The 144,179-nt window shown below is 40.1% G+C and overlaps 1 protein-coding gene across 1 annotated transcript; it reads left to right on the forward strand.

Moving 5' to 3' along the window:
• Positions 1-16,057: 16,057 nt before the first annotated feature.
• On the forward strand, positions 16,058-106,557 carry LOC126340575 (adipocyte plasma membrane-associated protein Hemomucin-like). Its single transcript, XM_050001700.1, has 8 exons — positions 16,058-16,091; positions 43,737-43,846; positions 48,647-48,852; positions 57,868-57,984; positions 78,085-78,253; positions 88,044-88,178; positions 102,235-102,508; positions 106,115-106,557. The coding sequence occupies exons 2-8, from the start codon at positions 43,740-43,742 to the stop codon at positions 106,376-106,378; spliced, it is 1,272 nt and encodes a 423-aa protein (XP_049857657.1). The 5' UTR covers positions 16,058-16,091; positions 43,737-43,739; the 3' UTR covers positions 106,379-106,557.
• Positions 106,558-144,179: the final 37,622 nt, after the last annotated feature.

Genomic DNA, 144,179 nt, shown 5'->3' on the forward strand with positions numbered 1-144,179 from the left:
GCAGGTTGAATGGCTCAAACAAATACAAACTTTTCAAAATACGATATCTCCTAAACAAACTCATTGCATCTTCATGTACCAGAGGAGCGGTATGTCCATGAAACTGAAAAAACTAATTTCAAACTGGTTTACTGTGTTCACACAGTCTGCTATCGGATTTAGAAGACTGGTACTAGAACCCTGCAATAAACACCACTGACATTCTAATTTACCCTACTTTTAATATGTTAATCTCAATAGACATTTTTCAATTTAAAGGGTGTATGTTTGCACAAAAAATACACTTTCTTAATATTATTACAATCTGTAGATTGGTTAACAATACGAGCCGCTGACTACCAATCCGTTCAATGAAAACACGCACATCAAAAGCACTTTCCATTTCTACAATATGTGCTGTGCAAGTTTTAGGTGATTCACCCTATGTACAGTTGTACCTCCTCCCCTGCCCCTGCTGAATCACCTTCACTGCTCATAGCATTTCCACACGCTGAAGTTGGAAAAACTACTTACATCTCCAGGGGGGGCAAGTCCAAAAAATGAACTGTGATTTGTTGCTCTCACGTGACGTCAACAGGCTGTGCTAGGCAGCTCGCTGTATGAGGTTTGAGGGAAGGTTTAGATAGAATGTGCCCTCTGTAAATGATTTAAGTGCTTAAAAAGGTATTAAAGAAACACAGATAAATATTAGGCCCAAAGAAGTACATAATAAAAATAATTTTGCACTAGATGCAGTAATTCAGTTCAGGAAACGAACATGCCTGCATCCTGTAATTATAAGTGTGTGAATTTCCTGTCGTGAGTAAAACGATAATCTTCAATTTTTACATGGTCAAGGTGCTGTCCACATCAAATTCTTCTATGCCACATTCTTCTTCCATGCACTTTCGTCAAATGCCTAATGCAAATTAATGTTCTCATTATTGCAGACAAAGTCATTACATATTCGTGTACCAGAGGAATGATATGTTCATAAAATATAATTTCAGCCTGTTTAACTGTGTTCACCCAGTCTATTGTCGGACTTAGAAGACCTCTTCGAGAAACATTACATATCCAGAAATCAGAACCTACTCCAGGAATTGAGCGCTTTTAAATTCGCAATCCCAAAGATTTGTCAGTGGCTCAACTCCTGGGAAATGCAAGATAGCCTACCATGTAGTGGGCTAAGTCAGGCGAAACGTGTTCTGCATCAGAATTTATTTTCTCTATTTCGTGGATTGTTCTCAGGAATTCTTCTTCCTCTTCCATAATCTGTGCAATATCACACATACTTGTACACTGCTTTTCACTTGGATTTCCTCTATCACGTCAATACAAAGTTCATTGGTAATGAATTTCGTCAATTCATCACTGTGCGTTTCGATGCCCATAGCAGCTTTAGTGATTATCTCATCAGCAACCGATGCACATCGTCTGCATTTCCTGTTAAAACAAGAAGCCGAATTCTGTGCTTGATTTCGACTGCTGAAGGGTTTTTATAGAAAGCGTTAAGATCTCGAATCCTCGAAAAATTTTCGAGACAGTCTTCATTTAGTCTGGATGTTAAGGTATGCCTTCCTTTATCTTTCCTTACTGCTTCAAACAGTCCCTAGAGCGCGATGTGATGGAGATATGATAAACCCCTTTTGAAATGGAAACAAAACCCTTTCTGTTTCCAAAGCATATATCATGACATACTCGGGACCTCTGCCATTTGCGGGCAAGTGCTCTACCATCAGAGCTACCCAAGCACGACTCACGCCCGTCCTCACAGCTTTACTTCTCCCAGTACCTCGTCTCCTACCTTCCAAACTTTACAGAAGCTCTTATGTGAATTAGAGTTTCTGTAAAGTTTGGAAGGTAGGAGACGAGGTACTGGCAGAAGTAAAGCTGTGAGGATGGGGCGTGAGTCGTGTTTGGGTAGCTCAGTTGGTAGAGCACTTGCCCGCGAAAGGCAAAGGTCTCGAGTCTCGGTTCGGCACACAGTTTTAATATGTCAGGAAATTTCATCACAACTATTATATTGCTGTGAGGTCCTAAAATCTGGTCTTCCATCACATCATAGCAGATGTCAGTGTTCATTTCGTCAAAACACAGCACAAATCGGGTCATGCTGCCGGAATTAGGTTAGGAAATGAGACACTTAAAGTAGTAAAGGAGTTTTGCTATTTGGGGAGCAAAATAACTGATGATGGTCGAAGTAGAGACAATATAAAATGTATACTAGCGATGGCAAGGAAAGTGTTTCTAAAGAAGAGAAATTTGTTAACATCGAGTAGAGGTTTAAGTGCCAGGAAGTCGTTTCTGAAAGTATTTATATGGAGTATAGCATTGTATGGAAGTGATACGTGGACGATAAATAGTTTGTACAAGTAGAGAATAGAGGCTTTCGAAATGTGGTGCTACAGAAGAATGCTGAAGATTAGATGGGAAAATCACATAACTAACGAGGAGGTATTGAATAGAATTGGAGAAAAGAGAAATTTGTGGCACAACTTGACTAGAAGAAGGGATCGATTGGTAGGGCATATTCTGAGGCATCAACGGATCACCAATTGACGAGGGCTATCCACAAAGTACATTACGTTTTGGAATTAAAAATAAATAAAGTATTGGAATTTTTATTATATGCAGATGAAAGCCACACTTAAGTACTACTTTTCCACATAGTTGTCATTTAAATTAAGGCACTTATCGTACCGATGGACGAGCTTGGAAATTCCTTCGTCGTAAAATTCGGCCGCCTGCGCCTTCAACCACGTGGTTAACTCTTCTTAAAGCTGTGCATCGTCATCAAAACGCTGTATAGCCAACCACTACTTCATTGCTGGGAATAAGTGAAGTCGCTCGGTCCCAGGTCGGGGCTGTACGGCGGATGAGGAAACAACTCCCGCTTAAAAGATTCGAGAACTTCACGAGTGGCATTTGCCGTGTGGGACCGGGCGTTGTCGTGAATCAGCAAGATCTTTGAGCCCAACTTTCCCCTGTGCTTGTTTTGTATTGCCCTTCTGAGGTTGTGCAGAGTTTGGCAATACATTTGAGTGTTTATTGTAGTGCCTCTTTCCAGGAAATCCACAAAAATCACACCTTTTATGTCCCAAAAGAGGTAACCACGTGGTTGAAGGCACAGGAGGCTGAATTTTACGACGCAGGAATTTTCAAGCTCGTCCATTGCTAGATAATTGCCTTAATTTAAATGGCAACTATTTAGAAAAGTTTTATTTAAGTGTGGCTTTTATCTGTATATAATTAAAAAATTTCCAATACTTTATTTATTTTTAATTCCAAAACGTAATGCACTTTATGGATAGCCCTCGTAGTATTGGAGGGCAGTGTGGAGGGTAAAAATCGTAGAGGGAGACCAAGGGATGAGTACATTAAACAGATTCAGAAGGATGTATGTTGCAGTACGTACTGGAAGATGAAGAATCTTACACAGGATACAGTAGCATGGAGAGGTGCATCAAACCAGTCTCAGGACTGAAGACCACAACAACAACAGTAAATGTATGAGTCTTTGCTCTCAAAATAGCCTTAGCTTTGTCTGAAACACATAGATTGCACTTAAAATCTGTAGTCTAATTCTGAAGCGTTGCACGACAGGACAACGGAGTGTTGTGCTTTCTGAAATACGTACAAGCTCTTCGAGAAAAGAACTTTATAGTTAGTCTGTTGCTAACATCTTGGGAACTTCATTTAAACCAGATGTTGCCATGTAACAAACAGAGAATTTGTCCCAGAGTGAAACATTTAGAAAATAATTTTCTACCCTCTTGATCACCACACTTTATTTCACATTTGTATTTAATTCTCTGTTTTTCAACAAGACAGAGCTTCCAGTGTTGACCTTTCTCCATGCTGCATCACGTTCTTTTAAAGTAATTTCTAACGCTGCATTTTTCTTCTTCAAAACTGTTGGAATTGTGTGAACAATATATTTCGTGTGAAACTGGGGCAAAGTGCGTTATGTGGAATGTAATAGACCTCTCTGGTGCTATTGTATGCTCTAAGTTTTACGTACGAAATTAAATGTTCCTTGGTTGTTGTGTTTAATCTATTTTACCTGGAAGTGCAAATATAGTTACTGGCACTAAATGTGTTTTATTCAATATTACTTATTCATCTGTGTCGACTCTATTATGTTATGGGCCCAGCGATGCATTTGGAATAAGTATATACATAACATTATAGTGAGAAAGTATTGGAATAGTTAGAAGTAGTGCACTTGCGTGAAGTATGAGCTATCCTTATAAGACGAACTCAACTCTTTTGTATTATTCCTCGGTACTATTCTTTTCGTCAAGAAAGAAAAGTTAAAATGAGCGCAGTACAAATTCTGCAGGTTGAAAGATTAATGGATCGCGAAAACTATAGAAAGTGGAAATTTGCAGTAGAAGCGTATTTACGTTTAGACGACCTATGGGATGTGGTGGTTGGGACTATGAAATCCACAGATTAGAATTATTCAAATAAGGATAGGAAAGCAAAATCAAAGTTGCTTTTACTAACTGAACCAGTGAAATATATTCACGTTAAAAAGCTGCAAAGGCGGAAGAAGTCTGGGACAAATTACGAAGTGCGTTTGAGGATGGGGGTCTTACAAGGAAAGTAGGATTATTAAGTGAGTTAATTACCACTGGACAAATGCAAGAGCGTAGACGAATACGTCAACAAAATAATAGCCACACCGAAGAGACTGAGAAACATTGGGTTTGAGATCGCTGACGAATGGATAGGGAAACTACTGTTGGCAGGAATGCCCGAAAGGTGTGCGCCTATGATTATGGGGCTAGAAAGCGCAGGTATACCGATCACAGGTGACAGTGTTAAAGTGAAAATCCTACAGTATGTAAAGAGAACTTCAAGCTGTCATGTATTGGATAAAGAAATCAGTGAGGTGCTATAGATGTTAGATGAAGGGACACATTGCATCTCAGAGCAGAGAAAAAGTAAACCCAAAGCCAGACACGCAGCTAAAGAAATATGTTGCTGATAACCTAGAGAGAGGGACCAACAATAAAGGTAAGACACTCTCATGTTTTTATTCTTTTGGAGAAGTGGGTAATCGTCAACTGGAATGGATTTTAGACTCAGGTGCATCTGCGCATATTGTTAAAGACAAATCTCTTCTTTATGATGTTAAAGATAAGACTCATACGGGAATATCTACTGTTGATGGCAGTAAGCTTCAGTGTCAGTGCATGTCTGTATCTACATCTCACAAAGACAGATGGATAACAGCACGTATTAACAAGTCCTCCCAAACAATTAAACAACTTCGTTCCATGAAGAAGATTCGCAATGGTCCAGAATTCTTAAATTTCTATCATGGATACAAAAAGATCTATAGGAAGATGCTGATCGCTGCAGAAAAAGTCATTTAATGACAAAATAATATACAATGCAGAGAATAAAAGCAAAGCAGTTGAAAGGTGGCTACACTGAGTCACAGCGCCAGAGATTGCACTAGAGAGTATTATTCAGCCGCCTCCACTGGCAGTTGCCGCTGAAAAGTTGCTGAGGGCAGTAGTCGTTCTGAGGTAGGTGTGATCTGTGCTTGTTGAGACGTCGATAGAGTACTAGTTGTTCTGTTGGGCAAGACACCATATGTTATTCAATTGGGGATGTTGTAATGATCAGAGTGTATTTTTCGTCAATATATATGAAGATATCGAATTTTTATTTATATTTATTTCAAACTTCCTAACTAACAATGCCTCTTGGTCACAGGTTCAGTCAACAAAGCATCTGGCTTGTGTTCATGTATTAGAGTGTAATTCTGGTTTCCATTTGCAATCATAGTATTTCTGTTTTTTTTTAATTACTTCATTGTAAATGTTTAAAGCATCTTGTCGTATTGAGGAAGAACCGTGCCAGATGTGTACGTTGTATCACACTTCCACACACAGAACAGTTACACTTGTGCTTTGTTGTTTCGTAGCTTTTATAGGTGCTGGGGACTTAATTAATTAATTGTGTTAACGGATATTTCCTTTCATTTCTTGTTGTTATCCTGTGCAGTCAGATTGCGGAATAATACTATTCAGGGCCAACTGGTTATGAGACTGCATAACTGGACAAACAGCGACTACAATTAAAATTATTTGCATTCTATTTAATTAAGCCCCCATGCACAGTCTGGAATGTTATAAAAAGGAAACAGGGAGAGACAAACATACACAGAATAACATATGGAAATACAGAAGCGTCCGATTCCACCCATCTGTTTTGACCCATCACTTCACAAATATGGCAGAAACGACCATATACTACGACTCAAATATGGTGCCTATGACGTCATTACGTAAACATGACCACAAACTCAAAAATATGTTGAAAAACCAACATACACAAGTTCCACAAAAATCTAATGAAACTAAAGGAACAAGCATGGGAAATTGTTGGCTTTTGGGTGGGGACAAAGTAAATATAAACAAATTTAGACACACACCACCATACCAAACCACACAAAACGACGAAAAAATCCGACAACATAAAACTCTCCAAGTTCCACGAAACACAATATCCTCTGGAATCGGACACTTCCCTTGACCTATATAGCTCAACAGCATCTTGCAGTCCCACAAATTGGAATTGAACACTTCCCTTGACCTATATAGCTCAAGAGCAACTCCCAATACCGGAACACTCACAACAACCACACATGGGAATTGAACACTTCCCTTGACCTATTTAGGTCAACAGAAACTACCGAAACCAAAGCACGTCTACAATCATAACTACCTCAAAAAACACAAGAAACCAACAAAATTGGAATCGAACACTTCCCTTGAGCTGTTATCCTTACGAAATCTCCACATATAGCCATGCCTGGTCCAAGATGCCGGAGCTTTAGGAAGCCTTATTTCTACACGACACACTTAACACTTCATGACTTCCTCCAAAAATCTGAATAGTTGAAGAAATTTATCCACACCTACCAAAGACATAAACAAAACAATTTACCAAAAGTCATGCATGATGAACAGAAAAAAACTACTATAACGTCGACATAACAAACCCAAAATCGGCAACTCACTGAGAAAATAATTCCACTGAAAGCACAGTCACCACCGATACCACACACGCGCAATGCCTCCATGCAAATGAACCCCTTAAGCCACATAACACGCTACCCATAAACACACCACCAGAGAGAACCACTGACCGCAAAAATAAGCCACCTATAAATACACCACACACGCCAACTACACCAAAAACATCACCTAACACTCAACACACACACCACCAGAGAGCACCACCGTTCACATCAAAACGACACCTACAAACATACCACGCTCACAAACTAAACTCCGCGCCGTCGTGACATCACACAAAACAACAGTCTTACGTCACAGGCCAATACCAACAGGTGGAATCGGATGCTTCCATTACTAAGGGAGGGGGATAAAGTAATAAATGTTCCACAGCAGTTAGCAAACTATGTAAACGAGCACTTTTCAAGTATTGCAGAGAAACAAATATAACACCCGTAAATAATGTTGCACTAAATACAATGATGTTACTTCCAACCACAGAGAATGAAGTCAGTAAAACAATTAAAAAACTAAAAAATAAATAGTCAGTAGGCTTAGATGAAGTACCAATGTGTGTACTGAAACAATGCATAGGGGTTATACAAGATCCCTTAACAAATATAATAAATGAATCCTTCACATCAGGGACATTTCCAGAGCAGTTAAAACAGGCAAGAGTTGTACCTTTGCTTAAGAAAGGTAATGCAGAAGACATAGAAAATTACAGGCCCATTTTCCAGCTGTCAGCATTCTCAAAAATAATAGAAGCAATTCTGAAAGACAGATTAATGATTTACCTGAATAAAAACAATCTTTTAAGCGAATCACAGTTTGGTTTCCAAAGTGTGAAAAATATGGAGTCAGCCTTACTAGAATTCACAAAAGTTGTACTTAATGACTGCTTTCGATCATACCTAACAGATAGGGTACAAAGAGTAGAGATAACACATACTTCAAATAGATCTAAACATTTAGTAAATTACTTATCAGAACCAAAATACATTAATATAGGAGTTCCGTAAGGTAGCATATTAGGACCAATACTGTTCCTGATATACATCAATGACTTTCGCAGTAGTGTTACTCATGGAGAAAAAATCCTCTTCACTGATGACAACAATATTATAGTCCCTGAGAAAACAAGATAACTTCTTTGCTGGGACAGCAAATGAAACTCTCAAAGAAGTTTATGATTGATCAATAAGCAATAAAGTGACATAGAACATAAAGAAAACTAATGCCATGAATTTAAGTTTGAACAGGAAAAATAACAAATGGCACCTCTATAGACCGTAACAAATGCAAAATGTCTAGGAATGAATATTGATTCTCAGTTGAAGTGGTGTGAACACACAAAGGTACTTGCAAGCAGAATGTCATCAGAATGTTGTGCCCTTAGAAACCTATCATCAGTGTGTAACATGCAGTGTCTTTTACTTACATATTATTCATATATACACTCAATTATTAGCTATGGTATTCTTTTTTGGGGGAACAAATGCACAAAATATGAACACAATTTTGTAAGCTCCGGAAAAGAGCCATAAGAATAATAACCAAAAATTCTAGTCGAGCTCATTCTAAAGATCTGTTCAAAACACTGGGGATTTTATCTGCTTCATGTGAATACATTTACCAGTCAGTTGTACACATCAAAAATAACATTCGTAATTACTGCACGAACAGCTCTGTCCAAGACCATACAGCAAGAGATAGACTCAAATTACATTTACCAAGAAAAAAATAAACATAAAACTCAAAACAGCTTTTTCTACTGAGGAACAAAACTGTACAATAAATTCCATAAGAGATTAAAGAAATTGCAAAAATACAATTATTTAAAAAGGCAGCAAAAATGTACCTGTTGCGAAATACATTTTATACATTTATACATTGAAGGATTACTTAGCTGAAACAGAGTAGGGAGTTGATAAAAAAAATGTTATACAAATAAATAATAAAAATGATTATAAAATATCCATCATTCCACATAACACCTTCACTTTATGTTTTCTTCCTTCTTTTTTTCTTTCCTAGAAATACTTACCCCCAAGCTATGCATGCACAATACTAACACCTCTTCCTCTTTCTGAGTTCAACATCTCACTCATTATGGAGGGATGCTGACTCAGTTTTTCAGAATAGTAAATGGGAAGTTGCAGTACAGAAAATGGCCCAGAGATCACCTGTGTGTGTGTGTGTGTGTGTGTGTGTGTGTGTGTGTGTGTGTGTGTGTAGTGAGTGAAGTGTTATGAAACAATGTGTGTAGAAAGTGTGCAGAGACTGATAGTGAGATATGAGTGAACAATGTGGTATTACATTATTTAATCATTTATTTGTAAAAAAAATATTGTATACCAGGAGCAAATCTAATGATTTTCTCTAACTAGAATTCTGTAAATATATGTGTAGACGAATTAGCTTATTTTAAATTGATCTAAATTTGTAAATACTTTGACATTTCCTATATCCTCGAAAAAGATATCTAAGGATGAATAAAAGTACTACTACTACACTTGGCTGGGAAACTAGACCTAGATGTATGTGTAAATGGTGAACCCGATATAGTTACAGAACATGATGTTCATTATGTAAAAAATGTTGCGACTAACCTACTGTCTTTAGGGGAAATTGTCAAGAAGGGAAATACAGTCATTTTTGACGCACACAGGGAAAGAATAATCAACGAAAATAGTGAAGTTACAGCTACATCAAGTAACAAAAGGGGTATTTTTAAGTTGGACGCCATTGACAGTAAACATAGAGGTGTTCATCATCAGTATACTCAGCAGAAGGTTTTTTATGGTACTGCAGACTTTGACACCTAAATAGAAAGAGTATGTTTTTAATGAGGTATAGTGTGAAGAGAATACAGAATTATAGTGTACCCAAGGACCCTTGTGAGATATGCATAAAAGGAAAACAAGCCATACTACCTTTTAAGACTACTAAAAGTAAATCTACAGATGTCTTAATGTTAATCCAACAGATGTATGTGGCCCGATGGAATGCGAATCCATAGGTGGGAGCCATTATTTTCTTATGTTTGTTGATGATTATTCACGATATACTCATGTTTATTTCCTTAGTTCCTAAGACTGTCAGTGACATTTTTGAGGAATATTGTAATATGGTCGAAAGGTGGACAGAACAGAAGATTAAGATCATCAGATCTGATAACAGGAGAGAATACATTAACCATAAATTGAAGACACTTCTAGCAAAAGTGGGAATCAGGCATCAAACTACCATAAGGTAGAGCTCATCTCAAAATGGGGTTGCTGGAGTACTAATAGGGCCATAGTCGAAAAAGCAAAGAGCATGATAGCTGCTGCTGGATTATCAAAAGATTTTTGGGCAGAGTCGGTATCAATGGCCATATACCTGAAAAATAGATCACCAACAAAAGAATTAAGGAATAAACCCCCTTATGAGTTATGGGTAGGAAGGAAACCTGACCTAAGCAATATAAAGGTTTTTGGGTGTGATGCAGTGGCGTACATTCCAAAACAGCTAAGAGGAAAATGGAACCCAAAAGCTGGAAAGTATATTTTTGTTGGCTGTTATGAGAATTCAAAGGGCTACGATTAATGGATCCATTGAATAAAAGGATTGTTACAAGCAGAGACGTAGCAGTGTTTGAAAATAGAAAGGAGTCTGAAGAGGGTAAGACTACTAAGTTAACTGCACCTAGTTCCAAGAGTGAAACCTTATGTGGAGAAAGAGAAAGTGAAGAATAGGAAGAGAACAGTCAAAGCAAATGGAGACCATTTATGACGACAGTGAGTTTGAGGACGAGCAAAATGGAGTGAAAAATCTAAAGCGTTCTTCTCGTGTACCAAAAACGAAAGAATATCTGGATTTTGAAATATATGCAGCTCAGTGTTTTAAAGACGAACCAGAAAGAGTAGAAGAAGGAATGAACAGTCCAAACTCTCAAGAAAGGAAAGAAGCGATGGAGAGAGAATTGGAATCTTTATCTCAGAACGAAACTTTTGAATAGGCAATTATACCAGCAGATAAAAAGCCATTACAGGCAAGATGGGTATTCACTTTGAAGACTCATCACCAAGATATGAAGCACGACTTGTAATAAAAGGATATTCACAAAAATAGGGGGTAGATTAAAAAGAAACTTTTTCACCTGTAGTCAAGTATGCCTCGTTGAGATATCTTTTAACAGCAAAACGAAATTTAACATGAATGTAAAAACAGCACATTTAAATGGGAAATTGGATTAGGAGATATATGTGATTCCAAATTCCACCAAGAGAAGCTATGAAAACCAGATCGGAAAAGGAAAGGATTTGGCGTTTGCTGAAAAGTATTTATGGACTTAAACAGAGTGGACACTGTTGGAATCCATGACTACATAAAACTCTAATAAATATGGATATGCAGAAATCTAAGGCAGATCAGTATATACTATAAAAGTGGAAGAGAAAGGATAATAATAATGACAATATGGGTGGACGACTTCTTTATCCTGGCGAACAACGAAAGTCAAATGAGAATTTTTAAGAAACATCTGCAAACCAAGTTTAAGGTGGATGATTTGGGAGAAGTTAAACGTTATTTAGGTATGCAGATTACTAAGGATGAAAATCAATCACCATATACAGAAAAAATCTTAAAGGCATTTGGCATGAGTGATTGTAAACCCATAACTACTCCAATGGAAGTAGGAGTGAAGGTAAATATAAATGAGACAGATTGGAATGTGATAAGAATGTTCCATATTTGGAAGCAGTAGGGAGTCTGTTATATTTGTCTCAAATGTCACGACCTGTCGTTGTTTTTGCCACTAATGCAGTGAGCAGATATTGCAGAGACCCAAAGGAAAAGCACTGGAAAGCTGTGTAAAGAATATTCCGATACATAAGACGAACTTCAAACAACGAATTAATATACCATAGAGAAGGTAATGCAAAACTACAAGGCTACAGCGATGTAGACTGGGAGATTGAATTGGGAGATAGGCACTCCACTACTGGTTGCTGCTTTAAATTAATGGGAGGCCTCATTTCATGGTCCTGTCAAAAGCAAAAAACTGTTGCACTGAGTTCCATAGAGGCCAAGTATATGGCGCTGTCTTACACCACACAGGAAGCATTGTGGCTAAGAATATTAATATGTGAAATAGAAACCAATTTAATAGTGGAATCTATAACGATTTTCTGTGACAATAAAGGAGCCATTAACCTAGCTAAGAATGATGTCACTAGTGCTATAACAAAACATATTGATATAAGGCACCATTTTATTCAGGACCACATAGAACGACAGAACCTCGCTGTGGAGTACCTGTGTACAGCAGACATGTTGGCTGACCTGACAAAACCCTTGGCCAAAGAGAAGTTTGAAAAGATTGTAGGACTATTTGCTTTATCTTGTGAAGGTAAGCCACAAAATACGAGTATATGTTCACAGGGGGGTGTTGGAATTGTGTAAACAATATATTTCGTGTGAAACGGTGGCAAAGTGCATCATGTGGGATATAATAGAACTCTCTGGTGCTATTGTTCGCTCTCAGTTTTACGTATGTAATTAAATGTTCCTTGGTTGTTGTGTTCAATGTATTTCACCTGGAAGTGAAATATAGTTACTGGCACTAAACGTGTTTTACTCACTATTATGTATTCGCCTGCGTCGACTCTAATAAAAACTTCTAGTTTTTTATTCAGTCTTTTGATTTCTTCAACCTTAAGTCTTAAATCCCTGGATTCACAGACGGGCACTGTATTTGTTACTTGGGCCAGTTTCCTCTTCTTTTGGGATACAGATTCCAAGACACCAACTGCCTCTTTCGCCCATCTCTGTTTTCATAGCGTAGAGCTCGCAGATTGCGCCTCGCGTTGCGTCTCGATTGTGCACACGCCATTCGCACGCACCCGGCTGTCTGCTGCATGATGTCACAGCGTGAGGGCACTGTGGGAATCTTGTCAGCCGGCGCGCCTCGAGTGTCCTACCCATATTCTTACCTCCATGGTATTACCTTATAGTGCCTACTTTCTTTGTATGTGTATTTCAAAACGACGAGGTGTGACGTTATTTGTACGGGAGTTTGAAACAACTGTAATTCCACCAACCTCTCCCTCTGAAATCAGTAAAATAATAAACTCACTGAAAAGTAAAAGCTCTTACGGAATTGATGGCATTTCCAGCAAAGTACTTAAAGCATGTTCCCCACAGATAAGTAGGATTCTCAGCCACGTATGTAATAGCTCTTTGGAGCAGGGTGTTTTCCCTGATAGACTGAAATATGCCATTGTAAAACCATTGCATAAAAAGGGGGATACGTCGGATGTCAACAACTACCGCCCAATCTCTCTTCTGACAGCTCTATCAAAAATTTTTGAGAAAGTAATGTATTCAAGAGTAGCCTCCCATATTTGTAAAAATAAAGTACTAACAAAATGTCAGTTTGGTTTTCAGAAAGGCTTTTCAACAGAAAATGCTATATATGCTTTCACTGATCAAATATTAAATGCTCTGAATAACCGGACATCACCCATTGGTATTTTTTGTGATCTCTCAAAAGCCTTTGATTGTGTAAATCATGGAATTCTTTTAGATAAGCTAAATCATTATGGTTTGAGTGGGGCAGTGCACAAATGGTTTAATTCATACTTAACTGGAAGAATGCAGAAAGTTGAAATAAGTGGTTCGTGTAATGTTAAAACAACAGCTGATTCCTCAAACTGGGGTGCTATCAAGCACGGGGTCCCACAGGGTTCGGTCTTAGGTCCTTTACTGTTCTTGATATACATTAATGACTTACCATTCCACATTGATGAAGATGCAAAGTTAGTTCTTTTTGCTGATGATACAAGTATAGTAATAACATCCAAAAACCAAGAACTAAGTGATGTAATTGTAAATGATGTTTTTCACAACATTATTAAGTGGTTCTCAGCAAACGGACTCTCTTTAAATTTTGATAAAACACAGTATATACAGTTCCGTACAGTAAATGGCACAACTCCAGTAATAAATATAGAATTTGAACAGAAGTCTGTAGCTAAGGTAGAATTTTCAAAATTTTTAGGTGTGTCCATTGATGAGAGGTTAAACTGGAAGCAACACATTGATGGTCTGCTGAAACGTCTGAGTTCAGCTACGTATGCTATTAGGGTTATTGCAAATTTTGGTGATAAGAATCTCAGTAAATTAGCTTACTATGCCTACTTTCATTCACTGCTTTCGTATGGCATCATATTCTGGGGTAATTCATCGTTGAGTAGAAAAGTATTCATTGCACAAAAACGTGTAATCAGAATAATTGCTGGAGCCCACCCACGGTCATCCTGCAGACATCTATTTAAGGATCTAGGGATCCTCACAGTAACCTCACAGTATATATATTCCCTTATGAAATTTGTTGATAATAATCCAACCCAATTCAAAAGTAATAGCAGTGTGCATACCTATAACACCAGGAGAAAGGATGAGCTTCACTATGCAGGGTTAAATCTGACTTTGGCACAGAAAGGGGTACATTATGCTGTCACAAAAGTCTTTGGGCACCTACCAAACAGCATCAAAAGCCTGACAGATAGCCAACTAACATTTAAAAATAAATTAAAAGAATTTCTAGATGACAACTCCTTCTACTCATTGGCTGAATTTTTAGATATAAAGTAAGTATATATATAAAAAAAAAACTTAATCATTAGTGTCATGCAATATTTTGTGTAATGTAATTTCTTGTACAGACATCTTTTATTAACCTGACACGTTCCACATCATTACGAAGTGTCGTATTCATGATCTATGGAACAAGTATTAATTTAATCTAATCTAATCTAGTTATGTAATATGTAGCTTTTAACTGAAGAGCTTATAGTGACGTTGTGAAGAATAAACGGATCACACAACACTGCATATAAACGTCAGAGCATAAATGAACATTATCGGAATGTATCTGCATTTAGTGCTAGCCGTTCAGAAACAGTGTTTCCTTTTATCTGTTCCGACACAGCCATGGAAGACGGTTTTGTGTTTGCAACACGTTAGAACCATCGACAACCCATTAGTGGCCGCAAACAACGTTGCAAACATTATTGCAAAACATATTTCAAATTCAGTGTACGCCCGGCTTTACGCAAGTGGTGATGGGGGGGCAAGGACATGTAAGTGTGTGGAAACCAGGCTTCAAAAACATTTCGCTCACCAGTTTTTCGGCAATTTCCTGACTGCATAGATGTATACTGCGATCATAAATTAGAGTAGATGTGCTCCAAAATGCGAAAATTTCCGTTGTAAACACCCCTATGATTTGCCTTCTCAGAATTTGTGCGCAGTTAAGTCCTAGTGTGTGAACTTCTCTTGAAATAAATGAAGAAATTTACCCCTGGTTGACCAGTTCGATTCGTCGATATTATCGATCTCTGTATATGGTCGCGTTGTTACTGGTTGTTCAGGATATTTTCAATTTTCGATAATACTAAGTCATCACCAGCTGTTATGTGCTGGACATTGCAGAAAACACAGAAGCACGTGCGAGCGTAACATGGAATTAAAAACAACTACGAAAGTTGAATGTGTTACTGAGTTGTTAATTTGCCGACTTGTTGGTTTTGTGGACGCTTCATAGGGAATTAACAAGCAGTTGAAACAGGTGTACCGTATCTGTCGAATTTAAAAAACAAAGTGTCGCCAAATTGCGACGAAACAGGCATCGTTCAATAGTAATTATTGAAATGGACACTTAATGAGCTGATGCAGTTGACGATCTGCCCTTTAACATCAGCGTGGACTTCGGAACATAAGTCACACTTTGACGACATTGTTTATCACAATCTCAATACGAAATTATCAATTAAATGTATATAATCACAGCGTGACTAATTCGTTTTCGTCTGCATTACATTAGTTATCCTGTCAACACGAGTTGTTAATGAGATACAGCAGAAGCAATTTAAGAACTTGTTTGTCATCGGGGCGTACGGAGAATTGGAAAGTCACGCTCCTGCTAAACAGTATTGAGTTGCGTGGAAGTGCGAAGGTAGTGCGTGCGGCGAATAGATTCCGAATGTTTATCTGCTTCCTTTCGCTGTACACCATCCAAAGGTTAGACGTTTCATATAGTAATGTATTATTTACATGTCAGCTCTTAACAAGAACGCCTATATCACTAGTCCATGGGACAACAATTTCGAAAGCAGTATACCTATGTAGGAGTTAGATCAGCCTTGTTATGCAACTTGATTACCTGAGCAGAGTTTTCATCCCAAATGTAACAACGAATTCTTAAGGGCGTGTTTGCAGAAATATGTTAACGGAATGACACATACGAGCCTGAAACTGCTGTTAAAAGCTTTTGGGTATGGAAGCAGCCTCTGAATTATCTTCCATTACGTCGCAACAATTTACATTGTTGTTTAGTGAAATAGCTGCAATCTTAAAAAAAAAAAATAATTAAAAGTTTTCACGTTCATTTATTTGTTGTGTTGTTAACCGATCGTATAGCGGTATCTTTAAACATCGGTAACATTTCGAACGCATTTTCGCGGAAGGCAAGCAGGAGATTGTTACAGGTTCACATGTTCCAGAATGAATCCGTTTTGCATAATTGTTTCCACTCCATTTTATAAATGATCTACGAATACCAAGAACTGTTGCAGATCTTTATCACCATTTCATCTCAAGATGTTCAAGCATTTGCCAAGACTAATTCTTTAACAAAACCGGTAATGATGAATTCCCACAATATGTATATAACTGAGCTTTCAGTGTTCTAACAAATCCTTAAACGCAAAGAAATAAAAGTGGCACTTAGGAACAGACAACGTCCCTTCAGCACTTCAGATCATTAATTCGACTTTACTCGTCACAATGTCTAAGTAACCCACCCCCATTAAGAGTTTCACATGCTGTTTACATTCTGTGGACACTCATCCTCTTTCTCTCTCTTTTAAAACTTTGCCATTTCCTTTGCTGAAGAGAGAACATATACCAGTGGGGGATAATTTATGATAGACATACACACCAATCAATTATTGCTCAAGTATTAAATTTTTTTGAATCTGTTGGCGTTAAAAACTACTGAGATGACATACCAAGTGTGCAAAAGGCTTTCTGTGAGTGCAGTATGTTCATTGTTGGATTGTGTAGCCACTCGTTGCTGAAGAGAAGAACCGATTTCCTGTTGACGCATATATCAAGAAGTAGTCATTTACAGTGCTGGGTTACAATTAAAAAAAAAAAAGTAAGTGTGGACTGTCTTAAGGAATTAAATAGGCTACTGTTAGAAAGCTCTTCATATTATTTTACATTAAAAGTATAGTGCTTTTCCCAAGAGATTAAACATGATAGTTTTGGTTATATCTGGCTGTAAGACTGCTTTAATAGACATGGTTTCTCCCATCTACAAGGAGTGTGCAATTTGTTGCATTATTCAAGTGTATGTGATGGACTGACAGAAAGCCAGAGGCATGCCTTTGCCAACACTGCAGAGGCTGTCTCATTACACTATAGTGGATGGTTGAGAATTGAGCCTTGAAGTATACATGGATAGCACAAATGGTAGTACATTATCCATGAAATACATACATTTGTGTTTTACCCCCACTCTTATACATATTTTCTAATTCGTCACATGTAATCAACTCAATAGGTACTCTGTAAAAAGAAGAAAAATTTTCATGCCATGACAGATTGTGCTTGCTGTCCATTTAAGGCAACTTCTGTATTTTTATCAACATTGTGGTTTCTAGCCACCATCCACAGTATTTTCTTAGCATTCTTCTTTAGTCCTGCTGCAATCCCCTTCTATTCTTGTTGTGTGTGTGTGTGTGTGTGTGTGTGTGTGTGTGTGTGTGTGTGTGTGGGCTCGTGTGCATGCGTGCACATGCACACATATGTAAGCGCATGCTTGTGTGTGCATGGATGTGCATGCACTTTCCTCTCCATTCATCTTCCTATGTAAAAGCTATTGTTATCTTTGTAGTATTCCTCACATGGTTTCCCTTTGCCTTGCATTTTCTGTGTTATACTTGAAGCGTGCAAACTGAACTGCTGCACTGTGAATGTAGTCATTCATATTGTTGTATAACTAGCAGAATTATGCAGAAGGTTGCCCAACTATTATATGAAGATGGAAGAAAGGAAGTTTCAGGTTTTAACTTTCTGCATGGAATGGACAAGAATGTGGAGAAAATTAGCTTTAATCATGCATGGTCTTGTTGGAGAACCATCTAGCATTTGCCTATGTTGTTTATGAAATCAATACAAAGTTAAGTTATGGCAGCTGCACACCCTGCTCATCCGAAATTCTCCTGGACAATGCTCAAATCCTAATTTTTAAGTTGCGTTTTGTTATTGATTTAGGAAAGCAATAGTTTGGAATGAAAATGCCATCATAGCTGCATGTACTTTCACATTACAATGATTAGTGATTTATACATTACATAACATACACTTATTAATCATATGATCAGGATACAGGAAAAATACCAAAAATTAGTCCTGAAGCCCTATGTAAGATAATAGCTATGGGGCAGTATTCTATTTTTAAAAATGTTTTATGAGTAAGTACAACTATAGTTACATAATAAGGCTAATAATGATCAGTGACATTAAGCCTAAATTATCAATTCATGTTTCATAAACTCCTGCACTGAGCATTATAATTTCTTTTTCACCAGACTTGATACATATTCAGAATATTCTTGCCTTTTATTCTACTGAAAGTTTTCATTCTCATGTATTGGAGAGTCTTGTTATATAATTTTAATCCTTGGGCAGGAAGCATAAATTCATCTTTATTTATTGTACTATATGAATAATCAAAACTATCTTTCATTAATAATTCTGGCTTGTTACATTAAAAATTGTTGTTTTGTAGTGGTTGTGGGGGAGGGGTGGCAAGGGACTGCTAAAACTACCAGGTGTGCGAGTAAATGAGCAACAGAATTCTCTTAGATATGCAGCACATGTATTTCTGATGGCATGTTGTCTGGAACTTAAATATATATGATATATTAGCAGCATGACCCAAAAACACAGTACCATACCAGCACTGATTCAAAATAAGTCTATTTTTCAATTTTCTTTGTGGCAAACTTAGTGGCACTGGGTAATTGCTTTGCAAATACAAAGCTAACATACACTCCTGGAAATTGAAATAAGAACACCGTGAATTCATTGTCCCAGGAAGGGGAAACTTTATTGACACATTCCTGGGGTCAGATACATCACATGATCACACTGACAGAACCACAGGCAACAGAGCATGCACAATGTCGGCACTAGTACAGTGTATATCCACCTTTCGCAGCAATGCAGGCTGCTATTCTCCCATGGAGACGATCGTAGAGATGCTGGATGTAGTCCTGTGGAACGGCTTGCCATGCCATTTCCACCTGGCGCCTCAGTTGGACCAGCGTTCGTGCTGGATGTGCAGACCGCATGAGACGACGCTTCATCCAGTCCCAAACATGCTCAATGGGGGACAGATCCGGAGATCTTGCTGGCCAGGGTAGTTGACTTACACCTTCTAGAGCACGTTGGGTGGTACGGGATACATGCGGACGTGCATTGTCCTGTTGGAACAGCAAGTTCCCTTGCCGGTCTAGTAATGGTAGAACGATGGGTTTGATGACGGTTTGGATGTACCGTGCACTATTCAGTGTCCCCTCGACGATCACCAGAGGTGTACGGCCAGTGTGGGAGATCGCTCCCCACACCATGATGCCGGGTGTTGGCCCTGTGTGCCTCGGTTGTATGCAGTCCTGATTGTGGCGCTCACCTGCACGGCGCCAAACACGCATACGACCATCATTGGCACCAAGGCAGAAGCGACTCTCATCACTGAAGACGACACGTCTCCATTCGTCCCTCCATTCACGCCTGTCGCGACACCACTGGAGGCGGGCTGCACGATGTTGGGGCGTGAGCGGAAGACGGCCTAACGGTGTGCGGGACCGTAGCCCAGCTTCATGGAGATGGTTGCGAATGGTCCTCGCCAATACCCCAGGAGCAACAGTGTCCCTAATTTGCTGGGAAGTGGCGATGCGGTCCCCTACGGCACTGTGTAGGATCCTACGGTCTTGACGTGCATCCGTGCGTCGCTGCGGTCCGGTCCCAGGTCGACGGGCACGTGCTCCTTCCGCCGACCACTGGTGACAACATCGATGTACTGTGGAGACCTCACGCCCCACGTGTTGAGCAATTCGGCGGTACGTCCACCCAGCCTCCCGCATGCCCACTATACGCCCTCGCTCAAAGTCCGTCAACTGCACATACGGTTCACGTGCACGCTGTCGCGGCATGCTACCAGTGTTAAAGACTGCGATGGAGCTCCGTATGCCACGGCAAACTGGCTGACACTGACGGCGGCGGTGCACAAATGCTGCGCAGCTAGCGCCATTCGACGGCCAACACCGCGGTTCCTGGTGTGTGCGCTGTGCCGTGCGTGTGATCATTGCTTGTACAGCCCTCTCGCAGTGTCTGGAGCAAGTATGGTGGGTCTGACACACCGGTGTCAATGTGTTCTTTTTTCCATTTCCAGGAGTGTATTTAGTTGATATGTACTCCCTTTAAGGAGATGGGACCTGGATAAACTGATAGAACCAGAGGTTGTACAGAGTTTCAGGGACAGCATAAGGGAACAATTGACAGCAATGGGGGAAGGAAGTACAGTAGAAGAATGGGTAGCTCTGAGGGATGAAGTAGTGAAGGCAGCAGAGGATCAAGTAGGTAAAAAGACGAGGGCTAGTAGAACTCCTTGGGTAACAAAAGAAATATTGAATTTAATTGGTGAAAGGAGAAAATATATAAAAATGCAGTAAATGAAGCAGGCAAAAAGGAATACAAACATCTCAAAAATGAGATCAACAGGAAGTGCAAAATGGCTAAGCAGGGATGGCTAGAGGACAAATGTAAGGATGTAGAGGCTTATCTCACTAGGGGTAAGATAGATACTGCCTGCAGGAAAATTAAAGAGACCTTTGGAGAAAAGAGAACCACTTGTATGAATATCAAGAGCTCAGATGGAAACCCAGTTCTAACCAAAGAAAGGTGGAAGAAGTATATAAAGGGTCTATACAAGGGCGAGATACTTGAGGACAATGTTATGGAAATGGAAGCGGATGTAGATGAAGATGAAATGGGAGATACGATACTGCGTGAAGAGTTTGACAGAGCACTGAAAGACCTGAGTCGAAACAAGGCCCCGGGAGTATACAACATTCCATTAGAACTACTGGCGGCCTAGAGAGAGCCAGTTCTGACAAAACTGTACCATCTGGTGAGCAAGGTGTATGAGACAGGTGAAATACCCTCAGACTTCAAGAAGAATATAATAATTCCAATCCCAAAGAAAGCAGGTGTTGACAGATTTGAAAATTACCGAGCTATCAGTTTAATAAGTCACAGCTACAAAATACTAACACGAGTTCTTTACAGACGAATGGAAATCTGGTAGAAGCCGACCTCGGGGAAGATCAGTTTGGATTCCATAGAAATATTGGAACATGTGAGGCAATACTGACCCTATGACTTATCTTAGAAGAACGATTAAGAAAAGGCAAACCTACGTTTCTAGCATTTGTAGACTTAGAGAAAGCTTTTGACATTGTTGACTCGAATACTCTCTTTCAAATTCTAAAGGTGGCAAGGGTAAAATACAGGGAGCGAAAGGCATTTACAATTTGTACAGAAACCAGATGGCAGTTATAAGAGTCAAGGGGCATGAAAGGAAAGCAGTGGTTGGGAAGGGATTGAGACAGGGTTGTAGCCTCTCCCCAATGTTATTCAAGCTGTATATTGAGCAAGCAGTAAAGGAAACAAAAGAAAATTTGGGAGTAGGTATTAAAATCCATGGAGAAGAAATAAAAATGTTGAGGTTCACCGATGACATTGTAATTGTGTCAGAGACAGCAAAGAGCAGTTGAACGGAATGGACAGTGCCTTGAAAGGAAGATATAAGATGAACATCAACAAAAGCAAAATGAGGATAATGGAATGTAGTTGAATTAAGTCGGGTGATGCTGAGGGCATTAGATTAGGAAATGAGACGCTTAAAGTAGTAAAGGAGTTTTGCTGTTTGGGGAGCAAAATAACTGATGATTGTTAAACTAGAGAAGATATAAAATGTAGACTAGTGATGGCAAGGAAAGCGTTTCTGAAGAAGAGAAATTTGTTAAAATCGAGTATAGATTTAAGTGTCAGGAAGACGTTTCTGAAAGTATTCGTATGGAGTGTAGCCTTGTATGGAAGTGAAACATGGACGATAAACTTGTGTATTAGCAAGTTATGATTTCCTGAGTTGGAAGCTTTTTTGAGGCCACAGAAGATGGTTCAAATGGCTCTGAGCACTATGGGACTCAGCTGCTGAGGTCATAAGTCCCCTAGAACTTAGAACTACTTAAACCTAACTAACCTAAGGACAACACACACATCCATGCCCGAGGCAGGATTTGAACCTGGAACCGTAGCGGTCGCGCGGTTCCGGACTGTAGCACCGAGAACCGCTTGGCCACTCCAGCCGGCGCCACAGAAGATACCTTCCACTTTACTAGTGAGTTGCTGATCCTGTGAAAGAAGTCATAAAAAGACATCTACAGTACTGTTTCTGCTCTGGAAATCAGTTTGGTTTGTTCAAACTAATCTTGTGTTTTCCAATAAAATATTGTATCTGACTTGCAATTACTTTCTCAAACACTTGTGATCAGACAGGAGGAAAAGTGATTGAATAATATATTACCCTGTCTTCCACAGACCCTTTCTTGAAGAATGACTCCTAGACATTCCACAAAATCAGGAAGAAAACAAACTTGTTCAAAAGACTGATTTATTAAAACAGGCAGTGAATTGTTTTTATTTATTTACATTTTATGGCCTTCATTGGACCACTCTAGCCAAATTTATACAAAGAATTTTTCAGTTTCATGTCGACCCAGTATTTCTTCATTCTTTCAGATACCATTCTTCTTTCTTCATCGGAAATCACCCTTCCTATTGTCTGTTTGTTGATTTTTGTTTTCAGTCTGGTTTGTTTGCCTGTGAGTTTCCTGATTTTGTCAGTTTTATTTTTTAGGTCTTCCAATGTAATTTGTAGCTCATCCATACCTTCCTTGATTTCTGTAATCCATTTAATGTTGCACTTACTATTCCACAATTTTTCTATAAGTCTCCTGATGATCCTGTTCTCTGGTGTTCTGCTTAGATGTCCGAAAAGTGAAATGCTTTTCTTCCTGATTGTACTCATTACCGGTTCTATTTCCTTGTATACTGTTTTATTTGTAGCTACTCTCCAGTGACCATCTTTCTGGTACAATTTGTTGATGCACATTCTGATGATTCTTCTCTCTATTTTGAGTATTTTGTCTATTTGTGCCGTGTTAGTTGTTTTGAAGATGGTTTCACTTGTGTATATTATTTCTGGTTGAGTGACTGTTTTGTAGTGTTTCAATTTGGTTGCTATTGACAGGCTCTTTTTGTTGTAGGTGTTCTTGGTGATATATTGTGCTCTAATCAATTTGTTTATTCTGTTATGCCATGTTGGCTTTTCATTGAGGTTATATGTTATGATTTCTCCCAGATATTTAAATTTGTCTACAATTTTCATTTCTTGGTTTTCTATGACAATTTTGTTTATGATTGGTGGGTCAGTTAACATGATGACTGGTTTTGCAAAGGATATTCCAAGACCAATTTTCTGTGCTATTTCCTGTAGTGAGATAAATTGTTTGGTTTCCTGAATACTATTGGACAAGAGAGCAAGGTCATCAGCAAATCCTAGACAATTTAAACTTATGTTGTCTTTGGTTCTTCCAATTTGGATGTTCTTTGGGCTAATCTTGTACCATTCCCTCATTATGTATTCTAAAGCACAGTTGAACAGCAGGGGTGCCAAGCAATCTCCTTGTCTTAAAACTGTTTTTATGATGAATGGCTCAGAGTTCCCCCCTGAACTTGACTTTTGATACAGTGTTGGTTAAGGTGAATTCTATCAATTTGACTAATTTTGTAGGGAGCCCGAAATTCCTTAAGATTTTTAACATTGAAGGTCTATGGATACAGTCATATGCTTTATTAAAGTCCACGAGTGAGTTGTTTATGGTGTAATACACTAATTTACTGAACTTTGTATATTGTAAAAATAAGAACGTAAAAATTGATGGTGTTGAATGAGAAGACATGAAGACTGCCATTTCTGTGTGTAATCTCAACTCCAGATCTCAGGCTGGCCTCTAATTTCATAGAATGATTAACAGTTTCGTACATGCTCACTTACTGAAGAAATCTCAAACTCAGAGTTACCAAAAGCACTAAAGTAGTTTATTTTTTTTATTTATTTAGTCGTGTGGCTAGGGCCCCCCGTTGGGCAGGCCGGTCACTGGGTGCCGGTCTTTCAATTTGATGCTACTTCAGTGACCTGCAATCAATGAGGATGATAGGATGGTGATGAGGACAGCACAACACCCAGTCCCTGGGCGGAGAAAATTCCCCCTCCCAGCTGGGAACCAACCCAGAGAATTGACAATCCATCACGCTGACCATTCAGTTACTGGGAGCAGACAACTAAAGTAATGAGGAAGTATTAAACACTCAGCGACCTTGTCAGCAGTGGCTAGTATGGGTTAGATCAGAAAAACTACAAATAAATATCGCTATAGCGGTCAAGGGAAAACCACAGATATAGCATAACAAATAGCAGAAGGAGCGATAAGGGACATGGAGAATGAGGAATGGGAACGAGGAATGAGCAATGGTGACTGGGAGAAAGATAGGGGGTGGTTAAAGAATTTCAACTGAGCATATAAAAAGACGTGGAAAGCACAAATGGTAAACTATCTCAACGAGGAAAGAGAAAAGTAATGAGATGAGAACTGGAGATTTCTTCTGTTGGGCGGAAAGAACGGAGAAAGTTAATGTTATGACATGAAAAACCGTATAAATTTTTCGGAAGTATTATTCATCTCTCAACTAAACTCAAGCAGCTAGAGAAATCAAGATCTGGCGTGCTGAGGTCACATATAATGTTATCGACGACGTCACTAATAAGTCTTTGGATTTGGCCCCCTCCATGCCTCTGCAAAGGCCAAGCTGCTCGGTCTGTGTTTCTGAATGAGCTGACTAGGCAGAAAAACTGGAAGAAATTGCCCAACGGTGATGTCCAGGCGCTCCAACCTGCTATGAATTCTAGAGTGGGATTTCCACCGTAGGAAACACTAGCCAGTTAGCTTTTACATCTTTGACGTCAGCAGCTGCAGGCATATGCCTCAGGTGAAGTTTGCATGTAGTCAATATTGTGCCAATATTGTGTCATCTGCTGGGTGGTTACCTCCTGTTGATGGCCACGTACCTGGTGAGCCTGGATTCAGTTAGCCTTGCCCAATCTGGCACACTGCTACTATGGGAGCGGTCAGCTGCATGAGCTGCTCTCTCTCATGTGTCGCCATCTTACGTCAGCTCTCTGCAACTGTGCTGTTTGTAACATATGATGACCCAAGCATGCATCTTGTTAACTATTAGTATTACTCAGTTCTTTCAATTTGAGCTCCGTCATTGATTTTCCTACTCGGATAACAAAGAACAGCAGTACATTGATAGATAACTTTTTTATAGACCAAGATAAGTTTAGGGACATAAATGCTTATCCTGTTGAGAATGGTCTTTCAGATCATAGTGCACAGCTTGTTACAGTACATGACATAGCTCCATGCAGTACAATAAATCAGACTTTCAAAGCAGTGCGTTCAATTAACAATATAAATATTGCAAACTTTAGGGAAAGCCTACAGCAGCTAGACTGGGATGAAGCGTATAAGGAACCCGATGCAAACTTGAAATATAACTTATTTCACAATACATTTTTAAGGGTATTTGAAAATTGTTTTCCCAAGAAAATAGTTAAACATAATTCCAAGAAAACATATAAAAAACCTTGGCTAACTAAAGGAATAAGAATATCTTGCAACCGCAAAAGAGAACTGTATCTAACAGCAAGATGGAGTACTGACCCCGAAATTGTTCAATATTATAAAAACTATTGTGCGGTACTAAGAAAAGTTATTAAAAAGTCCAGAAGCATGTGTATCATGTCTGAGATCAGTAACTCTGATAATAAAATTAAAGCAATTTGGAATATTATTGAAAGGGAAACAGGGCAACCAAGAGCACAGGAAGACTTTAGTGCAATAAAATTGAATGACAAGTGCACTAACAAACAATCAGAAATTGAAAATATTTTGAATAATCATTTTTTTAAATGTTGTGGAGAAAATAGGATCTAGATCTTCACTAGAAGAGGCAAGGCTATTAATAGAAGAGGCCATACCTGCACAGTTTGAAACAGCTGTAATTCCACCAACCTCTCCCTCTGAAATCAGTAAAATAATAAACTCACTGAAAAGTAAAAGCTCTTACGGAATTGATGGCATTTCCAGCAAAGTACTTAAAGCTTGTTCCCCACAGATAAGTAGAATTCTCAGCCACGTATGTAATAGCTCTTTGGAGCAGGGTGTTTTCCCTGATAGACTGAAATATGCCATTGTAAAACCATTGCATAAAAAGGGGGATATGTCGGATGTCAACAACTACCGCCCAATCTCTCTTCTGACAGCTCTATCAAAAATTTTTGAGAAAGTAATGTATTCAAGAGTAGCCTCCCATATTTGTAAAAATAAAGTACTAACAAAATGTCAGTTTGGTTTTCAGAAAGGCTTTTCAACAGAAAATGCTATATATGCTTTCACTGATCAAATATTAAATGCTCTGAATAACCGGACATCACCCATTGGTATTTTTTGTGATCTCTCAAAGGCCTTTGATTGTGTAAATCATGGAATTCTTTTAGATAAGCTAAATCATTATGGTTTGAGTGGGGCAGTGCACAAATGGTTTAATTCATACTTAACTGGAAGAATGCAGAAAGTTGAAATAAGTGGTTCGTGTAATGTTAAAACAGCTGATTCCTCAAACTGGGGTGCTATCAAGCACGGGGTCCCACAGGGTTCGGTCTTAGGTCCTTTACTGTTCTTGATATACATTAATGACTTACCATTCCACATTGATGAAGATGCAAAGTTAGTTCTTTTTGCTGATGATACAAGTATAGTAATAACATCCAAAAGCCAAGAACTAAGTGATGTAATTGTAAATGATGTGTTTCACAAAATTATTAAGTGGTTCTCAGCAAACGGACTCTCTTTAAATTTTGATAAAACACAGTATATACAGTTCCGTACAGTAAATGGCACAACTCCAGTAATAAATATAGAATTTGAACAGAAGTCTGTAGCTAAGGTAGAATTTTCAAAATTTTTAGGTGTGTCCATTGATGAGAGGTTAAACTGGAAGCAACACATTGATGGTCTGCTGAAACGTCTGAGTTCAGCTACGTATGCTATTAGGGTTATTGCAAATTTTGGTGATAAGAATCTCAGTAAATTAGCTTACTATGCCTACTTTCATTCACTGCTTTCGTATGGCATCATATTCTGGGGTAATTCATCGTTGAGTAGAAAAGTATTCATTGCACAAAAACGTGTAATCAGAATAATTGCTGGAGCCCACCCACGGTCATCCTGCAGACATCTATTTAAGGATCTAGGGATCCTCACAGTAACCTCACAGTATATATATTCCCTTATGAAATTTGTTGATAATAATCCAACCCAATTCAAAAGTAATAGCAGTGTGCATACCTATAACACCAGGAGAAAGGATGATCTTCACTATGCAGGGTTAAATCTGACTTTGGCACAGAAAGGGGTAAATTATGCTGCCACAAAAGTCTTTGGGCACCTACCAAACAGCATCAAAAGCCTGACAGATAGCCAACTAACATTTAAAAATAAATTAAAAGAATTTCTAGATGACAACTCCTTCTACTCATTGGCTGAATTTTTAGATATAAAGTAAGTATATAAAAAAAATAAAAAAAAAAAAACTTAATCATTAGTGTCATGCAATATTTTGTGTAATGTAATTTCTTGTACAGACATCTTTTATTAATCTGACACGTTCCACATCATTACGAAGTGTCGTATTCATGATCTATGGAACAAGTATTAATCTAATCTAATCTAATCTAACCTGGCAGGCTACTTCTAAGCTGGCACACTTCAGCGACTGTGGCCAACAAGTATCACCGATGCCAGCTATCTCCTCTCCAGCTACAATTCTGTATGTGTAACTGTCATGAATAAATGTCTGTCTTAACCATGTATGTTTTACTGACAGTTTACTGTTCAACTCCAGCTCACCACCACAACTGCACCCAGGTCCAGATAGGAGAAATAGCACTCCATCATAACACAGTAGCAACTAATCCACCTACCATAGTAGATGTCATATCCATCCTCTACGGAACTACCCATCCTCATACTCTGATCTGCCTTGAAGTTCATGCTGTGTGGTCCAACACACTGCACTGATCTCTGATGAGCCTTCCTAATAGTGTGCATTCTGCTGCAAGGCTAAATTTTATTTACTGATACAACCACAGAGGCTTTTGGCAAAGCAATTATAGCCATATCCTATTTCATAGGGCTCTAAGTTCAGTGTAGACTGCAGGAGAGCTTTTTTGGAGTTTGGGAAGTGGAAATACACACATCAAAAAAAGTTTTGCATCACCCCAGTTCCCAGAACTCCTGAACATAGACGTTGACTGTGGATATTATATCACAGACACAGTTCCCCTTGACTGTTCAGAGATGTCACTAAACCTGCTCAAAGATGTAAACAACCATGCATGTGCAGTGCCTATTAGATGGAGGGAGTCCGACAGCCAATCAGTTCCAGTAATTCCACCAGGAAGGAGTTACATGGTTCGTGTTGTCTGTAGTTCAACCGTGCCTAGATGGTCAATACCATGGTTCAATCATGTTCATATTGTTACTTTGTGCCAGGAAGGGCTCTCAACTAGGGAAGTGTCCAGGCATCTCGGAGTGAACCAAAGCGATGTTGTTCAGACATGGAGGTACAGGAGCTGTCAATGACATGCGTCGCTCAGGCTGCCCAAGGGCTACTACTGCAGTGGTGACTACTACCTATGGAGTATGGCTCAGAGGAACCCTGACAGCAACGTGACCATGTTGATCGATGCTTTCTGTGCAGCTACAGGATGTCATGTTATGACTCAAACTGTGCGCAATAGGCTGCATGATGCACAACTTCACTCCTGACATTCATGGCGAGATCCATCTTTGCAACCATGACACCATGCAGCGCAATGGAGATGGGCCCAACAACATGCCGAATGGACAGATCAGGATTGGCCTCACATTCTCTTCACCAATGAGCATTGCATAAGCGTTCAACCAATCGTTGGAGACATGTTTTGAGGCAACCACGTCAGGCTGAATGTCTTAGGCACACTGTCCAGCAAATGCAGCAAGGTGGAGGTTCCCTGCTGTTTTGGGGTGGCATTATGTGGGGCTGACGTACACTGCTGGTGGTCATGGGAGGTGCCATAATGGCTGTACGATATGTGAATGCCATCCTTCGACCAACAGTGAACCATATTGGCAGCATATTGGTGAGGCATTCTTCTTCATGGATGCCATTTTGCACCCCCATTGTGCACATCTTCTGAAGGACTTCCTTTAGGATAGTGACATCACTCGACTAGAGTGGCCAGCGTGTTCTCCAGAGATGAACCCTATGAAACACGCCTGGGATAGTTTAAAAAGGCCTTTTTATGGATGATGTGACCCACCAACCACTCTGAGGGGTCTATGCCGAATTGCTGTTGAGGAGTGGGACAATCTGACGAACAATGGCTTGATGAACTTGTGGATAGTATGCCATGACGAATACAGGCATTCATCAGTGCACGAGGACATACTACTGGGTGTTAGAGGTACCAGTGTGTACAGCAATCTGGACCACCACCTCTGAAGGTCTCACTGTATGGTGGTACAACATGTAATGTGTGATTTTCGTGAGCAATAAAAATTGAAGAAATAATGTTTATGTTGATTTCTATTCCAATTTTCTACACAGGTTCCGGAACTCTTGGAACTGAAGTGATGCAAAACTTTTTTTGATGTGTGTAGGGAAGCTTTAAGGCAGCTCGTGAGAGATGTCTGGACAGCTTAGTTGGTAAGAAGATTCCCTGCAGAAGGCGAGGGCTCACATGTGAGTCCCGTTCTGGCACACAGTTTTAGTCTGAGAGAAAGTTTCATAACAGTGACCAGTCTGCTGCAAAATGAAAGTTTTCATGTGGAGAAATGAGCTGGTTTGCAACCAATTATAAAGTTTCCACAGTGTTGCTATAGGTCAGGTAGAGATTAAAACAAAAAAGGGTCTAAAAACATCAGACAAAACTTATTCATCAGGTACTCTATGTGACAGCCATTGTACAGAAACAATGAAGTATGCTTAAAAGAATAATCTGGTTCCTCAAGTAACACAAGGTTATCAGAGGACCCAAACTCAACAGGAAAGTAAGTGGACAGGATAAAAAATATAACCTTTAAAATAGATCTCACATTGCAGTGGGAAATGAGCAGGTTCAACATACATCACAAAAAACTGAAACTCAAGGAAGACCTACAAGTATGTTTGCTTCTCTAGAATAAGTGCATTTTTAATCATGCAACACACTTGAGCTAAGAGACAGCTATCACTACTGAAAGGATGGCCTCACAGAGAATATGTCTAAATGTGGAATGGCTTCCTGTATAAAAAATAAATAAATAAAATGTTTAATGCCCCTTACATGTCGTAGGCATCCAAACAGTGGCTGCTAATGCTTGTATTTTTTTTTTTGATCAAAGTATGTCCCAGTTAGTTTACATCACAAGAGGCTACAGATTATGAATTAATCAATGAACTTGTAACACATCTGTGCCTACTATTGCTCTTTCTCGCATCCTTTAATGTATTTGATATGCTAGCTGACCCAACATCAGATTTTCTCAGGTGTCAAGTTGGTGAAATTCCCATGATATCCTATAAGCTATGTATGTGCAATAAGTGACACAACATGCAATTCGGTGTTGCTACAGAACCTTGCTGTGCCACAGTTTTGTTTTCCCACCATTGTAGGTTCCTCTTAGTGGGAAGTTTATTTCATTCCATTAACCACTCTCCAGTCAGAATTTGTCTATTTAGTCAGAGTAGTTCATGAGAGAAAGCTACTGAGATGGATAGCTATCAGAGCAAACTGCACACTGAACAGCAAATTGCATTTTTGTGAATAGGATCATTGTGTCTGATGTTCCTGATTTCTGTATCCTGTGACTTCTGAAAATGATTTCAGAAAAGTGCTGAGGTGCTTCCTTCAGTTGAGCTACGGTCAGTTTCTCCCTCTTATTTCTACAATTGGACTCTCTTTCATTTTTAATGACCTCAACATTCCTGGCATATTAAACCCTTTACATGTTTATGAGGCAGCATCATGAACTTAGTAGATCTCACCACAAGTATTATACACCAGGCTGATGAATTGTCACTGTCCCAACGCTGCAGATCACAACAGGAGGTGCCTTATTTCCTAGGACTGAATTTGTGTGACATTTTAAAAGGGTATTACCTAGGCATAGTTTTATCATAACTTAGTACTCCAGAATCGACAAAATACTTTACCAGACTTTGCTAGTATGGTGCCTATATGGCTAACTCTCAGTCAGTATGTAAAATAGTTGATAACAACAGACAGTGAAAGATTGGTTAAAACTTATTCGCCATGTTTTCCTTGCTCAACTTGATATGTCACATATGCTAGCTTTGCAACATACTATCTGTTGCTACCATGTAACAGGGTTACTCATTCATGGCTGGAGTAATGGTTACTCTCCTTGTTTTGCTGCCTCTACTGGCGCATACGAGGTCTGTCTAAAAAGTATCTGACCTTTGATTTTCCCAGATAAAATAGAGACAATAGTGCAGCGCCACTGTACACAGTAAAGGAAGAGACCTTTATGCGCATGCATGAATTTTGTCCACGCCTTCCAGCGCATCAGTCATTGCCTGTCGGTCACAGAGTGAGGTGCTACACAACATGTTCATCAGATTACCATTTCTCTCAAGATGACTGAATGTGTTGAGCAAAGATGCTTCATCAAATTTTGTCAAAAGCTTGGTGATTCTCAAAGCGAAACAATTTGTAAGATTCAGCAGCTGTTTGGAGAAGATGTGATGGGTGAAAATAAATTATGGAGTGGTTCAACCGATTCAAAAATGGCCGCACATTAGCGGAGAGTGAGCAGCATTCTGGCAGGCCCCAAACTGCTCAGAGTGCAGCTGTTGTTGAGGGTGTGTAAAATTTGGTGATGGCAGATCATCTTTTGACCGTGTGGGAGATTGCCCAAGAGGTTGGAGTAAGTAAAGATTCTGCACATGCAATTTTGCATGATGATTTGAACATACACCGAGTGACTGCGAAATTTGTGCTCAAGTTGTTGTCGCCAGAATAAAAAGACCTCCCTTTTGACGTTGCACAGGACTCTCTGGACACTGCCAACACTGATCCTGGGATTCTGAACACCGTGATTACTGGAGATGATAGCGAAAAACTGGCAACTGCATCACGACAACACTCCCACACATTCATCCCAGTTGATCCAAAATTTCTTGGCCAAACATGGAGGTACAGCCATTTGCCATCCTCCCTACTCTCCAGACAAGGCTCCTTGCGACTTCTGGTTGTTTCCAAAATTGAGGACGCCACTGAAAGGATCCCATTTTGAGAGTAGAGAAGAGATCATGCGGAACACGATGAAGGAGCTGAACACCATTCCAAAAGAAGACTTACGGAGGTGTTTCTGTCAGTGTGTGCAAGCACAAGGGGCCTACTTTGAAGGGGATTAGGGCCAAAGGTCAGATTTTTTTTAGACAGGCCTTGTATTATTAAACCAAATATTGCATTAGATGAGTGTAATTTGGTACTGTTCAGTCAAATGCAACATAAAACTGCATTGTTAAAAAAAATTGTAACAAGAAGGAAACTGATGTTTTCTGTTGGCACTGGGCATCTCATGAAACAAATTATGAGCAGTATTTGTTTAAGCTGACTCCATCTACCAATTACAGTTACCTGGCAAAACAAAGGACAAAATGAACCTAGTGACTCTTATGAGAAAATAGAGTGTCAGAGAGAGAGATGGGAAAATTTTAATGACTGGGTAGAAGTCATGAGTGGCATCTAACAAGGTTCAGTGTTGTGTCCCCTCCTATTCATTATTTAAGTGAACCAATATCCACTTAACATACATCAAGCAGATTCAGTACTCTCTGAAGATGACACAAACGTTTTTTATTTTGGAATTACAAAACAGAAGAAACTGTTACACACATTTCTCATGGAATCATGTTGTGGTTCTCAGAAAATGGTCTGTACTGCAATTTTTTTAAAACGTATATATACAATAAATGTAGTACATGATGAATGAGGATCACCAAATAGAACAGAATGTTCCAATTTTTGGAAGTATGTATTGGCAGGTATTTGAGCAAGGGGAAACAGATTAAACTGCTCAAACTGTCAAATCCATCTTTTGATCCACGTATCTGAAGCAAAAGAACCACCTTAATGTGTCTTGGATATTTAGACTCATTAACATCTTACATGTTTTTTTTGGTGTCAATGTGTCTATATGTGTGAATGTATCCACTTTTATAGAACTAGAGCCAGAGCTCAAAGCCTAGTGAACACTGTCCTATGATACATTTGTCTTGCACCACTCATCATTCTACTATAGATGAGTGATTGCTTTTGTCTTATTTTATGTATTGTTCCATAACACAATATACCTCTTCAAGAATTTAATTAGGCTATCCTAATTCCATCCAAACAACACACACACACATTCACCAATGAAATCCATATTTCCACACTAATATTGTAAATGTGAAAGTAATTCTGTTACACTTCATGACTAAACTGCTGAATTGGTTTTGATGAAATTTTCTTTGGCGATAGTTTGAACACTGAGAAAGAAATAGGTTGCTTTAGAAAATGTATAGTGTGAGATATTTATTGATTTGAAGATGTACAGCGAAACATGGAACAATAATTACTCATTGAGAAAGTTTTGACTTACGATTTTTGAATTTTATCATGACTGCTTTTCGTGTTTGATATGTTCTACATAATATGATTCAGCATAATGAATACAAAGCTTATACATTCTTGAATGTGTTTTATCTGCATTTCCATCCTAAAATCAGTCACATGCCCATCATATTTTAGCCACGAAGTTTCAGGTACCTCTTATACAGGGTACAGCAGTGTTCATAACATAATTTGACTTGCGTAGTACAATGACGTACTGCAGGAATGCATGCCAGCTCATGCCGCATTCGTGTACTAATGAGCTGCCATTTCGAATGTGATAGTGATATGGAGCGGTAGAGTGCACAGCATTGTGCCTTTGCTGTTGAAATTTATTTCAAGAATAACGACTCAGTTATTGCTACCCAGCATCTGTTTTGGCAACATTTCAACTTAGGGACATCATGGGAAAGTTCCAGATGGACAGACCATTGTGAGGTGTGTATGTGCACTGCTCATCGTCATGTGCAAACTGTGCATCTGATCGCTTATTCAGGAGAATATTGCACGAAGTTCTCTATTTTCACCTATATAAGCTGCAGATTGTCCAGGAAATTAGGCCTCATGATTGGGTTTATGCGAAACGTTCTGCTGAACCATGTGTGATCTCCATAGCCAAAATTCACAATGTTGCACACCATCCTGATCACAGATGAAGCTCATTTTGAGTTATGTGGTTCAGTGAATAAACAGAATATGTGTTATCGGAGTGATGTAAACCCACATGAACTGCACATCAAGCCCTTGCACAGTTCTCGTGTCACAGTGTGGTGGGATTATTGGCTCTTACTTCTTTGAGGATGACAGCAGCATGGCTGTAACTATCACTAGTGAATGCTACCTAAAGATGCTACAAGAGTTTGTTCTTCCCCAGTTAGGTATGGTCGGTGTGAATGTGGAACAATTATGGTTTCAACAAGACAGAGTGACCTCGCATACAGCCAGAATGTGACAGACATTTCCCGGTAGAGTAACTTACCATTTTGGTGACATTTCCTGGTTGCCTCGCTCATCTGACCTTTCGTGTGCAGACTTTTTCCTTTGGGGCTACCTGAAGCAAGAAGAGTTCCGAACACGTTGTGCCACTATTCCTGAGTTGAAGGATCACATCAGAACTACCGTTGGCAATGTCCCAGGGAATACTTTATGCTGAGTTATGGAAAGCTTCCAACGCCATGTAGATGAAAGTGCTGTGCAGAGGGAGCGTCATTTGATAGGAGTCATATTCAAAAAGTAATGCATGCAATGAACTGTGACTTACATGTTAGTAAATGGCATACCTTTAACTATTAACTGACATAAGAAGTAATTAATAAATTACAGTTACTGCCTGATGGTGTGTTTTTAATATCCTTCTATGAACGGTGCCACACCCTTTAATTTCTGAGATGATTGAGGACTCACAACAACGGCATCGTTTGAATGCTGTATGACAAACAGAGAGATGTTGTGCCCATAGGTGTAGAATGTGGGGGACTTCCAGTGAGGCTGCATTTGATTATGATATGTGAACGCAGCCATGGGTGACAGGCATACATGTGGGGGCAGCTTTCTTTATTGCATGAACAAATATTATAAAATTTGCACTGCACAAAACTACAAATTATTTATTTTTTGTTGTTGTCAATTTGAAGCTACTTCATAATTTTAGAAAGTCCAATTTTATGTTAGTCACACCACTCTTCATAACAACGCTACTGATGTAATTCTTGAGTTTCTTCCGGCGTATTTGATAATCAAAATATCCACGGGTGTACTGCCGGTCTACAGTGTCCAACGGGCACAATATTTCGGCGATCATATATGTCGCCATCATCAGGTGAACTGACAGACTGAGCTCCTGTGAACATGCCAGCACGGAGATCCGTATGCTATGGCTGATCAGAGCAGCCATAGTGTACGTATCTCTGTGCCGGCACGTTCACAGGAGCTCAGTCTGTCAGTTCACCTGATGATGGCGACATGTATGATCGCCGAAATATTGTGCCCGTTGGACGCTGTAGACCGGCAGTACACCCGTGGATATTTTGATTAACGCTACTGATGTTGATCAAGAGGTCTTGGTGTTGTGGTTACAGTTTCTGCCCCTCAATTATGGAGTCCCGGGTTTGATTCCTGGCTGGGTTGGATTTTCTCCTTTGGGGAATGGGTATGTGCATGGTGTCCTCATCATCATTTTATCATGATGGACATGCAAGGCAGCAAAGTGACATCAAATAAAAGACTTGCACCAAGCAGCTGAACATCTCAGATCTGCCTGCCAATAAAGCCATAGGCACATTTCATTTCATTTTACTGGTGTGGGAGCACAATTGCATGTAACTTCTAGAGTACAATTCTTACACAATCCTCAGTGTGTTTATCTATATTTCCATGCTAATATTGTTAAATGTGAAAGTAATTCTGTCAGTTACATTTTCACAACTAAACTGCTGAGCCAGTTTTGATGAAATTTGCTATGGAGGTAGCTTGAACTTCGTGAAAGAAATCAGGCTACTTTAGGATGTAAAAAGAAAGAAGTCGACCCCCTAAGAGGACGAAGTAAGAAATAAGAAATGGAACATCTTTTTTTTCTTGAGTGAACTTGAACCATGTCAAAAAATTATTAAACCTTTTGCATAATGTACACATGTTGTATAATGTATAGATGCCCAAGCCCCTCTGCTCGGTAATGATGCTGCATGCGCCATGTCGTCATGCATTGAGGGGGGCCGAGGGGATGCCCATCAAGAGCTATGCTTACCCGAACAGGCAGATATGTGAAGGCAGCTGACATTATTACACTTACAATAGCTTGCTTACTTACCATCACTCTTTATAACAAAACTACTGACACGGGAGTATAGCTATGGGTAATAGCTAGTGCAAATACTATTCTAAAAGAATAATGATGTACATGATTATAAGACATAGTTGATTAGTGTTAAAGTTATTAATGACATAAAAAAGGTGATTGATATGCTTCAAAAAATCTTTGCTCATTTGGCCAATATCGTAAAAGGCCTGACAAATAGTAAAGCAAATTTTAAATCCAAGCAGAAATTTTTCCTTGTGGGGTGCTCAAATTCCTTGAGCTAGTGGCATCACAAAAGGAATGTAATAATTATGTAAAACATTGCAACCCTATGCTTAGATGTGACCAAATCTACTGCCAAAATTAAACAGTATTTTTGTGAATTATACAAATGTAGAAGCTTCCAATAAAAAATAAAAGATTTGAACACTAATATAATAAACTTATCTGCAGTACAAATTTTGTATCAGGGGATGACCACCTTTTTTGCTATCTGGAAAACTAGAGAGTAAAAGATTTTTTATATGATTTAAACTGTGTGCAAGGTGACTGAGAAGGAATGTCACATAATTTGTGAAGTGATTCTACTTGTGAAAATAAACTGCAAAAATCCTATGAACATGTGTCCGATTTTCAATCATTATGAAACTGGAGGGCGTTGAAGACTGCGTTCGATTTTCAATCATTATGGAACTGGAGAGTGTTGAAGACTACACAATCCATGCATGAGTATGAAGACAAGTGTGACTGTGAACATTACTGATATGCTGTGGAGGCACTGTGGTGGACAGAATAGTGGTGGGACAGGCAACTGATACATCGTGCAAGAGGTGTTCAAGAAGTCCTCTACCCATCTCAATGCGCTTGTCAACTTGTTGGACTTACTCAGTTAAACAAAACTCAGGCACGACATGTGCGCAGCCTCACGACTGCTCACTGATCCAACCTGTGACTGCACACTGGGTATGATTGCTTCTGTTGCCTTGGTGTGACGTCACAGTTCTGCCATCTGTTGGAGAAACCCCACACTTCTCCTAGGAAGGATCAGTCAGCTGTTCCAACAGTATTCTGTCCACCACAATGCCTGCAGAGCATTTTGGTAAGTAATATTCACACTTTTCTTCATACTCATTCTTGGATGGGTGTAGTCTTCAAACTACTCCAGTTCTGTAATAATCAAAAATCAGGCGCATGTTCATAGGAATTTTTCGGTTTATTTTCACATGTAGAATCGCCTCACAAATTATGTGATGTTCCTCTGTTTATTCATTAGTCTGTGATAGATTTATGTTCAATTCAATGCACATGGTCCGCAGTGCTCGAACTTTGAAAAAGTTCTCAATTGGAAGACTTAATTGAATCTGCAAAGAAGATTCTCCAAAAGCCAACTCTTTTTAGGAATTTCTGTCATACTATTCCCATCTTACAATCTTTGCAAGATCAAACAAGTAGCAGAAGGTCAAAATTTGGACTGTAGGTAGTACGTATGAGGATTATACAATCACGTATGCCAGTTTATTCCCATATGGATTATGTCTGATCTTATTAATTGATCTTCTCATTTAAATTTGTTGTTCATGATAGTGAAGGAATGAACGTATGTACATTGTTCAAATAACTTATGCAAATACAGTCGAATGACATCATCGACAGCTGCCGAAATTTCGACAGGAGCAGATCCTACAATTTTCAAGGCATAACTGCAGCAAGTAGTTCCCTTGCACAGTGCTTACTAGCAGCAGTTATGCACTGGAAATGGCAGGATATGCTCCTGTCCAAATATCAGCGGCTGTTGATGACATCACCCAGCTACATTCCCGAAAGTTATTTGAACAAGGTAGGTACAATTCTTCCACTGCCATTATTTTTGTCCTGAAACTGGGTTTAGTATTCACAGTTAGTGGTTACCTTTTCTTCCCTGAAGAGCAATTAGAAATGACAGAAGAGGTTGATATGAGAAAGCTTCTCAGTGTTATACTAGAATACTAGCTGGGCACATTTCAGCGATAATGCTCACACTTCTTTTTGATAACAAACTATTTACTCCATTTATAGTGAAGGCACCAGTTCAAATAGCCAAGTTAAGAAATTGCTTATATTTTTTAAGGATAATACTGCAAAATTGTTGCACTGAACCCTTAACATTGGAAATCAGTATGTATGACTTACTTTTGAAATGAAACTCAAGAGAAAGGGATGAAACAGGTATTCAGAAGAAAAATATCTACTTAGCAGCTACAGTTAAAACCAATACAGGAAGACTTGAAGCAGTGGAAAGTGGATCTATTATGTCACTGAGGCTTTGTCCAAATAAAATAAGTATTAGTCTTACTGCACTAAAACATTGTGGACAATGATCTTTTAATCAGGTTACATGCTACAGATATGAAATCTTTAGGTTATGCCAAAAAATATATCCTAAATTTCCAAAATAATCTTCCTAGGCATCAACTGCAGTATACATCTTAGGTCCTGTGCTACCCATAATTATATACCTTACCGCTGTGGAAGCTACCTGTGTGAGCTGCCTTATAGTAAAACATGGTCAGTGTATTCTATTGTTACCACATGCAGACATACTCTAATCCCGTTTTTGACAGAGTGAAGGTATTAAAGGAAAGGCAAACTATTCAAGCAAATCAGAAATGTAAGTTCTATTCAAGGTTTTGTATTGCATGGGCACTGTCAAGTCATAATGAATTACTATGTACAAATTGCTGTAACTGGCAATATTCTATTACCCTGTTGCTGATAATTCTGCAGATCATAACAGCAAGGCTCTGGATATTTGATTATTTACTATCTGGGTATCTATTTCAGCAGCACTTGCTGTGAGCTCATGAAGTGGGAACTGATTTCCATTGTGTGCTTCAGCCCTGTCACTCATCTGGTGGCAATATACTATACATTACTTATGTCTGTTTCTTCATCTTCCTCCACTTTTATACTCAAAGCTTAACTGTAATTTACTTTTCTTTTTACACGTGTTTGTGGTGAAGAGGGTGCAAATCACTATCTGTACATCCAGAGGTATGTTTCTGCGGCCTTTCTAAATTGTTTCAGACAAGTACTGAGATGATTGTTTGAAAAGGTCATTGCCAATTTCTTCGCCAGCTAAGATAGGGCCCCAGTTCAAATGACTTTAATTGTGATGAGATGATATATGCTAATCTTTCTTCTTTTCATTTCATTTACATTTGGACCTTTAAAATCTGTAGTTCTTGAAGAATTAATTAGATTTTACTTAATGGTATGTCCTAATCTTCTCCTCTGACTTGTGTATCTCCTAATTTACAGCTTCAAATGACTTTGTCTTCTCTTTGGCTTCTGAAAATTTTGCCTCCACCCCCTCATCTTTCTCATCTTGCACAGTTCCCTGCTACTAGCAATGTTTGCTTAGAGCACAAGATTGTCCATCTTTTCCAATCTTCTGACTACTTCTCTGTCGATGTTCTGGTGCAGTCTTGTTTGCTCTTCAAATGCTACCTTCTATTCCTTTTATCTTCTTGTCCCTTCATCTTCCCCTTGGTCTCTTGCCCTCCATTTTCACCGTGTGCATCTTCCTTGGCATCCACTTCTCATCCATTTTCTTCATATCCCCATATCATTTTAATGTTTTTTCTTAGTCTTTCTTGTAAGGGTTTCCCATGTGTTGTCTCCGTAGTATTTACATTTCTCATCTTTTCAATTTTTGTTATGCCCGTGGAACTTCTCAAAGAACTTGATTTCAAGGGCACCTTACTTTCTTAACTTTCCTTCATGACCCGGGTTTCAGCAACATAAAATAGAAACGGTCTTTAGCACGATTGATACATCATCTTCTTACTTTTCTGGGGGACTTCTTTGGTTCATATAATTCCTATCACATGTCTCAGAAAGCTATCAGCTAGCCTTTCTTTTTCTCTTTTTCCCATTTTCATGTACTGTACACCTGAAGTGCTTGAAACTTTTCACTGCTTTTAACTGCTCCCTGAAAAGTGTCATGCTTACTACAGGACTGTCCTCTTTTCTAGTGACCACTAGCTTGCACTTCCTTGCTTTAAATTTTGGGCCACCAGTATTAAAAGGAATGGAGATAGTGTTTGAGACTGTTTCTGTACTTCAACCGCTGTGTTTGCTCTACACTCACTCTGACACAAGTTACACTTCCCTGATACAATTATTTTTCATTAGTACAGGATTATTCTCTATACCCTTTCCTTCTTAGTGCCTCTCACATTTTTTTGGGTACAGTGATGTACGCTTTTCCTAAATCCAGGAAGACCATCGGTAGATATCTACCATTCTCATAATGGTGTTCCTGCATATGTCTCACAGCAAATAAGGGAGCTGTTGTTTATCTTCCTTTCCTGAAGTCAAACTATAATCTCTCAGCTGCTTTTCCATTGTTCTCCATATTTACCTTTCCAGAATCACTTAGAAAAATTTTGCACAGTGCCTTTAAGGATAATTTCCCTACAGTTTTTGAAATCCTCTTCAGTTTTCATACACCTCTCATAATTCTTCACGATCACCTTGTCCCCCCCCCCCCCCCCCCTCCTCTGCTGCTCTGCTCATTTCCACACTTAGTTAATCCAGTACCTTAATCCGGTACCTTTCCTCATTTTGTTTTGTTCAGTGCCTCCTGCACTTAAATCCAGTTTTGAGTGTTTCATATTTGCAGTTCCCACATTATCTCTATATCTTTGTTTTCCTCCACTGTTCCACTTGGGTTCAGAAAACCATAAAAATACATTGTACACACTATTTGAGGTCCAACCCCTATTACACCCCATTCCTATTTTTATAAACTATTTTTAAATTTTCTACTATTCCTCCTTTCCTGTTTCTAATCATTTCTTACAGTATTTACTTATTTCCTTTACTCTCCTGCCCCATTGTCATGATCTGTTTTTCCATCCACTTACTCCTTTCCACTTTGATAACTTTTTGCACTTTCTCACTTTATATTTTTCACTTGCTTCTGACATTCTTTATTAAAATCGATAATCTAAACACCTTATTGTTCTTGAAAAGCACTTCTGTAACTTGAGAATTTCACCAAGTTAACTTCTTGTATCTTCTCTTCTTAATTGGTTCTGCCATGCACCTCCTATGGTGCTTCTACCAATGTGCTCTTTAAAACTCCTGCATTCTTCTTCCACAGTTTGCAACTCACCTAGGGCTTTTTTCTTCTTACTTTCTGCTGATATTGTTCCTTTAGGTCTTCTTTTGCTGATGTTGTTCTTTTAGCTTTTCTTTCTTTTTACCTTCCATAGTCACATTCACCTTTCAATGATTTACTGACACTAAGGGTTGCCATAGATTTCATGGGGCCCTAGACAAATTTTGTGAGGGTCCCTAGCCCATCTCAGCCCAAAGCAGTTAATTATCACAAATATTAATTCTTCAGTATTTTGTTTTACACATGAGTGGTAAATAAATGCTGCCTGCACAGTCCTCTGTCAACTATTTATTTATTGATTGAATGTACTGTGTTTAAATAGTTACAAATTTGAATATAACATAATAACAATAATAATAATAATAATAATAATAATAATAATAGTAATAGCTATCAAAAGAAAATCAGTCAATCCATATTTAAATAAATTTAATTTCCAGAAAAGGATTGATTATTTTTTGCTCACAAATGTGGCAAATACTGGCTGTGGGGATTCATCATTTAATTTCACAGTAGAGGATGTTCAGTCGTTGCCATAATCAATTATTAATATGTGTTGTAAAACTGAGTTTAATTGTCAGTTGACTATCACTTCTTCAACTTTTCTTGAGTCATGTGAGATGCTAGTGTGGGGGAAAAAAGAGGTAAGCACTTTGGTGGCTGCAGGGCAAGAAGTGTTGTGCAGGGATGGCTCTGGCAGTGGTGACAACATTTGCAGCTCACGTCCTATTGTGACCAATTGCCATAAAGAAAGTAACACACAGAAGTGCAAACATTTTATCAAAACCCATTAAAGTGACATTCATGTTCACATGTGGTAATTATTTGAAACAATGAAAGTGATATGGAATTATAGTAAGGCCACAATGAAGATCAAAGAACAGAATAGTATTGCTACTGTAGTGCCACTCAGTGTCAGCTTGCATAGATTGGCAGCAGTGTTAAGCATCACAAAAACTTATGAATCCCATTGACAAGTGTCAAGCAGTACTAGGAGGCATTGCCCCAAGAGAAGTGGGACAAGTTACAAAATATTTTTGTTGTGTTGATTTTCTGTTATTTTAAATTTATAAACTAGCAAAGACATCACTAGCAACATTGACCTTACATGCTTGTACAATTGCCCAGCACAGACAGCTTCATGAAAATTTCAATATTAAAGAGAATCACAATTGTATAGTGAGCAAAAATAGATATAGAGAGATAGTTTTTTTCAATGCCCCCCCCCCCCCCCCCTTCCCCATGTGAGTGGCCCTGCTATCACTTCCCAAGATTCCTGTGAGGTCTTTTCAGCAGTTGTAACAATAATGGGACATGTCACCACTGTATTGCACTCCAGCTGGTAGTGCACGACTTCTTTCCATCGCCCATGTCCCACTACTTGGACGAGGGGTTGGACTCTGGGAGACCTTTCCCTGCTCTTGATTATTCCTTTATTATAAATATCTGAAATCTGGGTGTTCAGTCATGTTCTTAATTTTTTGTTGTTGTTTTGCCTGAATCTAGTTGTATCTGATATAAAGATTAATAAATAAATATGATTATTGTTCATTTTTACCTTCAAATTGCATATAAACAATGTAGTTACTCTTGTGAAGCATGCACTTGTAAAACATTATAGCATGTTGTAGCAATTCCTTTGATGGTGATTTATAAACCTGTGAGAAATAAAATCTGTATGAATTTTGGGTGTAATATAATGTTTTCTTACATGAATGTGTAATTTTTGCATAATCTGCTTTTCAGGAAATGGGTTTTATAAAATTCATTGGTGCCAGACTATTTGAAGCCACTATTTGCTTCATACTTATTACACTGCTGCCTCTGCCACCTTACATGGAATTTACGGCCTACAGGTTTGTCTTAAGAACTGTAAATCTATACTGTATATCAGCTTCACTCAAACTTCATATAGTGGTGAGACTTAGAGAAAGTGTGTTTAGTAGTGAATTATCAAAATTGGTATTGAGAGGACCATATAGTAAAAAACAAGGTAGTAGATACTAGTGTAACTTCATGTAATTGGGGTTCACATTCAAGTAAAAAATAAAAATAAAAAAGTTAAATAAACTAAAAGGAATGTATGTGATATCAAGAATTGTTTTAGGAACAGTTGGGTGCTTATTTAAGAGGATTGTGTTTAGGATTGTTATTTAACTATTCTTATACGAAGACTGTTTTATAAGCTCATCTCTAACTAATGGGCTACTTAAGAAACCATGTGTTTGATAACATTTTTTAGCTGCAATGAATTTTCTAGTCTGTTATTAACCATTTCACATGTACTTGCAATGGCTACTAATATAATGTTATGTTAAATAGTTCTGGACTCCATTTTAGTCATCTGTTGGCTCAACCTCTCTGTATATTACCATAGTTCACAATATTATATTTTAGTTACCATTTTAATTTTGATTATGTTTGTCTGACATTTTGTTGTAATAGCTGACTAATAACTTCTTTTATCTTCATGAATGTGGGAGAGGCTTTCTTTTTCTGTTTTTTTTTTTCATTGTATAATGGCAGCCTGCACAAGGAGCACCACAAGACATAACAAATAAACAAACAACAGGTTTGATGGGCCAGAAGAAAATAAATCTTTGGCAGATATAGCATTCTTATGTAGTCTTCATCAATTTGAGCTATGTTTATTATATATGACCACAATTTTAAGGAATCTCGATCAAGCTATCACCAGTTATAACTATGAAACATTTGCAGGAAGTATTATCATCACTTTTGTATTCCTTCACACACACACACACACACACACACACACACACACACACTCTCTCTCTCTCTCTCTCTCTCTCTCTCTCTGTTCAAGCATATGACATATAGAAGTGCAGTAAAGCTGCCACTAAGTTCACAATTTCGTACTTTTACAAAAAGCTCAAGAAAACCAGGTATGACTCTCTTACTTCAAAGTAGTGTGGGAGTATCCAAGACATTGTGAGCTATTGTGAATAATCCAAAACAAGAGAAATCAAAATACAACAGGAAAGTCAGTAAAGCAAACAATAAATTCATCAAAACACACAGCTTAATAGAGTACAAAGGTCTGCTTGACTGTGGCTGGTACCCTGCTTAAATAGCAAGAGGTGCTGCCCATCTCACACCACGTTGCTGTGGCATACAGTGATCTTCAAGGGCATAAAGCAGACTATTTTCATCACAAATCAATTTCACTGTAAATACTCTGGAGGTCAGTGTGTTCATTTCCTTGTCTCTGGCACTGGTAAATGCGAAATTCGTGTCGGTGACAAGTGTGGTGTACATCTGTATTTTTGCATGTATTCTTTTTTTGCTGTCCTACAGAATAACCTGAGGAAATATTGCAATAAATGACAAAATTTTTATACTGTATAGAAGAGCTTTGAGACTACAATGAAGAACTGTAAGTTACAATCCTTGCAACTATTGCCTCTTCAGGACAGTCAGGACATTTATGCACATGTATCATTATGTATATTCACTGACGATATTTTGGTAGTCAGCATTTTTTAAACAAATTATTTCATGGCCAATTGTGATACATGAAACAAAGATAGTTTGCTCTTGCACTCAGTCCAAGGACAGATCAACAGCAGTCAGGTTGGCAGCAGTACCGATAATAGCAAACCTCCAGTCTTCACATTTTTTTGCCATCTTCATTTCTGTGTAGAGGAGCTACAGCCAAAACTTTTTTAATTTGATCTACAAACTACATACATAGCCTTCTTGTAGTTTATTAAGCATTCACATAATACCCCTCTATTTTTGTTTGGATTTCTTTCAGTACTCATGTAGAGGACCCCACACTTTTTATTGTTTAGAAACAATTTCTATTTTTAGCATCATACAGACATCTTATCTACATCATGTTTCAGTTGATTCTGATCTTCTGATGAGTTCATTTCTTAGTAAATAATGGTGCCAACTGCAAACAATGTAAGAAGGCCTCTTAGATTGTTTCCTAAATCATTTATACAGATGAGGAACAGCAGAGGACCTATAACATTTCCATTTTATTCCACAGCTTCCTGTCAGTTACTGCAAACTGTGGCTGTTCTGGTAGGAAATCACAAATCCAGTAGCTCAACTTAGACAGTACTCCATAAGTAAAGCAATTTGATTAAAAGTCGCTTGTGAGGAATTATGTCAAAAGTCTTATGGATATCTAGAATCATGGAATCAACTTGAGCTCCCCTGTCCACACACTCATTATTTCATGTGAATAAAGAGCAAACTGTGTTTCACAAGAACATTGTTTTCTGAATCCATGTTGGCTGTTTGTTAATAAATCGTTTTCTTTGAGGTAATTCACAGTGTTCGAACACAGTATGTGTTCCAAAATCCTACCGCAAATCAACGTCAGTGATATGGGTCTGTATTTCAGCAGCTTAGTCCTATTTCCTTTCTTGTGTGTTGATGTGAGCTGTGCAACTTTCCAGTCTATAGGTATGAATCTCCCACCAAGTGAGCAGTTGTGTATGATTGCTAAGTATGGAGCTATTATGTCAGCTTACTCTGAGAGAAACCCAATTTGTATACATTCTGGACTGGAAGATTTGTTTTTATTAAGCAGTTAAGTTGCTTTGCTGCTTTTAAGTGACTAATGTTGGCAGCTGTCCTGTTTTGAACTCTGCAATATTTACTTCATCTTTTTTGTGAAGGAATTTCAGAAAACCATGTTTATTGACTCTGATTTAGTGACACTGTCATTAGTAATCATGTTATGTAGATCCAGTTGTGAGGAAAAATTCTCAAGGGTGTGGGAAATATCCAAAATAAAATATAAAGATGGACTAATCCCACATTCTAGCAAAAAGCTAAGTATCAGGATGTTGTTTAATGTTATTTGTGAAGGACATTTGCCATAGTTGACTCACATAATGTATTTAATGATCAACAGTAAAGGTTCTACTTAAAAAAAAACTGCTTTTCTGGTTAAATTGTTTAGCTGCCATATATATTTTACTGCTTATTTTTGAAGGAACTCCATTTTGTTCCAATTTGTTGTTATTGTTGTACTTTCTGTGAATGTGAATATAGCAATGTGTCTGCCTACAACCAAGAAATTGCACACCCATTTTTCCACACACTCCTGTTACGCTGGGGAAAAACCATCACAGATGATCCAGATGCATTGATACTGATTTTTCCGTGAATCAGATTATAACAGCCACATTTTGTCATCAGTTATGATGGTGAATATCTATTTTGAAATTCAAGTGATCAAGAAGCAGTGTACAGAACTATGAATGATGAATCTCTTATTTCTGGTGTAAGTGGTGTCATATGCCCTTGACAGCAAATGTTTTCCACATCAAGACTCACATGTGAAGTATAGAGATAATCAGTGGCACAATCCCAAGAATACAGAAAAGTTACAGTGGAAGTTGTGTGATATGACCACTTTCGCAAATGTCCCCTCTTCTGATAGGGCAGGATATGCCTATGATGAGGTTGGAATGGGATATGCTGGGTGGAATACTGGGTGGGTGCATGGAGTAGATCTTGCAGTAGCATGTTCTTTAAGACTTTATTATGCAATTGCAAGTAATACATCACCATTTCCATTGGTTGGACAGTGACAGCTGGAAGCAGTCTTGACCAATGTTGTGACGTACTGCTTTACAGCTCACCATGTACCATTGTACACTTTCCAAGGCATAAAAAAAAGTAAATAAAAAATAATAAAAGAAATAAGTAAGGTGCCAAATACATAATGGTCATTACTCTTTACAGAAAAGTAAATTACTGGTTCCGTACAAACTTGGTGCTGGAACAGCCTATTTCACAAACAATGAACAGAATAAAAGGGAACTTAACGAATTTTTAAATACCCTTTATGACTGTATGCTTCAGTCTGTTTATGCTTTGAAAATTAGTCAGTAATAAAATACAAATTTGTTACATGGTTTTACTGCTTCATTTCCTATTTACTCAGTGGAAACTAAGGCAGCACCTAGTTTGAGAATGCAACCAGATATAACCCTGGTACCATGGGCTATAGTGTACTCATGATAGTAACTTCGTGCATGTTGTATCTCAGTGTGTGAATGTTCTGGACCCACATACTACTCTACTATCTGAACAGGCCTCAAAAGTCCTAATGGTACTGACTGGATGCCATTTCATCCTTGGCGAATAGATATCACTGGATGTGGATATGGAGGGGTATGTGGTCACACTGCTCTCCCAACCGCTGTCATTTTTTATGACTGAAGCCGCTACTTCTCAGTCAAGTAGCTCCTCAATTGGCTTTCCAACAGTGCTCGGCACATCCAGATGGTCACCCATCCAAGTGTTAACTAAGTGCAAAAGCACTTAACTTCAGTGATGTGATGGGAACCGGTGTTACCATGGTGGCAAAGCAGTTGACAGCTTCACATTATAACTAACAAAATAAAAACCCTGGGGTTCAGAAGCAGGAAATTAATTCATTACAACATCTAAACCAACAGTGAGCAGTTTTTTTACTGATTGTGCAACTGAAAATTTTGTTTTGTTTCATGTTAAAAAAAAAAGCCAAATTAGGTAAGTGAATAGAGATATGGAATGAACACAAGAAGTTATCAGAAGTGTTAAAATGAGTCTATTTAACAGTTATATTGCTAGTGGAGAAATTGCTCTAATTTGTCATTTACAAAGCTTTGTTACTTTTTTTGCAGTGTTCCTCCTTACATGCCATTTGAAGGACCATTACAGCTAAATGATAGATTAAACAATGCAGAACATTTATTTGTTGATCTTCTTAAGGGGCCTGAAGCATTTGCTGTACACAATGGAGAAATTTATACAGGAATACATGGAGGAGAAGTTGTTAAAATTGTAAACAACAGTTTAGTGCATGTAGCAAAGTTTGGAAAACCATGTGGTACGTACATTTCAAATTGTAATCAATATTGTAATTGGGAACAAAAGAATAAAAATCATCATTGAATCCTGCAATTTTTTGTTACTGTACTGATTTGTTACCAGTTGCAGTGCAGGAATTGAAACATTTAATATTAATACCATTTGAATACTGTCACTGTTCTTGCTGCAAGCATTTTTCATGGTAACTAATGTTATGATTTAAGATTTTACCTACTCTCTCCGTTTCCATTCTTATGTAAGAAATTTGTGCTGGAAGAATATGAATCAGAATATGTAGCACAGATAAGGACAAACAATTACAGTGAGGTGCTCAGAACCAAATAAAATTAACTACCATTTAATACAGTTCTTGTAAGAATAATCTGAGGATGATAAAATTGTTGTACTGGATGAAAATACACTCGTTGGTAAAATGGTGGGTTCTTTGACTTGCTCTGGGAGGTGACCGAGTGGATACTATAACACATAAAATATTAGTTTGCTTTATTACAACATGAATAAAAAGAACTACTTAACTTTGTAAACCCATTTCCCCAGGAATGTTATGAGTATTTACAAATGTCTCTGAACATTAACGTACCACTTGATACAGACAAAATACAAGTCTCTCACTCAGACTACATTTAACAATAATTTTAACGTAGTAGTCTACTTAATACATTGATCACACAGACAAGACAAAGCTGTCATCTTAGCCAGTGACCACGGACTAGAGTGAGTGGTACTGTTGCAGCAATGTACTTGTAGCAAAATATTTCTGGATGTGGCTGCACCATTGTCACTCATTTGTTGATGTAGCTTTCAGAGGTTATCTTTTCTTGTGGTTACTTTACCACCTTGCTCTTTAGATGACACCACGTAAATATCCCCAGTAGTTTTTGCTTTTGCTTTTAAACGGGTCTTGAAGGATTGGAATTACAGTATTTGTAAACTGTGTTGCAGTGCTTTTCGGATCAAATGTTTGTGTGCTTCATTGCTGTCACAAATTACATTTCTGTTTTGAGTAATCACTGGAGATAGATCATAATTGTATTGAAAATACTTTAAACCTGTAAATGAACTGTTTGCTTCATATTGATAGAATCAACTGTTATTGTCATCTGTATAATGTGTCTCTCTCTTTATACTATTTATATTATTCAGTCTTAACTGATACTAAAATATTGTTCTTCTTCGACAACATTGTGCTATATAACTCTTCTTGACAGAGACGTATTTCCCTACGAGATTTATTTGTAGTGTTCACAGTACCTGTAGCATTTGCCTTCAAAGTTGCAGAGACAGCAAAGGATGTGAAAAATGGGCACATGTGGCACCATTTTCTTTATTCAGGTGAGGTTGGACCAACACATAAACATAATTGTTGCAATTGAAAAGCATGTCTATGCAGCACATAGATACACAGTTATAAAATGAACATATCAACATGCACACCTTCTTCATCATTGATCATCATGTGGTGTAACATCATCATCTGATGAAGAATCTGAAATTAAAAGTTATGGCAATTCTTCCTCAGATGAAAACTCCAGCACCTCATCCTCAGATTCATGAGCCAAAATGTCATTTACAGCATTTACATTGTCCTCTTCTGTTCCTGGATGTTTGATCATAATGAATGTGCATGTTGCAAGCACTATTTCCGCCGTTTGACTGCACTGCTAACACTGTATTTCACAGAACTAAGCACCGGTTGTGCAAAACTTGTTTACACTTTCAGACATGTTTCAATCTGATTTCCCTCCCTTCTGCTGCTGGAGAACTGCAATGTTATCAGGCAGTGACATTAAAGTGACTTTTGAGAGTGTGAACCAAACTCAGTCTAAAATAAATGTGAACCAATACAAGGTATGCGATTACTATAATGGCTGCAGCAGTGGGTCAGAGCTGATCCATCTGCAGTTCTAAGTGATCCTGGATTTTTATCTTTTAAGGTTTCGCTGTAAAAAGTAAAATTAAATGTGATCATTAATTATCTTATTTGATACAAAGTCATAGAAATTCATTGGTCTAGGTAAGAATACAAAATAGTAACCATCAAAATAATTAAGGAATGGGTCATGAGTGACCCAGCCACAATTCTAGTGTTAAGGGAAGATTATCCCTTTATCTCCAGGCCTGAGAATAGGTCCAGTTCCACAGAAACTGGAAAACTAGCACTACTATTTGCAATACTGACCAGTACTAGCCCATGGGCATGGCTCAGGAAAGATACATTATATAGCCCCAGCTTTTTCAGCAACAGTTCTTAACTAAGACAGTGGAAATCTCAGAACTGAAAAATTGCACATAACTTGCAATAGCAATGGCTAGCTAGATGTTGTTTACAGAGGCCATATATACAATCAACAACTTCTTCAAGGCTGGAAGTGGACATACAGTTCTATACTGAACAAAAAAAATTTTTATCAGATGCCTGATCTTTCTAAGAAAGGTAAATAAAGATAAAATACTTGAAAAAGTAAAAGTTACAGTACTTCTTAAAACCAATCATCTATAAAACAAGAAAGGAACAAAGAAAACAACAAATCAATGCAATATAATTGAACTAAACTATACATTGCAATGAATAAGCAATCATTACTCATAAAGAATTGAAAACTGGGAAACAAGAAAAAACTCTCCCTGGAAAATCCAGGATGGAATAATGATGATATTATGAAAAGGATAGATTGCTGCTCACCGTATAGCACAGATGTTCAGTCACAAATAGGCGCAACAAGTAAGCTTTCGGGCGAAAGGCTTTCTTCTGAATTAGGCAACACACACACACACACACACACATTCATGCAAATGTGTGTATACATGCATGACCATTGTCTCTGGCTGCCAAGGTCAGACTGCAAGCAGCTGTGCATGACGGGAGAAGCAATGTAGGTGGTGGGACTAAGGAGGAGGCTTGAGCAGGGAGCGGAGGGATAGCAGGGTAGAGGGGGGTGGGGGTAAAGTGCTGCTTGTGGGAGCATACAAGGACGGGCTGGAGAGAGGGTAGGACACACTTCAAATTATCCCTGGAGCTATATAGATTTTATTGTCCCCTAATAAATGTCTCCAAGTCCACCTCTTTGTTATCAAACAACACCTCCAGCTAGCTAGCTGTTCCACACTCTGCTAGGCTACCTCTTCCTCCAGAGTCCATATGTGCTCACCAAACAGCAGCACCCTTCTTGAAAACAGATGACTTATTAAACCAGTTCCTGAGCCTGTGCACGGAAACCCACTTGCGAAAACTTTCAAAACTGTCAGCACAGGGAGAACAACTTTATTGATCACTGACTGTCTACTTCTGAAATACACATGGCAACACCTCTGCTTCAGAGGGGGGAAGAGTAGCCTTGTACACCCCACAAGAGGTGCTGGCCAACTATTTGATTGTGCATACTCCAGTCTGCTCCACTAAGTTATTTTAACTTTCAGACCTATCAGCCAATCAGCTTCCAGACTAGAGTGTAGCCACTTTCACTGGCCAGTTTGTGTTAACTGTGCTGATGGAAGATGCTGCTGCCTGTCAACACTTCCAGAAGTTCTTTACCAAAGGGTATTAGAAAACACTGCCTTCATATGACAAATACTTGTGTTTAAAAACAGCTGTGGTGGGCCAGACCACTTTCGTTTAGCTGGATCAAAGGAAGACTGGCACTTATCTCCAGCCTGGAGAATAACCTCTGTCTCATGAAAACCAGAAAACCAACTCGGAAATGATATGTCATGACCCAATGACATCATTGAGGTCTGTAGTGTTTTGTTGGGTTACAGGATTTGGATTTAACTTACTCGAATCAGTGAGGTTAAAAAATTATTTTATTTTTCTTATTCTTTGTATCTGATTGTTGTTTTAGGTGCAATAATCTAAGAGTTCTTCACCTGAAGGGACAGTTTACACTGGAAGGAAATGCGATGTAACAACTTCCACTTTCTTTCAATAGTTGTTCAGACATCTTTTGTATATATACTCTGTATATTGGCTGGATAGGTTTACAGTGTCAATCAGATAACAAAGACTTTATTTAAAATATTTAACATGGAAACACTATGTACAAGTTCCTTTTACATAGCATGAAGGATTCAGAATGAATGAACCATAAAACATTATTTTTTCCAGTCTCAGTTGAGTCATTGTCATGTTTGTCTTATTTATCCTAGGGATGACATGCTTCTTCAATGTAGGCTGGCAATTTGTGGAGCCTCTATATTGGGCCTTTGTAGGTACTTCCTCTTATGAAGTTACCGGATCGCTGGCACCTCTTGAAGACACAAATAATCCCTTGGGCTCGTTCTTGAAATGCAAAAAACAATACCCGTGCTTTATGCTCTTCTGTATAATAATTTGTCTTATCATTCTTTCATTCATGAGTATCAATTGTCAGTATGAAATACATAGGCATACACATCACTCTTTCAGAATGATATGTAACACCTCAAAGACCCCTCCTTAGACGAATGATCTCATGACACATTCAACTACTTTACTTAACTCAGATGTTAATTTCTGTGAAGGATCAGTGCGTTTTATATTTGCAATAAATCCTTTATATAAGAATCTCTGCCTACTGCTACGTTATAAAGTTAATAGCTGCACAGAGTGGCTGCGCAGTTTGGGGCGCCATGCCATGGACTGTGCTGCCCCTCCCGTCGGAGGTTCGAGTCCTCCCTCGGGCATGGGAGAGTGTGTTTTGTTAGCATAAGCTAGTTTAAGTCTAGGGTCCAATGACCTCAGCAGTTAGGTCCCTGAGGAATTCACACACATTTGAACATTTTATAAAGTTAATAACTTCCATTTTATCAGTATCCTATTAAGAAACTGTTTAACCTTACTGGATGTCTTGCTGTGATTTACAATACTCCAGTGATTATGGCTTTGTTGTAATTAAAGTAATGTGCCTTTATTAATGCACATAATATTTTTTGAATGTGACTAGTATATAACCTAAAACATACTTGTTGCAAGCAATGTGCTTGTGTTTTTTTGTTTAGTTCTACTTTATCTTCATTGTATTTTCCTTTTAGTGCTGCTGCAGTAAAGTTGTAATAATGATACTTTTGCGTCATAATTGTAAGACAGAATTTAAGAGATACAAGTTGGTTTTTTTTAACACAACATGTTCTGGCTACCATAAGTTTCTATAATAGACATGTATACCTAGAAATCTTTTGCTTTCTTAACATTTGTGTAGTGTAATTCAACATTCATTGTTTCCACCGTACAAACTTACACTTTTTACTCCGTCAAAAATATCTTATTCAATTATCTCATTGTACTGTTACAACTAACAAGGGGAGGCCATGACATTGGAATCACAGATTTACTTCAAACCTTGTACACCTTCAGTATGTCATTAAAACAACATAATGTGGGAATAGGAAGACGCACTACTCCGGCAATTCAAAAAAAATCTACTATGTGAGTTATGTACCTGTGCTTAGGTACCAGACGTTACAATTCATGGTGGTCAAGTGATAAGCATTCGAGCTTTGTAAAATGAATGTCTGCCAGGTGACGGTTCAATTCCCACTCAAACTTAATTATTAATCTTGTTTTTCATTACTAGTTATATTATTTAGCTGATATGACACTTGAGAGGTAATACAGTGGGGGAAAAAAACCACACACACACACACACACACACACACACACACACACACACACACATGTATTTGCATGAAATTTCAGTTTATGTTTTCCATGTCTGTATGGCAAATACCATCCTGCAATGTGTGATGTCAAGAGCACATCCGACAAGTAATTGTACATTACTCATGTGGTGTGGCACATAGTGATATACTGTATTACTGATTGTGAACAATGTCACTCACATCATTATTTATCAAGATTTGATGTGGGCTTCCCAGGCCTGTCCCTCATCCTTGAAAATTTAATTACAAAGAGTAAATAGTCAAATAACATATGAAATTCACTACAGCTTCATGAAAAAGCACTTTTTAAAAAAAGTTATGTTACCTCTCAAATGTCATATAAATTGAATAAAGGGGCCAGTGAGGAAAAAAAAAGATTACAAAGTAAGTGTTAGCTGGATTCAAACCATTGCCTTGACTATGGCTCTCTCGCAAGGCATGAACACTAACCGTTTGACCACAATTAATTCTTATGACCGAATGACCGACACCTTCGCACAGATACATCAGTTACATAATAGTCACATAAACCTCTCCCGCAATTTTCTCAAAATTGCCGGACTAGCACACCTTACTACTTGCACATTATGTTGTTTTAATGGCCTTCTAAGGCTGTACAAAGTTTGAAGTAAATCCATGATCCCAATATCGTGGCCACCCCTTGATAGATAAATTTATTTCCACACAACATTGAAGTAAGTCTCAAAATATTAAATGTTCGACTTCTGCACAAACTATCATTTACACCTCCTTTCTCATACACATTTTTCGTGTTTAATCAAATGTTTCCACAGACTCACATTCTTCCTCCCTTTCCTCAACAAAGGTGTAGCTCCTCCTTCATTGATACACATACAAATATCTGTATCCTTACTCCTACTTTATCAGCTAACACACTTAAATGGTTGGTTTTATGCATATTTTTATCCTATATCCATTTTCTAAGTACCCATTTGCACCACCATAGCCAGCAGCCCTTGCATGTAAATTACAGGTATATTATTTTAGCTAGCACTCATTATAAATTTATGTTACTTTACCATGATGTTACTTTTGCTGCTATGAAAGCATGTAATTATTGTCTAATATAACATTGACGCTAGCAAGCCATAAATTATGCTTTTTGTAATGTATTCACCTCTTCTTCATCATAAAATTGACATTGCTAACATCCTTGAACAGAAGAAATCAATCATAATTATTATCTTCATACAGAAAAATATTGTGATACAGTATTACTATAATCCTGTGAATAATGACATAATGAGTGGCTAAGGAAACATTTTTCTCAGTGCTCTTGTAATCCTGACTAATTCCCAAAAAATTGGAAATAAAATTGTAACACAAAGTGAATAGTCTCACAATGAGGGCTATTGAATATGAAATGAGGAGATGATAGAACTGGTACCCAAAAGAGGGAAGGGACAAGAAAGAAAAAAATCAGCAATGATGACACTGAAGAAGGAAAGAAGATAGCCCCAAAGACAGGTACTCATCTCAACTCCCCCCCCCCCCCCTCCCCCCCTCTCCCCCAGGTGATAGTGGTGGGGGGTTACTTCACTGCCACTGAAATGTTGGAGGACAAAGATGGATGGCAATCCTACAGAATGGACACCACCAAGCCCCAAAAAGTGGTTTCAACACCTTGCTATTGCAGGCCAGCATGGATTATTCATTGTCTAAAAGAAATGCACCTAAAGTTGTCAGATTCCTGTACCACAACTTGAATACTTTCATTACACGTGCTTTAATGTTTAGTCAATGTAACTATTTTCACACACCCTCTGATATTTGTGTTCTGATATTTATGTTCATCATATTTGATGAAATGTGGACTTTTAAATCTTCATTAAATTCTCCTTGCATTTAATAAATGAAAACGTATATCATTTGCAGTTTCATGCAAGAATAATGAACATTTTCTTTTCAATTGTGGAAGACCATTTCCTTTGTGTCATCTTGAAACAAGACTTATAGGTGTCAAGAGCAGAAAATAATCACAGAAGCTTCTCATTATACTAACAGGTTATTGGCCCTGATTTGCTTGTAACACTGTGTTGGGTGGTTCACCCCTTAATAGGGTATAAGTACAAAACATCATTGTTACTCATTTATTTAAGACTATGGCGTGCACTGACAGACTTACTGGCAGTGATAACTGTCTCAAATTTTCTTTGTGGTTTGATTGTCTTACTGTTGTTCTTGGTTTAGACAATGGAAAATCCAGGATGGGATGTAACAATATTATGAAAACGAAAGTTGCTACTCACCATATAGCAGAGATGCTGAGTCACAGATAGGCACAACAAAAAGACTCACAAATAAGCTTTCATCCAAAAAGGCCTTGTTGGCTGAAAGGTTATTTATGAGAGTCTTTTTGTGTGCCTATCTGTGACTCAGCATCTCTGCTGTATGGTGAGTAACAACTTTCCTTTTCCGAATATTGTTGTTCTTCTCTTGAATTACAAAACCTTTAGTATTAAAGAGACTTAAACTTCATCTGTGGCAGAGTCATTTGTAGAGGGAGTAGGCTTCTATAATGTACAGGTAAGTGGAAATAGATCCTGTATAAAGAAGTAGGATGGAGGTTTCCTATAAGAGTGCATTGTGTTAGCAAAACTTTCCTTTAGCATATAGAGTAGTGAAAGCATTTTGTAAAGTGTGTAACAGTTGACATGAATGCTTTCTTAAAGTGTTGAATGGGTAACAAGAAAGCTTCTTTAAAGAGTCTAATGGGTAACGGGAAAGCTTCCTTAAAGTGTGAAAAGATTAGCAGGAAAACTTTCTTAAACAGTGTAAGGTGTAGCAGGAATGCTTCCTTAAAGCATATAAGGACTAAGTGGAAAGTTTCATGACAGTGATGTGATAAACTGGAGCTGTTTCCTGTTCGAAGCCATATCATTAATTTAAGTCAGTCGTAAAACAATAAAAGAATTTATAAAACTGTTTTACACAACAGTGCATTTCCCCACACTTTGGAAGAATTTACAACTGTAGACATGTAAGCATCTTTGATATGAACTAGAACTGGTTACATGATAAATCAATTCACCCAGAACCCTGACAGCAATTAACCAAAATGCTTAAGAAAAAACAGAAATGAAATTTGTCTTCATTATATCAACACTTAGTGTTTCGTGAAAAATTGAGTAAGTTGTGCATTCTTTTAGCTGCACAGTTGCAACAAACAGATATAGGTTTCCAGATGCTTTTAACCTTATAGTGTATGCATTTACTGAAACAGAGGCAAAGGATTTGTGCCAAGAAACCAGTTTCTTTCACTGGTCAGTAACTTTAGTGCAAGTGGTACAGTTGGTAGAAAAAATGATTTAATTTTTTAAAAAATTATTGTTATTCTTATTAGTTTGCTGCATTTCAGGTGGTTACTGGGAAGAGAGCATTTGTGGACGCCCACTTGGCTTAAAATTTGACAAACATGGCAATCTTTATGTTGCTGATACTTATTATGGACTGTTCAAAGTTAATGTTGAAACTGGTAAGTGTTCTGTAAACTAAACTAAATTTGAATTCAATATTGAAAATATGGCGATTTTAAATTTTCTTTGAAGACTGTATTAAATATTTTCGGTCTCTTTATGTAAGGTTAATTATTGTGCATTCCCTGTAGTGTTGCTATAAAATTGTATTTATCAAAAAGTGAAAATGCAGGGCCAGTTGATAAGATGACTCCTTTTACAGTACGTGACACATTTTTTCTCGATAAAATATGAAATTTAGTTTCTAATTTATTTGATAGCACAACAATAAAATACATGTCCTAGGTTCACAACGCACAATGATTAGTTTGAATATTTTCTGCTGTTTGGAGAAATATTGCATGGGACTGTAGAAAATTCTGATGCAGACACTGGTTAAGCAGCTTTTGGTGCAGCAGTTCCTCTTGTGTGAGGGTTACAAAATTTCGTTTTTAAAAATGAATTATATTGTGTTGTGTTCTTTGGAAGTTACATTACTCTCACATGAATTTATAGCCTGTTACAATATTATTTGTCAGCAAAAACTGCGTAAAATAATATTAAAAAAATGAAAATACGAAGTCTATATCTGTGAAATTACTTTTGCTTGTTTCACTGCTAGATATGTTTTAAATTTAGACATTTTCTGAAAGCTACACAACTAATGACATTTTTTTTTGCGGGGGGGGGGCGGGGGGGGGGGGGGAAGGGGAGGGAGAGGAGGGAGCTGTAATGTAACAGTGTAATGTACATTCTGGATGAATCATTTAATCATACAGAAATTGCTGTTCTGTATATCCACTTAATAATATTTTCACAGGCATGTCATGACCAGTGTGAGGGTGCCAAATGGAGGCACCTCTATGTTGTCTGGATGGTGTTGTGGAACCTATAGAGTATCTTGTAGCACTGTTCAAACATGATTAGCAAGTAAATATTTATTTGTTCAGATTTACAGTTCTGCACTTTGTTGTCAGTCTCAGCTGACGTCTCATAGTAGTGAAATGGAGGGATTTTGATGATTCTGACTGTCAGCACCTGTGGTCTAGGGGTAGTCGGCCTTTGGCTGTGGAGCGGTGCGGTACGTCCCGGCCGCTCCGTGTCGCGTTTCCGGGTGTGTTGTTGTTTACCGCGCCGGCGCGCTAGTGTTACGTATTGCCGTCACGTTCCTGACACACGATGGCTCTTTCGTATCGGAAAGCCACGATCAAGCTGCAGTTCGACACTACGTACTCTAGACCCAAGGCCCACGAAGTAGAGCGTTTTTTATGCGATGTGGTACATGTTGATCCTAACGAGCTGATCGGTATCCACCTATCTATTGTCTCCAGCGTCGTATATCTTAAGTTCACTGACGACGAAGCATGTGACAAACTTCTCAGACGCTCGACGGCAGGTTATCGGTTCTGCCACTCAGACAGAAACGTGGGTGTGGTGACGCTTGAACGTGCTGGATTGGGAATCCAAAATGTGCGCATGTTTGAGCTCCCTTTTGAAGTTCCAGCGGATTTGGTCACCCTTGCTCTCCGCCCCTATGGAACAGTTCTCGGCCACACGGCCGAAAAATGGAAGACCTTCGACACCTACCCTGTCCTTAACAGGGTGCGACAAGTCCGTATTGACCTGCATCGCCATATTCCTTCGTATCTCACGATCGCTGGTTGCAGGGCAATAATTATTTACGACGGTCAGCCGAGAACCTGCTCCGGTTGTGGCCAGACGGGACACATGCGTACCGAATGCCTGCAACGCCGTCTCGTGCAGACACCCTCGACCGACCAGATTCGTCCGTCGACACCGACCTCTCTGCCGATTACGTATGTTGCGGCGGCGAGACGGGAGACGCCAGCTGTATATGACGACCCCACTGTATTGGTGCGAGCTTTGGAGGACCCTGCAGTAGCTTCCACGGAGCCCCAAGCGTCTTTCAGTGCTGATGCTACTGATGTCCTTTCGTCGGACCCCGGCGCACCGTCACAACGGCTCGCCGACGGTGCGATGGAAGTTGAAGCACAGGATGCAGCGTCCTCCCCTTGCCCTACATCGGAAACAGAGGCGCGGCAGCGTAAGCAGAAATCACCCAAGCGTCATAAGAAACGGCGCAAGACAACCGACGACGTAGAACAGCCCGAGGCGACACCGCTGGATGACGAGGTGCCTCAACCGCTCCACCGCGCCGACACAGGCGACCCTACCGTCTCACATGGTTCGACGTCTTCTCCCACTACCGCTGGGTCTGGACCACATGGGGATGCGGGAGATCATCGCAGCTCCGACACCGGGGATGCACCCTTGCCTCCGTCTGCCTCTCGAGATCCAGTGGTGTCAACGTCCCTGGGCGACTGGGCGCAGGAGATGGAGTTGCAGGAGGCGTTTCAGGACCAAGACGATGCACCGATGCCGATGGCAGCGTCTACACGGCTGGCGACAGACGCCTAGGGCGGCATGAGCACCTCTCGTCGCTGCCTAGCACTTCGCAAGACCGGCGCTCCACGTCACGACTACTGCCCTCCTATCATACCATGGTCACCTCCCGAGACTTGATGGACCAGGCATACCGCCTCGCCACGATCAACGTCAATGGCATTACATCTGATGTCAAGACCCGTATGCTGAAGGATACATTACGCGCTGCGGATCTGGAAGTTGTTTTCCTTCAAGAAGTCCGATCAGGACTCTGTCTCGATGCCTACGGATATGACGCCTACACTATGCCTGCAGATGTGGGCGGCGGAGGTACGGCGATTCTACTGCGGGAAGGGATAATGGCCACTGATGTCTCCTATTTACCGTCGGCCCGGGGGATCGCACTCACGATTGGTACAGTACGTCCGGTGAACTTATATGCTCCTTCAGGCACCGGCAAAAGGAGAGAACGGCGCACCTTTTTTGCCGAAGATATAGCCCCGCTCTTCCAGGGCAATACCGACCACTTGGTAGTAGGCAGCGATTTTAATTGTGTGCTCCGCCCATCCGACCAGGAGCCACACTATACCACCTGCCCGGCACTCCAGGCACTTGTACAGGACTTGGCCTTGTTGGACACCTGGATCATCCAACACGGCAACCGTCGAGCACACACCTACTTTACTAGTCACTCCGCGAGCCGTTTAGATCGAGTCTACGTCACCCGCGGCCTACGATCAGCCGTTGTCGACGCTGAGATGTGGCCGGCAGCGTTCACGGATCACCTCGCATATGTGTGTACTCTCACCCTTCCCCGCCAGCGCGTCCGCCGAAGTAGGGGTCAGTGGCGCCTCAATGTGGCCCTTCTTGATGAGATAAATTGCAGACGCGCAGTCGAGTCCACATGGAGCAATTGCCACCGGCGTTTACCCGCCTACCGTTCTGTACTTCAATGGTGGTTACGGTGTGCAAAACCCGCACTGTGCCGAACATTAGTCAGCTATGGACGCGACCGAGCGCGCTGGTATACTGCGACTACTGATTTTTACTATACTGCGCTCCGCGAACTGGCTGTACAACCGCCGTCGCCAGAGCGACAATCAGCAGTACAACGCGTCAAGGCACAATTGCTTTGTATCAACGCCGTACGTCTTGCGGGTGTGGGGGTGCGAGCGAGGACGACGGATGATGTTCGTGGTGAACGACCTTCCCTCCACCATATCATTCAAGAACGCCGAAGGCGCAAGAGGCAGCTCATTACCGAGGTTGAGACGGAGGATGGGCGACGCGTTAACGCACAAATGGATATCGTCCGAGCGTTCACACAGTCATATAAACATCTTTACGAGAGGGAGTCCCACATGAATGTAGGGGTCAGGCAAGTCCTATCTGACCTACCAGTCTCTCGGAACCTACAAGATGATGCTACGCTCTTGTCCGCGGTGACTTTGGAAGAACTGCGAGAGGCTCTGTTGCGTGGCTCTCCCAACAAAACGCCTGGCCCTGACGGCCTCCCTCTTGAATTTTACAAGCGGTTCTTTGATCTCATGGGCCCAATGTGGGTCAGGATGTACAGTGAACTTCTGGACGCCGATTTTCAGGTACCATCTGACTTTACTGAGGGTCTCTTGATCCCTGTGCCCAAACCCGGCGGAGGCCGTCGCCCTCTTGATTTTCGCCCGTTGACAATGCTAAACACTGACTATAAGCTGTTGACACGCATGCTCCGTGAGAGGCTCAAACCTACGGTAATGGCGGCCATTCACACTGATCAAACCTGCCTCGGGGGCGACACTAATGTGTTTACGACTTTAAGCACCTATAGAGACGTGGTGGCGCTCATGCAAACTTGCCGCCTCCAAGGCGCTCTTGTTGCGCTGGACTTCGAACATGCTTTCGACCGCGTTAACCATGGTTTCCTGCGTGCTGTTATGGAACACATCGGTGTCCCGCGTCTGACGACGTCTGTTGTGCTTCGATTGATCCATGGGGCTGTCACGAGGATTATGATCAACGGCTGTCGGTCCGCTCCCGTCCGTGTCAACAGGTCCGTCCGGCAGGGTTGTCCTCTTTCTGCCATGCTCTTCGCCGTTGCCCTCCAACCAGCTCTTCACCGACTACGGCGACGCTTAGAAGGACTTACCCTCCGTTCCGTAACCTTTCGATGTGGTGCATACGCCGACGATGTGATGTTCTTAGCACGGTCTGGTGACGAAATACACACGGCGTTTTCCTGGCTCCAACAGTATGGGGCGGTGGCCGGCAGTGTGCTCAACCTTCGGAAATCACGCTACATGGAGGTAGGACGAGGAATGCCTGCAGGTCTGGCCGTACCTCTGACAAAGGTCCCGATGCTCAAGTGTTTAGGGATATCACTCCATCGACAAATACAACGCACGGCGGCCTTTACGTATCGTATGGTCTTACGACGACTCCGTTTAGAGGCTCGTCTCAATAAATTCAGATCATTGAACATTTTGCAACGCGCCCAATACGTCAATGTGTACATGGCTTCTCACCTTAACCATTACGCCCATGTACTGCCGATAACGGACACGATGGCTTCCAGGATACAGGCAGTGTTTGGACACGTGGTGAACGATGGTGCTGTTTTCAAGATCCGTTTTGTTACGCTTACTTTACCCTTCGACAAAGGCGGTGTTGGACTCACTCACGTCAAGCACAGAGCGCTGGCGCTGTATCTCCGTTCCATGAGGCGACTCTGGCTTTCACCAACAGCCAGTCTCCCCGGCCTACTGATTGAAGAAGTGGCCCCACGTACGCTGTACCCACCGGTACCAGTTGGACATTTATCGCCCTCGCTGTCACATATTAGAACGTTTTTCGTAGAGCATAGCTATGTGTTGCGGGTTATATCGGAGACACGGAATCCGACAGCGAAGACTTATTATAGTGCTCTCCAGCACTGGACTCCGGATAACGACATTGTACGGCGCCACCCTATGGTCGACTGGCCACGGGTATGGCGAGCCATCCACGCGCCGTTCCTGTCTACTTTCGTGCGGTCGACGTGGTATGTGGTCATTAACGAGAAACTTCCAACCTGACAATGGCTGCATGCCATTCACCTAATTGACGACCCTGTGTGCCCCCGCTGCACGACGTTAGACACGGACGAACATAGACTGAACTGTGGCCCCGCGCGTGAGTGCTGGAAACTGATCCGCCAGCTCCTGGCTTTCCTGCTCCGCCGCCCCTACGTTTCGATTTTACCCCAAGAACTCTTTCATCCCGACGCTGTCTATTTCCCTATGACCCGGATGAATGCGGTTAATTGGGTACGAGGAATGGCGATACACTACATATACCGCAATGGAGACAAAGACGTCCTCGATTTATGGTACTATATGGTCGACGAGTTTCTGGTCTTAACGAACAGACAGGATTACCGGAACCTTTTTGCGAACTATTTGGGTTCGTCATTCATGGACCCACCACCCAGCTGGGGTGTGCCGGGTGTGAGAAGACATTAACTTGTAGATGTGATCTTTCCACGATTCCCCTATGGTAACAGAAACAGTCTCTGACTGTGTGCAGCGGCCCCGGGCGCTCCAACAATTGGTGGCTGATGATGTCCAATGTAATGACGACCGCCCGTTCCTGGCCGCCCGCCTAGCAATGTGACCGCGGCGAGCAAGATGGCCCTTTTTAGTTCACTTTATTGGCAACTTTTTGCGCATGGCTGCCTTGTTTTTTTTTTTTATGCATTCTCAAAACAAAAAAATGGATAAAGTGTCTGCCGTGTAAGCAGGAGATCCCGGGTTCGAGTCCCGGTCGGGACACACATTTGCAACGTGTCCCCAATGAAGTACGTCAACGCCTTTTTTTTTTTTTAATTCTTTATTTAATAACAACAATATTATACATAAAAACCCACCACCTAAACACATTAGTGGGTCATTTTATTTACAGTGCATAGTTATGTTGCAGCTTAAAAAAAAAAAAAAAAAAAAAGGTGGGGGGGTAGTGTCTTTGATTCATAATTAAAACGTCTCTGGTCCCAGGTTCGAATCCCACCACCATCTAAATTTTGATCAAGAATCAGCATTGAAAGTTGAAGACTTCCAGTGTAAGAAGTCACCCACATTCTGCCAATGGCCTTGTCAAAGAGGGCGGATGAGTAGACAAAGGTTCAGGGCACTCTCTTGTTCTAAGGGTGGGAAACTGCCCCTGGAGGCAGAAGAATCAGCAATGATCAACAGCATGAGGATACAGAAGGCAATGGAAACCACTGCATTAAAGACACATAATGTGTATCCACAAGACAAGTGGCCTGTAATTGAAGAAGTGTCATGATGATCTCTCCATTCCGGAATAGTCCCATATTTGGATCTACATGAGGGGACTGCCAAGGGGGAGGTTACCATGAGAAAAAGATTGAATAATGGAAGGATAACGTTCTACGAGTCAGGGCATGGAATGTCAGAAGCTTGAATATGGTAGGGAAACTAGAAAATCTGAAAAGGGAAATGCAAAGGCTCAGTCTAGATATAGTAGGGGTCAGTGAAGTGAAGCAAAAAGAAGACAATGATTTCTGGTCAGATGAGTATAGGGTAATATCAGCAGCAGCAGAAAATGGTGTAAGAGGAGTAGGATTCATTCTGAATAGGAAGGTAGGGCAGGGAGTGTGTTTCTGTGCACAGTTCAGTGACAGGATCATTCTTATCAAAATCGACAGCAAACCAACACCGACAATGATAGTTCAGGTATACATGCCGACACTACAAGCTGAAGATGAAGAATCGACGGCAAACCAACACCGACAATGATAGTTCATGTACACATGCCGACACTACAAGCTGAAGATGAAGAGAAAGTGTATGAGGATATTGAAAGGGTGATACAGGATATTAAGGGGGATGAAATTCTAATAGTCATGGGGGACTGCAGTTGCAGGGGAAGGAATAGAAGAAAAGGTTACAGGAGACTATGGGTTTGGGACAAGGAATGAGAGAGGAGAATGTCTAATTGAGTTCTGTAACACGTTTCAGCTAGTAATAGTGAATAACCTGTTCAAGTATCATAAGAGGAGGAGGTATACTTGGAAAAGGCTGGGTGATATGGGAAGATTATAGTTAGATTACATCATGGTCAGACAGAGATTCCAAAATCAGGTACTGGATTGTAAGGTGTACCCAGGAGCAGCTATAGACTCAGATCACAATATAGTAGTGATGAAGAGTAGGCTAAAGTTTAAGACATTAGTCAGGAAGAATCAATACACAAAGGAGAGAGGTATGGAAGTGCTAAGGAATGACAAGATATGCTTGAAGTTCTCTAAGGCTATAGCAATTAGGAATAGCTCAGTAGGCAGTACAGTTGAAGAGGAATGGACATCTCTGAAAAGGGCCATCACAGAAGTTTGGAAGGAAAACATAGGTACAAAGAAGGTAGCTGCAAAGAAACTATGGGTAACAGAAGAAATACTTCAGTTGATTGATGAAAGGTGGAAGTACATAAATGTTCCAGGACACTTAGGAATACAGAAATACAAGTCACTGATGAATGAAATAAATAGGAAGTGCAGGGAAGCTAACATGAAATGGCTGCAGAAAAAAATGTGAAGACATCAAAAAAGAAATGATTGTCGGAAGGACAGACTCAGCATACAGGAAAGTCAAAACAACCTTCAGTGGCATTAAAAGCAAGCGTGGTAACATTAAGAGTGCAACGGGAATTCCACTGTTAAATGCAGAGGAGGGAGCAGATAAGTGGAAAGAATACATCGAAAGCCTCTATGAGGGGAAAGATTTGTCTGATGTGATAGAAGAAGAAACAGGTGTCCATGTAGAAGAGATAGGGGATCTAGTATTGGAATCAGAATTTAATAGAGGTTTGGAGGACTTAAAGTCAAATAAGGCAGAAGGGATAGATAATATTCCATCAGAATTTCTAAAATCATTGGAGGAAGTGGCAACAAAATAACTATTCACATTGGTATGTAGAATGTATGAGTGTGGCTACATACCATCTGACTTTCGGAAAAGCATCATCCACAAAATTCTAAAGAAGGCAAGAGCTGACAAGTGCAAGAATTATCACACAATCAACTTAACAGCCCATGCATCCAAGTTGCTTACAAGAATAATATACAGAAGAATGGAAAAGAAAATTGAGGATGCGCTGGATGACGATCAGTTTCGCTTTAGGAAAAGTAAAGGCCAGAGAGAGGCAATTCTGACATTGTGGTTAATATTGGAAACAAGACTAAAAAAGAATCAAGACACGTTCATAGGATTTGCCGACCTGGAAAAAGTGTTAAACAATGTAAAAGTGGTGCAAGATATTCAAAATTCTGAAAAAAGGAGGGGTAAGCTATAGGGAGAGACAGGTCATATGCAATATGCACAACAACCAAGAGGGAATAATAAGAGTGGACAACTAAGAATGAAGTGCTCGTACTAAAAAGGGTGTAAGACAAGGATGTAGCCTTTTGCCCCTACTGTTCAGTCTGTACATCAAGGAAGCAATGATGGAAATAAAAGAAAGGTTCAGGAGTGGAATTAAAATTCAAGGTGAAAGGATATCAGTGATATGATTTGATGATGACATTGCTATCCTGAGTGAAAGTGAAGAAGAATTACATGCCAGAATAAGATTTTCACTCTGCAGTGGAGTGTGCGCTGATATGAAACTTCCTGGCAAATTAAAACTGTGTGCCGGACCGAGACTCGAACTTGAGTCCTGAGTTCGAGTCTCAGTCTGGCACACAGTTTTAATCTGCCAGGAAGTTTCAAGACTTACATGATCTGCTGAATAGAGTGAACAGTCTAATGTGCACACAGTATGGACTGAGAGTAAATCGAAGAGAAATGAAGGTAATGAGAAGTAGTAGAAATGAGAACAGTGAGAAACTTAACATCAGGATTGATGGTCATGAAGTAGATGAAATTAAGGAATTCTGCTACCTAGGCAGAAAAATAACCAATGATGGACGGAGCAAGGAGGACATCAAAAGCAGACTAGCTATGGCAAAAAAAGGGCATGCCTGGCCAAGAGAAGTCTACTAATGTCAAATATCAGCCTTAGTCTGAGAAAGAAATTTCTGTATGGTTGTGAAACATGGACTGTGGGAAAACCAGAACAGAATAGAATTGAAACATTTGAGATGTGGTGCTACATATGAATGTTAAAAATTAGGTGGACAGATGAGGTAAGGAATGAGGAGGTTCTACCCAGAATTGGAGAGGAAAGGAATATGTAGAAAACACTGATAAGGAGAAGGGACAGGACAATAGGACATCTGTTAAGACATGAGGGAATGACTTCCATGGTACTAGAGGGAGCTGTAAAGGGCAGAAACTGTAGAGGAAGACAGGGATTGGAATACATCCAGCAAATAATTGAGGCCATAGGTTGCAAGTACTACTCTGTTATGAAGAGGTTAGCACAGGAGAGGAATTCATAACAAGCCGCATCAAACCAATCAGACAAAAAGTAACTGTAGCATGAGATTATGCCTCCACACAGTGTAGAGCATCATTCTTGGCTGTACTGCAGCCCATGGGACAGGCAGATCTTGGCACCTGGAAGTGATTGTAGTGATGATCAGGAACAGAGGCACTGGATGGCCCTCTCACCCAGCAATGGTGATAATGTTAAAGTGACAAAGATGTACTGGTGCTGGAAGACCCTCAAGCTCTCCATTACCAATGTGATAGGTGGCCAGTGCAAAGTCCCAAGAGCTGCGAGTAATGGTTACTTGCATGTTGCCATCTCACGAACAGCAAGCAGCGTGTTCAAATGAAGTTCTGGAACATCTAACACATATATGTCACTGCGCAACAATAATCATTGAATCAAGTAGTTCGGTACAAATGCCATCCATCCTAGTGACCAACTGAATTCAGATGTGGAGAACTGCAGTTTTTATGGAGACAGGAGGGAGACAGGTGAACTCTCTCTCTCTCTCTCTCTCTCTCTCTCTCTCTCTCTCTCTCTCAGTGGACATTTTGCTGAATGTGTAACTTGTGTCTGGTGATTGGTGCCAATGTAGCACCGTGTAAACACATACAACACCGACTTACAGTGTTGATTGTTTCTTTTAGCTTCATAGCTATATCAGCCATGTCTTCCTGGAGTTGTGTGTGTCAGTGCTAGTGTGAACTAGAGTAAAATTTTAATTCCTTCCCCTTCACTACTCTGTGGCATAACACAAGTTACTTTTGTGCCCCACATAGAGAAGGTGTCACATAGCAGACAGGCACAGTTGAAAGAATACTAGGTGTGTAAGTTATTGTGTGAATGTGTTAGAGCTCTACAGCTGAGGAAGGACTTTGTGTGATAGCTTAAATACTTCTAGTGTTCTTTTCATTGTGCGTGTCTGCGATTCACCACCTCCTCTGTGTGGTAAGTAACGTTCTATACTTTCCATACTGTTGTTATTCCATCCTTGACTTTCCACTGTATGTAACAAGTGTAGCTGCAAAAGTGAACCAGCCCAACACTTTTGAGTTCTTCCAGTTATATGGCTAAGAAATGGCTCATGAATTACAGCATCATACAGTTGGTCTGATAAAAATGGGCAAGCGGTTTGTAGTGAATATACAATAATAAACAATATCAAAACTAAGAGTAGGTCCTTAAAGCCATCAACACATGCCATATTTCATTTGGCTGATTGACTGAATGTCAGTCTTTCCACACAGTCTTTGGAAATAGAATCTACCAGAGGAAGGCTGCAAATCTATCTTCATGTTATTTCCCCATCACAGGCTCTCCACAATCTGCTTTCGGCTTCTCAGGCTATCTTCAGGCGACAAGTTGAGACAAAGATAAAACTTTCAAGTAATCTGCAGAACTGCTTTTATTTGGTCATGAACCAGTTTTCAGCTTTTCAGGCCATCTTTATTTGTGATCAAATAAATATAATTTTGCAGAACATTAGAAAATGTTATCCTTTTTAATATTACTATCATGTTTGCCAAGCACTGGCTGAAATTAACATATACACTGAAGTGCTAAAGAAACTGGACTAGGCATGTATATACAAATACAGAGATATGTAAAAGTGCAGAATATGGCACTGGGTTCGGCAGGGCCTGTACAGAGTGTATCATAAATAATGGAGTAAATGCATACAATTGAAAGTACACAATACTAGAGCTTAATTTCTCAGTAAACATAGGGTCGAAAATGCATGTCTTAAGAGCTATGAGCAATTTTTCATCTTCTATACTGTGAAACAAATTTCCTTTTCTGCAAGTTCTTTGCTTTCCATATTTTGGGAACTGGTAGTATGGACCAAAACAAGGAAAAAAGTCCTGTAAACATGTGCTCTAAAATGCATTTCCTAAGAGTTATGAGCACTTGATCGTCTTTGCTTCTTTGAAACACAACTCTTTTAATGATCAAATGCTTGTAACTTTTAAGGTATGCGTTTTAGAGCACATACTTGCTGGACATTTTTTTCGTATTTTGATCCATACTACCACTTCCAAAAATACGGAAAGCAAAGAATTTGCAGTAGAAGAGATCTGTTCCACAGTATCGAAGATGAAAAAGGTATGCATGTTTGACCCTATGTTTACTGAGACTTTTCCCTTCTAGTACCATGTACTTTCAACTGTATGTGTTTCTGCCATTAATTATGATACACCGTGTGTAAGACAACATGTGTCAGGTGCAGTTGTTAGATCAGTTACTGCAGCTACACCGACAGGTTGTCAAGATTTATGTGAGTTTGAACATGATGTTACAGTCGGCGCATGAGTGATGGGACACAGCATCTCCAAGGTAGCAATGAAGTGGGGATTTTTCCCGTATGACCATTTCAAGAGTATACTGTGACTATCAGTAATCTGGTAAAACATCAAATCTCTGACATCACTGCAGCCAGAAAGAGATTCTGCAAAAATGAGACCAACGGTGACTGAAGAGAATCATTCAGTGTGACAGAAGTGCAACTTTTCCACAATTTGCTGCAGATTTCAATGCTGGGCCATCAACAAATGTCAGTGTGCGAACCATTCAACGAATCATCATTGATATGGGCTTTCAGAGCCAAAGGTCCACTCGTGTAACCTTGATGACTGCACGACACAAGTCTTTACACCTTACCTGGGCCTGTCAATGTCAACATTGGTCTGTTGATGACTGGAAACATGTTGCCTGGTCAGAGGTCAGACAAGTCTTGTTTCAAATTGTATCAAGCAGATGGACATGAACAGGTATGGAGACAACTGCATGAGTCCATGGACACTGCATGTCGGCAGGGGACTGTTCAAGCTGGTGGATGCTCTGTAATGATGTAGGGCATGTGCAGTTGGAGGGATATGGGACCCCTGATACATCTAGATATGACTCTTGACAGGTGAAACATATGTAAGCATCCTGTCTGATCATCTGCATTCATTCATGTCCATTCTGCATTCAGATGGACTTCAGCAGTTCCAGCAGGACAGTGCAACACCACATACGTCCAGAATAACTACAGAGTGGCTCCAGGAACACTCTTTTGAGTTTAAACACTTATGCTGGAGCATATCTGGGCTGCCTTGCAACGTGCTATTCAGAAGAGATCTCCACCTCCTCATACTCTTACAGGTTTATGGACAGCACTGCAGGATTCATGTGTCACATCTCGCCAGCACTACCTCAGACATTAGTCGAGTCCGTGCCACATCGTGTTGCGGCACTTCTGCGTGCTGGCAGGGGTCCTGCACTGTATTAGGCAGGTATATCAGTTTCTTTGGCTCTTCAGTATGTTACTCATAATCATAACTTAACTAACAAATGATATAAAGTATCACCATATTTTATTTGTATATTTCTTGATCAGCACTCTGTCACATATAACCAGTATTTTTCCTGTGATTCAGTTTCTATTTGATGAATAACTTATTAATGCTTTACATAGTAGGTAAGTTCCAGACTACAAATTGAGAGGTATAGAACTCAATCTGCCATTATTCTTTGGACCGTTTTTTTCACTGATAGCGTTTTTCATTTCTTGATTAGTTAATGAAAAATATCAAGTTGTAGCGTGGTTCACAGTTTACCTTAAAACTAAAGGCACCCCTAAAACTGGCTGTGTAAGGCAGTTCAAAAGTCACAGGAATGCAAGCATGTACCAACTCCAACAGGGCCATGTCTAATTTAGTACTTCATTGTTCAAACCAATCATTAGGCGGAGGACAGCTGTACTTACTTAACAGCATTACAAATATAATATAAAAGTGTTTTGTTGTCAAACAGCCTTAGCAGTTACTCTACCAAATCAGCACAATTCAGCTGACACTGCACTTGCCAGTACTTCCTCCTCTCCTCCCCTTCCTCCCCTGCTAACAAGCAGAAGCACTGTGTGAGGTAAGCAAAGACAAGACAGAGATTCCAACCCTCTATACCACTCTCAGCCATACCAAATTGCTAATAATATTATGTGTTGGTCTCATTGATATATTTGTGAAATACTCTCATGTTTGTAGTATTACAAAAGGAATAAACAAAATAAGGACTCAATGGTTGGTAATGATCACCATCAACAGACTTTAAAGTCTCCTTAAACAGCAATGTCAAGCAGCTTAGACATTCTGCATTCTAGCCCTGGACAACCCAATTGGGCCTGACCAACCACCACATCATCCTCTTCCAGTAGCACCATTGGATTTGTTATGGTGGGACATGTGGTCAGCACACAACTCTGTGTGTCGTTGTCTTGACCTTGGAACCACTACTAATCTGTTACGTAGCTCCACAGTTGGCCTCAGGGGGCTCAAAGTACCCCTACCAGTCCTCCTACCAAGGAAAAATCCTTGGAAATACCGAGAATCAAACTAGGACCTCCACATGACAGTCAACTGCTTCAACCTCCAACTACAGAGGCAGACAGCTTAGAAGAAGGTAGTTACAAAACTATGAGACAGAATTATCTTCAGGAGAAGTTTCTGAACTGCCAATAAACACATATAAAAGTACATACACTATCATAGCCTTAGAATTAATAGTTCCTTCTTTGGCCCGAGGAAGAAGAGAGGAATAGATTTGGGAGGTTAGAAATGAAGTTCACGTCACTCAGACCCCAGAATGAGAGGACCCACCAGTTTTGATGAGTTTGATATATCAGCTCGTGACATTTGGGCACTGATAATTGTGCTGTAAAAATAAATAATTATCAGCATCATCATCAACTCAGGTCATAGCACACCTCATTTGAAGACAATTTTGTATGTGCAAGTTTCAGTTAATAATTTTTCATTTAATTCAGATTGATAAAATAAAAGAAATGGATATGTTAAGGTTAGATATAATGGGAATTAGTGGAGTTCGGTGGCAGGAGGAACAAGACTTTTGGTCAGGTGAATACAGGGTTATAAATACAAAATCAAATAGGGGTAATGCAGGAGTAGGTTTAATAATGAATAAAAAAAATAGGAGTGCGGGCAAGCTACTTCAAACAGCATAGTGAACTCATTATTGTGGCCAAGATAGACACGAAGCTCACGCCTTCTACAGTAGTACAAGTTTATATGCCAAATAGCTCTCCAGATGATGAAGAAATTGAAGAAATGTATGATGAGATAAAAGAAATTATTCAGTTAGTGAAGGGAGAAAAATTTAATAGTCATTGGTGACTGGAATTTGACAGTAGGAAAAGGTAGAGAAGGAAACATAGTAGGTGAATATGGATTGGGGCTAAGAAACGAAAGAGGAAGCCGTCTGGTAGAATTTTGCACAGAGCATAACTTAATCATAACTAACACTTGGTTCAAGAATCATAAAATAAGGTTGTATACATGGAAGAATCCTGGAGACACTAAAAGGTATCAGATAGATTATATAACGGTAAGACAGAGATTCAGGAACCAGGTTTTAAATTGTAGGACATTTTCAGGGGCAGATGTGGACTCTGACTACAATCTATTGGTTATGAACTGTAGAGTAAAACTGAAGAAACTGCAAAAAGGTGGGAATTTAAGGAGATGGGACCTGAATAAACTGACTAAACCAGAGGTTGTACAGAGTTTCAGGGAGAGCATAAGGGAACAATTGACAGGAATGGGGGAAAGAAATACAGTAGAAGTAGAATGGGCAGCTTTGAGGGATGAAATAGTTAAGGCAGCAGAGGATCAAGTACGGAAAAAGACGAGGGCTTGTAGAAATCCTTGGGTAACAGAAGAAATATTGAATTTAATTGATGAAAGGAGAAAATATAAAAATGCAGTAAATGAAGCAGGCAAAAAGGAATACAATCGTCTCAAAAATGAGATCAACAGGAAGTGGAAAATGGCTAAGCTGGGATGGCTAGACAAATGTAAGGATGTAGAGGCTTATCTCACTAGGGATAAGATAGATACTGACTACAGGAAAGTTAAAGAGACCTTTGGAGAAAAGAGAACCACTTGTATAAATATCAAGAGCTAAGATGGAAACCCAGTACTAACCAAAGAAGGGAAAGCAGAAAGGTGGAAAGAGTATATAGAGGGTCTATACAAGGGTGATGTACTTGAGGACAATATTATGGAAATGGAAGAGAATGTAAATGAAGATGAAATGGGAGATATGATAATGCAGTAAGAGTTTGACAGATTTAAGTCGAAACACGGCCCCGGGAGTAGACAACATTGCATTACAACTACTGACAGCCTTGGGAGAGCCAGTCCTGACAAAACTTTACTATCTGGTGAGCAAGATGTATGAGACTGGCGAAATACCCTCAAACTTCAAGAAGATTATAATAATTCCAATCGCAAAGAAAGCAGGTGTTGACAGATATGAAAATTACCGAACTATCAGCTTAATAAGTCACTACTGCAAAATACTAACACGAATTCTTCACATACAAATGGAAAAACTGGTAGAAGGCAACCTCGGAAAAGATCAATTTGGATTCTGTAGAAATATTGGAACACGTGAGGCAATACTGACTCTATGACTTATCTTAGAAGATAGATTAAGGAAAGGCAAACCTACGTTTTTAGGATTTGTAGACTTAGAGAAAGCTTTTGACAATGTTGACTGGAATACTCTCTTTCAAATTCTGAAGGGGGCAAGGGTAAAATACAGGGAGCAAAAGGCTATTTACAATTTGTACAAAAACCAGATGGCAGTTATAAGAGTCGAGGGACATGAAAGGGAAGCAGTGGTTGGGAAGGGAGTGAGACAGGGTTGTAGCCTCTCTCTGATGTTATTCAATCTGTATATTGCACAAGCAATAAAGGAAATAAAAGAAAAATTCGGGGTAGGTGTTAAAATCCATGGAGAAGAAATAAAAACTTTGAGCTTTGCCAATGGCATTGTAATTCTGTCAGAGACAGCAAAGGACTTGGAAGAACAGTTGAACAAAATGGACAGTGTCTTGAAAGGAGGATATAAGATGGACATCAACAAAAGGATAATGAGGATAGTGGAATGTAGTCGAATTAAGTTGGGTGATTCTGGGGGAATTAGATTAGGAAATGGGACACTTAAAGTAGTAAAGGAGTTTTGCTATTTGGGGAGCAAAATAACTGATGATGGTCGAAGTAGAGAGGATGTAAAATGTAGACTGGCAATGGCAAGGAAAGCGTTTCTGAAGAAGAGAAATTTGTTAACATCGAGTATAGATTTAAGTCGTTTCTGAAAGTATTTGTATGGAGTGTAGCCATGTATGGAAATGAAACATAGATGATAAATAGTTTGGACAAGAAGAGAATAGAAGCTTTTGAAATGTGGTGCTACAGAAGAATGCTGAAGATTAGCTAGGTAAATCACATAACTAATAAGGAGGTATTGAACAGAATTAGGGAGAAGAGGAGTTTGTGGCACAACTTGACTAGAAGAAGGGATCGGTTTGTAGGACATGTTCTGAGGCATCAATGGATCACCAATTTAGTATTGGAGGGCAGCGTAGAGGGTAAAAATCATAGAGGGAGACCAAGAGACGTATACACTAAGCAGATTCAGAAGGTTGTAGGTTGCAGTAGATACTGGGAGATGAAGAGATGAGGAACTTGCACAGGATAGAGTAGCATGGAGAGCTGCAGCAAACCAGTCTTAGGACTGAAGACCACAACAACAACAACTACAACAACAAAATAAAAGTATGAGCCACTCATGTAAATTGACAGTAGAGAATTGTACAGAAAAAAAGTGTTATTTTGTAAATTAATTGACTCATTCTACATCACAGCATGATGTCATGAACAGGACCTATGTAAGAATGACTCTTATGTTTGCTTAACATCACGTAAGGTACCAAAAGTGCAACTTGTACAGAAGATATTTTTCGGTTTAATAATGTATGTAAAATCAATAGAATGCTAAACTGCCAAACTGTGGCAGTGCACCACTCAGTTGCAGATTATACTGCAGAGCACAACGTGCTTGATTTCATTGGCTCCCTCACAGCCCATGCCAACTAGGTTCTTCCCCCAAGCATCATCTTCTCTGAATTACATAGGTGGGAGTTTTTCTTGCAGCACATTCTTCATTAATGTAACCATCTTGGTCTCAGTCTCCATCAACACCCAGTACCACAACAACCTCCACCTTGCACCAGAACCCTAACTTCAATCATCCTCAACCCATATCCTCTTCCCTGCAGTCTTCCTTTCCTTTGCTCTATCACCTTGCCTCCCAACCCATTCCTCCATGTCATCATCATTGTGCACTGCACAAACTCCAAACTCACTGGTGCTGGTGGCCATATGGCATTATTATTATGTGCACCTGCTGTCATCTCTCCCAGTCCCTGACTCTTTTCTCCCTCACATGCTCCAACAAACAATGACTCCAACCTCAGTCAAAAATGTAGACCTACAGTATTCACAGAGTGTTTTCAGTCAGCATAGTGTAGCCATACAAGAGTGTGTGTGTATGCCTGATAACTAGCTAAGTTTTCAGTCATATTTACGAGCTGTTGACAACTCAATGAACTGAAGGACTTTACAGTTTGGTGATTTGTTACCTTTACTCCTAAATTATTCACTACTTTTTGTCCCTAAACATGAACCAATGGTTAGATTTCATCTTGTTTTGTAACAGAATCATACTTCATTCCTCTGTAAAATGTACTGTAGCAACCTTTAGTTCATGTTTGTGGCACCCTTGGAGAATTAGCCAAAATATGTAAAGCCGATATACTACAATGCTACTTATGATCTCAGTAATAACAGTGAATGAGTGCTTAGCCTATGAAAAAAACCTTCTCATAATGATTCCTGTACTACAAAATTTCATTTGTGTTTTCTCTCTGCCAAATCTGTCACTTTTATGACTTTTAACAGTGCTAAGCTGTCCAATGCTGCACTAATATTGTTACTTAGCCAAGTGAAAGCAGTATTACTAGTACAGTAATGAAAATTTTGTAGATTATGAAAATTTTATCTGTACCTTCTGATCTGAACACTGCACAAACTCCTGATGCTTTGGCTGTGGACTTCATGACAGTGATCAAAACAGTTCAAAAAGCAATCATCCCCTTCCATGCCTCACAAAAAAGACAGAATAGCCTTCTCATTTAACAAAAAACAGAATGTCAGTTATCTGTCACATATTGAAAACAGGTTGACATTCAAATGAAACAAGATTTTATATGAAATATTTTGTTTTGAAAAGAAAAAAATGGAAAGACCAGGATGGAATAACTAAAATATGGAAAGGATAGATAGTGGCTCACTACATAGAGGAGTTATTGAATTGCAGACAGGCACAATGAAAGAAATTGATACAGCTTTTGGATGAAGTCCTACTTGCAAAACAGAAAACAAGCAGATATTTACACAAGCATAAATCACACAAACAGATATAAAAACAACACACATAAACATGATCACTGTCATGAACAGCACTCTGATTCATTGTGCCTGTCTGCAACTCAACACTTCCTGCATGCAGTGAAAAGTAATCTATCCTTTCCATATCATCATTTGAAAAAGAAAACATCATATCCACAAGTATGCCTGAAGTAGTAGCAAAATTGAAACAAATAATGCCCACTTTTAATTTTTGATTCCTATTTTTGCATATTAATGGAAACTTCATGTAATGTAACATTTCAAAGCTTAGTATGCTCAAATCATAAAGATAACTTTTCTTCACAGTGCATTTTTGAGAAAGTATTTAAATGAATAGACAAGCATACATTACCAATTGGATGACGGAAACCAATGAGAGTAAATGTCTGTCTAGAAGCACTTGTATTAATCACATTTTTAGTCTGAGGTTAACATTTGACAATTTACCTTGAAGCTGAAACTTCTTTATTTACATAGTGTACATTCAAAGGTTTTATTTGATGCCTTGTTACATCTTGCTAGAAGACCATGCAAATGACCTGTCTTCATATGTTCTCATGGCATGAGCTGGTATGAGCCAAGAACTCAGATAATTCTGTCTGCCCCTTTTAGTTTATAGAGAATAGTGTTTTTGTTATTATTTCATCAGTGCTCTCTGAATAAACCTGGTATCGTTCTTCCTTTTGAACCTTTTGTTAAAAAATAAATAAATAAAAAAAATTACAGTGAAATGTTCTGAAATGGGCATGTAGAGAGTACATTCTTTGAAAAAGGCTCTTATTACTTTCTTATTGACTGACTTTGTAGCACATGCCTGTGGTTGGAATCTGATAAAAGACACAAAGATTTTGGTGCAGTCAACATGTAGATATTGCATATTCTTTGGAAATTTTTTCCTCCCTATACCAGAGATTGTAATGTCACTTTCTGTCAAGGATGAAGTGTTATTCTGTTATGTTTCTATTAATTTTTTTGCAGGTTTGGTAACTAAACTGGTATCTGCAGATATTCCTATAAATGGGAAAAAACCATTACTAATAAATAGTGTTGATGTTGCCCGTGATGGTACTGTCTACTGGAGCCATTCTTCATCAGATGTAACTCTGCAAGATGGTGTATATACTTTGTTGGGAGATGGGAGTGGCAGGTATTCTTTCATTAAATGTAGGCTTCTCTTTGAATAGTGACAAAGGCTGAAGCTACATAATATCACGGTACAACCAAGTGATTTGCAAGAGTTTATTTTGTATTCATTTATATGCATTTCAACATCTTGAATGCAACATTGGAGTACTGACTGATAGTGTAAGGTTCATGTGAGATTGGGGTATCATGGCAGTGTGTTTATGAAGTGTCAGAAGTCATCATAATAAACATTTAGGGGCAGCTGACGTATGGCAGTATGCTATATTTATGTGTTATGTCATATAAACATTTATGGTTGTTTATTTTGTAGATTTCTTATTATTTTCTGTGCACTTTAGCATTTCACGTTGTTTAATTACTGCCAGATTAACTAGTATAAGTGCCTATAAAATGTCACGAGAGGAGACAATCACTCTCCCTGTAGGCCCTGTAGAAGACATGTTGAGTAGCACACATATTCATATACAAAAGTGTTAAGCTTAGCTTTTAAACACACATTTTATCAAAGCTCATCCACATCATGTACACACTCACACACACACACACACACACACACACACACACACACAGACTCTGTGATGAGAAGAAAACAAAAGAAATTATGGTGCAACAAAGTAAGAGAAAGAGGGAGAGATAGAGTGGTAGCTAAATAACAGATCGGAAAAAATAACACTGCAAAAACAGGGAAGAATACTAGTGAATATGGACCCCAGAGCCCAGGCATCGTATTAGGATGTCACAAAATTATGAAAAGAGCACTACTCATGAATGAATATTCAAAGTAGTGGTGTAGAGACTATGTTCTAAAACTGAAGAATCAGACTCTCCAAAGCATCATTGTTTTGATAGATGATATACAACACTCAAATTATTCACAGAACCCCAGAACACAACACTAATACAGTAAAACAATGCTTGCTCAGTTCAGAAAGTGTTACCCTTCCCCTGGAAGGGCAATTCTACTTTTCACTTAATTTCAAACAACATTTGGTGCAAAAACACCTTGCTTCCTTTCAGAGACACCTGTGTCTGAAAGGTGGATCCAGACAGGGAAGTGGTCACTTGAATGCCAAGTCATTGACCATTTCCCAGTGAGAAGGATCTATAAGGGCAGGAGAACAGGAAGCAAGATCTATGGGCAAAATGACCCAATGACAGTGCTAAATTGTGTGCTACCACCAGGATTAAAATGGCATAACTTTTCTGACACAACGATGTTTTTGATAGCTTGACCCCTGCAGCAAGTCAGTGTACATCCCTATAGCACATTGTGTGCATTAAAATCTTCTACAAGTAGGAAGGATTGCAGAAGTTGTGAAATCAGCTCATAACGAGCCACTCTAGCCAAAATTTTGTTGAGTGACAGTTTTCACACTACAAATTGTAACACTGAATGAAATATACACAGTGACACCGACTGCCTGAATATATGTTCTGAGAAAGACAGAGGTTGAGTGGTAAGTATTGTTCACAAAGGCAGTCACTCCATCTTTATCCCACTGTCCATTGAGGTCATTCTTTTGATGGAGTTTGTATCCCCTGAGCACAAGGGTGTCACTGTGTTTAAAATGTGTTTTCTGTGGACACAGATGGAGGGGTCTCCCCTGCGCCAACAGTTTCAGCTCCTCCATATGTGTTCTGTACCCATTAATGTCCTGTTGAAGTACAGGAGTCATTTATCTGGGAGGTTCATGCTGTTCCCATGCTCTTCTTCATGTAGGAGAGCCCACTTCAGAAGGGGGAGAACTAAGAGGTATCAAGGCTTCATTGAACCAAACATCAAAGTCCATGGTTGAGTCATCATCCTCTTGAGTGTTTCTGGATATGATGGTCCACCTGCTTTGATTCCACTTGCTGGACAGCACGATTCTCCTTAGTCTTCTCCTTGAGATTTGATGACACCAATTTTGGCTGTGGTAAATTAATTTTCAGCAATTGGCCTTCCAATGTGGCATCCATGCCAGTGGCAAAAGCAGTGCTTGTCATTGGAGTTTGCATGGAGACAGCCCCTCAGTTTCATCAGCATTGCTATTTTGCATGCGTGTTTGCAAGAGCATTTCTTCATATCAGCATCTGTTGGTGATGTCTTTGTGGAAACATTTAGTCACCTTCAATTTCTGGTTTTTCTTTTCTTCTTTGAATATCCTACACTCTCTGCTCCAAATTGAATGCAGACCTGAGCAATAACACAAAGTTTATAGGAGCCAGAAGTAGTTCCTTCAGCATGGGTGGCCATACAACAACTGTTCTCCCTCTAAAGCACACCTTAAGACTGAAGGGTTTTTAGCGAGGTTCATTCTGTCTTCCCAAGTGAAATGGTTAATCCAAGATTCCTGGTCCATGTAACACCGTATATTCCACTGCAGCACCACATGGTGGTCAGTGAAGTATGCCCAGAAGTTACAGTGGCAGGGGGCTGGCGGCACTAACCAGTCCAGCTCAGGAAATCCATGTTTACCTAGCCTGTATCCAAGAACAAATGAATTATAAGCTCCCTGCAGTGCTTGGCATTTGGCACAACCTGTTGGGCATATGTGGCTTATCAAATGCCATGGACACAGTGAGCAAACTCCCCCCCCCCCCCCTTCCCACTGTTGTGGGCACAATTGACATTTGTCTTCTGGTTCCAGTGTATTCTTTGTCATTTGAAATCTTAATTTATCTCTAAAAATGCTTTACATATGGAGTGCAAAGCTCTTTGTCCTTCTGTGAAGCTCTTAACCATTTTCTTTGAGACTGAGATTTCTGAAACTGATGGATAAGTCTGTACATGAGTGACCTATGAGTTCAATAAGTAATGCAACACATTTTTTTCTGAAAGCAGTTTGGTTTTATTCAGGAATCCAATACACCATATTTATTATTATCTATTCCTTTGGCCACAAAACCCTATTTTTCAACTTGATCTCCATTCATTGCGATGGCCTTATGGCACCTTGCTGGGAAGGCCTGTACGCCTGCATGGTACCACACAATTAGTCGATGTTGGAGCCAACTTCTTGCTTCATCAATAACCTCCACCTCATCCATCTACTGCTTCCCATGGAGTGCATCCTTCATTGGGTCAAACAGATGTACCTTCATTACTCTTTATGGCCTTTTGTCAGGAGGAAAGGAACCCACCGGGCACACACCTTTGAGTACCCCAACTGGTGGACGAGTGTGTCAGCACTACCAACACAGACGACCAGCTGAGCAGTGAGGTGTTTGATTGTGATCCATCAGTTGTATTGAATGAGAGTGTCTGTACATTCCAACATTGCAGGTGTCACAGCTGTGTGTGGCTGGCTGCATACAGAGAGAGAAAAGGTTTGCAAGACTTTGTTGCTGTGATGATAGATGCCTCGCTCAAAGCCTCATCATGCATTTGTTCTCTTCAAGGTCTGTGTAGACATTCTGCCAGTGCCTATGTATAACTGTGATTCTCTGGTTTTCCACCAAAAGAAACTCAATGACAGCTTTCTGCGCACCTCCTGTTACAGACATCATTTTGCAGGCTATGTATAGTGCCACTACATGCAGGAACTTCATGAAACTACGGGGGTGGAAGCAGGTATATTCCATGATGGTCATCAAGTTTGACATTTTTTCAACCAAAATTGGCCAAGAAAAAAAAATTGCATTTCTTACTGAAAGCCCTCATAACAGTAAATGATAATACAGGGTGATTATAATTAAAGTTCCAGTTTCAAAACACCGGGAAAAAGAACCACTGCTCAAAATGATGTCAAATTTGAATGGAATGTTATGAAGAAGGGGGGAAATGTTACATGGTGGGGAAATTAATGAAAATTTTCCCACTAGATGGTGGTGTAAGAATCATAAGGTTCAGCTATGAGGTGCACATTAAACCAACCATACTGTGCAATTATATGACAGCACAGGTTTGGCATTCAGTAGTTGTAGCACTTTAGCTAGGTAAGCTCATCCACCAAAGCAGTTTAATTGTACAGAGGCAAGAAACCACATAAAAAGCAACAATGAAATCAGGTTTTAATTATCATGAAATTGGCACAAGACATGTTCTGTACATTGTCCACCATTTTCTGCCACAAGTTGAAATTGAGGAACAGCATCTTCCACAACAGATCGGAGTGTCTCAGGGGTCCTGTTCAGAAAGCATTGTGCAATGCGTGTCTTCAGTTCAGCTATGTTTGTAATCAGAGCACTGAATGCAAAATCTTTCAGGTAACTTCAAAGCCAGAAGTTACACGGATCGAGATCAGGTGATCTGGGTGGTCAGGCTGTAGGGAAATGGTGGCCGATAATTCTAGCATTTTCTAAATGCCTCTGCAGCAGCTGCTTCACTGGCTGTGCAACATGGGGAGGAACGCCATCTTACATAAAAATGATCCCACCTGCACATTCATGAAAAATATGGCCCTATGATACTGATGACATCAATTCACACCACCCTTTGCAGATGAAGGGGTACCAGTTGATGTGTGAGTGGATTTTCTGTTTGCCATATCCTGCAATTCTGCATGTTTACATGTCCCTAGAGATGGAAATGGGCTTTTTCCGTCCACAGAATGTCCATGGCCATTCATTATCCACTTCCATGCAGACAAGAAACTCTAGAGCAAACATTTGTCTTATTGACGGGTCCTGAACATGGGTGATTTTGTATGGATAATAATGCAGGATGTTTCAGGGAATTTTGTGCACATGTTCATAAGCATATCTAAAGTTCAGGCAATTCCCCATGCACTGCATGATTGCACACCTCCACTCGACCCCTCCTGTAGTGCTGTGGCTACATCTTCTACTGATGCTGTATCAGTTGTTTTTCTCCCTCTGCCATATTACACTTGAAAAGTACATGTCTTTTTGAATTTTGTAATCATTTTCTCCAGACCCTTAGCAGACAACAGACTGACAGCTTTACTCATACCCATCTGGAACTTCTGCAAAGCTACTATGACACAGTCACCCTTCTTGTACAAGGCCTTTACTAGCAGCACGTGATCCTGCATTCAGACAGTTATGCTAAGCATCTCAGATGCAAACTGAGAAAAAGCTATGTACCCTGCATCTTTTGTTGTGCCTATTGTGCTGCTTACAGTTCTGTCTAGTGGTAAAATTTTCATTAAGTTTTATTTTGTTACTGTAACGTTTCCCCCTACTTTTATAATATTCCATTTAAATTTCACAGCATGCTGAGTAGTGGTTCTTTTTTATTTTGTTTTGAAACTGGAACTTTAATTATAACCACCATGTATTTTCCTCTCTACAATCCATGCTGGCTATTACTTATAAAAATTTTTCCAGGGTTCTGTATTTCAGAGTTCATGAACAGCTTGATAGGCTACTACGTGAATATCAAGGAGGCTTTCGTCCAGGACGAAGCTGTCCTGATCAAATTATTAGTCTCAAATGGATAATGAAACATCAAAGGGTCAGGAACAAGAAGGTAGTGATCACCTTTGTTGATTTTAAAAAAGCCTATGGTAGAGTAAGGTTCAGAGATGAATTCTCTGAACCTTTTGAGATTCACACTGACCTTCAACAAGATGAAGGATGATTGTCTCCATTATTGTTTAGTTGTGAGCGGGAGAAAATCATCCATGAATGGAACAAGATATGCCCACCATCTGGTAAGAGTGGAAGAAAGATTCGACTTAACTGTCTTGCATTTGCAGATGGTTTGGCATTGTTAGTAAACAATACTGATGAAGCAAAGGTTCAGATAGAACAACTAGAACAATTAACAGCAAAGGTTGGATTGCAAATCTTGTTTGAGGAAACAGAAATGATGCCCAGCTTCCCAGTTGACATATTCCATATCATACTCCATAATGATCAAAAAATTAAAACAGTAAAAAAGTTTAAATATCTTGGAGAGATTATTACCTGGAATGCTAATGAAAGAGCATTAATAGGAAGTAGAACATTAAAACTACAGCGAGCACAGAGAACCACATGGCCAACCTACAAAAGACGATCTCTCTCAATAAATGCTAAATTTCGACATTACTCCTCCATCATTAAACTGGAAGCAACGTATGCAAGTGAAACACTATTCAAACAAAATACTCAAGCAACAACTGACAAATTTCAGAAAGTTGATAGAAGAGTACTCCAAACAATTATCAGTAAAAAACATTAAGTTAATGGGCAGTGGATACTTTTGCACAATTCAGTAGTGTACAAAGAAAGTGAATCCATTATTGATACAATGCAGAAAAGAAGAATTGCATTTTTGGCCACATATCTTGCTTACCAAATACTGGAATCTTGAAGCAACTTTTTGACTACTTCTGGAACAGTAAAACCAAAAACATCTGGTTTAAAGGAGTACAAAGTGATCTGGATGAATTGAACATCACCACACACCAAATTCAACTCAAAGAAGAGAAACTGACATTCAAGCCATCAGAACAGAAAAAGTATTTCATATCTTCAGAAGAACAAGCAAGCAGATCACAGTGAACAAAGAAATTTTGGGAAACGAAGAAATTGCTGACTTCTAAGACTCAAACTCAATTGTAGACTCTATTGTATTATGTTTGATTTTAGTGCTCCAATGTGGGCATAAACTATGTAACTAAATAAATACCGTCCATTCTATGTTGAGTGTTATGTTCTGTAAAGACTTGTTGTCATCATCACACAAATTCTGTGCTAATAAAGGACCAGACTTATCTCTACCTTAATCCGTCCTAACTGTTCCCCCAATTTGGCATGCAGATGGATTTCATATGCCGTCTGAATCAATTTTTTGTCACATTGTTCTTGCAATTTTACCCTTCACTACAAGTACCTTGTTGAATCTCGCATTGAAATCATACCTTGTGGAATATCACATTGAAATCATTGATGTGAGGAATTACCATGAGAAAGAGGTGGCATCTGAAGCTCCGCACTCCATGGAATGACAAATACCCTGCAATATTATATTGACATGAATAACAATTGCCAGCAAACATGATAGCACAAGTATTAATCAATATTAGCCTGTCAGTAATGAAGCTCTACAACACTTTAACTAGGATCATGATGACACCTAGGATCCTCTCATCCAGTGCTTTTGCATCTGCAAACCTGCTCTCTCACAAGCATGTATTTCCCGCTATACATCTGGCTTTACCTTCTGCTAAATTTTATCACTTGTTTTTCAAGTCTCTTCACTTCCATAACCTGATAACCTGCCTTAGTATTTTTATATACGTCCTTCTCTTTTATATACTCTTCTCTTGTAAATAGTTCTTTTTTTATATACTTCCTTCTCTTTTCCTGGCTCCGTACCCCATTCTCTCTCTCTCTCTCTCTCTCTTTTATGGAAAAAAGTATAGGTAAGGGTGGGTTACAAATCCCTTTCCGGCCTCCTCTTGTGATTGGTTCTTCCTTCCCATTATTTCTTTTCTTTTCTTTTACAGTCTCTGAGTGTCTGTTTACATTTTTGTTCCTGTTTTCTTCAGTCTTTATCCCTGACATGTGAAATGCACTCAGTCTCAAAGCAATTTCCTGTATCCTCAGGTTTTTGAATGACATTCTATATTTAATTTCTTTTTTGCACTATCATGATGCATCTTTGGTGTCATTGCTTAAAATAGGTTTTCCAATATATGTCTTCCCCTTCAGCCTTCAGTTTTTACTGTCTTTAGCTCCCTATAGTACAAGTGCAGCTATTCTCTACTATTTTAAATATGTCACATCATCCAATCTGTTCTTCTAGCTAGTGGCTTCCAGTTACTCCTTTCTTTGCCAGTTCTGCAGAGAACCACATCATTTCCTATCTTATGAGTCCACTTAATTTTCAGCATCCTTCTATAGCACCATATCTCAAATGCTTTGGTTCTCTTCTTTTCTAATTTTTCCACGGTCCATGATTTACTTTATATAATCCTGTTCTCCGTATGTATATCCTCAGAAATTTTTCCTCATATTGATGCCTATGTTTAATAATAATAGACTTCTTTTAGCAAGTAGTGTCCTGTTTGCCAGTGCTAGTCTGCTTTTTTAATCCTCATTACTTCTTCTGTCATGCATTATTTTGCTTTCCAGGTAGCATAATTTCTTTACATTGTCTACTTCATGGTCATCAATTTTTATGTTAATTTTATCACATACTAAGGAGTAGCAAAACTAGTGGCTAGAGAATCAAGTATAGAAATCTGCCCCTCAACATTTTCATACTCCCCCCCACTCATGTCCCCGCCATATACTTCAACTGTCCCATATCATAAGACTTCAGTCCAAAGTAACATGCATGTCAAACCAAACCTAGAAACTATGCCATCAAACAATGCTGTCTGATACATATTGCATTACAAGGCACTCATTTGAAGATGACAGGATAACCTAGATCGACAGACAGTGAATTGCAATAAAGGTCTTACAGTCAGAAGTGGATGATGACTTCTTTTAAACAGTTTATGATGGCTGTGAAACTGTGTGCCAAGAAAGAATTTAGAAAATACTGTAGTGAAATAGTAGCTTGTCTGGAAAAAATGACATACTATCTTAGAGATGACGTGATTGACTTATATACTACTATTTTTATGTAAATTAGATGAAAGGCAACTACTCAACTATAGCTGAACAATGGATGGTGCGTAGAAACATTCAACAGAATATAGTATTTACATTAGATTTCGAGCTGGTGTTCTTTCTGTAGTAAAAGTGTACACATTCACATTCAAACACACTAGCTCACCGACACCCATAATGCCTGCAGCCATGATGAAACTGACTGTTGGTTATCAGTTATTGAGGGTAGTTGCTGGGTTGTTGGAGTTGGGGGAGGGGGTAGGGAAGGATGCACAAGTCAGGGGGGGGGGGGGGGGGGCATCGGAATGGTACAAGGGAGGCCTTTCAACAGATGAATCAGTGGCTGCACAACAAGACAGAATGAGTTCAGAGGGTATAGCTTATAGAAGGTAGAGAGAGGGAGGTGGGGGGGGGGGGGGGGGGAGAAATGAGGGTGCAGATGAAGGGAGAAACAGTGAGAGATGTGGAAGAAGAGAGGGTTGAAAATGGAGGAGAGAGGGGGAAGGGGGGGTTAAGGGGAGTATGGGAGAGAGAGAGAGAGAGAGAGAGAGAGAGAGAGAGAGAGAGAGAGAGAGAGAGAGAGAGAGAGAAAATATGCCCCTTGGGGGAGAGGGGGGGGGGCACTGTAGGAGAAGATACTACACAATCTAAATGGGAAAGGAATGGTGGGGGCAGAAGAGAGAAGGGAAAAGGCGAGGCAATGGGAAACAAGGTGGTGGATGTTTAGGTCAGCAGGATTGCAAGAGTGCAGGATATGCTGTAGAGACAAATCCCACAGTTCACAGAAACTAGTGCTGGAAGGAAGTATAAAAATGTCTCATGCAGTGAAGTAGCTGCTGAAGTCATTCGTGTTGTTGACCACAGAATGTTCAGCAATTGGATGGTCAAGTTCTTAGTTTGCATTTATTGAAAAGTATTGATCCTGACTTGGTGATGTGTTATGAATAGTCATATATGAGTTATAATTACATCCCACTGTGTTTGCCATTGTCGACTGCATTTAAAATGAGTTGTAGTTGTAAAGTTTCTGATGACCATAGATCACCTACACAAAACAGTTATTGCTGATTTGATGATTTTTTATGGCTCATCTAATGTGAATTATAATTACATGTGTAACACATTTTTTTTTTTTTTCACAGCTACATTTTAAATGAGTGTAGTCTATGTTTCACCAGTGGTAGTAATCCCATTCTGTGTAAGATAAGGCCATTTCATTATTTTTTAGACTTAATTATTTCAATGAGTCTTTTAACTGTGATGTCAGATACATTTTCACTTATCTCTTCTCAATACAGGTTGCTAAAGTATAGCCCCACAACGAATACAAGTGAAGTATTGCTTGAAAAGCTGCATTTTGCCAATGGTGTACTTTTATCAGACGATGAAGATTTTGTGTTGGTTTCTGAGACACTCAGTTCCCAAATTCGCAGGTACGAGGAAACAATATGCTTTTTTATACTGTAACTAGTATATCTAGAAATTAAAAAAAGAGTGCAAAAATCTGTAGCACACAGCACGAGATTATTGTTTTCATGTTTTGAAGTCCACGTAAAATGCAACTAAACAATGCTGAGAGCAGAAGAACCGAAATTAGGCGTATAAATAAACACTGTTAAGATTATCATGTGATTCATCTCTGTGATTTGATCAGGCTAATATCCTGTAGAGTGCACACTAATTGCTAGAAACTGTCACAAACCAGATGCAATTTGGAAACAGGAATAAGGTTCATACCAGGTGTTACTTAAAAGCAACAGACAGAAGAATTTTATAGCCATCATTCAGTTTTATTTTATTTATTTTTATATCCAGTCCATTGATGCAATGAATTCCTAAAATGTGGAATGAGTGAAGTTTTACATGGCAGAATTACAATGCTGTAAACAAAAGACCATGTAGCAGACTCCAATGATGTGATTTGAATATGAAATGACTTATTATAATTCATGCATATCTCAATTACACTAAATTAAAATATCTTACAATTGAAAATTAAGCACTTCATCAAGTTTTGCTGCATGCCAGATTGGATGAAGTTTTAGCTAATGTGTCATTTCTGAAATACATAGAACTACATCTGCTTAATTATTTATCTTAAATATTAACCAAGTAAATAAATAGATTCTTCAAAAACATATTTTTTCAATTGGCTATCAAATTGAGGTGTTGCATTAACAACACTTTTGATACCTGCACTTCACATGTAAATTGAATGAGTAAAAATCCTAAAAACTGGTACAATGGTACATACCCTCTGCCAAGCACTTAACAGTGGTCTGCAGAGCACAGATGTAGATGTAGAAGTGCACACTGCTGTGCTCAGATAAAGGACTCACTCCTGCACAAGTCTCACATTTGTTTTTTTGAAATGTTGTGCAAGCCATCTTTTGATCTTGTATTATGACTTTTTATAGGAACTATCTTTTAGGGAATAATTCTAATTATTACTTAAGGGAAAAGATTTATTGCAATATTGTTATAAGAATCTCTAATTTTCAGAAGAGAATCTCACATGAATATTGTGGACATACTCCACGAAGAATTCAGATTACTCATTTCTAAGCAACAAGAAATATTTTCAGATATTTTCCCCAAAGAATGATGTGATATAACAAATTGAATGAAAATACCCTAAGTATGTAGCTCTAATAGTATTCTTATCAGTAGTCAAAGCAAGTATGTGTAAAACAAGAGTTTGGCTTCTTTCTACTGAGAAATCAATATCTAATCTCACAAACGCAATTCTGATAGAACTCAACAAGAAAAATTGCCCTGTTGTTCTTTTTTGTGATCTTGCCAAGGCCTTCAGCTGTGTACCTTAAAAATTATACCAGCAGTACTAAAGTGTTTTGGAATTAAAGGCATTTTTGAAGTCATGTTATAACTCTACAGAAGAGATGACCACATAAACAAATGGTGCTACAGGTATAAGACTAAATTAAGAGTAGAGAATAAATTAAATGCAACATCTCAAAAGTTTTAGTGATTGGCTTACTCTGTTCATAATCTATAGTAGACTTTTCTCCTGCTCTACCTGCATACATGTATGTGTTATACAAAGTGCACAACTCCTATGAGTCCATCATTCCTTCCACCTCTCAGCCCATATGCTCTTCCCTCCCTCTTTTCTGTCCATCTACACCTCCCCCTCTTTCTGCCCGTCTCGTTCTCTCCTATCTCTGTCCATCTCCTCTTCCCAGTTCCTCTCTGTACATCCCCTCCTGCCCGTGCTGTCCTCTTCCCATTCCCTCCTACCTCCCTCTCTCTCCATCTCAACCTTCCCCCAGGTATTGCCAACCACATGTCTATTGTTGGGACGTATCAACACTATTCAGCCATGTCGCACATCCTTGTCAGATACATAATGAATGCAGCATTTGTACATAAGTATATGGGGATGGAAGCATAGGCCGGCCGTGGTGGTCTCACGGTTCTAGGCGCGCAGTCCAGAACCGTGCGACTGCTACGGTCGCAGGTTCGAATCCTGCCTCGGGCATGGATGTGTGTGATGTCCTTAGGTTAGTTAGGTTTAAGTAGTTCTATGTTCTAGGGGACTGATGACTACAGTAGTTGAGTCCCATAGTGCTCAGAGCCATTTGAACAATTTTTTTGGATGGAAGCATATAGCTATTTCACACTGGATGGATAAAATGATACAGTGTTTCAAACTGGGTAAATACAGTGGTCTATACCTGCACTAAGAGCATGGTGTACGTCCAGCAACCACACAATGTGGGGCACGCTCTGGGTGTATGATCACATTGCATTTAGTATTCTTACTATGATGTACTGATGGTCATCAACTTGGAAACGACACATTATTTGCTGCAGAAGGAAGGGAATGGATGGACATATGCTATGGGGGAGGCAATACATCCACATATGGCGGATTGCCTACCTGATCACCCATAAGGGACCTGACATGTAGGCTACCCTGCAGAGTTGGTGGATAATGCAGGTTGATGCTATTGTATGTCTGTATCTCTGCAAGTATTAGAGCTAGAGCGTTATAAATGCCACTGTGTTGGTTTCCTTGGGAGAAATGAGTTTGGGTGCCAAATTTGGTCCACTTTGGTCCAGGGGCATGGCAGGAGTTTTCAGATATATAAACATAGTCTCAGCTGCATATATATTAAGATAGTGATTTGCCAGTATGATGGACAACTCTTGAAAATGTCTGATGTTTGCACACCCATAGCAGACAGAGCCAGGGGAATAATGGGGCAAGTTTACAACTGGCTCACAGCAAATAGTTGACCTATAATCCTACAAAGACCTATAGTATGCAATTACAAACAATTAAAATGACATACACGTACCTGAAGTAGTGATCAATGGGCACACATTGGATAAGTCTCGATGTGTAAATTCCCTTGGCATACAGATGTGTAGTAAACTGTGGTGACACCAGCATGTGGATGACCTAACCAAAAGGATCACTTCTGACAGCTTTACACTTAGAAGTCTCAGTCATTGTGTGGACCTCCAGTTGGGCTTGCTAGCATACTTTTACACATTTCTTTCCTGTGGCATAATCTTCTGAGACAACACAACAAAGCTCAAAGAAGTGTTTATTCTATAAAAGTGCTTGGTAAGGATAGCATGTAAAATTTATAACCATACATCTTATTGCCTTGGGACCTTGGGATTCTCTTCTGGGATCTTGGGATTGTCCACAGTTATGTCCCAATACATTTACCCCTAACTGTATTCGTGGTTAATAACAAGAGTGAATTTAACCCTCAAGCAGGCGCACCTCTGTATAAAGTGCGCCAACCGCAAAGAAAATTGTCCTGCACAGTTCCATTGTTGTTTAACGATAGCAAGCCCCTATCTATTCCTGCATTATTATTTCAGATAGCACAGTGAGAAGTTGTGTTGTCATAGGTTCTTGTGAGTTACAGTTATTTAAAATAAAATGCGAGTGTGTCATCTTAGTGTACAAAATACGCCACATTTTGAGTCATGTAAGTAATTTTTCCTTCACTTTTATTTTGTTCCTTTTTAACTGAATCAAATGATCACACGTAACAAGCAGGTATATCACTGTGTGGGGCGAGATCAAAGCTGACAGACAATGAGCTTTATTGGATCCTCAATGGGGATCCAGTGTTCAGCCTTGTATCAGACAACAAAAACGGTGACAACTCTGAAGAAGAAGAGGAATTTATCACATAAAGTGACCATGATTCAGATTCTGATCAAGTCCACAATTCAGATGATAACTGTGAAGAGCCACGCTCCACTGGTGATATTTTTATTGGGAGGGACAGAACAAGTAAATGGAATAAAATATGTCCTAATGTCGCTTGAAAAACAGAAATAAAATATTGTGAAAATATTCCATGGTCCTGCATGTGTTACATATACATTCAATCTAAGAAAGAATGTGTACAATATTCCAGAGAAAGAGATGCTATAAAACTACAAGGTGTGAAATAATGGCATCATTGGGATTGCTGTAACTCAATAGGACTAAAAAAGCAAACCACACAAATGTCATTGAACTGTGGACAGCAGATGTTACTGGTATGGAGATTATGAGAGCTGTGATGAGGCACAGAAGATTTCTGTTCCTTTTATGATGTATCTGTTTTGACGACAAGCGTACAAAGCCAGAAAGAATAGTAACTGATAGACTTGCTGCAATAAGGCAAATATTGGATGCCTCTATAGTGAACTGCAAGAACGCTTATAATGTAGGACAATTTGTGACAGTAGACAAAAAAGTGCAAGCTTTTCGAGGTCGCTGTTCTTTTGTTTAGTATATCCCAAACAAACCAATGAAGTACGGGATAAAGAATATTGTTTCAGAAGATGCTAAAACATTCTTCACTAGTAATATTGAAGTATATTGTGGAAAACAACGTAAAGGACTGTGGTATTGTAGGAAGCCTAGTTACCCACACTGAAGGCTGAGGAAGAAGTATTACAATGGATAATTGGTACACTAGCTATTCCTTAGCCAACTCCCTTTTGAATAAGCGACTAACATGCATCAACACGTTGAGAAAAAACAAACGCAAGATCTAACAAGAATATTTACCTGGGAAATGTAGGGCTATCCACTCCTTTTTATTTGGTTTTCAGAATGATAAGACACTAGTTTTGAATGTGCCGAAACAAAACAAGGCAGTTATATTACTTTCCGTACAATTTTGGAACCATTGATGAAGTTACATGTAAACTAGAGATAGTTTTGGATTGAAATATAACAAAGGAAGGAGTCAACACACCACATCAACTGGGAGGTGCGAGTTCTGTTACATGGATGACAAGAAGCTGGCGATTGGTTGTATCCTATGGATATAGCAAGAATCAATAGTCAAATGATTTTTCATGCAAATGAGGCAAATCCAAAAAAGAAGATAAGATTTTTTAAAAAGATTTAGCACAGTCTCTTATGAAGTCTCAACTAGTTGTAAGAGTTGATATACCTTCACTTCCTGCCAACACTGCAACTTTCCTTGTGGTTACAAAGATCAATATGTTGAAAGAACTGAAGAGCCTACCAACAAGAAAAGAGGTCTGTGTGTGACATGTAGACAAGCAAGAAACACATCTACTACCTTAAGGTGTAACTCATGCCATAGCTTTGTTTGCAAAGGACATGTAAAAACAGTGCATACAGTGAGAAGTGTCAAGCATTTCCCGAAAATGTGCGAGACAACTAACTTTGTAGATGGAAGGAACTTTGTGATAACTGATACTTCTTCAATATATAAAGCCTTTGTCCTTTTATATTGCAATGAAAGGGTGTTTTTGTTCAGTATGTATTTAAAGAAGTGTTGTAATATATTGATATGTCAGCTGCAGTAATAAAATGATATGAAAGATTCTGATTTGTTTAACCAAATAGTAAATTGGCAATGTAATATAAGTTCCCTATATTGTTGTTTAAATTAACTAAAATTAAATTGTGATTTAGCTCATACATGTTTTCCTTGCTAACATAATGACAGCTTTTGACTACATGTGTACAAAGTGCACAGAGCTCCTGCTGATGTTATGAAAATCCCATTCTTCTTTAAACATTTGTGTCAACATTTTGCAATCATGACTTATTAAACAGATGGTTTTGTAGTATTCATACCTGACAGCACATGGCTTCTCTGGAATTAGATGAGTGTTCTTCATGTAGTCTGAGCAGATTTTGCCTGTCTCATATATATTACACACCAGGCTCTCTCTCCCAAGGATCTCAACAATTCTGAAGGAATATGAGGTACTCCAGGGGCTTTGTTTCTGCTCAAGTCAATCAGTGCTTTGATAAATTCTTCTCCCAATATCATTTTTGCCATCTTATCTTCATCTAAGTGCTCTTATCTTTATATAATATTGTCCCCAAGTTTCTTTCTGTTATGTACACTGTCAACACTGATCAGCCAAAACATTATGACCACTGCTAACTATGGCCTTGCAAGTCACCTGGTGGCATTGCTGGCACTTGACACAGTAACAAAAGTATGTAAGTGCAGCAGACATGGGCAGGTGATCATTCTAGTGAGGATATGGATTGCAAATGGGAAATACATTAAGCTAAGCAACTTTGACAAAGGGCAGATTATTATTAAGCAGACCCTATGAACGATTACCTTGAAAACGATGAAATTGGTTGAATGTTCATGTGGTTATGTTGTGAGCTTTTACAGAAAGAGGCAGAAGGACAGTGAAACTACCACTAGGTGCTAAATGGTTGGATGTTGATGACTATTCACAGAACATGGGGTTAAGAGGCTTCTCTGCTTTGTAAAGTGGGATGGACAGCGGCCCATAGCATCTTTGCTGAAAGAGCACAATGCTGGTGAAAGCACTATCCATTTTTCATTCATGGGGAACTAGTGATGCGGCTGTTCCCAGCGGAGGTTCGAGTCCTCCCTTGGGCATGGGTGTGTGTGTTTGTCCTTAGGATAATTTAGGTTAAGTAGTGTGTAAGCTTAGGGACTGATGACCTTAGCAGTTAAGGCCCATAAGAATTCACACACATTTGAAATTTTTTTGAACTAGTATGTTGAACTTTTTGAAAAAAATTTCTGCCATTTGAATGTAAATTACTGTTCATTTAATTCACACTGCTTTGCTTTATAGTCATTCTCAAGTGCATGTCACATTGAAAATTAATAACACTTGTTATCATACAGTGCAGGGCATAGGAACAATAAGTCATTGATTATTTGAAAACATTACTTTCACTATCTTTAATAAGAGTACAGAAATATGAAATTAATGTTATTTGGGTAATACTGCAATATGTGGTTTAGGTACGTAATGTAGTACACTCATGTGCCATATTTGAAAATGTATATATAATGTATTATGTTTGGTACAAATCTTCACATGCTATGAGCAGTAAGACTACATTAATATGAATTTAATGGATATTCATGTAATATTGAAGTATTTGGTTAGGTAGAAAATATACACTGAAGAGCCAAATGAACTGGTACACCTGCCTAGTATCATGTAGGGCCTCTGCAAGCACACAGAAGTGCTGCAACATGACATGGCATGGACTCAAATAATGTCTGAAATAGTGCTGGAGAGAGCTAACACCAAGAATCCTGCAGAGCTGTCCATAAACCCGTAAGAGTACGAGGGGGTGGAGATCTCTTCTGAACAGCACATTGGAAGGCGTCCCAGATATGCTCAAGCAGAAGTATTTAAACTCATAAGAGTGTTCCCGTAGCCACTCTGTAGCTATTCTGGATGTGTGGGGTGTCGGACTGTCCCGCTGGAATTGCCCACATCCGGAATTGCCCACATTTGTTGGAATGCACAATGGACATGAATGGATGCTGGTGATCAGACAGAATGCTTACGTATGGGTCAGGGGTCCCAACTGCACATGTACCACACCATTACAGAGCCTTCACCAGTTTGAACAGTCCCCTGCTGACATCCAGGGTCCATGGATTCATGAGGTTATCATCATTGTATTGTGTATTAAACAGAGGACCTAGAAATGAGAGAGAGCCTTCGTCCCGCCATAGCCCTCAGTGGTTCAAAACCCAAAACAGGCCACAGCAGTCCACCCATTCCACCGCCGCCCCACACCGACCCCAGGGTTATTTTTCAGACCCCTCGCCTCCCCCCGTCCCCCCTTCCCTCCCTCCGGGGACGTCTCATACCAGACGAATGTAACCCCAAATGTTTGCGTGGCAGAGTAATTACAGTGTACACGTATGTGGAGACAGTGTTAGCACAGCAGTTGCTGACATAGTGTAACTGAGGTGGAATAAGGGGAAGCAGCCTGCATTTGCCGAGGTAGATGGAAAACCACCTTAAAAACCATCCACAGGCTGGCGGGCACACTGGACCTCGACACAAATCCGCCGAGCAGATTTGTGCCAGGGACCAGCACGCCTTCCCGCTTGGGAAGCAGCGCGTTAGGCCTCACGGCTAGCTGGATGGGCTAGGTTATCACTATACCCGTATACAATTTGAAATGAGACTTGTCTGACCAGGCAGCATGTTTCCAGTCATCAACAGCCCAATGCAAGTGTTGATGGCCCAGGCAAGGCGTAATGCTTAAGTGTTGTGCAGTCATCAAGGGTACATGAGTGGGTCTTCAACTCCGAAAGCCCATATCGATGATGTTTCATTGAATGGTTCACATTGATGACCCAGCATTGAAATCAGCAGCAATTTGTGGAAGTATTGCACTTTTGTCACATTGAACGATTCTTTTCAGTCATCATTGTTCCCGTTCTTGCATAATGTTTTTCTGGCCACAGCAATGTTGGGGATTTGATTTTTTACCAGATTCCTGATATTCACAGTACACTCGTGAAATGGTCGTGCAGGAAAAATCCCCACATCATCACTGCCTTGGAGATGCTGTGTCCCATTGCTCATGCACTGACTGTAACACCACATCCAAACTCACATAAATCTTGACAGCCTGTCAGTGTAACAGCAGTGACTGATGTAATAACTGTGCCAGACATTTCTTGTCTTATATAGGCTTTGCCGACCACAGTGCCATATTCTATCTGTGTGCATGTCTCTGTATTTCAACACACATACCTATACCAGTTTCTTTGGCACTTCAGCGTAGCTTGGTGGAGTACCATGTTATACCCGCCCTCTCTCTCAACCCAGTACCCAATTCCCACCTCCAAATCCCCTTTCAACCTCCACTCCTCCCCCCCCCCTCTTTCCCTCCCCCTACAGCCCCACATTTTGAAACTGGAACTTTTATTTATGGACACCCAGTACTTACTTCTCAAACTGACTCACAAAATTACCTAAAATAATACAAAGAGAATAGAAATTGTGTCCCTATAACCAACAGTTTGATTCAGTTCACTTTTCAACATGACAAAACATATATTTTTACTTATCATAACATTGTTACATAATTACTGGCTATAATAAGGGAAGGGGATAGAAACTGTCTCAAATAATTACATTACTTCACTGAAATTAGATTACTACCTTCGTAAAATCTGAAATATAAATTCTCACAAAATTCCCAAATTATCAATTACCATTTGATCTTGTCAGAATATTCATATTAATTTTGAGTTGCTGTTATCAATTCAATTATGAAAAATATTCTTCTTTTATTGCATCATTATTACCTTAAGCTATCAGTTCCAAAAAATACAATTAACAAAGTCAATATCATGTAAAACAAAATAAGCAGCAGTTTATATTGCACATAGCTGTTATGTTTTCAGATCATTACTCTTTCATTTAACTTGTTCTTTTGAGTGTTGCACTTCACATAACAAATATTTAACATGCTTCCTAACTCACAAAAAGGTCCTACTACACAAAAATGATTTGCGTCTGTACATATTTACCATGTCATATTTACTCATGTCTCCATTTTCATCATAGAGTTTCTTTATGAACTTCGTGAGCTAGAGGAGAGCATTCACCAAAATTAGCCTAATGCAAAGTCAGGCTTCTTAAGCACTGGTATCCTATCTAACATATTTCTCATTACTTCTTATTATTGCTTCGTTATTTCATCAATGCATCATTACTACCATCTATCCTTGCTTCTTTACTTGCTTCATTATTCCATTAACTAGAAAATAAACTTACTTTAATCTTCATATTCAAATAAGGAATCTGCAGAATAAACTTTCTTCAGTAATAGATCATATTATTATATGAAAACTTTACTCTCATTACACAACTGACAAAAATCACTAGCTAAAATCATTACTTCATTTTAGGACTGAGGACAGTGCAATGATAAACCTTGCTTGATTCTTTCACACACTTTACTGTAGTCAACTGTATCTTAACTTTAATCCATTTTACTAGTGGCTGAATGGGCTATAGCATAACACATTTGACTAAGGTTGAACATTTCCATAAATAATTGCACTGAGCACAAAACTTTTATATGTTATCCTGAATAGTACTAAGCCATTTATTCATGATGTTCTGTCATTCTGTACTTCTGCTGCTGCACAAATTCCTACTGACTCCACATATTAGCCAAATAATTAGATCTTTAGTGTTACATTTAAGCAGTTCCACATTTTTATATTCTGATGGCTGCTGCTCTGATTCACATTAGCATTGCTTTTTGGTTGAAAGAAATTTCTTATTGCTGAAACATAATCATCCTCGTTACAACATTCAAAATACGTCATCACACTCCATGGTCATCACACTCCATGGCAGATTGAAACTGTGTGCCAGAGGACCAAGATTCAAACTTGGGACCTTTGCGTTTCACAGGCAAGTGCTCTGCCCATTAAGCTACCAAATCAAGACTCACAACCTATCCTCATGGCTTTACTTCTATCGTTTCCTCGTCCTCTACCTTCCACACTTCACAGAAGTTCTCCTATGAAACTTGATGGACAGACATTCCTGGAAGAAAGAAGCAGACACATGGCTTAGACACAGCTTGGTGTATACTTCCAGAATGCAGTGGAACGTGCACCAATATGAAATTCCTGGCAGATTAAAACTGTGTGCTGGACCAAGATTTGAGTTAGAGTTTGAGCCTTGGTCCACCACACAGTTTTAATCTGCCTGGAAGTTTCATAACAGTGCACACTCCGCAGCAGAGAGAAAATTTCATTCTGGAAACACCTCATCAGTTTCACTAGGTACCAGACAATCGTAAGCAAGCTAAGGAAATTTGTGGAAATGATGGGGGTGCAAAAAACCAACAACAATAGCACTAATGAGGCAGTCACATGGGTTGCTATCCCAGGGGCAGAAACCACTCAGAAGTCAACGAGACAAGAGACGACTCCAACCACATGCACATACAATTTTGGTAGGTGCTCTCTCTCCAAACAAAGCTCAGGTTAGTGATGTATTAAAAATGCCTTAGGAAACCTGGATGTTAATTTAAAATCCAGTAGACAAATAAATTGCAGTGACAAGTATATAACCTTGCAGCACCAGACTATGTAACACTTTGAAAGTAGCTCCTTAAGGGGCCTTGAAGACCCAATAGATGTCTGCCAGTTGCCATGTCATCCTCCACCTTGCAGTGTCATGTGGATGTGGTATAGAGAGGCATATGATCAGTACACTGACAGTTTTCCATGTATTTGTGAGAACAGGGTTTAAATTATGGAACAGCTGCAGAAAGAAATGTGCATATATTTAAGTGCAGTATCGATATTAAGGAACATGATTCCATTTCAGCTGCTTCGCTTGTTACAATGGATTTTGTAAGCATCTCTATGGTGCTGCCTCTTCATAGAGCATCATTTGCACCTACAGCCATTTGCGCTTCACAGTTGAAAGCTGTCAAAAGTGCTGCCAGATGTCAGGGATTTTCTTAAGCTGACTCAACATTAGGCGTGTCTTAGTAGTAAAGAATAAATGTATTACAACCTTATGGATGATGTGGTATTTTTTTACATATCTCAGTGTTTATGATATTATATCTCTTGAACTGTATGTCGCACAATTATAAATTTGTGTAGGTACATTCAGCAACATGTGTGGGCACTGTCATCAAAATATGTTATGAACAGAGTTAGTAGCAAAGATGTATGTCACATGCGATGTGGCAGTTTTCGATCCATCTCAGTGTTTATGACTTCATATCTCTCAATCTGTGTGTCATCCAATGATATAACTTTGTATGTACATTCAGCAGAATATGTGGCTACTGTATGCAAAATTTGTTGCAAACACAGTTAGTTGAAAAGAAGTAATAAATTTAAACACCATGCACAATGCAGCAGTTTTAAATGCATCTCAGTGCTTATGATGTCATATCTCCTTAACTGTGTGTGGTACCATGATATAGGTTTGTAGGTACATTTAGCAACACATGTGGATACTGGGTGCGAAATTTATGGCAAAACACACTCTCTCTAACCTTTGTCACTCCCCTTCATCTATGTACAACCTTGTTCCCACTACAGGTGGATTGTTCTCATCCTGGATCTGTGTGACCTCTCTCTCATTTTATCCTTCTATAACCAGTTCCTCTTTTCTCCCAGAAGAAGGATCTGTTAGTTCTTCTTTCACTTTTATGTGTGTCTTTTGACAATAGGACACATTTCACCTCCTGAAGGTACGTGAAGGCCAGCAGTTCTGCCCCATAATTTGATCTTGCCATATTCTAAATAAAATAAAAAAAAGGTAAAACTCAGCGATTCTTGCATTATACATTGACCACTGATAAGGATTCTGTTGTGAAAAGGTTATTGCATTGACCACTAAGCTTGCTGTTGTTAACGAGTTATTCTCAGGAAAGTAATTTGTTGTAAGGCACCTACTCAGAAATGTTTGTGAACAAGAAAAGAAAGGAAACAGGGTTATAATTAGAGGTCACTTGCTTATCCCATGTTCTTCGGTCTTTTTAGTACTTGGTTTGAAATAGCAACATAAAAAGAAGAGTTTCTTCTCTCTGTGACCTAACGATTTTTGAGAATAATTTTACAGCTGATTTTGACAAACTAATGTCTGCTGGTGGAGTATACAGTGTTTGTCTAAGTAAATCTAATGGTTCTGCTTCTGGTGATTCATTCTCTCTCTCTCTCTCTCTCTCTCTCTCTCTCTCTCTCTTTCTCTCTCTCTCTCTGGGTTTTAGAAAAGCACCATGTTCTGAGACAACAAGACAAATTTGTTCTTGCTTGCAGTATCTAGAGCAATGGCCTCAAGTGTGGTTGAAGCATGGCCTCAAGTGTGGTTGAAGCAGTCATAGTGCAAAGAATGCATCACTCATTCCTACAGCCTGACCACCACCTGGGCACACAGCCGTAAGTGCTCATTTGCTGTTCTTTGTGACAGCAAAGCCTCATTTGTAATGATGGTCTGTGTCATTGGCCACCTGCTGTCAGAATACACATAGCCTGTGTCTTTTGTGTGTGCACACTAAGAAGATTCCTTAATGCATTTGTCTGCTACCTGGGGCTGCTGGGTCTACACATCCAATGGTGTCACTGTTCTGCTGGTCCTACGCTAATGGAAAATCCAGCTCTATACTTACTGTATAGAAGAAATGTTGAGATGCAGATAGGCACAACTAAAAGATACTTGTACAAAGCTTTTGGTCATAGTCTTCATCAGCAAAACAGAAACAGAGAAACACGCCTTGGCTATAGTTTGGCGGTAGCCATTCATCCTGGTAGACAGCTGATTGGTAGCCATATCAATATAAAAAGCTGTGCAGTGGTTGCAGCAGAGCTGGTGTATGGCATAGATAGTTTCCCAGCTGGCCCATCTCTTGATATGGTAGGATAAACCTGTGACACGACTGGAATAAGAAGTGTTGGGTGGCAGGATTGGGCAGGTATTGCACGTGGGTCTTCCACCGGGATATGATCCTTGTGGGATTGCAAGTGGCATAGGGATGGAGCAGGGTGTTGCGGATGTTGGGTGGGCGATGGAACACTACTTTAGGAGAGGTGGGAAGGATCTGGGGTAGGATGTCCCTCATTTCAGGGTATTATGATAGGTGATCAAACACGTAGCGGAGGATGTGGTTCATTTGTTCCAGTTTGGGATGGTACTGGGTGATGAAGAGTGGACTCCTTTGTGGCCAGTTAATGGGGGTGGTTGAAGGACTGGGGATGCAAGGGGGAAATGGCATGGGAGATCTGGTTGCAAATCAGGTCTGGGGGATAGTGCCTTTCTGTGAAGGCCTTGGTGAAACCCTCAGCACTCTGAGCAAGGGAGTTCTTGTCACTGCAGATACACAACACCTGGGTGGCCATGCTGTATGGGACAGATTTTTTAGTGCGAAAGGGATGACAGATGTTAAAATGCAGGTACTGTTGGTGGTTGGTGGGTTTAATGTGGACAGTGGTGCAGATGGAGCCATCAGAGAGGAGGAGGTCAACGTCTAGGAAGGTGGAACACTGTGTTGAGGAGATCCAGGTGAAGCAGATGATAATGATGATGATGATGTTTGGTTGGGGGGACACTGGATTAATATTGATTTTTTCCTATTCTGTTACACATGCAGGCATGAAATGTTGATTATATACTTTTTTCCTTCTTTTTTAGATGCTACTGTATTCTAATTTTTTCCTTCTTTTACAGATACTATCTTAAAGGTGCAAAGAAAGGGTCAAATGATATATTTGTGGATAAATTACCAGGTTTTCCTGACAATTTGAGCCATGATGGTAAAGGAAGCTACTTTGTTGCACTAGCGTTTCCAGCAGATAAAGATCATCCAGCATTTAACCACATCATTAGTGAATATCCTGTCCTAAGAAAATTTCTTGCCAGGTTGCTGGGTTTGCTGGAGATGCCATTTCAGTTCATTGAACGTTTTTATCCTAACTATTACGTCAAGAGAGCCACTCACTGGGTATGTTTTTTATAGCTGTACACTCTTTATGTAAGCATTTTGTATTAACTATTTGAAGATCAACAGTCCTTTCATTCAGTGGTAGTGTACACATTCTGTCGTGGTGAAAAACTTTCAGGAAAGTGGCCCAAATTTAGGTTCACATTAACAGACACATGCAGCTGTTCAAAATTAATAATAGAAATTTCTGGATGGAAAATTACATAAAACAGGGGTCAGACAACCACTTACATATAGAGGACTGGTGCATGGCACGAAGAAACTTGTAATAGAAAACATTTAACCCTAGCTTTTGAGCTATTACTTTTTTCTGTTAAGAGTAAACACATTCACACAAACAACCACACAGGCAGCCAAACTTACACACTTGTACTAGCTAGGTAGAGCTCGGAAGCTAGTGTTATCTGTTTTCTATTATGTGTTCCTGTGCACAATGCATGTGTCCTCTATACATAAATGGTTGCCTTTCCCTTGTTTCATGTAATTAATAATTAAATAACATCAATCAGTAATAAAATTTGTTCTGCTTAATCAGGCTCAATTTAGCATATTAAAATGAACAGAAATACTGTTCTTCTTTAACGCCACTGCATTCTCAAGTTTATTGAGTAATAGCTGCTTATATACTGCTACTACGTGCTTATTGTTTGTATAGTTAGATTGTGAAAGAGAACTGTATGTATAGTTAGATTGTGAAAGAGAACTGTATACAGGGTGAGCCAAATCAAATTTTCACAAAAATATCTAAAGAATGTGCTAAAACTGAGATGTAAGGCAGTCAGAATGTGCAACTTTGGTGTAAACACCACTAATGAGAAATCCTCTGACTACTTGGCAGGATGCAGGAAAATGGCCTGCCAGGTCCTTCAGTTTGACTCATCTTGATTTATTTTCCTGTGGAAGCACTCTTAAAGATGCAGTCTGCCACGAACTCCCACCTACACCAGATAATATGGACAAATTGCTGCACCATGTGCTGCTGACACTGATATTATCTCCTCTGCTCCTCTATCTCTGAGTGAAATGCTTGGTTTGTTGACTTATTTATTCTATATGATGACATTTTGAAGTTTCAAAATTGTCCTCAACAGGTATTTTATGGACACTCCCAAATTCTTAAAGAAGCATTTGAGCTAGTTTGGAGAAATACAGTTCTGATAATCTCTTCAGTGGTGGTTCTTTATTATCCCTCACACCTCACTCAGCATTTACTTGTCTAATGCATGTTGTACAAAGTTCAGTCAAAAAGTAATGCCTCCTATTTCTGTTTCTTTTTCTTCCTCCTTAACTTTCCATGCCCACTACACAGTTTTGAATTTTTTCTTTGTTGGTGAGTTTCTGTGATGTCATTCCATTGACTGCCTCTCTGATTCTGATTTTAAAAAAATGAACCCACGTTTTGTCTCTGGTCAATTTTTTTCTGAAACTCCTCTTCCTTCAAACAGAAGTGCTGCAAAAGTTGGGAGTCAATTGTTTTTCTTGCCTCTTTTTATTTTGGTTGTTTAACATTCTTGACGTGCAAGTTGCACAAACATTTACATCTACATCCATACTCCGCAAGCCACCTGACGGTGTGTGGCGGATGGTACCCTGAGTACTTCTATCGGTTCTCCCTTCTATTCCAGTCTCGTATTGTACGTGGAAAGAAGGATTGTCGGTATGCTTGTGTGTGGGCTCTAATCTCTCTGATTTTATCCTCAAGGTCTCTTCGCGAGATATATTTAGGAGGGAGCAATATACTGCTTGACTCTTCGGTGAAGGTATGTTCTCGGAGCTTTAACAAAAGCCCGTACCGAGCTACTGAGCGTCTCTCGTGCAGAGTCTTCCACTGGAGTTTATCTATCATCTCCGTAACGCTTTCGCGATTACTAAATGATCCTGTAACGAAGCGCGCTGCTCTCCGTTGAATCTTCTCTATCTCTTCTATCAACCCTATCTGGTGCGGATCCCACACTGCTGAGCAGTATTCAAGCAGTGGGTGAACAAGCGTACTGTAACCTACTTCTTTTGTTGTCGGATTGCATTTCCTTAGGATTCTTCCAATGAATCTCAGTCTGGCATCTGCTTTACCGACGATCAACTTTATATGATCATTCCATTTTAAATCGCTCCTAATGCGTACTCCCAGATAATTTATGGAATTAACTGCTTCCAGTTGCTGACCTGCTATTTTGTAGCTGAATGATAAGGGAGCTATCCTTCTATGTATTCGCATCACATTACACTTGTCTACATTGAGATTCAATTGCCATTCCATGCACCATGCTTCAATTCGCTGCAGATCCTCCTGCATTTCAATACAATTTTCCATTGTTGCAACCTCTCGATACACCACAGCATCATCTGCAAAAAGCCTCAGTGAACTTCCGATGTCATCCACCATGTCATTTATGTATATTGTGAATAGCAACGGTCCTATGACACTCCCCTGCGGCACACCTGAAATCATTCTTACTTCGGAAGACTTCTCTCCATTGAGAACAACATGCTGCGTTCTGTTATCTAGGAACTCCTCAATCCAATCACACAATTGATCTGATAGACCGTATGCTCTTACTTTGTTCATTAAACGACTGTGGGGAACTGTGTCAAACGCCTTGCGGAAGTCAAGAAACACGGCATCTACCTGTGAACCCATGTCTAAGGCCCTCTGAGTCTCATGGACGAACAGCGCGAGCTGGGTTTCACATGACCGTCTTTTTCGAAACCCATGCTGATTCCTACAGAGTAGATTTCTAGTCTCCAGAAAAGACATTATACTCGAACACAATACGTGTTCCAAAATTCTACAACTGATCGACGTTAGAGATATAGGTCTATAGTTCTGTACATCTGTTTGACGTCCCTTCTTGAAAACGGAGATGACCTGTGCCCTTTTCCAATCCATTGGAACGCTTCGCTCTTCTAGAGACCTACGGTACTCCGCTGCAAGAAGGGGGGCAAGTTCCTTCGCGTACTCCGCGTCAAATCGAACTGGTATCCCATCAGGACCAGCGGCCTTTCCTCTTTTGAGCGATTTTAATTGTTTCTCTATCCCTCTGTCGTCTATTTCGATATCTACCATTTTGTCAACTGTGCGACAATCTAGAGAAGGAAGCACCGTGCAGTCATCCTCTGTGAAACAGCTTTGGAAGAAGACATTTAGTATTTCGGCCTTTAGTCTGTCATCCTCTGTTTCAGTACCATTTTGGTCACAGAGTGTCTGGACATTTTGTTTTGATCCACCTACCGCTTTGAGATAGGACCAAAATTTCTTAGGATTTTCTGCCAAATCAGTACATAGAACTTTACTTTCGAATTCATTGAAAGCCTCTCGCATAGCCCTCCTCACACTACATTTCGCTTCGCGTAATTTTTGTTTGTCTACAAGGCTTTGGCTATGTTTATGTTTGCTGTGAAGTTCCCTTTGCTTCCGAAGCAGTTTTCTAACTCGGTTGTTGTACCACGGTGGCTCTTTTCCATCTCTTACAATCTTGCTTGGCACATACTCATCTAACGCATATTGTACGATGTCATTTATAAAGATGAATTTTGTTTCATTGAAATAACAACTTTTCAAATGGTCAGTTAAAGATGATTGATTAATTAATAAAAATTATTTTTCAGATTGGACATTTTGAATCTGTACGATTTATGGAACCAAAACGGTTTACCTTATTGAGACTAGGTAAGGATGGAAAAGTATTAGAGAGCATGCATTGCTTGGATGGTACTCTCTCAGGAATCAGTGATGTTGTCGAGTTTGAAGACGCTCTCTATTTTGGATCCCCATACAATACATATATAGGAAGAATTAAATTAGAGAAACCACCCAGAATTTCCATACGGATCAAGACAAATAAGGAATCAACAGCAGAAATGAAATATTAATTGAATATAAAGACTGAATGTTAATTAAGATTTTTTAAACTTTGTTATTTTATTTTTGACTGTTTTATCTTTTGAATATATTCTGTTGCATTTTAGTAATGTCATTTTATATAACCTGTTCACATCTGATTTAGCTTTATACCTTGCAGTGTGTAGAATAAAGTCACTATTAAAAATAATCACCTGTGGTGTGGTCTGAAAGTGGAATTTGTTTCTTGAATGACTGGAAGTCTGTCTTTATTTGTTCTCAGTGCTGTCATTAAATTATTATGCAGTACTACAATATTTTGGGATGGAAAATAGTTGTACTACTGACAGCCACATATAAAAATAAGCACGAAATATCCTTGTTTTTGGTACTATTAGTTCTATCTTAGGGGAAGAGAGAGGGATAGGTTGGAGAAGGTACAAAAGGAAGGTCATGTCACTAAGACCCCAGATTATAGCGGCTCACCTGTTGTGAGGACAAAGGGAGGGAAAGATGAAGGGGGCGGGGGGCTATTGGCAATATTCCACGTAATGAAGGTAAGTAATGACTTACAATTTTATTGTTTTCTCAAGTGGATTTTCCTTTTGGTACAGTGTTAAAACCTGTTACTCAGACATACACTGAGCTTAATATGTGCCTAAATGAGAGAAGTTCTCCCATCAATACTGAGAGGGAGTAATGTTCCTAGTTTGAATTATGTAACACACATTTTGAAGTTTTTAAGTTACATCCTGTAATATGACATCTCCAATGAGTATTAAGAGACAAATGAGGACTGTTGCACTAATGTTTCTGAGGAATGTGTGGAGTGCATAAAAATTACTATTCTTTCGAGTTATTGAAAAATTAGAATGTAATGGTTACTCTGAGTTATGTTTTCTGGTTATTTGGAGAGTATGTTAAATTTTTATCAGTATATCAATTATAAGTGCTACAGGAAAAGAATTTTGTGTGTTCCCCTCACAAACTACTGCCAAAACTTGTAACTGTCTATGGAGAATTCCTGCATATTTACATGAAATGGGAATTAGTGTGTTACAAATTACTGAGTGTGAAATTGAGGCAGTGTGAAAAAGATTGTTATATCTTTCACTGTGCATGCCATATTTCTTTTAAAGCTGACCTCCAGTATTAGTGGTAATTGCAAATAAAGGCAGAATGTGTGATAAATTCCCATAGTTAAATAAGTTTGATTTCCCATCTGCTGTTTCCTGTGTGAAAAGCTCTTCTTGAAAGTATTCTCTTCTGATACAACATCAGCCAGCTTGTGAAAAACCATATCATTTGCTAGGACTTCAATTACTCTTATTGTGCTCTGGGATGAGGTATTATCTTGTCTTCATCACACAAAATGATGATCTGCTGTCCATCCAACAATGCAGTACACCAATATCTTTTCCCATCTCTGTGTCATCTCTGATCCCAGCATTGCATCTCACATGTCATTCATCTGTGGACAACCCAGGTGCAAACCCTGTCTCCTACATCCATCCACAATTTCCTGTATACCATACATAAGGCCACATTTAAAATCAGCTTTTTAATATATCTGTAAGGTAGCAACTTTGGTGTGCTACAAGAGTATGTCAAACATAAATAGTCAATGCCAGCTGTTGCTAACTGCAAACTTGACGTTGAAGTGGCTCAACATGTTACACACAACACCAATCACCTCAACAGTTGCTTCAGTACCAGTGCTCTTTGAGCTCTCCATCCACCTCTCTCCCCCGGTACTAAGTTCCTTTGAATTACACAGGTAGGAACTGTCTGTTCAGCATATAAATCATTCCTGCAATCCCCCTATTCTGAAACTCCGCTAACAGTGTTTTCATTCAGCCTATAGTGTAATCACCTCTCTCTCTCTCTCTCTCTCTCTCTCTCTCTCTCTCTCAAGCACCATATATCATGTACGTATCAACTATTCGTGAATAATTTCAGACTAACAATTTATGTTTGAAGTGAGAACATGTTTTAAGAGCACTCAATAAAGCTGTTGAGTGTAGCACAAGAAATATCAATATTGAGTGTGATCATGCTGTCCTTGATGTGCAGTGTTTTTCATGACAACGTGTATGAGCTCCGTAGGAAGTGAATTCCATTCCTACTGCAAAGCTGTTCTCAGTGTAGCAAGGCTCTGGGTAGGAGAATTTCAAGCAGCATTATGCATCCTGAGAACATTCTACACGTGCTCTGTGAGATTCACAGTCTGTTGTGTGTTGTGGTTGAGCGTTAGCATGTAGGATGAAATCATAAACTGTTCCTCAGTGAAACATCCCTGCTCACAACTAAGATGTAACTGCTTGTAAATTTAAGATCAAAAATTGCAGTCTTCTTCTTAACTTACAGAGATTGTTGCAAAAGATAAAAATGTTTTGAAACAGGAAATGTGTCAATAATATCTAAATACACTGCTGGAAAACAATCAGTACACCCTTCTAAAAGTTTCTGGTTCACTGATGAGTTACTGCTGCAACAGTGTATATGGATTACATGAAAGGATTACATTTATAGATCAATAGCACAAATGATTCTGAGTTACCAAGTATTGACCCAGGCTGAAATATCTATATTATAATGTGGTGTAGCCTCCATGGGCAGCAGTGCAGTTGTTGACTCTGGCATCCAGTCGATCACACAAATGGTGAATACTGTCCTGGGATATGCTATGCCACATACCATCATACCCCACATGTGCTCAATGGGAGACAAGCCCAGAGATCATGCTGGCCAAAGAAGTTGTTGCACATCTTGAAGAGCACATTGAGTTTCACAGGCAGTGTGTGGGCGAGCATTATCCTGTTAGAACAACACAGCTCCTTCCTGTTGCAATAATGGCAAAAGAACAGGTCTAACAACATTGTGCAGGTACTGAGTGCTGTTAGTGTCCCCTCCAAAAACACCAAAGGCGAACGAATGTTGTAGCTTATCGCCCCCGCAGAATATAAGGCCTGGGGTGGGGCCACAGTGTCTTGGACGAATGCGCTCTGTGATACAGCCCCCTACTCACCAGGTCTATGTCATACACACAAACAACCATCACTTGCAAGCAGAATATGTTTGCATCACTGAAGACCATGGCATGCCAGTCCATCTTCCAAATGATCCTTTAATGGAACCAGTTTAGCTGTGCATGTCAGTAGAGTGGTGTGACTGGAAGATGGCTAGAGATGTGCAAGTGTGTTGACACATTTGCACTCACAAGCCCTCTTATCTGTCCTGTAGTATGACTTGCCACTGTTGCTCTTTCAATACAACAATTCTTGTGGGTGTCTGTGCCATGTGGGCATTCAAAACCTTCTCCACAGGTGTGAGGATGTTCATGTGACCACTGATACCAGCATCATTTTGCAGCTGGTGCAACACGTCCAACTTGTGTGCCAATTCTTAAAAAAGATCATCCCACCCCTCAGAAACCCACCAATTTGATCCCTTTCAAACTCACTCAGTTGGCTGTAGGAAGCATGAGTGCATCTCAGTGGCATGGTTGCCTACTTACTTCATATATTTGCTCCACATTGAGCCACCTGGCTGTGATCACTCCCTATTAAAGGGTAGACATGGACGGCACTCTGGTAGCTATGCCACCACACTAGTTGGCAGATCCCCCCAGGTGGCATCATCAGATCGAAACTGATGTTGTCTTTCCAGATGTACTATTTTTTTCTGGCAGTGTATTTAATTTGATGAATTAGAAGTGATGAGGATTGTTCATCACGTTGCCACATCCTTTTTGTTCACTGCAGGTAGTAGTGGTATGATTCTCTTGGAACATGTTGCATCCTTATGCCATTACAAACAATGTTTCCTTAACCAAAATTTTTAGACATCCATAATTTATTTGTAGTTTCTTTCCTTCTCATTTCTCCATTACAAAAATTTTCATTAAAAGTCAAACTGAGACATAACCGTGTCAAACTGTGAAAAAATTGAGCAAAATCTGTCACAACATGAATTGTCCATGTGGTTGCAGCCACGGTCACATATATAACATCTCAACAGTGCTTTCAGTTTTAGGTATTAGTACAATTTAAGTTATGTGACAATTACAATGAAAAACGAGTCCAGAAAATAAGTACCATTTTGGAACAGAACTCATAAAAAAATTTATAAAATTACTAGAGAGCACTTTTATTAAGCTCTTTTTACAGATAGTTGTCACATTGCTCAGACATTTATCATAATAGATACCAACTTTTGTGTGTCGTCTTCATATACAGATGCTGTCAGTGAAGACAGCCACTGCTGCACACCATTTTTGTGTCGTCATTATGGTCGAAGCACCTTCCTTCAAAATCAAGCTTCAAGTTCAAGAATAAGTGGTAGTGAGGAGGTGCAAGATCAGGACTGTGCAGTGGGTGATCACAGTGCTCCCAAACAAATTGTTGAATAAGGTTTTAGTGACACCAGCAGAATGGAGACACTGTCATGAAGCAACACACAGTGCCTTGACTGAGCATTCCACACCTTTTATTTTGGCCTGCCCTGATCTCACTCCTTCTGATTACCACTTGAAGCATGATTTTGGAGTAAGGTGCTCGACAAAGATGACAAAGCAAGAAATGGTGTCCCCGAATGGCTGTTTTCACTCACAGCATCTTTCTATAAAGAGGACATAGAAAAGTTAGTTTGCTTCTATGAAAAATGTCTGAATGCTGGTGGCTCTATGCAGAACAATATTTTAAGAAACGCTGTTTGTTGTAAAAACAAATTTTGGTTTGAAAAAAAAATTGAATTTTGATCCAAAACAGTACTTACTTTCCTGACACACCCCAAACGAGTCATTTCACATGTGACTTCAAGGTCACCAGAGAATAAAGACATAATTTAAATAAATTGTTTCATTAAATGAAGAGCTTTCTAATGTTGAATTTTATAATGTGAATATGTTTTGCAAATTAACATTGCAACAGGTAAAGTATCATTAAAAATAAATGAAATTTTACTAACCTACAATAGCGGTGAATCTAATGCTAAAGTTTATTATGCAAAATACAGTACTCCAATCTCTGCTGACAACAAATACATTAAAAAACTTTTACGTTATGAACAATCAGTTTCATCAATACATAGAATTTCATTGAGTTACTTTCTTTTAGGAAATAGTAATTATACTGTTATACAAAGACTAGTGTAAACTGAACAATTAAAACATCATCAATCATATATGTTTACATAACACAACTGTTTTATTGTGATGTATATTAGTAGTACGTATATTAATATTCAATAGGAAAGTCTCCGTGTGTTAAATTAAATGTAATATCTGACTGAAATAAAATAGCTGATGAGTGTGTTCATTAATGACAAAGAAAGAAAATGTTCATTACGTTAGTCATAAGAAATAAATTAGTTGATAGCCCTTGCAACTCTCTACATTACTTTTCAGAAATGTTCTCTCCTCTATCTTTGTGTATGCAAGTCCATTCTTCACAGCATTAACAAATTGTTGAATAAGGTTTTAGTGACACCAGCAGAATGGAGACACTGTCATGAAGCAACACACAGTGCCTTGACTGAGCATTCCACACCTTTTATTTTGGCCTGCCCTGATCTATAATATACTGAAACCGAGTCTAAAAATTTCCATGTGTCTCTTATGGGCTATTGCGTCAACAAAATTAAATGTTCTTGAGCAAAAATAATCCTAGAAATAGTGATTAAGTGCTCATATACAGACAATTAAATATCTTAAAAATTTTGGAGTGCACAAAAAAAATTTCTACACAAAAAGTTAATATTAGTAAAAGGAACATCTGTCAGTGCTGCAGCTGGCCATCTACTAACCACCCCCGCTGCATGAGTGGGGTCAATCTCGTATTTTCAAATTGTAGCCCCCCATTTTACTGCATAATGGATTGTACACCAAAAAATATGTATGGTTTACTCAGATCTTTGCTTCCCATTTGTGGTAGATGGCATTGTGATTGACAAATATCAAGTGTGCCTGTTTTTGCAATTAAGACCCGGTACATCGATTCTACATTTCATTTACAATGTAAATGTAAGTCTTCATGTTCTAGTTGATTCTGATGTTCAGACATTACAAGTATGATTGTATAGTACAAAGTAGACATTCACATTTCTGGAAAATAAGCTATTTTTATGGTAACACAGTTTTCTGCTCCCTGAAGGGATGATTGTTGTCAGCCCCGAAACCATTGAGATGCTCGATTTCAGTGGCCGCCCTTGAACCCCACCATCAGTGCGATTGATTTCAGTGTGTTTCCAACCAACCTTCACAACTCTAGGGTTGGTTGCTATGCAGCTACAGGAGAATGCAAACCACAACCATTGTAATAAGACAGATTATGCGCAAAGTGATAGCGACGGGTGCACTTGCCATGGATACTCTCTGAAATCAACCACCACAATGGTGATAGGCACGGGAAAACACCAAATCAAGCACACCAGTGGTGACAGGCGAGGTGACTCACCACTATCAAGCATCCCAATGGGAACAAAAATATTACATCAACATCGTTGTTCCTGGATCACACTGAACATACTTTCAATGAGACACTGAAACGATTAACCAAATTGTACTGTACAATCAAAGTTGCAGCTCTAAAGTAAATTTTGAACATAAATATCAACTGTTAGAACACATGAGTTTACATTTACATCATAAATGAAATGTAGACTCAAATGCACCAGTTCTTAATTGCAAGAAAAAGGCACTTTTGATATTTGTCAATTGCAGCACCATCTACCACAAATGAGAAACAATGGTTTGAGTACACCGTACATATTTTTTTGGTGCAGAATGTAAATATGCAGGAAAAATGGGGCCCCATTTGAAAATACAAAGTTGCCCCCACCGACACAGGAGAGGTGGTTAGAAGGAAGTCATTTGTAGTACAGACAGAGGTCCCCTTTACTAATATCAAATTTTTACATAGAACGTTTCTTTTGTACAATGTGTTTTCGAGATATTTAGTTTCCTCATGTTAAAATAAACACCCAGGTTTTTTTAACCAGTTATATCAACAACAAACATCAACATCTCATCTCATCTTCATTAATTTCTGGGTAAGGCTTACATACCACACAAAGCTACATATGCAGAACTACTTTTTATTTCTAGCAATACAAATACAAGTCTGTAAAAGACCACAGATAACTAGATATTGAGAGTAACATCAAAGACACCTCTTTTACCATAGGTAACACACACCACAGTTGGTTGTTGGATTGATTATTCCCATACATCCTGCCAGCCTCCCCCCCCTCCCTCCCCGTATATAGTGGAGCGTGGAGTGCTTGGAATGTAAGTAAACTGAAAATTGGTTTGATGGCCGACACATTTACGGACCGCTGAGTGGTGATGCGTTGTTTGTAGTCAGTAGTACCCGCCAAGAAAGGCAGGGCTATCGTTTCGTCGTCGGTGTACATTGTCACTAGGCAAGCTTCAATTTGTCATCAAAAATGCTAAATGGCTTCATAAATTGCAAGCAGTTCTGTGTCAGATGTGCCCTACTGATGTTGTGGTTGTTGCAACTTTTTGGAAAAAAAGTTAATGGTTCCCAGTGTTGTTTGAGTTATTTGTTAGTGTGTGTAGTGTCTACAACTATTGCCAGATGGTACTGGGTGAGCAAGGAGTGATGCACTAGTCAGATTGGCATGAAGATCACAGAAAACTTATTCCTTTTCCATGCCTCACTTGAGACACTATCAGCTTGTGGTGTTGTGCCCTGTGATTGTATCTGGAAGTGGTGTTTGTATAGCCACCATTGCTTGGAGCTGGTGGCAATAACAGTTGACCATTCCTACAAAACAACATAATTTATGGTAGTATTCTGGGGCTTCAGCACTGGTAAGGCTGCAGTCTTCTCTGGTAATGGACAAATACCATCTGCCGAAACAGGTGTGTCATAGGAAGATCACTTCTACTCTGCTGAATATGCCGCAGTTATTCAGCTGCTGACAAGTTTCTGAGCATTATGGGACTTAACTTGTGAGGTCACCAGCCCCCTAGAACACAGAACTACTTAAACATAACTAACCTAAGGACATCACACACATCCATGCCCGAGGCAGGATTCGAACCTGCGACCGCAGCGGTCGCGCGGTTCCAGACTGTAGCGCATAGAATCGCTCGGCCACTTCGGCCGGCGCCACTGACATGCTCCTGCACGTGTTGTTCATGTAGCCAGGCATTTGGTGAGGACACTAGTATGTCATGAAGGTGTGCAAAGCAAAATGGAAGCTCCTTTAATACATCATCTTGCTGCATCGCCATGTCTTTGTAGCATTTTTGAGACCAAATGGCATAATAGAAATTCAGCTAGTGAAGTGCTCCCTACTCGCGAACATATGTTCATAGTTTCAAGTGTACAGCATACTTCATTTGTCTTTTATATATAGAAAGGTTAGATGTATTTTAGTATGCTCGGTGATTTTTGATTATTATAATAATTGGAGCAAAGAGTTTGCACCAAATTTTGTGTAAAAAATGAAATAAAGTACTCTAAAACTCTTAAAATGTTGACATTGGCATACAGTGAGTCTGCTCTAAGTAAAAAAAAAGTAAGTTTACAAGTGGTACAAGCTCTTCCAAGATGGCTGAGAAGATTCAAAAACACAGCCTTGCTGTGGACCCCCACCACATCAACAACATATGACAAATTCAAAGTTGTGAAAAAAATTGTCGAATTACCATAAAAGAAGTTGCTGAGGATGTTGGCATATCCGTCGGCTTATGTCATGCAATTTTTTCGGATGTTTTGGGCATGAGATGTGTGTCAGTGAAATTTGTTCTAAAACTTCTCAATTTTGATCAGAAGAATTATTGCATGAGCATCGTTCAGGAACTCTTAAATGACACCAGTGATGGTCCTGATTTGCTCAAAAAACGTCATAACTGGTGACAAAACATGAGTTTACTGTTTATGATGTCAAAACCAAAGCCCATTCGTCCCGATGGAAGCATCCTGGAGAGCCAAGACCGAAAAAAGCATGCCAAGTTAGATCAAATGTCAAAGTTTTGCTCACTGTTTTTCTGAATTACCGTGGCATAGTGCATCATGAATTTTTGCCTGAAGGTCTTACTGTCAGTAATGAGTATTAACTTGATGTTGTGTGCTTTTTGCAAGAAACAATACACAAAAAAGTCCAGTATTGTGGAAAAACAGTTTATGGCTTTTGCATCATGACAATCCACCTGCTCATTCATCATTGCTTGTGAGAGATTTTTTGGCCAAAAACAACACGATAATCATGCCTCAGCCACCATTTTCACTGGATTTGGCCCCCAGCATTTTTTTTCCTGTTCCCAAAACTGAAGAGAGCTACGGAAGGACGAAGATTTTCAATGAATGATGAAATAAAAACTGCATTGCTGTAAGTACTCAAGGCTGTACCAAAAAGTGCTTGTGAGAAGTGCTTCAAGGATTGGAAGAGGCATTGGCACAAGTGTATTGTATGTGAGGGGGATTACTTTGAACGGGACAACATGAATATTGATGAATAAACAAACATTTTTTCACAAAAAAAATAAAATCGCCTTACTTTTTGAACACGTCTCATACATATTCAGATTACAAACTCCGTTGCTGTCAGTTGCTGCCTCTTGAAATGCTATTTGGAAAAATCTTGAAATTATTCTTAATATTACCAATATGGATCTCTCCACTGACCAATATGGATCTCTCCACTGCTCCTACTGTTCTTGTCCTAGAATATGGAAGCTTTAATATGTTCTCAGTTTCTGCAAAATAATAGAAAGAATTTCTTCCAAGAACAGTTACAGTATGTCTTTTGTTATAATTAATGGTATAAAGGAACACCACATGTACAACAAATGTTCATACATTCAATCTGATGATACATAAACTAACTGTATGAATTTGACAAACAGACTGAATTGTTGTATATCCTTCATGATGACAGCACCATTGTCAAGGTAACTTTATTCAGTGGTGTGCTCCACTTCTCCCAGCTGGCCCATCATGTCTTGCCTTGAGGATGCATGACAGCCATCTGGGCTGGAGTACATGCACAGGCAGGAACAAATATTGAAACAATTTATATTTCTAAACTGTTCAACTAATAAAAAATACTTTCACTGTGGCAATCATCATTTGTCAGCTAGGTAGATGTTGGGTAACACATTACTTTATCAAAAGACATATCTTACAACTCCCCCCCCCCCCCTCCCCGCACTGCGCCACCCCCCATAGTGATGAGTGCTTCTTAGGATTTTAAAATTACAACATGGGCAGCTCAACACTTTTACATTATCAATTTTAACCTACACAAACTGAAAGCAATTAATGCATAGCCTTTGTATCAAATACCAGCTCATATAATTAAAAGTTTAAATTCTTGCAGTTGTGGAAGAGACTGAAGTGTTTTGACCATAAATTATTTGTATGTGTGTCTACTGCTGACAAAGGTCTTAATGGCCGAAAGCTATGATTGTGTGAATCTTTTTATTGTGCCTTTCGCAACTCAGTATCTCTGATATATGGTGAGTAGCAACTTTCCTTCTCTGGTATTGTTACATTCTATCCCGGATTTTCTATTGTTTGAGCACAACTGTAATTTTGTCTTTTACACTTTGTAGGTGCCGATAAATTCTGAAGAGTTTTGTAACCTCATTTTTCTTGACAAATCACTTGTTTCAGTCTTTTTTCTGGCGATTTGTGCAGTGAGCAGTTAAATCAGTTTTTAAAGCGAGGTAAGCTTTATGATGTGATGGGTGCAAAATAATGTCTGACACAAATCTACTGACCACAGGACTAAATTGCTGATCTCTGGTATAAATTGTTCACGATCAGCAGTAACTTGTTGATGTATGAAAATATTTGCCACATTCACAAACCAGATTTGTGTTAAGTCAAGTGTAAACAACAGGGCCTGTATCTACAAATGTCACATGGAAGAACAACTTCATCTGGCAGACAGTTCACTGCTCCTAAGTGCAGTTCCAATGTAGAATAAATCACCAGAAAATTCATCACTTCAAACCTGTATTAAAATGACCTCCTGATGTAGCAAAAGACCAACTGCACACTGGTCTGTAATTGGCATTGTTATCTGAACCAGTGCAGGGTTGTGTACTGTTTCAGTATTTGTTTCTTCACATTACACTGTGTCCACTTTCTGCATTGCAGGGAGGAAGAGTTCCAAAAACTGGATTTCATAGCAAATTTCTTGAATCTCATTGTTGATGGCAAGCAGTTACTTTAACTGCCCACAAAATAAACTGTCTAAACATATACCTGTTCCTTCATTGTTGAGTTCAGCAATTATCTGGATAATGCTTACACTTCACATAAAATAATGTACACAGAATTGAAGTGTACAGAATTACCTTTCATTTCTAGCAACACAACAGACATCTGTAAATGAACAATGATAACTCCAATACAACATCAAAGATACCCCTTCTACTACAGTCTGTTGCTGGATCAGTCATTTCCACAAATTCATTATCCATCATACATGTCACTCTTTATTGTATTCCTCACAATACTTCAGTAACATACGTAATACCTATCACCTATAGCAAGATCATGATATCATTGGGGCATCAATATCCTTCTCATCTAAACTTCACTACAGGCAGATCATTCTCACCGTCATTAATAATGTATTTCCGATAATATTTTATCCTGACCACGAAAAAAAAAAAAAAAAAAAAAAAAAAACATTATTTCACTCAATATTTTGACTGCTTTGCACGGTCTTGCTATACACAGAACTTCCCTTCTCTTCCAACAGCTAACACATACCTCAAAGTATGAGCAGGTTAATCAGTAAAAGCTTTTCTACATAATCTATACTTCCATTAAGTTTGAAAGCACTTCTGCTCTACCAAAGAAATGACTCTTACACATGACTTCATAACTTTGGCATAACTCTGTCCTGTGGTGTAATGCTTTTGCATGCAGGATACTCAGCGAGTTCAGATAAGATCAGCTGGATTTTTGTGAAACAAAACCTCATATGGAAAAGACCCAGTGGAAGTGTGTTGTAACTATTCTAGATATCTTCAAAGTTGTTAACAAATTTGTTCCAGTTTGAATTGTTTTTAAGTTCTACATAATCTGCCAATTAATTTCATATATCTCTCTGTCAGATTAGTTAAGCTCCACAAGGACAAAACTGTCATGTAAGTACTTAAACAAAGTCAGATCATCGGAATTTACAATTATCACTATCAACATTGGTTATTCCAAAAAGAATTCCCTTGTACACTTTGTATAGTTGATCAGCCTTTTTGTATATACCATTTTATTAACTTATATATTAAAAACAAAGATTCCAAGACTTACCAAGCGGGAAAGCGCCGGCAGACAGGCACATGAACAAAACACACAAACACACACACAGAATTACTAGCTTTCGCAACCGATGGTTGCTTCTTCAGGAAGGAGAGGGAAAGACAAAACGATGTGGGTTTTAAGGGAGAGGGTAAGGAGTCATTCCAATCCCGGGAACGGAAAGACTTCCCTTAGGGGAAAAAAAGGACAGGTGTACACTCGCACACACATACACACACATATATCCATCCGCACATACACAGGTTTTACACCGGGGGCGGTTGCAAGGGTAGGAGCCAGAGGGTAGGGAAGGTGGTTTGGGGATTTCATAGGGATGAACCAAGAGGTTACGAAGGTTAGGTGGACGGCGGAAAGACACTCTTGGTGGAGTGGGGAGGATTTCATGAAGGATGGATCTCATTTCGGGGCAGGATTTTAGGAAGTCGTATCCCTGCTGGAGAGCCACATTCAAGGTCTGATCCAGTCCCGGGAAGTATTTTGTCACAAGTGGGGCACTTTTGGGGTTCTTCTGTGAGAGGTTCTGGGTTTGAGGGAATGAGGAAGTGGCTCTGGTTATCTGCTTCTGTACCAGGTTGGGAGGGTAGTTGCGGGATGCGAAAGCTGTTTTCAGGTTGTTGGTGTAATGGTCGAGGAATTCAGGACTGGAGCAGATTCGTTTGCCACGAAGGCCTAGGCTGTAGGGAAGGGACCGTTTGATATGGAAAGGGTGGCAGCTGTCATAATGGAGGTACTGTTGCTTGTTGGTGGGTTTGATGTGGACGGATGTGTGCAGCTGGCCATTGGACAGATGGAGGTCAACGTCTAGGAAAGTGGCATGGGATTTGGAGTAGGACCAGGTGAATCTGATGGAACCAAAGGGGTTGAGGTTGGAGAGGAAATTCTAGAGTTGTTCTTCACTGTGAGTCCAGATCATGAAGATGTCATCAATAAATCTGTACCAAACTTTGGGTTGGCAGGCTTGGGTAACCAAGAAGGCTTCCTCTAAGCGACCCATAAATAGGTTGGCATACGAGGGGGTCACCCTGGTACCCATGGCTGTTCCCTTTAATTGTTGGTATGTCTGGCCTTCAAAAGTGAAGAAGTTGTGGGTCAGGATGAAGCTGGCTAAGGTGACGAGGAAAGATGTTTTAGGTAGGGTGGCAGGTGATCGGCGTGAAAGGAAGTGCTCCATTGCAGCGAGGCCCTGGACGTGCGGGATATTCGTGTATAGGGAAGTGGCATCAATGGTTACAAGGATGGTTTCCAGGGGTAACAGACTGGGTACGGATTCCAGGCGTTCGAGAAAGTGGTTGGTGTCTTTGATAAAGGATGGGAGACTGCATGTAATGGGTTGAAGGTGTTGATCTACGTAGGCAGAGATACGTTCTGTGGGGGCTTAGTAACCAGCTACAATGGGGCGGCCAGGATGTTTGGGTTTGTGAATTTAGGAAGTAGGTAGAAGGTAGGAGTGCGAGGTGTCGGTGGGGTGAGGAGTTTGATGGAGTCAGGTGAAAGGTTTTGTAGGCGGCCTAAGGTTCTGAGGATTCCTTGAAGCTCCGCCTGGACATCAGGAATGGGATTACCTTGGCAAACTTTGTATGTAGAGTTGCCTGAAAGCTGACGCAGTCCCTCAGCCACATACTCCCGACGATCAAGTACCACGGTCATGGAACCCTTGTCAGCCGGAAGAATGATGATGGATCGGTCAGCTTTCAGATCACGGATAGCCTGGGCTTCGGCTGTGGTGATGTTGGCAGTAGGATTAAGGTTTTTCAAGAATGATTGAGAGGCAAGGCTGGAAGTGAGAAATTCCTGGAAGGTTTGGAGAGGGTGATTTTGAGGAAGAGGAGGTGGGTCCCGCTGTGATGGAGGACGGAACTGTTGGAGGCAGGGTTCAATTTGGATAGTGTCTTGGGGAGTTGGATCATTCGGAGTGGGATCAGGATTGTTTTTCTTCGTGGCAAAGTGATATTTCCAGCAGAGACTACGAGTGTAGGACAGTAAATCTTTGACAAGGGCAGTTTGGTTGAACCTGGGAGTGGGGCTAAAGGTGAGGCCTTTGGATAGGACAGAGGTTTCGGATTGGGAGAGGGGTTTGGAGGAAAGGTTAACTACTGAATTGGGGTGTTGTGGTTCCAGATTGTGTTGACTAGAATTTTGAGGTGTTGGGGGGAGTGGAGCTGGAAGTGGGAGATTGAGTAGATGGGAGAGACTGGGTCTGTGTGCAATGAGAGGAGGTTGACGTTTGTTGGAAAGGTTGTGGAGGGTGAGTGAGTTGCCTTTCCGGAGGTGGGAAACCAGGAGATTGGATAGTTTTTTTGAGGTGGAGGGTGGCATGTTGTTCTAATTTGCGGTTGGCCTGTAGGAGGATGCTATGTACAGCCAGTGTGGATGTGGGAGAGGAAAGATTGAGGACTGATTTGGGATAGGAGTTGACGGGTGTGTTCATTGGCCGAGTCGATGTATAGGTGAAGGATTAGGCGGGTGAGGGCTATGGATTGTGCTGTTTGGAACTGGTATAAGGACTGACGGAAAGAAGGATTGCAGCCAGAGATGGGAACTTTAAGTGTGAGGCCTTTGGGAGTAATGCCAAATGTCAGACAAGCCTGAGTAAATAAAATATGGGAGCGTAATCTGGCTAGGGTGAAGGCATGTTTGCGGAGGGAATGTAAATAAAATTTAATGGGGTCGTTGTAGGGATGTTGTGAGGTTGACATGGTATTAGTAGGTGAAAAGGGTAATATGAGGTTAAAGTGAAAGTAAATAGAGATTTATATGGGGAGAGATAAAGGTGTGAAAAAAGTCGAAAAAGTGTTGGTTTGAGATGAGCTATGTTGATCATGTGCAGAACTTAGGTTGCTGAACAACAATGGGTGCAAAGGTTGGGTAGTTATGTTGTCTCCAGATCACCTTAAAGGGTGGGGAAATTCTAGAAAATTTCGAAAAAAAAATTTTTTTTCGAAAAGAGTTTCGAAAAAATAATTTCCGAAAAAATAAAATTCGAAAAAAATTTTCGAATAAAATCTCAAAGAATATGTGTGTAAATGTATTCAAAGTACTTGTTATGTACTGACAGGTTATGAGAATGAGGCTAACAATTGTTTGATGAAGAAATAATAACGTGTAAACCTGTGGGAAGCTGCTAAAAAATGATCGGTTATGTGGGAAAAACGGGAATGGAAATAAAACGAAAGTTGTTGGAAAAAACTGAGATGGTTGTGTAATGGGTGAAAGGAACTGAAGCTGTGAAATAGTATTCACGAGTTTATACGAAATGTTTGTAAACTTGGAACAATGGATTTTATAGCAGCGGTTATGTTGAAAGCGTTGAAAATTTTTGGTTATGGTTTGGAAGTAAATTACGTATTATTGAGTGTAATTAGGCAGGATAAAATGTATGGTAGATTACGGAAAAATGGAAGATGAATACAAAGTGAAACTTCTTGTACAAACGAAAAGAGAAAGTAAGACAATAGAGAAGATTTCGAAATGCAACAGAGACAATAAAAAACGTAATTGTTGAGTTCAAATTAATGATGATGTAAATAAAATAAAAAGAAACTTCCACATGGGAAAAATATATTAAAAACAAAGATTCCAAGACTTACCAAGCGGGAAAGCGCCGGCAGACAGGCACATGAACAAAACACACAAACACACACACAGAATTACTAGCTTTCGCAACCGATGGTTGCTTCTTCAGGAAGGAGAGGGAAAGACGAAAGGATGTGGGTTTTAAGGGAGAGGGTAAGGAGTCATTCCAATCCCGGGAGCGGAAAGACTTCCCTTAGGGGAAAAAAAGGACAGGTGTACACTCGCACACACATACACACACATATATCCATCCGCACATACACAGACACAAGCAGACATATTTAAAGGCAAAGAGTAAGGGCAGAGATGTCGGTCGAGGCGGAAGTACAGAGGCAAAGAAGTTGTTGAAAGACAGGTGAGGTATGAGCAGCGGCAACTTGAAATTAGCGGAGGTTGAGGCCTGGCGGATATCGAGAAGAGAGGATATACTGAAGGGCGAGTTCCCATCTCCGGAGTTCGGATAGGTTGGTGTTGGTGGGAAGTATCCAGATAACCCAGACGGTGTAACACTGTGCCAAGATGTGCTGGCCGTGCACCAAGGCATGTTTAGCCACAGGGTGATCCGCATTACCAACAAACACTGTCTGCCTGTGTCCATTCATGCGAATGGACAGTTTGTTGCTGGTCATTCCCACATAGAAAGTGTCACAGTGCAGGCAGGTCAGTTGGTAAATCACGTGGGTGCTTTCACACGTGGCTCTCCCTTTGATCGTCTACACCTTCCGGGTTACAGGACTGGAGTAGGTGGTGGTGGGAGGGTGCATGGGACAGGTTTTACACCGGGGGCGGTTGCAAGGGTAGGAGCCAGAGGGTAGGGAAGGTGGTTTGGGGATTTCATAGGGATGAACCAAGAGGTTACAAAGGTTAGGTGGACGGCGGAAAGACACTCTTGGTGGAGTGGGGAGGATTTCCATGAAGGATGGATCTCATTTCGGGGCAGGATTTTAGGAAGTCGTATCCCTGCTGGAGAGCCACATTCAAGGTCTGATCCAGTCCCGGGAAGTATTCTGTCACAAGTGGGGCACTTTTGGGGTTCTTCTGTGAGAGGTTCTGGGTTTGAGGGAATGAGGAAGTGGCTCTGGTTATCTGCTTCTGTACCAGGTTGGGAGGGTAGTTGCGGGATGCGAAAGCTGGTTTCAGGTTGTTGGTGTAATGGTCGAGGGATTCAGGACTGGAGCAGATTCGTTTGCCACGAAGGCGTAGGCTGTAGGGAAGGGACCGTTTGATATGGAATGGGTGGCAGCTGTCATAATGGAGGTACTGTTGCTTGTTGGTGGGTTTGATGTGGACGGAACCCCAAAAGTGCCCCACTTGTGACAGAATACTTCCCGGGACTGGATCAGACCTTGAATGTGGCTCTCCAGCAGGGATACGACTTCCTAAAATCCTGCCCCGAAATGAGATCCATCCTTCATTAAATCCTCCCCACTCCACCAAGAGTGTCTTTCCGCCGTCCACCTAACCTTCGTAACCTCTTGGTTCATCCCTATGAAATCCCCAAACCACCTTCCCTACCCTCTGGCTCCTACCCTTGCAACCGCCCCCGGTGTAAAACCTGTCCCATGCACCCTCCCACCACCACCTACTCCAGTCCTGTAACCCGGAAGGTGTAGACGATCAAAGGGAGAGCCAAGTGTGAAAGCACCCACGTGATTTACCAACTGACCTGCCTGCACTGTGACGCTTTCTATGTGGGAATGACCAGCAACAAACTGTCCATTCGCATGAATGGACACAGGCAGACAGTGTTTGTTGGTAATGAGGATCACCCTGTGGCTAAACATGCCTTGATGCACGGCCAGCACATCTTGGCACAGTGTTACACCGTCCGAGTTATCTGGATACTTCCCACCAACACCAACCTATCTGAACTCCGGAGATGGGAATTCGCCCTTCAGTATATCCTCTCTTATCGATATCCGCCGCCCTCAACCTCCGCTAATTTCAAGTTGCCGCCGCTCATACCTCACCTGTCTTTCAACAACTTCTTTGCCTCTGTACTTCCGCCTCGACCGACATCTCTGCCCTTACTCTTTGCCTTTAAATATGTCTGCTTGTGTCTGTGTATGTGCGGATGGATATATGTGTGTGTATGTGTGTGTATGTGTGTGCGAGTGTACACCTGTCCTTTTTTTCCCCTAAGGGAAGTCTTTCCGCTCCTGGGATTGGAATGACTCCTTACCCTCTCCCTTAAAACCCACATCCTTTCGTCTTTCCCTCTCCTTCCTGAAGAAGCAACCATCGGTTGCGAAAGCTAGTAATTCTGTGTGTGTGTTTGTGTGTTTTGTTCATGTGCCTGTCTGCCGGCGCTTTCCCGCTTGGTAAGTCTTGGAATCTTTGTTTTTAATATATTTTTCCCATGTGGAAGTTTCTTTCTATTTTATTTACACCATTTTATTAACTGCCAGCTTTGGTCAAGTTCAGATTTCTCTTTATAGCTTTGCAAATATTTCTAACTTTGTTCTCATCTTTAATGCTTTTAAGCACATAATTTTCAGTCTCTTTTCACTGTCATTTTCTTATTCACCCCTCATTGGTAACCTAGACAAAGCATATTTGTGCAGTTATATTTTATTCCCACTTTATGCATTTAAAAGTACAGTCAAATTGCTGGACAAATAATGACTGCCTAGTCAGTCTGCTATGACAGAGTTTACACTCTTGAAGAAGACTCAGTGCTTTGTAATCTATGTAAACCAAGACTTTGAGAAACAATAAAAAAAAAAGCCTAAATTAACTGCAAGCCCAATGTTAAGCTAAGGTTTCTTTTACTGTAACAGTGGACATTTTCCCATCTCTTCCTACGGGCAAATACTGTGGATCTATGTTCGACATTCCTATCAACTACTTTCTACTGGAACAAATGTCACTTGTACCTGTTGTAAGGCAAAAGAGAATTGCTAAATCCAGTTTGTGTAAAATTCTACTGTCACAAAGCTATTTATTAACCTCCTCGAAAGCCTCATGGCAATTATTACCCCTACTCCAGATAATATTTTTATTTAACAGATTATTCAAAGAAGGCGCATTTAAACTGTAAGTGTTAACGAATTTCATATAAAAGGCACGGGGTCCAAAGAATTATTTCAACTGCTTTTTAGTTTTTGGAATGTGAAATTTTGCAATTGCCCCTTTTTTTCCTATCACTTAAAATTCCATCCTCTATGCTGTAACCCAAAAATTTAAGTTTGTCATAGAAAATGTAAAATTTTCAATTTTTAAAGATACACCCCCTTACTGTATATTTTCATATACTTCCCTTAACACTCCAATATGTTCCTCCAAATCTTTCCCCATAGTTAAAATATCAGTAAGATAAGCAATTCATTTAATAAGCTCTTTTCTCAAGATAATTAGAAAAGAAATATTCCTTTTATTTCAGCCTTTGGTCACAAAACTTTTTGATCCTTTAGATGACTGGCTTCACTCAGCTAGGACCATCTTAAGGTCTGTGGAGAAATGCAGGAAAACCAAAATGACTAGTGGACAGTAAACATCTTAAACAATAAAATATGCCATAATGCAAAGTATTATTTAGTATTTAAACATATCTAAAAACAAAGATGATGTGACTTACCAAACAAAAGCACTGGCAGGTCGATAGACACACAAACAAACACAAACATACACACAAAATTCGAGCTTTTGCAACTGGCGGTTGCTTCGTCAGGAAAGAGGGAAGGAGAGGGAAAGATGAAAGGATGTGGATTTTAAGGGAGAGGGTAAGGAGTCATTCCAATACCGGGAGCAGAAAGACTTACCTTAGGGGGAAAAAGGGATAGGTATACTCTCTCTCGCACGCGCACACACACACAACACACACACACATATCCAACCGCACGTACACAGACACAAGCAGACATTTGTAAAGGCAAAGAGTTTGGGCAGAAATGTTAGTCGAGGCAGAAGCACAGAGGCAAATAAGTTGTTGAAAAACAGGTGAGGTATGAGCGGCGGCAACTTGAAATTAGAGGAGGTTGAGGCCTGGCAGATATCGAGAAGAGAGGATATACTGAAGGGCAAGTTCCCATCTCCGGAGTTCTGACAGGTTGGTGTTAGAGGGAAGTATCCAGATAACTCGGATGGTGTAACACTGTGCCAAGATGTGCTGGCCGTGCACCAAGGCATGTTTAGCCACAGGGTGATCCTCATTACCAACAAACACTGTCTGCCTGTGTCCATTCACGCGAATGGACAGTTTGTTTGCTGGTCATTCCCACGTAGAAAGCTTCACAGTGTAGGCAGGTCAGTTGGTAAATCACGTGGGTGCTTTCACACGTGGTGCTGCCTTTGATCGTGTACACCTTCAGGGTTACAGGACTGGAGTAGGTGGTGGTTGGAGGGTGCATGGGGCAGGTTTTACACTGGGGGCGGTTACAAGGGTAGGAGCCAGAGGGTAGGGAAGGTGGTTTGGGAATTTCATAGAGATGAACTAAGAGGTTACGAAGGTTAGGTGGACGGCGGAAAGACACTCTTGGTGGAGTGGGGAGGATTTAATGAAGGATGGCTCTCATTTCAGGGCAGGATTTGAGGAAGTCGTATCCCTGCTGGAGAGCCACATTCAGTGTCTGATCCAGTCCTGTAAAGTATCCTGTCACAAGTGGGGCACTTTTGTGGTTCTTCTGTGGGAGGTTCTGGGTTTGAGGGGATGAGGAAGTGGCTCTGGTTATTTGCTTCTGTACCAGGTCTGGAGGGTAGTTGCAGGATGCGAAAGCTGTTTTCAGGTTGTTGGTGTAATGGTTCAAGGATTCCGGACTGGAGCAGATTTGTTTGCCACGAAGACCTAGGCTGTAGGGAAGGGACCGTTTGATGTGGAATGGGTGGCAGCTGTCATAATGGAGGTACTGTTGCTTGTTGGTGGGTTTGATATGGACAGACATGTGAAGCTGGCCATTGGACAGATGGAGGTCGACGTCAAGGAAAGTGGCATGGGTTTTGGAGTAGGACCAGGTGAATCTGATGGAACCAAAGGAGTTGAGGTCGGAGAGGAAATTCTGGAGTTCTTCTTCACTGTGAGTCCAGACCATGAAGATGTCATCAATAAATCTGTACCAAACTTTGGGTTGGCAGGCCTGGGTAACCAAGAAGGCTTCCTCTAAGTGACCCATGAATAAGTTGGCGTACGAGGGGGCCATCCTGGTACCCATGGCTGCTACCTTTAATTGTTGGTATGTCTGGCCTTCAAAAGTGAAGAAGTTGTGGGTCAGGATGAAGCTGGCTAAGGTAATGAGGAAAGAGGTTTTAGGTAGTGTGGCAGGTGATCGGCGTGAAAGGAAGTGCTCCATCGCAGCGAGGCCCAGGATGTGCGGGATATTTGTGTATAAGGAACTGGCATCAGTGGTAACAAGGATGGTTTCCGGGGGTGACAGATTGGGTAAGAATTCCAGGCGTTCGAGAAAGTGGTTGGTGTCTTTGATGAAGGATGAGAGACTGCACGTAATGGGTTGAAGGTGTTGATCTACGTAGGCAGGTCCTAATCCAAAACCCAAGCCACTTTCCTCGACGTCGACCTCCATCTGTCCAATGGCCAGCTTCACACATCTGTCCACATCAAGCCCACCAACAAGCAACAGTACCTCCATTATGACAGCTGCCACCCATTCCACATCAAACGGACCCTTCCACTACAGCCTAGGTCTTCGTGGCAAACAAATCTGCTCTAGTCCGGAATCCTTGAACCATTACACCAACAACCTGAAAACAGCTTTCGCATCCCGCAACTACACTCCCGACCTGGTACAGAAGCAAATAACCAGAGCCACTTCCTCATCCCCTCAAACCCAGAACCTCCCACAGAAGAACCACAAAAGTGCCCCACTTGTGACAGGATACTTTACAGGACTGGATCAGACTCTGAATGTGGCTCTCCAGCAGGGATACGACTTCCTCAAATCCTGCCCTGAAATGAGATCCATCCTTCATTAAATCCTCCCCACTCCACCAAGAGTGTCTTTCCGCCGTCCACCTAACCTTCGTAACCTCTTAGTTCATCTCTATGAAATTCCCAAACCACCTTCCCTACCCTCTGGCTCCTACCCTTGTAACCGCCCCCGGTGTAAAACCTGCCCTATGCACCCTCCCACCACCACCTACTCCTGTCCTGTACCCCGGAAGGTGTACACGATCAAAGGTAGAGCCACGTGTGAAAACACCCACGTGATTTACCAACTGACCTGACTACACTGTGAAGCTTTCTATGTTGGAATGACCAGCAACAAACTGTCCATTCGCATGAATGGACACAGGCAGACAGTGTTTGTTGGTAATGAGGATCACCCTGTGGCTAAACATGCCTTGGTGCATGGCCAGCACATCTTGCCACAGTGTTACACCGTCCGAGTTATCTGGATACTTCCCACTAACACCAACCTGTCAGAACTCCGGAGATGGGAACTTGCCCTTCAGTATATCCTCTCTTCTTGATATCCGCCAGGCCTCAACCTCCTCTAATTTCAAGTTGCCGCCGCTCATACCTCACCTGTTTTTCAACAACTTATTTGCCTCTGTACTTCTGCCTCAACTGACATCTCTGCCCAAACTCTTTGCCTTTACAAATGTCTGCTTGTGTCTGTGCGGTAGGATATATGTGTGTGTGCGCGAGTGTATACCTATCCCTTTTTCCCCCTAAGGTAAGTATTTCTGCTCTCGGGATTGGAATGACTCCTTACCCTCTCCCTTAAAACCTACATCCTTTCATCTTTCCCTCTCCTTCCCTCTTTCCTGATGAAGCAACCGCCGGTTGCGAAAGCTCGAATTTTGTGTGTATGTTTGTGTTTGTTTGTCTGTCTATCGACCTGCCAGCAGTTTTGTTTGTTAAGTCACAACATCTTTGTTTTTAGATATATATTTTTCCCACGTCGAATGTTTCCCTCTGTTATATTCATATCATTAGTATTTAAACATGTACTTAAAGCAGATGGGGCATACCTGTTTCAAAAATATGTCACAATTTAACACAGCCAGAATGGCATCATCAAAAACCACACACAAAATCGACTTAGTATCATTGGACAGATTGAAAATATTTTGTCACTACTGCAAGCTTATAGGCATTCATCAATTACATAATATTAGAAAATGCAATTAAATGAGAAAATACAATAGGTAAAATCAAGGGAGAGTCTCAAAAGGTTTATAAGTGATAAAATGTAATAAATTGAAAACATGAATAAAGTTTAAAATTTAAAGTTACTTGAAAGGAAATGGTTACATGACACTATGTGATTCTGAGAAATTCTTGTGATGATTTCAGATAAAAGATTATAATATACAAAAGAACAAGCATACTGAGCTAACAAAATAAAATAAGAATGATAAAATAACGAGGGAAAAAGCCAAGTGGATGAAAGAAAAGGCTGAAGTAAGTAATCAGCTCCCTCTGTTGATGCAGCCACCACAATGGAGCATAGATGACAAGTGGCCAGAGGAACATAACCACCAGGGAGCCTCTCATACCCCATGCCAAGAAAAGGATAGTAAAACATAGTACGAGTCAATTATGAAGAATATATAGTCAATGAAGTATGTTATATAAACAAAGAAGGGACAGTCAGACATAAGAGTACAATAGTCAGCATGCACTCTATACTAGGTAACAACAAGGCAAGATTTCCATAAGTGAAGTGTTCAACGATTAAGATGTCAAACAAATAGAAGTTTGCATTAGGTACAAAATCATTCTGACATTTAGCACTCTTCCTGCCTCTTGTTTTTTGGTTTTATAAATTTCAAGCTCTTCTAACATGAAGAGAGCAAGGTCTTTTTGCACCCTATGGAGAATACATTAACCATTCTCAATGCTCCCTAAAATGTGATCAGTTTCTGCTAAATTCAAACCTAAGGCAGATTTTTATGTGGCTACATTAAAAGAATAGCTGGTTTAGCTGGTATAATATTTATCACAGTTATTAAAGTCGATCCTGTACACCCCAAAGCCACCAAGTTTGTCATTTCACTTTTCAACTTCCGTTTTACGCCAAGTTTTAGGGTGTTGTTAACTGGAAACCCATATCTAACCTTAGATTTTCTGAAACATTTCTCTGTTTGCTGAGACATATTCCACGACATTTCGTTGAAATGGTTCTCATTCTTTTTTTATTAGTTCTGTTTTCTGGGTGAGAGTGCATTTGCTACTATTTGTTTCTTTTCTTTTTTGAGTCTCTTGTACTTCGGCATGTCATAATTTACAGAAAAAGCATTGACTATTGCATTTTTTTTTAATATTGAGTTCATTACTATTTCACTGTCAGCCAAACGTGAATTAAAGTGGCAGTGATGCCTCTTACATTGTTGTGGATTGCATAAACTAGCAGTGATGATACTGTCAGCACATGTACGTCTTCTGAAAATTGAAAATTTATATCTGTTATGAGCTTTATTAATAGCAAGGTCTAGGTAGTTCATGGTGTTCCCTTTTAATTTCCAAGTAAATGTGTTAACCTCATTGGACTCACCCTCTATCAGTACTAAAATATCATCAACATAACATTTATAATAACTAGTTTTTACTTTGGTGGTAACTTGACAAAAATTTACATTCTAATTCATTCACAAAAATATCTGCTTAAGTACAGGGCAGACTATTAGCCATCCCAAGACCATCTTTTTTTTTATAATGTGTTTTGCCATTAAACAAAAAAAATTGTAAGCTAAAACAGAATCTAAAAATCCAATTAATTGTATACATTCTGCAGTACTAACCTCGCTATGGGTTAGCAGATTACATCTAATAATTTCAATAGTTTCTTTTATCGGCATGTTACTAGAGGCTTTTGACACCCTTGAATGCTAGTGTCGCATGATTTGGTATGTGTATATCCTTGGCTGCTTTCGCATACTCAGCATTGTTTCTGACTTCAAAGTAGGTACTGAACATGTAAACTGATCTAAGGTTATCGTTAAGAAACTTTTAGGAGTTTTGTCGTCTTCACTGCTTCACATGCCATTTTTGTCTCAACTATGACTGACTTCATATTTTTCTAATTGTGCATTATTGAGCAAAAAATTTTCTTCATTCAATTATGTGTTGGTTAAGTCAGCTATCTTGCCATTACAGCAATATTGTCCAATGCCAAACTTGCTTTTCACCATCTTTGGATTCTGAGGTTTGATCAATTTACCTAAATTTTTATTATGGGTCTTTTTCAGTTTTTCAACATCATTTCTGACCCTATCAGAAATCTCTTGCCATACAAATTGAAACTGAGTGCTATGAAATTTGTTACTTATTTCCAAACACAATTCAAAAGCTTTTCTGCTTGGCAGGTATTTATAAGTTCACTAACTGGGCCCCAGTCCAGCTGACCTCACTTGTGGTTTTTATTGATAAGGCAAGGGCTGATCACTGTCTAATTTTCACTTTCACATAGTTTGGTGTGACACCTCCTACAAAAAGACTGCTTATTGAACATAACGTTTATTTACTTAACATATTACCTCAATACTGATTTGCTGGTTCAATTTTAAGAGCCTTTTGACACTGTTGTAGGCCACACCTAGCACTACTTCCACAAGCTGCGACACAGTCATGAATGAAACAGTTATCCAGAAAGTGTACAATAAATTCCTTTTACTTACACCTGTGATCACAAAAATTTTGGGTGTTTTGAATACTGGTTTTTATCAGTGATGACTATCTTCAGATCTGCAGCAAAACATGGAACAACCAAAACAATTAATGGACAGTCTGTATCTTAAAACAATGAAATATGCCAAAATGAAAATTACTGTTTTCATGTACGTGGAAGACATGCACTTAAAATCTGATAAGGCATACAGGTTTTAAAACAATCATAATGTAATGCAGCTATAATAGCAGCATCAAAAAATACACACAAAATCAGCTAACATTGTTGCACAATTTAAAATATGTTCTAAACTATGTGACATTACTGGAAGAGTCATCCTGTTAACATTGCTACTGTTCACAACAAACTGGGTTAGAGTATAGAGTTGTTGTTGTTGTTGTCTTCAGTCCTGAGACTGGTTTGATGCAGCTCTCCATGCTACTCTATCCTGTGCAAGCTGCTTCATCTCCCAGTACCTACTGCAACCTACATCCTTCTGAATCTGCTTAGTGTACTCATCTCTCGGTCTCCCTCTACGATTTTTACCCTCCACGCTGCCCTCCAATGCTAAATTTGTGATCCCTTGATGCCTCAAAACTTGTCCTACCAACCGATCCCTTCTTCTAGTCAAGTTGTGCCACAAACTTCTCTTCTCCCCAATCCTATTCAATACCTCCTCATTAGTTACGTGATCTATCCACCTTATCTTCAGTATTCTTCTGTAGCACCACATTTCGAAAGCTTCTATTCTCTTCTTGTCCAAACTAGTTATCGTCCATGTTTCACTTCCATACATGGCTACACTCCAAACAAATACTTTCAGAAACGACTTCCTGATACATAAATCTATATTCGATGTTAACAAATTTCTCTTCTTCAGAAACGCTTTCCTTGCCATTGCCAGTCTACATTTTATATCCTCTCTACTTCGACCATCATCAGTTATTTTACTTCCTAAATAGCAAAACTCCTTTACTACTTTAAGTGTCTCATTTCCTAATCTAATTCCCTCAGCATCACCCGATTTAATTTGACTACATTCCATTATCCTCGTTTTGCTTTTGTTAATGTTCATCTTATATCCTCCTTTCAAGACACTGTCCATTCCGTTCAACTGCTCTTCCAAGTCCTTTGCCGTCTCTGACAGAATTACAATGTCATCGGTGAACCTCAAAGTTTTTACTTCGTCTCCATGAATTTTAATACCTACTCCAAATTTTTCTTTTGTTTCCTTTACTGCTTGCTCAATATACAGATTGAATAACATCGGGGAGAGGCTACAACCCTGTCTCACTCCTTTCCCAACCACTGCTTCCCTTTCATGCCCCTCGACTCTTATTACTGCCATCTGGTTTCTGTACAAATTATAAATAGCCTTTCGCTCCCTGTATTTTACCCCTGCCACCTTTAGAATTTGAAAAAGAGTATTCCAGTCAACATTGTCAAAAGCTTTCTCTATGTCTACAAATGCTAGAAACGTAGGTTTGCCTTTTCTTAATCTTTCTTCTAAGATAAGTCGTTAGGTCAGTATTGCCTCACGTGTTCCAACATTTCGACGGAATCCAAACTGATCCTCCCCGAGGTCTGCATCTACCAGTTTTTCCATTCGTCTGAAAAGAATTCGCTTTAGTATTTTGCAGCCGTGGCTTATTAAACTGATAGTTCGGTAATTTTCACATCTGTCAGCACCTGCTTTCTTTGGGATTGGAATTATTATATTCTTCTTGAAGTCTGAGGGTATTTCGCCTGTCTCATACATCTTGCTCACCAGCTGGTAGAGTTTTGTTATGACTGGCTCTCCCAAGGCCGTCAGTAGTTCTAATGGAATGTTGTCTACTCCGGGGGCCTTGTTTCGACTCAGGTCTTTCAGTGCTCTGTCAAACTCTTAGCCACGAAATATGTATTCTCCAATTACATACTTTTGTAGAATTCAATAAAATCAAGAAATACAGTAGTGGCAGTGATAAAATGGAGAAAATTAAAAACATGTATAAAATTAAATTTTAAAATTATTAGCAATGAAATGGGTAAGGACTATATATCATTCTGAGGAATTCTTGTAATGATTTTACATAGAAAATAGTAATATATGCAAAAACATGATTAGCACTGCAGAATGTACACAACTGATTGAATTTTTAGATTTTTTTTAAATTTAGTGACGAAATATATTATCAACAAGATGGTCCTAGGATGGCTAATAGTCTGGCTTGTACTTGAGAAGATGTTTTTGTGAGCAATGTAGAATGGAATTTGTTTGCCAAATTTCCACATCTAAAAGAAAAAACTATTTACGATAAGCGTTACCAGTATGTTGATGTAATATTATTACTGTTAGAGGGTGACACCAGTGAGATTAACTCATTTGCCCAAACAGTAGGCAGCATGCACCCAAAAATAACTTTTATTATGTAGTTAGAAGAAAGGAAGTCCACAAACTTCCTTTACATTACTATTAAGAAAGTGGACAACAAACATTCATTTTCCATTTTCAGAAGACATACATGTACAGATGTCATCAACAATGCCAGCTCTTGCTATCCAACATGACATTAAAAAAAAAAAAAAGCTTTTTCATCTCAATGCTTCACTGCCTCTTTTGTGCATGTTTGGCCAACTTTGAAATATGTAATGAACCCAGCATTTAAAGCAAATTATAATTGCCAATGATTTTTCTGTAGCCAATGTTATGCACAATACAATACGCTAAAGAAACAAATAGAAAGCAAATGCACACTTACCCAGAAACAGAAATAATAAAGAAAGAATGAAAACCATTCCAATGAAATTTCACAATATGTCTAACCAAATAGAGAAATATTTAAGAAAATCTAAGATTAGATGTATTTTTCAAGTTAACAACATCCTAAACCTTCACATAAAACATATGCATTAGATGAAAAGTGCATATGACACATTTGATGGCTCTGACATATACTATAATAATTGTCATAAATATTATACTGGCCAAACCTGACCCTCTTTTAATGTAGAATTTGAGGAGCACTTGCAGTCACATAGCAAAACTGTCTTAGCATTTCAATTAGCAGACGCTGGTCATATCATAGGCAACACTGAAAACAGTACAGGATAACTCCCATGTGCCTCTCCCAATTTATACCACCATCGAACTTTGATTCCCCCCACAGGACAGCCTCCCCCACGATCCCCCTTCCTACCTGACCACCTGTTGGTCACCTAGGAATTCTTTACTGTCCTTGCCCATGTTCCTTCCTCAGAACTCCAACCTTTCAGCAGATGAAAGAACAGCCACACGCAACCTCAAAACAAATCCTGATCTATTCATCCTACCTTCAGACAGTGACTGCTTCACGGAAGGCCTCTGCCTATCATCCAACTCCTCCACCTATAAACTCTCCCACAGTGAACCCATCCCTGAAATTCAACATAACCTCCAATCCCTTTTTAAAGCCTTATTCCCTTCCCAGAATACGTTTCCCCCCTCACCCCTAAGACACCCTACACACCCACCTTTTACATGCTTCACAAACCCAACAATCCTGAACGTCCCTTGTGGCTGGTTACTGTGCCCCCACTGAAGGAATTTCAGCCCTCTTTGATCAATATTTCCAAGTAACTGCCCATAATCTAGCCTCAAATATCAAAGACACCAACCACTTCCTTCACTGACTATCCACCGTCCCCACCCCTTTAGCTCCTGGATCCCTACTCACCACTGTTGATACCACCTCCCTACACACAGATATCGCGTGTGTCCTTGGTCTTACTGCTATTAAACACTACCTTACTCAATGTCCTTCAGACTACAAACCGACTACCTCAGTCCTCCTGCACCTTACTAACTTTATCCTAACTCACAACTACTTCTTTGGATGTGGAAGCTATCCATGGCACAGACATGGGCACTGTCCTATGACAGCCTGTTTATGGGCCATCTAGAGGAGATCTTCTAAGTCTCCCAAAATGCCAATCCTCTAGTCTGGTTCAGGTTCACTTATGATATCTTCATGATCTGGACTCAGGGCCAAGATACCCTTTCTTCATTCCTTCACAACTTCATCACCTTCTCTCCAGTCCACTTCACTTGGTCCTCCTCAGCCCAGGGTACCACATTCATGGACGTTGACATCCTCTTCTCTAATGGCTCTATCCACACCTCCACTCACAAAATTAAACACTTTAACTACCAGCAACATCTGAATTTCGACCCTTATCACCCCTCCACAACAAAAAAAAAAAAAAAAAAAAAAAAAAAAAAAAAAAAAAAAAAAAAAAAAAAAAAAATTATGCCTCCCATACGGCTTGGCCAACTAGAGATGGCATATCTGCAGTGATAAGAACTCTCTTGCCCAGTATGTTGAGGGTCTCACTGGAGCCTTCACAGAACAGCACTATCCCCCAGACCTAGTCTGCAAACAGATCTCTCATGCTATTTCCCCCTCACATTCCGTAATCTTAATCCCCCCCCCCCCCTCCTCAAAGAACCAGCCACAAAAGAATGCCCCCTCCATCACACAGTATGACCCCAGACAGTAACGACTGAACCACATCCTTCGCCAGGGCTTTGATTACTGCTTACCATCAAACCCTGAAATGCAGGCCATCCTGCCCAAGATCCATCCCATAAAATGGCGTTCCACTGCACACCCAACGACCAAAACTTCCTAGTCTATCCATATGCCATTCCTAATTTCAACACCTTGTCACAAGGATCAAATCCATGAGGAAGACCCAGGTGCAAGACCTACCCAATCCTCTCACCCAGCACTTCCTAATCCAGTCCTGTCACAGGCTCATCAGAGGCAAGGCCATCTGTGAAAGCATCCATGTCATTTACCAGTTCTCCTGCAATCATTGCACAGCGTTTTGTATTTCTGTGACTACCAACCAGCTGTCCTCCTGAATAAATGACCACCACCAAACTGTGGCCAAGTGTTAAGTAGACCACCTTGTGGCACAACATGCAGAAGAACAAAAATGTTTGACTTCAATGGATGTTTCACTGCCTAAGCCATCTGGATCCTCCCCTCCACCATCAGCTTTACGGAACTGCTTATATGGAAGTTATCCTTACAACACATTCTCTGCTACCAAAATTATCCTGGCCTCAATCTGCTGTAACATACTGTCCCAACACCCTGCACCCAACGGGTACCACCCTCTCTCTCCTATCACCTCCTCCATTTTCTTGCCTCATACCCTCTTTCTTTGCTGTCCTCTGCCAACATACCCACCCATCTTTCCCCATTCCTCTACATTTTCACTCCCTTTCCCTCTTCCCTCTCGACCTCCCTGCCCCACAGCCTCCCGATGCTGCTCTTGGTTAATGTGCCATCTCTGTGATAAGAACAATCTATATATCTTTTTTACATTGTTCAGATTACAACTTGGAGCTTCCATTGTTTGATTTCACCTAACAACTTTTCTTCCATCACACAACCCAGTGAAGCTTTCCTTTGTTACCATTCCTATAGCATTAGTCTTCCCAATGTCCATTGTTTCTCTTCTTCTTCCTGAATTTATTCACCGCCTTCCAAACCGCATACACTTCAGAGCTACAAGGTATCTACGATTGTCTGCACACAATACATAGCTACACTCCTGGAAATGGAAAAAAGAACACATTGACACCGGTGTGTCAGACCCACCATACTTGCTCCGGACACTGCGAGAGGGATGTACAAGCAATGATCACACGCACGCCACAGCGGACACACCAGGAACCGCAGTGTTGGCCGTCGAATGGCGCTAGCTGCGCAGCATTTGTGCACCGCCGCCGTCAGTGTCAGCCAGTTTGCCGTGGCATACGGAGCTCCATCGCAGTCTTTAACACTGGTAGCATGCCGCGACAGCGTGGACGTGAACCGTATGTGCAGTTGATGGACTTTGAGCGAGGGCATATAGTGGGCATGCGGGAGGCCAGGTGGACGTACCGCCGAATTGCTCAACACGTGGGGCGTGAGGTCTCCACAGTACATCGATGTTGTCGCCAGTGGTCGGCGGAAGGTGCACGTGCCCGTAGACCTGGGACCGGACGGCAGCGACGCACGGATGCACGCCAAGACCGTAGGATCCTACGCAGTGCCGTAGGGGACCGCACCGCCACTTCCCAGCAAATTAGGGACAGACCGCAGCGACGCACGGACGCACGCCAAGACCTTAGGATCCTACGCAGTGCTGTAGGGGACCGCACCGCCGCTTCCCAGCAAATTAGGGACACTGTTGCTCCTGGGGTATCGTCGAGGACCATTCGCAACCGTCTCCATGAAGCTGGGCTACGGTCCCGCACACCGTTAGGCCGTCTTCCACTCACGCCCCAACATCGTGCAGCCCGCCTCCAGTGGTGTCGCGACAGGCGTGAATGGAGGGACGAATGGAGACGTGTCGTCTTCAGCGATGAGAGTCGCTTCTGCCTTGGTGCCAATGATGGTCGTATGCATGTTTGGCGCCGTGCAGGTGAGCGCCACAATCAGGACTGCATACGACCAAGGCACACAGGGCCAACACCCGGCATCATGGTGGGGGGAGCGATCTCCTACACTGGCCGTACACCTCTGGTGATCGTCGAGGGGACACTGAATAGTGCACGGTACGTCCAAACCGTCATTGAACCCATCGTTCTACCATTCCTAAACCGGCAAGGGAACTTGCTGTTCCAACAGGACAATGCACGTCCGCATGTATCCCATGCCACTCAACGTGCTCTAGAAGGTGTAAGTCAACTACCCTGGCCAGCAAGATCTCCGGATCTGTCCCCCATTGAGCATGTTTGGGACTGGATGAAGCGTCGTCTCACGCAGTCTGCACGTCCAGCTTGAACGCTGGTCCAACTGAGGCGCCAGGTGGTAATGGCATGGCAAGCCGTTCCACAGGACTACATCCAGCATCTCTACGATCGTCTCAATGGGAGAATAGCAGCCTGCATTGCTGCGAAAGGTGGATATACACTGTACTAGTGCCGACATTGTGCATGCTCTGTTGCCTGTGGTTCTGTCAGTGTGATCATGTGATGTATCTGACCCCTGGAATGTGTCAATAAAGTTTCCCCTTCCTGGGACAATGAATTCATGGTGTTCTTATTTCAATTTCCAGGAGTGTATGTTACTGCTTGGATTGTTGACGCAGCATCTCATACCCCAAATTCTTCCCATCAATAATAACAATAATTATATTTACTTCTCCTGATGCCACTTCCTCCATCGTCCTCACAATTTTTTTTTACTTTAAAAATTATTTTTTTTTAGCATTATATTGTCCACACCCACCTGTGCCATACGAACTTGTGATCATCAACCTAACCGACCCCCATCTTCTCTCTTTCCTCACCCCAACACACATATACTCCCATACCTTGTCCATTCCTTTCATCTACATCTACATACATACTCCGCAATCCACCATACAGTGCGCGGCGGAGGGTACCTCGTACCACAAGCATCTTCTCTCCCTGTTCCAATCCCAAACAGAATGAGGGGAAAAATGACTGACTATATGCCTCTGTAAGAGCCCTAATCTCTCTTATCTTATCTTTGTGGTCTTTCCGCAAAATGTAAGTTGGCGGCAGTAAAATTGTACTGCAGTCAGCCTCAAATGCTGGTTCTCTAAATTTCCTCAGCAGCTTCACGAAAAGAACGCCTCCTTTCCTCTAGAGACTCCCACTCACGTTCCTGAAGCAATTCCGTAACACTCGCGTGATGATCAAACCTACCAGTAACAAATCTAGCAGCCTGCCTCTGAATTGCTTCTATGTCCTCCCTCAATCCGACCTGATAGGGATCCCAAACACTCGAGCAGTACTCAAGAATAGGTCGTATTAGTGTTTTATAAGCGGTCTCCTTTACAGATGAACCACATCTTCCCAAAATTCTACCAATGAACCGAAGATGACTATCCACCCTCCCCACAACTGCCATTATATGCTTGTCCCACTTCATATTGCTCTGCAATGTTACGCCCAAATATTTAATCGATGTGACTGTGTCAAGCACTACACTACTAATGGAGTATTTAAACATTACGGGATTCTTTTTCCTATTCATCTGCATTAATTTACATTTATCTATATTTAGAGTCAGCTGCCATTCTTTACACCAATCACAAATCCTGTCCAAGTCATCTTGTATCCTCCTACAGTCACTCAATGACGACACCTTCCTGTACACCACAGCATCATCAAACAGCCGCACATTGCTATCCACCCTATCCAAAAGACTTTCGCCTCATGTTTCTGTACATTTTAATATACTTGAGCATAATTTTACATAGTTCCACACATTCTGGCATATTTTTACATACTTGTGTTTATTTTTGTGCATTTGAGCATGTATTTACATCTTTCTGACATGTGTCTTCCCTTATCCCGCTCCCCTCACAACCATTTAACAGCTTATTTTGCCCATTCCAAGTCATTCTCATTTCTGCCTACACCATCCCTGCCACAATGGATGCTTGCTCCATATTTTCATCAGTTCAGAAAAGTATCCCAAATCTTGTTTCTTAAATGCTGCCTAAACCATGGCATCCCTCCAAGGCCTACCATAAAAATTCCTTTTAATGGAACCCACCCCCTACTTTCCAGATATCCTTCACCTTTTCAGATCGTGCCCATCCCTGACCCTCACAAACTTTGTACTGCAAAATACATCTCCACGGCACAGGCATCTCAGAAGCACTTCTGCTCCCTCTGAAGGAGATAGCTACTGTGCAAGCCCTGCTTCAAATATTACATCTCTGAAACTGAGCCCCTTGCTCTCTTAACATCTGGAGGAGCATTTCAGACAAATATCCACAGATTTCCAAAATGCTGACATCCTACTGCCGCTTCAGGGCAGTGCTATCCAAACCCACAGTTTTCCTCACCCAAGCCCTAGCTGACCTTTTCATCTTGCCTCATCTCCCAAGACACCAAACCAATGCCCCACAAAATGCAGAGCTGAAACATTCCTGAACACTGTTGTTTATGTTCCACCAAAACCCTCTTTACCATAGAAGTTTTAGTCATATCCAAAGCTGTACATCAAAATGTAACCATACTTGGCTTGTCAAAGACCTACTCTCCTTCTCCTGATCCCTGTAAGTGAAACACTTCTTTGCCACCAGCCCCCCCCCCCCCCCCCCAAACAAAGCCAATCTAATCTCAACAGTGACCCCTGCCTCTCCCAGTTCACACCACCATCAACTGCAATCCTGACTCCATCCCACCTAACAACCTGCTGGGCATCTTACAGGAATTCCTTACCCTCAACTTGGCCACAGGTCTCTTCCTCAGAACACCACCCTTGCAGCGGAAGAAAGGACAGCCACACACAACCCCAAAACAAATCCTGATCCAAGCATCCTACCTTCAGGCAAAGTTTCCATTACTGTCATGACTGCCAGAAGACGTCTGCTAGTTATCTGACTCCCGCAATTACAAATCCTGGCAGAGTGATCCCATACCAGAAGTTCAACATAACTGGAATAGCAAAACTGGGATGATTCAGAAATGGGCAAAATACAATGTTAAAATGTTAGGTGTTTGTAAGGGGGCTGGATAAGTGAAAAGATGCCTAAGAAAGACAAAGATACACACAAATATGGAAAAATACACAAATCTGTGAAAATACAGACAAATATGTAAATATATGCTAGAAAGCTCAAAACCTAAAAATATGCTCAATAATATTAAAAATGTACAGAAACATGGACTAAAAGGAACAGACGAGGTATGGGAATATATGTGTGTGTTGGGACGAGACAAGAAATGGGAAAGGGGTCGGTTAGATGGAGGAGCATAAGTTTGTGTGGCACAGGTAGGTGTGGAAAATAAAATGCTAAAATAGGTGAGGATGAGGGAGGAAGTGGTATCAATAGCAATAAATAAAATTATCAGTGGGAAGAACTTGGGCCATCAGATGCTGCATCAACACTCCACACAGTAACATAGCTGTGTGTTGTGTGTGGATGATCATTGATGCAGAGTGGCTTGGAAGTATATCTGGTTTCAAAGGTGGAGAATAAACACAGGAAAGAAGAGAAACAATGGACACTGAGAAGATTAATGCTACAGAGAAGAGTAACAAAGGAAATAATCACGAGGTTGTGTAAAGGAGGAAGAGCTGTTGGGAGAAATCAAACAAGGAAAACTACAAGTTGGAATATCAACAATGTAAGGAAATGATTGCTACTTACTGTAAAGATGACACGTTAAGTTGCAGACAGGCACGATTGCCAACAGGTGCATCATCTGGAGGCTTAGGGCAGGGAGTTGGAGAAGGTGTGGAAGGCAGAACATATGGCGAAAAAAGGAGGAGTGGGGAAAGATGGGTAAGTGCATTGATACAAAGATGTTGAGAGATGGGAATAGGGAGGAGGTAATAAGACAGAGAAGTTGGAAACTGTTGGGTGGAGAGTGTGGGAACAGTATGTTACCATAGGTTAAGGCCAGGATAATTTCAGGAACAGAGAATGTGTTGTAAGGATAACTCAAACTGCGCAGTTAAAGAAAGCTTGTGGTGTGTGGGAGGATCCAGATGGCTCAGGTGGTGGAGCGGCCATTGAAATCAAGCATGTTATGTTCCGCTGCATGTTGTGGCAATGGGTGGTCTACTTTGCTCTTGGTCACAGTTTGGCAGTGGCCATTCATCCTGGTGGACAGCTCATTGGGAATCTTATCAGTATAAAAATCTGCAATGATTGCAGCATAGCTGGTATATGAGATGGCTTCTTTCCCAGATGGCCTCATCTCTGACAGGAGGATAAGCCTGTGACAGGATACTGGAATAGAAAGTGCTAGATGGGAGGATTGGACCGGTCTTGCATCTGAGTCTTCAACAAGGGTCTTGTCTTTGTGGCAACAGGTTCGGATTAGGTGTGGCATGGGGGTCGATTTGGATGTTCTGGAGGTTGGAACACAACTTTAAGAGGGGTGGGAAGGATCTTTGGTAGGATTGCCCTCATTTGAAAGCATAATGATAAATAATCAAAGCGCTGGTGAAGGATGTCGTTCATGTGTTCATATCCGGGGTGATACTGGGTGATGAGGGGAGCACACTTTCGTGGCTGGTTTGTGGGGTTGGTGGGAGGATTGTAAGGGTGTGAGGAGAAGTGGCGTGGGAGATCTGTTTGCAGACTAGGTCCGGTGGATTGTGACAACCATCAGAGGCCATGGTGAGACCATGCAGATACACCATCCCCAGTTGGCTCTATGCGAGGGATTTTTTAGGTATGGAAGGGATGACAGCTGTCAAAACACATATACTGTTGGTGGTTTGTGGGTTAATATGGACAGAAGTGTGGATGGAGGCATCTGAGAGAAGGAGATCAACATCCAGGAATGTGGTACACTGTGTTGAGGAGGACCAGGTGAAGCAGATGGGAGGGGGGTGTTGAGGAATGAAGGAAAGGAGAAAGGGTGTCTTGATCCTGAGTCCAGATCATGAACATATGTTCTATGAACCTGAACCAGATTAGGGGTTAGGCTATTTTGGATGCTAGGAAGGTGCTAGGATGGTGCAGAAACAGGTTGGCATAGGAGGGCGCCATGCAGGTGCCCATGGCCTGCCACTGATTTGTTTGTATATCTTTTCCCTGGGTATGTGGGTTTTAGGGATAATGTAGAAGGTGACGGTGTGGGGTGTCATAGGGGTGAGGAGAAAACAGGATGCAGATGAGAGTTCGTAGAAGGGAAAAAGCCTTTAAGCAAGGATTGGAGATTACGTTGAACTTTTAGGATGGGATCACTCAGGCAGAGTTTATAGATGGAGGAGTCAGATAATTGACAGAAGCCTTCCACCAGGTAGTCACTGTGATTCATAACAACAGTGGTGGATCCTTTGTCTGAAAGTAAGTTGCTTATGTCAGGATTTTTTTTTTTTTCACGATAGGTATGGCTGTTCTTTATTCTACTGAAAGGTTGGTGCTTTGAGGAAACGACCTGTGAAAGGATGATGAGACCCAGTTGGCGGCACAGAATTCTTGGAAGGTGGTTAGCAGATAGTTAGGGGAGAGGGAAGTGGGGAGGATAACGATCTCATAGTGGTACGAACTGGGAGAGGTACAGTTCAATGTTGGGGTTAGGTTCGCTTTGGTTGGAAGGATTGATGGCAAAGAAGTGTTTGCCTTACAGGGACCAAGAGACGGAGAGTAGATCTTTAACAAATGAAGCATGGTTAAATTTTGGTGTAGTGCTAAAGGTGAGGCCTTTGGAGAGGACTTAAATTTCCATGGTACAGAGATTTTTGGTGGAAAGATTAACAATAGTGTTATGGAAATATTTTGGTTCTAGATTTGGTGGAGTGTTAATAGAGAGTTTTGGGAGATACGGCATGTTGAAAAGATCAGCTAGGCAAAGTTTGGGTGTTATGAGGGATTAACGAGTAGGATTGCACAGTAGCATTATCTTGCGGAGGGAATAGAAGTGCTTC

The sequence above is a fragment of the Schistocerca gregaria genome, chromosome 1 (genome assembly GCF_023897955.1).
Source record: "Schistocerca gregaria isolate iqSchGreg1 chromosome 1, iqSchGreg1.2, whole genome shotgun sequence".
NCBI classification, from domain to species: Eukaryota; Metazoa; Arthropoda; class Insecta; order Orthoptera; family Acrididae; genus Schistocerca; species Schistocerca gregaria.

Bases quoted from the DNA above. Each gene is read 5' to 3' on its own strand.
- LOC126340575 (XM_050001700.1), top strand. From the start codon at position 43,740: ATGGGTTTTATAAAATTCATTGGTGCCAGACTATTTGAAGCCACTATT. The intron at 78,254-88,043 runs GTATTCTTTCAT...TTCTCAATACAG, and splicing joins TTGGGAGATGGGAGTGGCAG to GTTGCTAAAGTATAGCCCCA. The intron at 88,179-102,234 runs GTACGAGGAAAC...CTTCTTTTACAG, and splicing joins CTCAGTTCCCAAATTCGCAG to ATACTATCTTAAAGGTGCAA.